We start from the raw sequence: 144,179 nt of genomic DNA, 5'->3' as shown, positions 1-144,179 counted from the left end.
CTCTTTTTCTACGACTGCATACCTTTGCTCGTGTTTATTCAGCTTCCTGCTGAGATAGAGGACTGGGTGTTCCACTCCGTCCCTCACTTGTGAGAGTACAGCCCCGATACTGGTATCAGAGGCATCTGTTTGTACCACAAACTCGCTGCGGAAGTCCGGAGTCACCAGTACGGGCTGAGAGCAAAGTGCCCGTTTTAGGCCATGGAAGGCTTCTTCAGCCGCTAAACTCCATTTAATCATGACGGAGTCTTTCCCTTTTGTAAGATCCGTCAGGGGGGTAGCGATGGCTGCAAAATTGGGTATGAACCGGCGATAATAGCCGGCGATCCCCAGGAAGGCTTGCACCCGCTTCTTGTTGACAGGTTGTGGCCAGTCCTGAACCGCCTGAATCTTATCAACCTGGGGTTTAACAACACCCCTCCCAATTACATACCCCAAATACCGGGCTTCTTCTAGCCCGATGTGACATTTCTTGGGGTTCGCGGTTAGACCTGCCTCCCACAGGTCGTCAATCACAGCTTGTACTTTCTGGAGATGAGTTTCCCAGTCCAAGCTGTAAATGACAATGTCATCCAAATAGGCCGAAGCGTACCGCCTATGTGGCCTCAGGACTCGATCCATCAGTCTCTGGAAGGTCGCCGGTGCCCCGTGCAGTCCAAACGGCATATACACATACTGAAATAAACCTTCCGGCGTAGCAAATGCCGTCTTTTCTCTGGCAGCCTCAGCCAGAGGGATCTGCCAATACCCCTTTGTTAGATCTAGGGTCATAATATACCGGGCTTTTCCTAACCGATCTATTAACTCGTCGACCCGGGGCATAGGATAGGCATCAAATTTTGAGACCGCATTCAGTTTCCTGAAGTCATTGCAGAACCGGATGGTGCCGTCCGGTTTAGGAATTAGCACAATCGGGCTGGACCACGCACTGTGCGATTCCTCAATGACTCCTAACTCTAACATTGCCTTCACTTCTCAGGAAACGGCTTCACGGCGCGCTTCCGGGATTCGGTAGGGCTTTACGTGAACTGTGACACCAGGTTCCGTTACGATGTCATGTTTCATTAGTATAGTCTGCCCGGGTTTTTCTGAGAAAAACTTTTGGTTGTGAAGTAGAAACTGCCTGACCTCAGTCTTTTGCCGCTCCGAGAGAGTCTCTGCAACCCGTACCTCCGGTACGGTATGCGAGCAGACCGGACGGGCCAGCTCCGCTGACAAGGCAGACCGATCCTTCCAGGGCTTTATCAGATTTACATGATAAATCTGTTCAGGTTTCCGTTTACCTGCCTGGTATACTTTGTAGTTTACTTCACCAACTCTTTCCTTGATCTCAAAGGGGCCCTGCCACTTTGCCAGGAACTTACTGTCCACCGTGGGGACCAGGATCAACACCCTATCTCCGGGTGCAAACGTACGGATCTTGGCGTCCCTATCATAGATTCTTTTTTGGGCTCCTTGAGCCGACCCGACTAAACACATGCACCAGTTCCTTGGCAATCGTCTTGGTGGCCGTGTTACGCAAAGGGATGGCCTCCGGGTAACGAGTGGCATAATCCAAAATGACCAGGATATGTTGGTGTCCACATGCAGACCGTGGAAGGGGCCCAACTAAATCCATCCCAATCCTCTCAAACGGGACTTCAATAATAGGTAGGGGTACCAAAGGGCTACAGAAACGGGGCTTAGGTGCAGAGGCTTGGCAGTCAGGACAAGACTCACAATATACTCGAATATCGTGATGCATGCCTGGCCAAACAAAACAGTGTAATATCCTTTCGGTGGTTTTCTGGACTCCCAGGTGACCTCCCATCACGTCCGTGGGCCAGGTCCAGCACCTGCCGCCGGTAGGGTTTTGGCACGACTAATAGTTGCACCGTATCTTCCCCCTTTTTCTCTATCTGATAGAGTAAATCATTCTCCAGAACCATGTAAGGATATGCCAGCCTAGAGCCAGGTTCTACGGGTACCCCATTTATCACTTTTACATTTGTCCTAGCCTGAGAAAGGGTAGGATCCTTTATTTGCTCGCTTTGGAAGTCATCTTTCTGAACTTCTAAATCCGGCAAACGGGGAGGTGGATGGCTGTCGGCCTCCTCCTCTTCCCCGGTCTCCTCCGTATCACCCGCCATGACTGAAAACGGGAACTGCAGGTCATTTCCCGCAGACTCTTCCCCAGAGTCTTCCGGGGAGACCTCTTCCAGGGGTTCGGGACCCACACGCGCCCTGGGAGAAGAATCATGTACACTATTACCCTGGGGTATCAACTGATTCTCCCACAATTGCCAGAAGTGGGGAAAATCCCGGCCCAGGATAACATCATGCAATAACGCCGGGACGAGTCCCACTTTATGTTGCACAGACCCATAGGAAGTAGTAATGCATATGACCGTGGTGAGGTACGAACAGGTGTCTCCATGCACACACGTTACAGAAAATTTGTCTGATGGTCCAGTCGGGGCTGACACCAGACTGGCCTTCACCAGAGTCACCACACTTCCCGAGTCTAACAATGCCACCACCTTTTTGCCATCAACAGTTAAATCACACAAGTGTTTTTCCACATCCTTTTGACCGGCATTCACACTCACTACCCGTGCAACCATAGACATGCGGTTTTTAGAGTCTGTGAGGTCGCACTGCATGGGTTCAGTAGTGACCGGACAGTTCGCAGCAATATGTCCCATCTCTTGGCAGCGGAAACACCTCACGGGCCCCTTGCTTAGACCATAGTTCGTTACTCTCGGCCTCGCAGTGCGGACAGTCCCGTTTTCCTCCCCCACTGTCTTAGGGATTTTTCCTTCTCCCCTACTCCCTGGAACAGTCTTACCGGTTCCACGTGGAGATGATGAAGAACGAAGTGGGGTAGCGTCGTCTCGGAGTCCTTCCGCCACGGAGTAACGTTCAACCAGATCCACCAGTTGATCTGCCGTCGTAGGATTTTCATGGCTTACCCACTTCCTCAGGGCTGGCGGTAGAGCTCTCAGGTACTTGTCCATGACGACTCTCTGGATTATCTCTGGCGCTGTCAGCACCTCGGGTTGTAGCTACTTCTTCGTCACGTGGATCAGGTCGAACATCTGTGACCGCGGTGGTTTATCCGGCTGATAAGTCCATTGATGCACTCTCTGTGCACGGACAGCGGTCGTCACTCCCAGCCGGGCCAAGATCTCGGCTTTCAATTTGTCAAAGTCCTGCGCGGCTGCAGGCTCTAAGTCATAATAAGCCTTTTGGGCCTCACCGGAAAGAAACGGGGCAATCAGGCCGGCCCATCGTGCCTTCGGCCATTTTTCTCGCACCACCGTCCGTTCAAACGTGGTCAGGTATGCCTCGACGTCATCTTCGGTCGTCATTTTCTACCAGTACCGACTCACGTGAATCACTCTCGACTCGGCTTCCAGGTTAAGCTCAGGTAAGCTTGCCAAGCGCTGCGCCACCTGCTGGAGAAGCGAACGATCGGTAACTGTCATGTCCACCAACTCCTTCAGCTGGGCCATCATCACCCGATTAGCTTCTTGCTGGACGGCGGTGGACTGTACCAGCGCTTTCACCACGTCCTCCATGCTCATGCTTGCAACGTGATGCCCGCATTCTCCACCACAATGTGATAAAACACTCCGGGATCGGCTTTGCTGGGGTCAAAGGTCACATGCGTTCAGCATGAAACTCAGGCGCAGAGCTGGGATTCGGGTGTAACTGACCCTGGGTCAGGTTTATTAATGGTGAAAGCAATGCAAAAGGAAATAAAACATAAAACAAATCCTTGCCTGTCCGGCACTAACTAAACAATGGACAACCTAACTACCAACTGGCGGGCTTCTCCCGTCCAGCCAAACCACAGTTGCAGTGGGCACTGCTTTCACTCACGTGTGTCTCTCACACAGACAGACTCTCTGTGTTCCCAGGCTGAGACACTCACACAACCACCTGGCATCCTTTTATATCCACCTCCCATTATTCATTAGCAAGCAGGTGCGATACTGACCAGACTAGGCCACATAGGAAAGGAATCTGGGCGAGATATACCTGCCCTCATCCACTATTCCCACATGATTCTCACATATCCCCCCCCCTCTGCTCAGACCACTCCGGTCGAGCAATGACACCCGCCAAACAGTGCACTCGGGACAGGGCATCTGCATTTCCCATCTGTACCCCTGGGCGGTGCTCCACCGTAAAAGTGTAGGCCTGCAGGGCAAGGAACCACCGGGTCACCCGGCTATTCCGTTCCTTGTTCAAGTGCATCCACTTGAGAGGGGCATGGTCAGTGATCAGCCTGAACTTTCGGCCCACCAGGTAATATTTGAGGGCCTCTAAAGCCCACTTAATGGCGAGGCACTCTTTTTCTACGACTTCATACCTTTGCTCGTGTTTATTCAGCTTCCTGCTGAGATAGAGGACTGGGTGTTCCACTCCGTCCCTCACTTGTGAGAGTACGGCCCCGATACCGGTATCAGAGGCATCCGTTTGTACCACAAACTCGCTGCGGAAGTCCGGAGTCACCAGTACGGGCTGAGAGCAAAGTGCCCGTTTTAGGCCATGGAAGGCTTCTTCAGCCGCTAAACTCCATTTAATCATGACGGAGTCTTTCCCTTTTGTAAGATCCGTCAGGGGGGTAGCGATGGCTGCAAAATTGGGTATGAACCGGCGATAATAGCCGGCGATCCCCAGGAAGGCTTGCACCTGCTTCTTGTTGACAGGTTGTGGCCAGTCCTGAACCGCCTGAATCTTATCAACCTGGGGTTTAACAACACCCCTCCCAATTACATACCCCAAATACCGGGCTTCTTCTAGCCCGATGTGACATTTCTTGGGGTTCGCGGTTAGACCTGCCTCCCACAGGTCAATCACAGCTTGTACTTTCTGGAGATGAGTCTCCCAGTCCAAGCTGTAAATGACAATGTCATCCAAATAGGCCGAAGCGTACCGCCTATGTGGCCTCAGGACTCGATCCATCAGTCTCTGGAAGGTCGCCGGTGCCCCGTGCAGTCCAAACGGCATATACACATACTGAAATAAACCCTCCGGCGTAGCAAATGCCGTCTTTTCTCTGGCAGCCTCAGCCAGAGGGATCTGCCAATACCCCTTTGTTAGATCTAGGGTCGTAATATACCGGGCTTTTCCTAACCGATCTATTAACTCGTCGACCCGGGGCATAGGATAGGCATCAAATTTTGAGACCGCATTCAGTTTCCTGAAGTCATTGCAGAACCGGATGGTGCCGTCCGGTTTAGGAATTAGCACAATCGGGCTGGACCACGCACTGTGCGATTCCTCAATGACTCCTAACTCTAACATTGCCTTCACTTCTCAGGAAACGGCTTCACGGCGCGCTTCCGGGATTCGGTAGGGCTTTACGTGAACTGTGACACCAGGTTCCGTTACGATGTCATGTTTCATTAGTATAGTCTGCCCGGGTTTTTCTGAGAAAAACTTTTGGTTGTGAAGTAGAAACTGCCTGACCTCAGTCTTTTGCCGCTCCGAGAGAGTCTCTGCAACCCGTACCTCCGGTACGGTATGCGAGCAGACCGGACGGGCCAGCTCCGCTGACAAGGCAGACCGATCCTTCCAGGGCTTTATCAGATTTACATGATAAATCTGTTCAGGTTTCCGTTTACCTGCCTGGTATACTTTGTAGTTTACTTCACCAACTCTTTCCTTGATCTCAAAGGGGCCCTGCCACTTTGCCAGGAACTTACTGTCCACCGTGGGGACCAGGATCAACACCCTATCTCCGGGTGCAAACGTACGGATCTTGGCGCCCCTATCATAGATTCTTTTTTGGGCTCCTTGAGCCTGTATCATGTGTTCTTTGACGATAGGCATAACAGCCGCAATACGGTCCTGCATTTGTGTGACGTGATCTATCACTGTTTTAAACGGAGTGACCTGACCCTCCCAGGTTTCTTTTGCAACGTCTAACAGTCCGCGAGGACGTCGGGCGTACAATAACTCGAAAGGCGAGAATCCCGTGGAAGACTGGGGTACTTCCCTGATGGCAAAAAGCAAATACGGAAGTAAATAGTCCCAGTTCTTCCCATCCATGTCTATCACCTTTCTCAGTATCTGCTTCAGAGTTTTATTGAACCGTTCAACCAACCCGTCTGTTTGAGGGTGATACACGGATGTGCGTAACGGTTCGACTTGTAACAATCGGCAGAGCTCCTTCATTACCCTGGACATAAAGGGGGTCCCCTGGTCGGTGAGTATCTGTTTTGGTATACCGACCCGACTAACACATGCACCAGTTCCTTGGCAATCGTCTTGGTGGCCGTGTTACGCAAAGGGATGGCCTCCGGGTAACGAGTGGCATAATCCAAGATGACCAGGATATGTTGGTGTCCACATGCAGACCGTGGAAGGGGCCCAACTAAATCCATCCCAATCCTCTCAAACGGGACTTCAATAATAGGTAGGGGTACCAAAGGGCTACAGAAACGGGGCTTAGGTGCAGAGGCTTGGCAGTCAGGACAAGACTCACAATATACTCGAATATCGTGATGCATGCCTGGCCAAACAAAACAGTCTAATATCCTTTCGGTGGTTTTCTGGACTCCCAGGTGACCTCCCATCACATGTCCGTGGGCCAGGTCCAGCACCTGCCGCCGGTAGGGTTTTGGCACGACTAATAGTTGCACCGTATCTTCCCCCTTTTTCTCTATCTGATAGAGTAAATCATTCTCCAGAACCATGTAAGGATATGCCAGCCTAGAGCCAGGTTCTACGGGTACCCCATTTATCACTTTTACATTTGTCCTAGCCTGAGAAAGGGTAGGATCCTTTATTTGCTCGCTTTGGAAGTCATCTTTCTGAACTTCTAAATCCGGCAAACGGGGAGGTGGACGGCTGTCGGCCTCCTCCTCTTCCCCGGTCTCCTCCGTATCACCCGCCATGACTGAAAACGGGAACTGCAGGTCATTTCCCGCAGACTCTTCCCCAGAGTCTTCCGGGGAGACCTCTTCCAGGGGTTCGGGACCCACACGCGCCCTGGGAGAAGAATCATGTACACTATTACCCTGGGGTATCAACTGATTCTCCCACAATTGCCAGAAGTGGGGAAAATCCCGGCCCAGGATAACATCATGCAATAACGCCGGGACGAGTCCCACTTTATGTTGCACAGACCCATAGGAAGTAGTAATGCATATGACCGTGGTGAGGTACGAACAGGTGTCTCCATGCACACACGTTACAGAAAATTTGTCTGATGGTCCAGTCGGGGCTGACACCAGACTGGCCTTCACCAGAGTCACCACACTTCCCGAGTCTAACAATGCCACCACCTTTTTGCCATCAACAGTTAAATCACACAAGTGTTTTTCCACATCCTTTTGACCGGCATTCACACTCACTACCCGTGCAACCATAGACATGCGGTTTTTAGAGTCTGTGAGGTCGCACTGCATGGGTTCAGTAGTGACCGGACAGCTCGCAGCAATATGTCCCATCTCTTGGCAGCGGAAACACCTAATGGGCCCCTTGCTTAGACCATAGTTCGTTACTCTCGGCCTCGCAGTGCGGACAGTCCCGTTTTCCTCCCCCACTGTCTTAGGGATTTTTCCTTCTCCCCTACTCCCTGGAACAGTCTTACCGGTTCCACGTGGAGATGATGAAGAACGAGGTGGGGTAGCGTCGTCTCGGAGTCCTTCCGCCACGGAGTAACGTTCAACCAGATCCACCAGTTGATCTGCCGTCATAGGATTTCCATGGCTTACCCACTTCCTCAGGGCTGGCGGTAGAGCTCTCAGGTACTTGTCCATGACGACTCTCTGGATTATCTCTGGCGCTGTCAGCACCTCGGGTTGTAGCCACTTCTTCGTCACGTGGATCAGGTCGAACATCTGTGACCGCGGTGGTTTATCCGGCTGATAAGTCCATTGATGCACTCTCTGTGCACGGACAGCGGTCGTCACTCCCAGCCGGGCCAAGATCTCGGCTTTCAATTTGTCAAAGTCCTGCGCGGCTTCAGGCTCTAAGTCATAATAAGCCTTTTGGGCCTCACCGGAAAGAAACAGGGCAATCAGGCCGGCCCATCGTGCCTTCGGCCATTTTTCTCGCACCGCCGTCCGTTCAAACGTGGTCAGGTATGCCTCGACGTCATCTTCGGTCGTCATTTTCTGCCAGTACCCACTCACGTGAATCACTCTCAACTCGGCTTCCAGGTTAAGCTCAGGTAAGCTTGCCAAGCGCTGCGCCACCTGCTGGAGAAGCGAACGATCGGTAACTGTCATGTCCACCAACTCCTTCAGCTGGGCCATCATCACCCGATTAGCTTCTTGCTGGACGGCGGTGGACTGTACCAGCGCTTTCACCACGTCCTCCATGCTCATGCTTGCAACGTGATGCCCGCATTCTCCACCACAATGTGATAAAACACTCCGGGATCGGCTTTGCTGGGGTCAAAGGTCACATGCGTTCAGCATGAAACTCAGGCGCAGAGCTGGGATTCGGGTGTAACTGACCCTGGGTCAGGTTTATTAATGGTGAAAGCAATGCAAAAGGAAATAAAACATAAAACAAATCCTTGCCTGTCCGGCACTAACTAAACAATGGACAACCTAACTACCAACTGGCGGGCTTCTCCCGTCCAGCCAAACCACAGTTGCAGTGGGCACTGCTTTCACTTACGTGTGTCTCTCACACAGACAGACTCTCTGTGTTCCCAGGCTGAGACACTCACACAACCACCTGGAATCCTTTTATATCCACCTCCCATTATTCATTAGCAAGCAGGTGCGATACTGACCAGACTAGGCCACATAGGAAAGGAATCTGGGCGAGATATACCTGCCCTCATCCACTATTCCCACATGATTCTCACACCCCACATATAGGGTATCAGCATACTCAGGACAAATTGCACAGCAACTTTTGGGGTCTAATTCCTCCTGTTACCCTTGGGAAACTAAAAAATTGGGGGAGAAAGGATAATTTTTCTGAAAAAAAATATGATTTTTAATTTTTACAGCTCTACATTATAAACTTCTGTGAAGCACTTAGGGGTTCAAAGTGCTCACCACACATCTAGATAAGTTCCTTAGGGGGTCTACTTTCCAAGATGGTGTCATTTATGGGGGTTTCCTCTGTTTAGGTACATCAGGGGCTCTCCAAACGCGACATGGCATCCGATCTCAATTGCAGCCAATTTTGCACAGAAAAGTCAAACAGCGCTCCTTCCCTTCCGAGCTCTGCCATGTGCCCAAACAGTGGTTTACCTGCATATATGGGGTATTAGCATACTCAGGACAAATTGTACAACAACTTTTGTGGTCCAATTTCTCCTGTTACCTTTAGTGAAAGAAAACAAATTGGATCTGAAGCAAATTTTTTGAGAAAAAAAGTTAAATATTCATTTTTTTAAACATTCCAAAAATTCCTGTGAAGCACCTAAAGGGTTAATAAACTTCTTGAATGTGGTTTTGAGCACCCTGAGGGGTGAAGTTTTTAGAATGGTATCACTTTTGGGTATTTTCTATTATATAGACCCCTCAAAGTGACTTCAAATGTGATGTGGTCCCTAAAAAAAATGGTTTTGCAAATTTTGTTGTAAAAATTAGAAATTGTTGGTCAACTTTTAACCCTTATAACTTCCTAGCAAAAAAAATTTTTGGTTCCAAAATTGTGCTGATGTAAAGTAGACATGTGGGAAATGATACTTATTAAGTATTTTGTGTGACATATCTCTGTGATTTAAGGGCATGAAAATGTTGGAAAATTGCAAAATTTTTAACATTTTCACTAAATTTCTGTTTTTTTTCACAAATAAACGCAAGTCATATCAAAGAAATTTTACCACTATCATGAAGTACAATATGTCAAAAGAAAATAATGTCAGGATCACCAGGATCCAGAGTTATGACCTCATAAAGCGACAGTGGTCAGAATTGTAAAAATTGGCCTGGTCATTAACATGCAAACCACCTTTGGGGGTAAAGGGGTTAATCTAGGGATGTAAGGAACAAGTTTACACCAGAGAGGTTTCACCAATATCTTTACCATTTGGCTGCTTTAAAATAAAAAATTACATTTGCTACACTAATAAGTAGATTTAGCTCAAAATGTTTCACTTTACCATGGCTAATGAAAAAAAAAGTACCTGGTAATTACTATACTATTTCACCGATATATGGCAATACCCTCTTTATGGTCATACACCAATGTATGAGCATGCAGCAGGGCTCAGAAGATATGACATACCTAAAGTGCCAAAACAGCAAAAATCCAGCAAAAGAAACTCCATTTTACAAATTACACAGAATTTATCTTTGACAAATATACCAGTACATGGTGCCCAGCTTGTACTTTTAGGAAAATGCACCCCATAAACTGTGAAACGGGTTAAACAGTAATCTGCCATTATTGAGTCATTCCAAAAACCCTGGTAGCGGTGTTCCATTACTTTAATGTCCTGCTGAAATCGCTCGCCTTGTTCATTGCATACATCCCCAAGATTTTGAGGGAAGAAATCTAAATGTGAATGGAAAAAGTGCATTTTCAAAGACGTGCGACATCCAAGACACTGGTATGCATTTAGCAGTTCCTCAACACCTTCAACATATTCTGGAGATTTTTTTTTTCTATGAAGTTTTCACAGATCCACTTGAAGCTTTTCCAAGATCTCAATTCCTTATCATTTAGAGTTCCTTCAAACACATCATCTCTCATAAGCTCTCTGATCTGAGGACCAACAAATACCCCTTCCTTCAGTTTTGGTGGTGAAATGCTGGAGAATTTCCATGAAATGTACTGGAACCCTTGTGAACTTGCCTTTGCTATGGCTTTCACAAAGTTTTTAATCAATCCCAACTTTATATGTAGTGGAGGAAGAAAGATTTTTGCTGGAGCAACTAAAGGATTATGCTGAACATTGTCTCTACCTGGAACATAGATGTTTCTCTGTCCCCAATCACGAAAAACATAATGCTCTACTGTATTTCTACTGTACCATAAACACAAGAAGCAACAATATTTTGTGAAACCTCCATGCATTCCCATTAGCAGACCAATCACTTTCAAATCTCCACAGATATTCCATTGATGATGCTTATATTGTATAGCATTCAAGACAACTAACAGATTTTCATAACTTTCCTTTATATGACAAGAGTGAGCAATAGGGATTGATGGGTTCATATTTCCATTCTGATGCAACACTGCTTTCAAACTTCTCTGGGATGAGTCAATAAACAATTGCCAATCTGCAACAAAATACTCTTGATTCAGTTCTTCAAAGAGGCCGTTCACATTGTTACAGTACCCCATTGGTCCATCAACTGTGAAACATTGTGTTAAAGTGTTACTTCTGTTTTGGTAATAACACACTATGACATCATCATGAAGAAGATTCTTCTGTTTCAACCTAGATGCAAGAAAATCAGCTTTATCTTTTGACAATGAAAGGTCTCTGATGAGATCATTTAATTCATGTTGAATAAAGCATTCTGGCAGCTCGGCTGCTCCATCAGGTATATACTCATCTTGACTTGAGGTCTCCATGTCTTTGCCAGTAGCTTCTGCTCCATAGTCTTCATATTCTACTTCATTTTCATCCAATCCAGACAACAGTGGTACAGGAACTGGCAAGGTACCATCATGTGGAACTGGCCTAATCGCAGATTCAAGTTCAGGGTAATTAATATTATGTTTGTTCTTTGTAGGAAAGCCCTTCAGTTTGACAAAACAAAAGTAGCAGTCATCACTATGATTTTTGTGTTCTCTGCAAATCATGGGAACAGCAAATGGCATAGCCACTTTCCTCATACCATTTGAACAACTTGAGAATATAACATGAGGGGCCCAGCTTTTGTCTTGATCACCAAGTGGACACTTAAAGCACATCTGGTACATCTTTTTAATATCATGAGTGATTGAACGTTCTTGGCCTTTTGGTATAAAAGAACCACACACATAGCAGAATCTGTTCAGATGATTGATACATTGTTGGGGCATTTTTCTCCTTTAAATCAGATCAAACAGCAGAGTAAGTTCAGTTCAATGGTGGTGACAAACTTAAAAAAAAAATGTGATGAGCCGACTGACTATCTATAATAATAAATGCCCTAACCAGCTTCCGGTTGTAACAACTTCCGTCCAGTTGTAACCGGTGACGTCACCACACACACGCACATGTTAACCCTCAACACACCACACCGCCTCAACACACACTCCTCTCACCTTTCACCTCCACTCATGTCCACTCACTCTTTCACTCCACATACGTTCCTTTCTCTCACTCCGTTTCTCATACTCACACCGTCATCGTCGCTGCCCCGACATCTTCCTCCGCTGCCGCGATCCAGGATCCAGACGTTCTCCAGGCCGCCGACATGTTCTTGCGGGACGCCATCTTGGATTTCGTGAAATCCCGCGATATTCAAGAAGGCGTCGCCGCAACATGTCGCTGGCGTGGACGACATCAGGATCCAAAAAGATGGCGTCGGCGAAATCTCGCGAGATTACGCCGACGCCATTTTGGATCCCGATGTCGCCCATGCCAGCGACATGTTGTTGCGGCGACGCCATCTTGAATATCGCGGGACTTCACGAAATCCAAGATGGCGTCCCGCAAGAACATGTCGCTGGCGTGGGCGACATCGGGATCCAAAATGGCGTCGGCGTAATCTCGCGTAATTTCGCCGACGCCATCTTTTTGGATCCCGATGTCGTCCACGCCAGCGACATGTTGTTGCGGCGACGCCTTCTTGAATATCGCAGGATTTCACGAAATCCAAGATGGCGTCCTGCAAGAACATGTCGGCGGCCTGGAGAACGTCTGGATCCTGGATCGCGGCGGCGGAGGAAGATGTCGGGGCAGCGACGATGACGGTGTGAGTATGAGAAACGGAGTGAGAGAAAGGAACGTATGTGGAGTGAAAGAGTGAGTGGACATGACTGGAGGTGAAAGGTGAGAGGAGTGTGTGTTGAAGCGGTGTGGTGTGTTGAGGGTTAACATGGCAAGAGGTGTTAATGACGTCGGCGAATCGCCATCTTGCATTCGTGAAATTGCGTCATTTACCTCACGCCGACTTGCTGTGCGGACGCTTGGCATTGCCTGTACCACCATAACTACTGCTGCCTTGGTCCTATGCCTGTTTACTGCCGGTGTCTAATTACAGGGCCAATTTGCCTCTACCGCCATAACTACTGCTGCCTTCCTCCTCTGCCGGTGTCTAATTACAGGGCTAATTTGCCTCTACCGCCATAACTACTGCTGCATTGCTCCTCTGCCGGTGTCTAATTACAGGGCCAATTTGCCTATACTGCCATAACTACTGCTGCCTTTGTCCTCTGCCGGTGTCTAATTACAGGGCCAATTTGCCTCTACCGCCATAACTACTGCTGCCTTGCTCCTCTGCCGGTGTCTAATTACAGGGCTAATTTGCCTCTACCGCCATAACTACTGCTGCCTTGCTCCTCTGCCGGTGTCTAATTACAGGGCTAATTTGCCTCTACCGCCATAACTACTGCTGCCTTGCTCCTCTGCCGGTGTCTAATTACAGGGCTAATTTGCCTCTACCGCCATAACTACTGCTGCCTTGCTCCTCTGCCGGTGTCTAATTACAGGGCTAATTTGCCTCTACCGCCATAACTACTGCTGCCTTGCTCCTCTGCCGGTGTCTAATTACAGGGCTAATTTGCCTCTACCGCCATAACTACTGCATTGCTCCTCTGCCGGTGTCTAATTACAGGGCCAATTTGCCTATACCACCATAACTACTGCTGCCTTGCTCCTCTGCCGGTGTCTAATTACAGGGCCAATTTGCCTCTACCGCCATAACTACTGCTGCCTTGCTCCTCTGCCGGTGTCTAATTACAGGGCTAATTTGCCTCTACCGCCATAACTACTGCTGCCTTGCTCCTCTGCCGGTGTCTAATTACAGGGCTAATTTGCCTCTACCGCCATAACTACTGCATTGCTCCTCTGCCGGTGTCTAATTACAGGGCCAATTTGCCTATACCGCCATAACTACTGCTGCCTTGCTCCTCTGCCGGTGTCTAATTACAGGGCTAATTTGCCTCTACCGCCATAACTACTGCTGCCTTGCTCCTCTGCCGGTGTCTAATTACAGGGCCAATTTGCCTCTACCGCCATAACTACTGCTGCCTTGCTCCTCTGCCGGTGTCTAATTACAGGGCCAATTTGCCTCCACCGCCATAACTACTGCTGCCTTGCTCCTCTGCCGGTGTCTAATTACAGGGCCAATTTGCCTCTACCGCCATAACTACTGCTGCCTTGCTCCTCTGCCGGTGTCTAATTACAGGGCTAATTTGCCTCTACCGCCATAACTACTGCTGCCTTGCTCCTCTGCCGGTGTCTAATTACAGGGCCAATTTGCCTCTACCGCCATAACTACTGCTGCCTTGCTCCTCTGCCGGTGTCTAATTACAGGGCCAATTTGCCTCTACCGCCATAACTACTGCTGCCTTGCTCCTCTGCCGGTGTCTAATTACAGGGCTAATTTGCCTCTACCGCCATTACTGCTGCCTTGCTCCTCTGCCGGTGTCTAATTACAGGGCCAATTTGCCTCTACCGCCATAACTACTGCTGCCTTGCTCCTCTGCCGGTGTCTAATTACAGGATCAATTTGCCTCTACCGCCATAACTACTGCTGCATTGCTCCTCTGCCGGTGTCTAATTACAGGATCAATTTGCCTCTACCGCCATAACTACTGCTGCCTTGCTCCTCTGCCGGTGTCTAATTACAGGATCAATTTGCCTCTACCGCCATAACTACTGCTGCCTTGCTCCTCTGCTGGTGTCTAATTACAGGGCTAATTTGCCTCTACCGCCATAACTACTGCTGCCTTGCTCCTCTGCCGGTGTCTAATTACAGGATCAATTTGCCTCTACCGCCATAACTACTGCTGCCTTGCTCCTCTGCCGGTGTCTAATTACAGGATCAATTTGCCTATACCGCCATAACTACTGCTGCCTTGCTCCTCTGCCGGTGTCTAATTACAGGGCCAATTTGCCTCTACCGCCATAACTACTGCTGCCTTGCTCCTCTGCCGGTGTCTAATTACAGGATCAATTTGCCTCTACCGCCATAACTACTGCTGCATTGCTCCTCTGCTGGTGTCTAATTACAGGATCAATTTGCCTCTACCGCCATAACTACTGCTGCCTTGCTCCTCTGCCGGTGTCTAATTACAGGGCCAATTTGCCTCTACCGCCATAAGTACTGCTGCCTTGCTCCTCTGACTGTTCACTGCCTGTGTCTAATTACAGGGCCAATTTGCCTCTACCGCCATAACTACTGCTGCCTTGCTCCTCTGCCGGTGTCTAATTACAGGGCCAATTTGCCTCTACCGCCATAACTACTGCTGCCTTGCTCCTCTGCCGGTGTCTAATTACAGGGCCAATTTGCCTCTACCGCCATAACTACTGCTGCCTTGCTCCTCTGCCGGTGTCTAACTACAGGGCCAATTTGCCACTACCACTTCATAACTACTGCTGGGCAATTACAGGGTCAATTAGTATCTGTTTACTCTACAATACTCCAGGACGCCTTCTTCACTGCCAGATAACTGCCAAATAGACTCCTTTACCTGTGCTAACATGAGTCATAGCAAAAAGTATGCCAATGCCAGTGAAAGGAAAGCAGCTTTAGCACTACGACAAAAACAACGCCGTGCTAATGAGACTCCTGAGGAAAAACACCATCGCCTTGAGAAGATTAAGGCTTATAAACGCCGTCGCCTCACACACGAATCCCCTAACTCTAAATCCATAAGATTGGCTGAAGAAGCCTCTGCACGCCGTCACCGCCGACAACAGACGGCCTCTTCCTCATCATTATTATTAGACTCACAACAGGATGCTTCCACATCAGCATGTGGAACAATTTACTGCTACACTTCATCCCATATGCCGTTCACTGACATAACTAATCAGCAATCTGTTTCTGCCCTATCAATACCACCATTCAATACCGATGCACAGTAAGCCAATGCCAGTGAAAGGAAAGCAGCTTTAGCACTACGACAAAAACAACGCCGTGCTAATGAGACTCCTGAGGAAAAACAGCATCGACTTGACAAGATTAAGGCTTATAAACGCCGTCGTCTCACACACGAATCCCCTAACTCTAAATCTATTACATTGGCTGAAGAAGCCTCTACACGCCATCACCGCCAACAACAGACGGCTTCTTCCTCATCATTATTAGTAGACTCACAACAGGATGCTTCCACATCAGCATGTGGAACAAGTTACTACCACACTTCATCCTATATGCCGTTCACTGACATAACTAATCAGCAATCTGTTTCTGCCCTATCAATACCACCATTAGTCAATACCAACGCACAGTTTCTTCACATACAAGCTGCAGTTAGCCCGCAGAAAGTGCAACCAAGACAAATATACGTTGGTCTCAAAACTAAGCGCACCCCATCGGTTGGACATGCACTTCTACTACAACCTCACATTTTCACTAATGATGAAAATACTATTACCGAACACAGCTGTGGTGACATGACCCATGTATGTGAGCATTGCGAAGCTTTGCATTTTGTAGCAGAGATACCTTCTGATAACAACTTTACGCTCTGCTGTCAGAAGGGTAAAGTCCATGTACCCATACTACAATATCCTGATGTCTTTACACGTTTGCTGAAAGGGCAAAGTGAATTTAGCAAAAATTTCATGGATAATATTCGAAGTATTAACAGTTCCTTTGCTTTTGCCTCCATGGGTGCAAATATTTCACCACCTCCTGGATATGGCCCATACTGTTTCCGCATACATGGCCAGATCTATCATAGAACTGGAACACTACATCCCTCAGATGACCAGCAACGCGCATTTGCCCAACTTTACATTCTCGATACCACTACCGCAAACGAACAACGCTTACGATGTAAAGAATATCAAAAATGTACAAAACGGAACTGTCATGCCAAACATCACTATGGCTATTAAACAAGATCGTACTCAAGACCCTCGACGCTACAATAATCCCACTGTCAGTGAAGTAGCAGTCGTGTTTCAAAATGACAATGGTGAGCCACTAATGTCCACTCGCAGGATTTCAGAATACTCAAGATGGCATGGCCGCAAGAACATGTCGCTGGCGTGGACAATGTCGGGATCCAGGATGGTGCCGGCGGAAGAAGATGTCGGGGATCGTGGAGCAGCGACGATGACGGTGTGAGTATGAGAGACGGAGTGAGAGAAAGGGTCGTATGTGGAGTGAAAGAGTGAATGGACGTGAGTGGAGATGGTGAAAGGTGAGAAGAGTGTGTGTTGAGGCGGTGTGGTGTGTTGAGGAGGTGTGTGTGTATTGAGGGTTAACATGGCAAGAGGTGTGTCACTATCCTCTCGATGCGATAGCATCGGGCCTTAATCTACTATAATAAATGCGCTAAGCAGCTTCCGGGTTGTAACAACTTCCGTCCAGTTGTAACTGGTGACATCACAGCACACCTCTTGCCATGTTAACCCTCAACACACCACTCCTCAACACACACTCCTCTCACCTTTCACTATCTCCACTAATGTCCACTCGCAGGATTTCAGAATACTCAAGATGGCATGGCCGCAAGAACATGTCGCCGGCGTGGACAACGTCGGGATCCAGGATGGCGCCGGCGGAAGATGTCGGGGATCATGGAGCAGCGACGATGACAGTGTGAGTATGAGAGACGAAGTGAGAGAAAGGGTCGTATGTGGAGTGAAAGAGTGAGTGGATGTGAGTGGAGATGGTGAAAGGTGAGAGGAGTGTGTGTTGAGGAGGTGTGTGTGTATTGAGGGTTAACATGGCAAGAGGTGTGTCACTATCCTCTCGATGCGATAGCATCGGGCCTTAATCTAGTATGTAGATATTTCCCCAGAGATGACAGAGGCAGCTTGTATTTAGAACTGATTTTATTGGAGGTAATCTGGTAGATAACTATATACAGTTGTGAGGTAAACCGGTCAGACTATTCCTTACAGATGAACATTTGGAGACAGGCAGTTTCTTAGTGTGATATTGGCTGTTTTCAGGTTCTCTCTGTGGAGACCCTCACTCAGTTACACCTCAGTGACTGAGCTATTTTCTTCCCTCTGAGGTGACTTGCCCTCCCAGAAAGGCAGTGAAAATCCTCTCACAATGGCGGCTGTCCGCTGCCTTCCCTTCTATCTCCCTGTGGGAGGTCTCAGATCCCTGTAGAGGCCTGTCTCCTGTCAGAGTCTCATATACCAGTCCTTGCTGCCGTCACCATCCTTTTCTGACTGACTCAAATCTTACCGCCTCATAACAGTTAGCTCCTCCCCATAACATGTGACTTTCCGAGAAGCAGTCATTGGTTGACTGCACTGGCAATACTCCTTCCCATAAAACTCACTAAAACCTTTACTGATGTTGTCCCTGAAACAAAATTCACAATTAAGTAAGACAAACAAAGAAATTGGAATAACATAGGAAAAACCACATACATTGAAAATGCAGAAATAACGTAATAACAAATATACTTCAATTTCAGAAACTTTATGTGATAGAGCAAAACTAAGCATATTTTTGGAGTCCGCACATCAAACTCCATAAAACAGACATATTACCTTTGCTGATGAATTTTTTTGTGTTGACCAGTGATTATTAAAACATTGTATAGCCTATGAGAAATGAAGAAACTTTGTAATTTACTTCCTGATTAAATTCTTCTCTGTTCCAGAGCTTTCACACACATATTGTACAGTCTGTTCAAAGTTTAGACATATTGCCCGCATTTCCTCCTTGAAGAACAAGTGCATTGTTGTGTCGTGTAATGTGAATTGTGATAAGCATTAATGGCGTTAATGATGTGTGTTGTTTGACAATAAGGAAAGTAAGGGTATATTTCCACGGTCAGTAAATGCGGCGGGTTTTATGCTGCGTTCATCCACAACGTCCAGATGTTACAGTATAGTGGATGGGATTTCAAGAAATCCCATCACCACTATGCGTTCAGAGATGCCTCCGGCGGCCCTGCGTAAATGGACATGCGGCGCGTCTTTCCAGACCGCATCATGTCTATTTATGTTGCGGAGACGCTCCGTCTCCGCAGCATAAATTGCCCATAGACTATCATTAGATGTGGTAAAACCACATTATCTTTATAGTCACATGCATATTAAGTGTGGGAAAGCAGCTTACTACACATGTGTACTAATTTGATTAATGTCTTACCTTCTGCCACAGCCAGAAGTTCACGTCCACTGCAGTTCTCTTGATGAGCTGAGCTGACCGCGAGAACTGCTGTGCACGTGACCGCCGGGATTATCTCCAGTTACTAGGCAAGTTCTCATGGTCAGCTGATCAGCTGATTGTGAGAACTGCAGTGCATGTGACCGCCGGGGACCGAGTTGTCGCCGGTGATCAGCTGTAAGCTCTGCTGTGTCTGGATGTCAGGCTGAGTCGTGGCATAATGCCACCATTCAGCCAAAAGCATCCAGATGTAGCAAAGCTGGACTCGTCGTGGGACAGGATGTATATCCTCTCTGTGGACAGGTATGATATACTGTTGCTTTTTTATTTTATTTTTATTACAGGAGATCGAGGGCTTTGCTTGGATTAGGCGATGCAGTAAGTATGGTTTAATTTAGAATATTAAAGGATTCTATGTCATTATTTCAAGGAAAGGACTTTTTTCTGGGTGTCTGACAATACAACTATAGGATTAGTAATGGATAGGTGTCTTATAGACGCTTCTCCATTACTAAGCCGTGGGCTTGATGTCACCTCAAAGGTGGCATCACCCGCACAAATATTACCCTACTTGCCACCGCTACAGAGCAAGTGGGAAGAGCCGAGTAAAGCACCACAATTGGCGCATCTTTGGATGCGCCAATTGTGTGGTGGCTGCGGGCTGCTATTTTTAGGCTGGTGAGGGCCAAAATCCATGAGCCTCACCAGCCTGAGAATGCCAGGCCGCAGCTGTCTGTTTTTTCCTTGGCTGGTTAACAAATATAGGAGGACCCCACTCCTTTTTTTTGGAGGGGATCCCATTATTTTTGCTAACCATCCAAGGTAAGCAGACTGCTGCAGCCTGGTATTTTCAGGCTGGTAAAGTTCATGGATATTGGATCCTTACCTGCTTGAAAAACCAGTCCCAGTCGTCTGCTTTACTCTGGCTGGTTAACATATATAGGGGGACCTCACGCTATTTTTTTTAAATTATTATTTATTAAAAAGGAACCTCTCTCTGTGCTTTCCTCCACTTTCTTTGTCATGTACTTCTGGCTGTGTCACAAGATTTACCATTATGTAAATTAGTACACATGCGTAGTAAGCTGCGTTCCCACACTTAATAAGCATGTGACTAGGAAGATAATGCAGCTTTGCCGCATCTAATGAAAGTCTATGGGTAATTTACGCAGCGGAGATGGAGTGTCTCCACTACGTACCGTAAATTGGCATGCTGCGGTCTGGAAAGATGCGCTGCATGTCCGTCTCTGCAGGTGTGCCACTGGCATCTCTGAATGCATAGTGGGCATGGGATTTCTTGAAATCCCGTCCACTATGCTGTACCAGCTGGACGCTGTGGGTGGGACGCTGCAGATGCACACAGCGTTCAACCCACAGCGTTTACTGACCATGGGAACATACCCCAATATATTTGCAAACAAGAAATCACTTTTTTTCCTTCTCAGAAGCCAACTTTCAATTAGCTTTATTTCAAGTGACAAAAAGATGCATGCAATGAAAAAACGCATCAAAAACATATGGGGAAAAAACGCATCAAAAACGCATTTAAAAAACGCATAAAAAATGCAGGTGACCTGTCAGTGACCTCAGATGTAGATTTGGTTCAGATTTCACCTGCGTCAAATCCTGAGGAAATCCTGACCATTTAAACATACCCTAAGAGTTAATGGTTGGGACTATCCCAGAGTGGGAAAGGCTAAGCTGAAAGGACAGAGGTAGTTTCCTGTCAGATTGCCAGAAAAGGCCTAGAGTGCATTGAAAGAAGACCTAAGGTCTGATGTGAGCAGTGCCGCATGAAGTGGGTGTCCCTGACGAGAGAGAAGACAGAGGTTAGCGAGATCCTAGCAGAGAAAAAAAAGGAAAAGTGACCAAAAAACACTGATCTATCGGAGATAGGTCCTGCGTCAGAACACTCCGCATTGCGGCCTAGAGTTTAAAACTCAGAGGAGACGGGCTTAGACAGGACGTAAGACAAAGAGAGTTCCAGGTTGTAAGTACCTGCCATACTGGCAATATAGTTCCCTTGAGAGGAAAGAAGATGCAGAATCACGGGTTAAGATTAGGACTCTTGCAAACTGGACTGTAGTACTGAGCTGGGTGGTGGTGAAGTAGAGAGGAAAGTTCAAGATAGAGGATAAGCGAGTATAGAGGAAGGAACTGAATCTGTGAGTGGAAAATGTACCGTATTGTAAAGGAAGCGTTCAACAAGTTGTATACCTGCTGTCCACTGTATATAATCCCCTCCAAGTAATCGTTGAGTAAAAAGTTTATTATTGACTGGTGGTCTCCCTCATTGAATTGTCAAATATCTCGTCCTGCCCAACAAATGTCAATGGTTACATGCGGCCTGTAAGGGCGTAGCGCCTCCATAGAACATGTCCACACATCCAGCCAGGACCCCCACATTCATGTAACGTGCCGAGGCGCAAGAGACGAGTACCTCACCTACAGCTTTGAACAGTAATGTCATCGGAGGTGGCTGGTTTTAGACAAATTGGGGCCCTGGGCAAAAGTTTAAAGTGGGGCCCTAAATGCTCCCATGTTATCACACTCAAACATTTCAGTTACACTTAAGGCCCCATTACACGCTCAATGTCCCAGCGATCCCAACAATCCGACGTGGATGGGATAGCTGGGACAAAGTTAGCTGATCGCTGGTGAGCTGTCACACAGACAGACCCACCAGCGATCAGGACCAGCGAGCAAGCTGGTATCCAAGGTAAACAGAGGGTATCTAAGAGCCGCGCAGCTCATCTGATCAATGAGCATTATTTTGCTTGTTCATGAGGCGATTGCTGACTTTTTTACGCTTATTATTACTTCTTTATTTTTAGCACACCATTGATTGCATGGTGTTTACATGAGAAGGGGTTATATACAAGATGCAAATATAAAATATGGTGAACAAACTAACAATGACAGACAGGTACAGAAAGGAGAAAGCCCTGTCCTTTCGGGCTTACAGTCTAAAGGATAAAGGAGACAGTGGGGTAGACTGTCTGCAGCAGCTCCAGTGTTGTTGAGGTGACAGCAGGGTCATTGCAGGTTGTAAGCTTTCTTGGAGACGTGGGTTTTCATAATCCATTTGAAGATTCTGATTGTGTCAGAGAAGCGGATGTGTTGAGGCACATAAGTCCAGAGGATGGGAACCACTCGGATGAAGTCATAGAGGCGATTTAGTGAGGAAAGTATGAGTGTGGAGGAGAGAAGGAGGTCATAGGAGGACCAGAGGTTGCGTGTTGGAAAATATTGAGGGATTAGTTCAAAGGAGACAGATTACAGACAGTTTTGTAGGTCAGCGTTAGCTGTGTGAACTGGATCTGATGGGGAATTGGGAGCCAATGAAGGTATTTTGCAGGGGGGGAAGCGAAGCAGAAGCATGGAAAAAGATGGATTAGTTGGGCAGCAGAGTTAAAGATGGACTGGAAAAGTGGAGGAGTGTTAGCAGGGAGGCCACACAGGAGGATATTGCAGTAGTCGAGGCAGGAGATGATGAGGGCATGCACTAACATTTTAGTAGATTAGGGGTTGAGGAAAGGATGTATGCTAGAAATATTTTTGACTTTGAGGCCAAAATAGACTTTGACTCTTTGAGGTTTGAAGGACAGGGCAGAATCAAGGGTTACTCCGACGCAATGGACTTCCGGTAATGAAGAAAGCGTGATGTTTTTAATTGTGATATATAGATAGACATTCATTCCAAAAAAAGGCAGCACTCCATAGTAAATAGTAACTTTTTTCAAAGTGGTAGGTGAGTTTTATTCAGCCCACATATCAAGGCAATGTTTCGGCTCAACTGAGCCTTTCTCAAGCCTCTGTTGAGCCGAAACGTTGCCTTGATATATGGGCTGAATAAAACTCACCTAAAAAAAAAGTTACTATGGAGTGCTGCCTTTTTTGGAATGAATATTGAAATTGTGGCTGAAATTGTGGCTGAAAATAGGACTTTCTGCCAGGGGCCGTGCACCCGAAGCTAAGTACTGTGCTGTTTCCTTTTTTTGATAGATAGATAGATAGATAGATAGATAGATAGATAGATAGATAGATAGATAGATAGATAGGGGAGATTGGATGTAGGAAAGATGATAAGCTAATTTTTGAAGACATTAAGTTTTAGGAAGCGAGAGGAACCTATGAACCCTCATCTGTGCTGAAAGTGTTTATAAATGTGGATGCTACATGCACACCGTATGTGACACACATTGTATGATACACACATATGTGAACACATGCATGTATATACACACATAGCATACACGCATGTATACACTGAGCATACACACATGTACACACATACATAGCACACACACATATGTATACACACAAATATATAAATATATACACATACACAGAGCACATACACACGTATACAGAGCATATACATGCACATACATCTTTACACACATATATATCACCAATCTTCTATACGTTCTAGGCTAAACCACGTATACAGAGAAACACACACACAAGTTCTTTCACATCATTGGTCTGTCTGTGTCATACAGGATGGGTCCTCCAGAGAGAGACACTCTTTGTAACTTTACACTTATACTCTGACCAAGAGATAAGGATTGTTAACGGAGGACACATATGAATTAAGAATTACCTAAAAATGTTTACTAAAATTGGTTTTACAAACTGGCGAGTCAGTAGCAAAAACATTTTCATAGGCTCATCTACTTAAATACAGTTAAATTTTAATTATTATCCAAAATTCCTATAACAACACTTCCTGTCTTGTGCTGTTATGGAGTCACTAGGGTGCTCACCAGTGTAAATGTTGAACTTAATGCCTTGTAACTTGTGCCTGCCTGATAACTGTCTACACATTTTGGAATCAAGGTGGTACCCTAACCCTAGTTACATTTTATAGATATGATTTTCTTTTTTAGTTTGTTAGTAAACCCATCATGAACAGCCAAAGAATGAAGCCTGCAGAGTGTGTGCCTGCTGCAGTTATATGGCTATTACAAGGATTTTAACCCATTCACCCCTGGGCGATTTTCCTTTTTTGTTTTTACCTCCCCTTCTTCAAAAAGCCATAACTTTTTTATTTTTGTCTACATAACCGCATGAAGGCTTGCTTTTGAGGGACAAGCTGTACTTTTGAATGACACCTTTGATTCTACCACATAGTGTACTGGAAAACAGGAAACAATTCCAGCTTTAACCCCTTAGTGACGGGACCAATTTTTTAAATTCTGACCATTGTCAGTTTATATGGTAATTACTCTGGAACGCTTCAACAAATCCCATTGATTTTGAGAATGTTTTTTCGTGGCACATTATAATTTATGATAATAGTAAATTTAGGTTGATATGTTTTGTGTTTATTTATAAAAAATATCAGAAATTTGACAAAAACGTAAAAAAAATTGCAATTTTCAAACTTTGAATGATTTATCCCTTTAATCCAGATAGTCATACCACACAAAAACATTAATAAATAACATTTCCCACATGCCTGCTTTACATCAGCACCATTTTTATATCGCTAATTTATTTTGTTAGTCTTTTAGGAAGTTTAAAAATGTAGCAGTAATTTTTCATTTTTTCAAGGAAATTTATAAAATGTATTTTTTCGAGGGACCTATCAATGTTTGAAGTGACTTTAGGGGTGCTATATATTGGAAAACTCCAAACATGATACCATTTTAAAAACGGCACCCCCTGACACATTGAAAACTGCTGTCAGGTAGTTTATTAACCCTTCAGGTGATTTTCAGGAATTAATTCCAAGTGGTATAGCCGGAATGAAAAAGTGTTTGTTTACCACCTAAATGTTGGTAACTGACTGCTATTGCTGGGAGACTCTAAAGCCCCTGTTACACATAGCGATATCGCTAGCAATATCGCTGTAAAGTCACCGATTTTGTGACGTAGCAGCGATATTGCTAGCGATATCACTACATGTGATACTTACCTCTGACCGGCTCCCCCGCTGGTTATCGCTGATCGCACGAGAAGGTCCTGGACCATTCCTCGTCGGTCACTTCCTGCTGGGGCTTCCTGTGGAGAGACAAGCGACGCGTGGACGCGGGCGGGAGGACGTCAGGATCGCCGCGTCTGACAGGTAAGTAGCGACCCCCGACCCCTGCTATGTCACTGGTGAGATCTGTCTGTGTGGCAGCTCACTAGCGACCACTTAGCGATGCACCAGCGATCCATATCGTTGTCGGGATCGCTGGTGCATCGCTATGTGTGACAAGGCCCTAAGGCCGCTATTTGGCCATTAACTGCTATGGCAAACATCAGGACCACACAATCATAATCTCAGTGTGTCAATTGGATTAAAGCGGAAGCCCCCACATTCTATTAACCGTTTATTTGATGTAGTCACTTTTGACAGCAGCAACTAAGGGGTTAAACAGATATGGACGGTGTCAACACTAATCGTTTGTGATACAGCAAGTTGTCAGCTATAGTGTACAGCTGACAGCTGCTGGATTGTCACCTGTATGGGGATGCTATTCTCTTATATCTCAGGTCAGTAAAAAGACGTATTGGCTGTCATTAAGGGGTTAAAATTGCAAAAAAGTGCAACTCCACAATTATATTTTTGAGTTTTTGATTTACCATTTTCACGCTATGGTAAAACTGACCAGGTAATATGATTCTCCAGGTCAATACGAGTACGTAGATACCAAACATGTATCATTTCTGCTTTTATTCAAGAGTTGAAAAATAAAATCTTAAATTTGTGAAAACATTTTTTTACAAGACCCATAATGTTTTTATTTTTCGGATTATGGGGCTGTGTGAGTTCTTATTTTTTTGCGCCCTGGGCTGACATTTTAATAGATACCATTTTGGCGTAGATACAATGTTCTGATCTCCTCTTATTGCATTTTATTGCAATGTTGCGGCGGCCAAAAAAACAAAATTCTGTTTTGATTTTTTTCTTGTTACGCCGTTTACCAATCAGATTAGTTTACTTTATATTTTGACTAGCTGAAGAGCCCGGCGCTGCTCGGGCATAGTAACTAACTGTGGTTAGTTATAGCAAATTATAATTATCCTCCATCCCATAGTCCCGTGCCCATATACCCATCATACATATCCACGATCCCATAGTCCCATGCCCATATACCCATCATACATATTCTCCATCCCATAGTCGAGTGCCCATATACACATCACACATCCTCCATCCCATAGTCCCATGCCCATATACCCATCACACATCCTTCATCCCATAGTCCCATGCCCATAAACCATCATACATATCCTCCATCCCATAGTCCCGTGCCCATATACCCATCATACATATCCACGATCCCATAGGCCCGTGCCCATATACCCATCAGACATATCCTCCATCCCATAGTCGAGTGCCCATATACCCATCACACATCCTCCATCCCATAGTCCCATGCCCATATACCCATCACACATCCTCCATCCCATAGTCCCATGCCCATATACCATCATACATATCCTCCATCCCATAGTCCCGTGCCCATATACCCATCACACATTCTCCATCCCATAGTCCCGTGCCCAGATACCCATCATACATATCCTCCATCCCATAGTCCCGTGCCCATATACCCATCATACATATTCGCCATCCCATAGTCCCGTGCCCATATACCCGCCATACATATCCTCCATCCCATAGTCCAGTGTCCATATACCCATCACACATCCTCCATCCCATAGTCAACCATTATGACATCATAATGAGCGGCGGAGCTTGCAACCTACGATGACATCAGCGTCGCCATGGCAACCATTATGACATCATAAGGAGGGGCGGGGCTTGATACACACACACTTTTTCCCCATTATGTAGATAGGGGCAAAATTGTTTGGTGAATTGGAACGCGCGGGGTTAAAATTTCGCCTCACAACATAGCCTAGGATGCTCTCTGGGTCCAGACGTGTGACTGTGCCAAATTTTGTGGCTTTAGCTGCGACGGTGCGGATGCCTATCCCGGACATACACACATACACACACTTGAGCTTTATATATTAGATAGATAGGAATTTTGCGAACACAGCTATACCAAATATGTGTATTTTTTTTATCAGTGTTGCTCCTGCTATCGAGGCTGGTGGCCCCCAAGTGTGTGGCGTCCCTGGGCAATTGCCCATTTTTCTCTCCGCCCAGTGATGACCCTTCAGGGAAGAATAGCAATATTATTGACTAGTGAGGTTAGTGACTAGTGAGGTTAGTGACTAGTGAGGTTAGTGAGTTTAGCCATAGAGGATGGTGCATGACTTCCAAAGCACTTCATTATGTTATAATAAATGAATATCTTATATGCCTCATTACTCCCCTACAGTACACCGAGCCTGTGTGATTCTAGTATCAGTACTACCACTAAATGCATTGCAGAGGTGCAGACGAAGAACTAGCAGGAAGTTCAGTATGTAAACGATAACAGATCACAAGGATGGCTAAAGGGGGCTGAAGGAGACTGCAGGGGAGTGAAGAAAAGAAAAATAAAGGTAACAGGTTGGTTTAAGGATGCAGTACAGGCACAACCATATTGGGGCTTTTATGCTCAGAAAGCCCCTTTAACAAAACATTTTGTTACAGATAGTGATGGTTCAGATACATCATGATGTTTAAGAGAGCAATTCCATGGAAAGCACATTATTTAGTATATTATCATAAATGCATATAACTGTCCATGAATTCTTATTTCATAATGTTGAAGATCGATCACCTGCAAAAAAAAAAAGAGGTTAGGCATTATTCTTCATATAATAATACAAGCAATAATGAAATGTTGGATTTAACAATTCAATTCAAAGTTGAGATTTGCAAAATGCTTTTGAGTTGGTGGTGGCAGGTGGTAGTAAGGGCTTGAATGTTTAGCTTGAGGGATATGTTGGGAGTGCAGAGAGGATATGGGTGAGACGGTGTAAGGCTATGTGCACATTATGCGTTTTTGATGCATTTCGCTGCGTTTTTTCCTGCCCTAAAAGGTTCAAAAACGCAATGTAATCCTAATGCAAAGTAATTCAATGACAATCCTGAAGTGTTGTGCACCTGATCAGTAAATTTCCATTGAGTATTTGCAGTGCATTTTTTTCTACAGCATGCCAATTCATTTTGCGTTTTTGCAGCGTTTCCGCACCCATTTACTTCAATTGAGTCAGTCAAATCTGCAGCAAAAACGCAATTTAAAAATGTTTGCGGATTTGCTGAGGTTTTGCTTTGTGTTTTACTGGCTTCCTATGGTGTTTCCCACGCTGTCATCTGTGTGACATGGTGTGAAACAACGGCGCAGGGGTCCTTATCGGTGGTAACGTTACTGCCGGTAATATTGACGGTCAGAGTGCTGCGGGATCATGCTGGCAGATGTGACTGTCACCCGTAGTAACGCTACCGCAGACTGTCACAGCGCTGCGGGATCAGCTGTCTGCATAGTATTTGCTGGTTATTAATTATAGGGGACCCCACATCAATTTTTTGGGGTCCCCCATTTTAATAGCCAGTGAAGGCTAAGTATACAGCTGTGAGCTGATATTAATAGTCTGGGAAGCTCCATGGGTATTACCCCCTTCCCAGGCTATAAACATCTGCCCCCAGCTGTCGGCTTTCCCTCTGCTGGTTAATAAAATTATGTGGGAGCCCACGTCATTTTTTTCTTTAAAATTAACAGTTGGTGTCTGGTTACAACCTATGTAAGTTCATTCTGCTAACGCTCCTACATAGGCTGGTGACTGTGTGTACTTGTGTTTTTGTTTTGTGTGTTTGTGTTTACTTATCGGCTTAAGCTACTTTCACACTTGCGTTTTTTTGCGCTGCGCACCGTGCGCAGTGCAAACATACATAAAAAACGCATCATGCGTTTGTGTGCTTTTTTTGCAGGTTTGGGTGCGTTTTTAAAAAAAAACTGCATGCATTTTTTGCGCATACGTGCGCATTACCATGTGCACATATGCACACCCATAGACTATAATGGGTGTTTGGCTGTAAAAAAAATGCATTGCGTGCGCATGCGTTTTTTTGGGGCAGGTCGGATGCACAAAAAATGCAACAGGATGCATTTTGTGCGCCCGAGCGCACACTACAAAAAAACGCATGTACATACAAACGCGTACAAACGCATGTGTCTGTGCACCTATGCGCACCCATGTAAAAGATAGGGGGAAAAACGCATGTTTTTTTGTGCTAAAAAAACGCGCAAAAAAACGCAAGTGTGAAACCAGCCTTAGTAATGAGGATGTTGGGCAGACACCTTTTCATTACTAAGCCTAGAGCTATGTGTCAATGACAGCTGCTGCACTAATTCCACTATCCTGATGCCACACTGCATCAGCATGAAAAAGGTGGTGTTGAACCAAGAAATGACATCACAAAACTTTTTTAAAATATCTTTATTTAGCTCAAAAAAGCCTTCATTGCTGTACAAAAATGCATGCAAAAACGCACCAAATCACAGCAAAAATGTGCTGCAGCATTTTTCCTGCCAAGAGATGCAGAAACCTTGCAGAAACTTCTGCAAGCAAATACTCATAGCCTAAAGATAATGAATTCCATTTTCTCCATGTTAAGTTTAAGGAAACAGGAGAAAAAAATGTGGATTTAGAGACTTTCTGGAATTCTGGACATTAATTTAATAAACTGTCCCCTGTGGAGAACTCCAATACTCATCTCATCATTGAAAACCTTGCAGTTAGTTTTCAAACCCTTGCTGACTTGATGTATTTGTACTTCACATGAAAGGTGGACCTCGGGAGGTGTGCACACACTATACATGGTGGTGCTGGTTTTATTAGGCTGGGTTCACACCATGTTTTAGCCATATGTGGATACGTTGGGGCTTCTGGCTAACGCCCTAAAAAACAGGATTCAGGCATATCTGCTGATGGAGCCATTAACTTTAATGAAGCATACTCATTGTGCTCTACCTGAACTCCTTTTCAGCAGTCTCTCCATTTTTGAGGTAGGGTATATACATATTTGCGAGAAAAGAAAGTTCCGATATCAGGACCGAAAAAAACGGACAAGTGACATGCGAGTGACATGTGCGTGACATGCAAGTACAATGCGATTTTCACACCTAGCATCCGATTTATATCCGATTGCAATGCGATTTTAACATGAGCTTTTACATTCAAAGGAAATATTCATCAAAACACACATATACAGCATATATGTATTCTAAGTGCATATATCTATTCTATCCTAACCTGTCAGTGTGATTTTACTGTGGCCGCTTATGAATTGCCGGCTTTTCAATGGACACCTGTGCGTAAAAATCGAACAGCACTCGCATGGTGCGAGTGCTGTGCATTTTTTCTTGCATCATTGACTTGCAATGGCGAGTGTCGTCCGAGATATGCAGCAAATCGCAGCATGCTGCGATTTTTTTTCTCAGTCCGATTTCAGCTGAAAAAAAAAAAATCGCAGATGAGATGTAACTCATTGAATAACATTGGTCAGAGTGCAATCCGATTTTTTTCTCGAATTGCACTCGTCCGTTTTTCTCACAGAAGAGTATGAGCCAGTAGGCACAAAAACGCAGTCAACTACATTTTTGTGACCGCTTGAACAAGGCAGACAATGATGAAAATTAGGCCTGACAGGGAAAAGGATCACTCCATTTTCTTCATTAAATTTGATGGCTCCGTGAGTGGATACACCTAAATCCCATTTTTCAGAGCTTCATACGGAAGTACCAACAGAGCCACTGATGTGTGGCAAAAGGTAAGGTTACCTCGGTCTGTTGCGTTGATATGTCTCGCTAAGGGAGTATCTTTTTTGTTGAAAATATCTCGTATAGTGGGAGAAAAAAAAGTGTTTAGTCAGCCACTAATTGTGCAAGTTCTCCCACTTAAAAAGATGAGAGGCCTGTAATTGACATCATAGGTAGACCACTACTATGAGAGTCAAAAAACAAAACAAAACCAGAAAATCACCTTGTCTGATTTGGCAAGATTTATTTTGCAAATTATGGTGGGAAATAAGTATTTGGTCATTATCAATAGTTCATCTCAATATTTTGTAATATATCCTTTGTTGGCAATGACAGAGGTCAAACGTTTTCTATAAATCTTCACAAGGTTGGCACACACTGTTGGTGGCATGTTGGCCCATTCCTCCATGCAGATCTCCTCTAGAGCAGTGATGTTTTTGGAATGTCGCTGGGCAACACGGACTTTCAATTCCCTCCAATGGTTTTCTATGGGGTTGAGATCTGGAGACTGGCTAGGCCACTCCAGAACCTTCATATGCTTCTTACAAGCCACTGCTTTGTTGCCCTGGTGGTGTGCTTGGGATCATTATCATGCTGAAAGACCCATCCACGGTTCATCTTCAATGCACTTGCAGATGCAAGGAGGTTTGCACTCAAAATCTCACGATACATGGCCCCATTCATTCTTTCATGTACACTGATCAGTCGTCCTGGTCCCTTTGCAGAGAAACAGCCCCAAAGCATGATGCTGCCACCCCCAAGCTTCACAGTAGGTATGGTGTTCTTTGGATGCAGCTCAGCATTCTGTCTCCTCCAAACATGATGAGTTTTGTTTCTACCAAACAGTTCTACTTTGGTTTCATCAGACCATATGACCTTCTCCAAAAACTCTTCTGGATAATTCAAATGCTCTCTAGCAAACTTCAGACGGGCTTGGACATGTACTGGCTTAATCATGGGGACACATCTGACACTGCAGGATCTGAATCCCTGGCAGCGTATTGTGTTACTGATGGTAACCTTTGTTACAGTGGTCCAAGCTCTATTCAGGTCATTCACTAGGTCCCCCCATGTGGTTCTGGTATTTTTGCTCACCATTCTTGTGATAATTTTGATCCCCACATCGAGGGAGATTATCAGTGGTCTTGTATGTCTTCCATTTTCTTATTATTGCTCCCACAGTTGATTTCATCCCACAAAGCTGCTTGCCTATTGCAGATTCAATCTTCCCAGCCTGGTGCAGGGCTACAATTTGTTTTTTGGTGTCCTTTGACAGCTCTTTGGTCTTCACCATAGTGGAGTTTGGAGTGAGATTGTTTGAGGTTGAGGACAGGTATCTTTTATTCTGATAACAAGTTCAAACAGGTGTCATTACTACAGGTAATGAGTGGAGGACAGAGGAGCTTCTTAAAGAAGAAGTTACAGGTCTGTGAGAGCCAGAAATCTTGCATGTTTTTAGGTGACCAAATACTTTTTTCCCACTGTATGTGTTCTCCAACCTGTATACAGAATTCTCTTATAATTTCTTTTCACATACTCCATACCACACTCACAAGTGGATTTGTAAATGATACCCCTAGATCGACAATTGAGGAGTTTTCAGATTTTATAGCTACATCCAGTAACATTGCCCACAAACTCTTTTCCTTTTTATGATAAGTTTACAAAAACTGCAATTGCCACATTGGTAACAACCATAAGTCTTATGTTCACTCAACCAGTTTTGTGAATTAGTAAGAGAGTAATGGCTGTGGACCAACCTATCCAGAAGGGATCTGCTTTTTTGTATGTTATCTGGGGAAAGGTTTTCATCTGGCCATCAATGTTCTCATCCATAAGCAAGATGGGCCAATGTTTTAGTAGGATGCCTCTGACCTCGTTGGAACTAGTAGAATATGTAGTAATGAATTTGGGACAATTGTCTTGTTCAATCTTTGGTCAGGGGGTAAGGAGGGACCTCCAATCTTTACATATGATTTCCTTATAGGCTCTCTTCAGAACATTATTTGGGTAACCCCTCTCAATAAAGCTATTCCAAAGGTCTTTTGCTTGTTGCTCAAATGTCTCTTAGGTTGAGCAATTCCTCCTGATTCTCATCTACTGACCCTTCAGAATGCCCCTCTTGAGGGTTACAAGATGGATGCTGTCCCAACTCAAGAGGGAATTTGTGGAGGTGGGTTTACGATAAGTCATCTTTTTTGACAAGTATGCTGAGAAATGGTAGTTTTGAGGGGTCTCTTTCAAATGTAAGCCTAAGTCCCAGTTCATTGTTGTTCAAGCCCATTATGAATTTATCGAAGTCAGAGGAACCCCCCTTCCAGGTAACAAAAAATTGACTATATAGCGTAGCCATATGATGATGTTTCCCATATCGATTTGGGATTGTCTCCAAAGACCAAAGTTTCCTCCCACCAGCCCAGGAGCAAATTAGCATATGAGGGGGCATAGGGGCTCCCCTTTGCTATGCCTCTGAGCTGATGGTAGTATTTGTTGTCAAACAAAAAAAAAAATTTGAGGCAGAATTCTGGGGCTTTCATAGTGAATTCATTATGTTTCCAGTATTCGCGCATCCCCTTATTCGGATGAAATGGTCCACAACCATGAGATCCTTTTCATGTGGGATGGATGAGTAGAGGGCCTCAATGTCTATACGCCCCAAGAAGACATCAGAGTCGAGGACTAATCGGTCCAGTCTGCCCAGAAGGTCCATTGTGTCTCTGAAATAGGAATTTAGTGATTTGACAAAAGGCCTAAGTACCCGATCGACATAGATGACCAAGTTCTGGGTGACATGCCCGACACCCGAGACTATTAGTCTACCATTTAATGGGTTAGTCCCCTTATGGATTTTAGGTAGACAATAGAAGGTGGCCTTAATGGGGAACTGGGGAAACTAGAAATCGCATTTGTTTTTATCAATATCCCTATCTACCAGGCCGCTATCTACCAGAATTCTCAATTCTGACTGAAATTCTTTTAAGGGATTTTTTTTTCCAGTTTTCTATAGCCTATGTTCTCCTGTAATAGGGTTTGGCACATAGAGCAGTAATCTCGGGTATCCATAACCATCACGTTTCCTCCCTTGTCTGATGGTTTAATTATAATCCCTTGATCTTTTTCCAATGTACAGAGACATTGCATTTCATTCTTGGTAAGATTATGTCTTTTTTGGGGTTCATTTGAGCCCAGAGTCTTTAATTCACTAGTGACTACATTAAGGAATACATCCAGATAGTTCACATCTCCTTGAGGGGGCGGCATATTTTGGCTTTTATTCCTTAGATCTTTAAAAGGTCTCATTCCTAGGTCATTTGGATTTTGATCACTCAAGCTATATAATAGTATGACATCCTGCAGTAAGTCATCTGGGATACCTAGGTCCTGAAAGCTTCTATTTTGTTCCCTAATGTGGAATTTCTTCCATTTAAGTTTACGCATGAAGAGGTGAAGGGCCTTGACAACTTCAAAGGTGTTATAATCTGTAGTGGGCACAAATGGATTATGTGAGACCCAAAAGGCCCTGTCACACTAAGCGAGATCGCTGCTGAGTCACTAGAACTGTGACGTTATAGCGATCTTACCAGCGAGATCGCTGTGTTTGACAGTGACCAGCGACCAGCCCCCCTGCCAGGTATCGCTGATCGTGACCGAAATGTCTGGACATATTTTTGGTCGCTCATGTCCCGCTGAGTCGCTTGTATCGTCACGTTTGACACCTAGCCTAACGACCTCGTTAGCGACTCAGAAGCAAGACAAGGCGTGGATTAGCGGTCCCAACGACCAGCGACATCGTTACAAAGGTCGCTATGACACGCTAGATCGTTGCTCCGTCGTTGGGTAGATTGGACTGTCTGACATCTCAATAGCGACCACATAGCGATGCGGCAACGATCCCTGTCGTGTCGCATCGCTGTCGGGATCATTATAGCGTCGCTAGGTGTGACGGGACCTTTACTCAGGACTGCCATCGCCTAATTTTTAAGGTCCTGAAGGATAAGTTAATCACCTGTGAGTCTAGGATGGATTGTGCGGGTTTGTGTGCGGCTTCTCGGGATAATTTAGCTCTAAAATATGACTCCTCTGAGGAAATCTTCTATTTTCATTTTTTCAGCTATTGCACACCCTTCCTCTCATTCTTCCCCTTTGTGCTATACTCCTATTCTCTGTGCCCAAAACTTCTGTCTCTGTTGAAGACAGATCGATGTCAGTGTTTCGGGGACCCCAGATAGAGTAAGCTCTGTTCTCTTTGAATTCCTGCATATCTCGGATAAAGAGAGAATGTTTTTCCTCCTTTAAATTATATTGGAACCTCTCCAAGGTATTTTGGAGAATGGTCTCTTTATGATTAAAATCAGGTTCCGCAGAGAATTATTTGGTGATTTCTATTTGTTACTTTAACGCATCGTTTAAGGTACTCAAGAATTGTTTCTCCTCTTCTAGCAGGATTTTCATGAATATAACTGAGCTCTCTGTCGCTCTCTTTTCCCATTTAGCTAGGATATTAGAGTTTTTATATCTGATACCTGAGCTGAGTGATATACGAAGATGGAGTGGCACAGTACCTGTTTTTACATAGTTTTTTGTTACGGGCTGGCGGAACGCACCAAATAAATAAAGATGAAATAATATATGAGGTGCGTTCGCAGCCTGGGCCCACCGTGCAGAGGTGACTATCTGCAGCTAAACAATGAGGGAACGGCTTGTAGGAGAAAGCCAGACACCGGTGGATAACCACTGACCCGGTGTTAGATGGCACGAACCCCATTGCTTCACGAAGCATTTACCAGCCGGCAAACAACCGCGACCTGTTAGCGTTACAGGTCACGGTAGTGTGAACCACCGCTTAGTACGGGTGCAATGTCCGCCCTGACGGACGCCACTAACCAGCCTATCAACTGGGCTGGAAAGCGCCCCTAAGGCGCACGGCGTTACTTAGGTGGACGCTGCGGTAGTAGTGGTCCAGGAGGCCTGTACTGGCCGACCCCAAGGCGCTAGAGAAAGATGATGAGGAACACTGCGGTGCTATGCAGTGTCAGAGCTACTGTGCTGACTCTAATTCCTAACCCTAACTCATGCGGAATATCCAAGGAGGGGGAATTATAATGCATCAGTCACCAGGCTCATTCATCCATCATCACACATACACTAAGTACTATAGCCTCAGAGTCTATCATAGCACATGGCGGGGCGGCCATGCAAACCTTTTATAGCCGTGTCCTTCCGGAACCTTCTTGATCCTCCAGATGGACCAATCAGAACTGGAGAAGGACCAGAGCATGTGACTCCTGATCCCCAGTGGGAGAAGGTCTCATGAGCATGCTCAGTGGACTGAAGGAAGGACTTAGACTCTGGAGTCTTTTGCTGCTGGCCAGGCTGCATTGCCATAACTGGACCAGAGGTGGCAGCAGCAACCAAACCCACAATACTGGTGTGGACAGAATGCAGGGATTGTGGAGTTTGCTGAGCAGGGTCCACTGTGGCCGGAGGGGAATGGGAGACCGTCGATGGCAAGGCTCAGGATTCCCGCTGTGCAGTGCCTGGAACCCGACGCCTAACAGATTTCCAGACATTGGATTTCCCACCAAGACCCTATTTGTTCTTTGTAAACTTTAGTTAACTCATTGAATGCTGCATGGACTGATGGAGTATATTTAGCTGTAGTGAATGCCCTGCTTCAGTGATCCATATACTTGAATCTATCCCTGTGGATTGAAATCCTGCCATACTCAGTAGATTAAATACAAAAGCAACAACCTCTATGTGATGAATGTAGACTATAGCAAGTAACAGAGGGTAAAATATAACTTTTACTATTTTATCTATTTAATTCTCAAGATAATGTAATTTAAAATGAGCAGATGTCAATAACATCTATGGTTATATTGGGACACTGTATTATTATATTATGTGCACTACCTCCATAATTGAGTCAATGTAATAACCTCATATAAGTGACAAATGGAATAACCTTAGCCCTTACTCATAGGGCATAACAAACATGACATTAAATGACAATTGGTATATTCATAGCGCTCCCTCAATTGGGCACAGGAAAGATTTTACACCAACTCACAAAACCATTAGCAGTGTATCAAATCATATCAATTGTTATGCCCTATGAGTAAGGGCTAAGGTTCTACCATTTGTCACTTATATGATGTTATTATTACACTGACTCAATTATGGAGATAGTGCACATAATATAATAATACAGTGTCCCAATATAACCATAGATGTTATAGACAGCTGCTCATTTTACATTACATTATCTTGTACGGTATATAATAATATATAACAAAGTTATATTTTATCCTCTATCACTTGCTATAAGTAAATTTTTGGCAAGCCTGAAATTTCTTAATTTTCCAGCTAACATCTAGAAAATGTACTAAAGTTATATAGGTGATTTTTACACTTTAAAACATAATGAGGGGATTTATAAAGGGAAATATAAAATACCTACACAAGAAATTGAGTAAAAATGTAAAAAAAATATGGCGCACTTCATATGTATCCCATCATTTGAAACTTTTTAGTTTCCTCTGGCCCGATGTACACCTTGTTTGGGCAATTGTTTTAATGAAATGTATGTAATTTTGTTTAAAAATTGATTTTTTTACTTATTTAAGAATAATTCTTACTTAGACAGCCCCAATCAGTCACAGTCGAGAGTCTGGCTTAGCTATTAACCTGAGGCAAACATATAACATAAATTATGTGCCATATACTGCGATTAATGAATACATGAACTCCATTATTGCTGTAATCATCAAGAGCGTAGGGTACTTAGCATCAATTTGTACCTAAATATGGATGGTCCCTATCACTAATATCCTACCATTCGATGTGCTATACCGGACCTCATCTGAATGGGGAGTTAAAGAAAACCAGGCGTTTAAATTAATTTAAAACCTTGACTGGGAAGGACGTATAGATAAGGGTGCTGAGCCATGGAGGGAGTTACACCCGCCAATGTACACTACAAAAAATAGGGCCCATGCATCTTTAGTATTAATGTACAGAGGCACAAATACGCTACGTGGTCAATATACAAACATACACATACACTATGCGTCAGTGCACTGCAAATGAATAGATGAACTCCACTATTGCTGAAAATGTTGAAAATGAAAGTATTTCGATTTTTTGTATATTGACCACATAGCTACTCATCCTGCACTCTTACCAATTCCACCAAAATAATGCCCACACAGGCTTGATTGGCATCCTCGCAATGTGTTCTCTGCCTCATCTCTGTGCTCCAAATCTTTCTCGTATGCCGTATGAATAAGCAGTGATCAGTGGACACCCAGGGAATAACCTTCAATGTTGCATTATTAGTGTCTAGGGGGGCAAAAAGGAAGCACTATTACTTCCTAGGGTGCATATAGGGAGCATTATTATTATTTTCACATGACTACTGTTTACGGGGAACAAAAAGGGCACAATTACTTTTTAAATGGCACAGTGGCATGCATTATTATTATGTAGAACACTATGAGGAGCACTATTACTGTTTTGGGGTACTAAAAAGATCACTATTACTCTGTCAGGTTCAAAACGTGGCACTTTTATTGTGTTCTGCACTATTATGGACTACGATGCACTATAGGGTACTGTTGATTTGCACTATTACAGTTTTGGGTATTATCTGACAAGCATTATTTTTTTCAGATGTGCCCTCTGGCAGTATTTTTTGGGGGTAATTATAGTAATGAGAACATTATTTCTGGAATACTGTATGATTCAGTGAAGGTGCATTGGTAGGGAAAATTGAAATAGAAACAGGCACAGAATTGGGAGTAGCAGCAGAATAAGACGTTTATACAGATTGGAGAGAGGTGGGCTTGGTGCTGGAAATGTCAAATGTGTCAGTGTTGCAAACTCTGGATAAAAAACAAGTTATGGCTGGGCCAAACGGAAAATATGAGAAAAGTGAATGTCTCGAATCGGAAAGGACATTGCCTATGGGTTATAGAATTTAACTGAATTGCACTTATATGGACTGCAGAAGTGACTATATGGTGTTAATATTGCTCTAAGTCTCTTAGAAGTGTTTTTATTCAATATCATCATAATTACTGAAGTGACCTATTATAGTTGGGGCATGCGGGTTTGTATCATGCATTATCTGGGTTGTGAGCACACTCAGATGTGTTTTACTTTCCATGGAACTGATCCCCTAGCTACACCTCTGATTTTATTGCTACCACTATCACAGTAAAACAGTGTTATTTTAACTTGTCTAGTGAACTAGTTTCTAACAAAAATGCATTTTACCGCATTCAAGGTCTTTCAAGCAGGTCAAAAAAATCCTCCAAAATCCTCCTTCTCCACCAATCTTAGTGTCAGTCTATAGATATGTTCCGATACCTGTGTACCAGCATTGGGAAAAACATGCACACAGACACTGCAAATATGGTGGCAAGGAGTATTCTGGGGAATAATTCTGATCTGCCTGAAAGTCTGTGGATGTGCTTAGGTTCATGTACCGTACTTGTTTTTTGTAATAGAAAATAGTTTGGACTGTCTTTTCAATTCAACCTTGCATTGGTCTCAAGTTTCTGGTTTATGAGAGTCCTGGACTAATTTCCTGTTTCTTGACTGGATTAGTTTATCCGCCTACATGCAATACATGTTATCAATTCTAATAACAGACAATGACTCACTGCCTTTAATTCTAAAATTTACTAGCAGTGCTTGCAATACATGTCTTCATTTACAAGAAAGCGCAAGATATAGCAAAGAAGAAACTGAAAGGGCAGATTTCAAGTTGACTCATTGTGTCCCATGTTAATAGCTGACAACATACTGAACATGGTCTATGTTACACACCCAGCTCGGGAAACCCAGGCTCTGCTTCCTTCACCTTGGTCCGCTGCCCTCTGTTGTACTCTATGTAAGATTTTGCAGGTTGCCCTGAGTGGCTCAGTGACATCTTCTCCGTAATACTATTTAAGGCCCATTGGGACACATACCGATGTTTTTGTTGTAGTTTCAACTTGCGAGAATTAGGGAGAGCAGCTAGTCGGCACATAACTGTAAGTAGGCAAATCACATATATGCTTGGAGAATGGAGAGCGCCAAACTGAACTCTGGCCCTGTGTGCCGGAATATCTAGACACACCTCTGTGTATCCCAGACATTCATGATGTATAGAATTTAAGCAGAGTAGTGTGGACAACGCCTTCTAAAACGGGACAATTTTTTTCTTCCTAAAATGCATGTAATTGGGGCTAAAAATCCTTTTTGCAATTGGGTTTCATTTAAACATTTTCAATGTTTGCTTGCCCTGATACAATGTAGAGTTGAAACCAGAAGTTTACATACACTACAGTATATAAAAAGACGCATATGCATGTTTTTCTCAATATCTGACATGAAATCAGAATAAACCTTTCCTATTTTAGGTCAATAATGATTACCATAATCTAATATATAAAGCTCAAAGTGTGTATGTATGTGTGTATGTGTGTGTGTGTGTGTGGGTGTGTGTGTGTGTGTGTGTATGTGTGTATGTCCGGGATAGGCATCCGCACCGTCGCAGCTACAGCCACAAAATTTGGCACAGTCACACGTCTGGACCCCGAGAGCGTCCTAAGCTATGTTGGGAGGCGAAATTTTAACCCCGCACGTTCCAATTCACCAAACAATTTTGCCCCTATCTACATACTGGGGGAAAAAGTGTGTGTGCGTCAAGCCCCGCCCCTCATTGTGATGTCACAATGCCCCTATTTGCATACTGGGGAAGCAGTGTGTGCGTATCAAGCCCCGCCCCTCATTATGATGTCACAACGGTTGCCATGGCGACGCTGATGTCATCAAAGGTCGCAAGCCCCGCCGCCACTCATTATGATGTCATAACGGTTGACTATGGAATGGAGGATGTGTGATGAGTATATGGGCACCGGACTAAGGGATGGAGGATATGTATGGTGGGTATATGGGAACGGGACTATGGGATGGTGGATGTGTGATGGGTATATGGGCACTGGACTATGGGATGGAGGATATGTATGACGGGTTTATGGGCACGGGACTATGGGATGGCGGATATGTATATGGGCACGGGACTATGGGATGGAGGATGTGTGATGGGTATATGGGCTCTGGACTATGGGATGGAGGATTTGTTTGACGGGTATATGGGCACGGGACTATGGGATGGAGGATGTGTGATGGGTATATGGGCACTGGACTATGGGATGGAGGATATGTATGATGGGTATATGGGCATGGGACTATGGAATGGAGAATATGTATGATGGGTATATGGGCATGGGACTATGGGATGGAGGATGTGTGATGGGTATATGGGCACGGGACTATGGGATGGAAGATTGTGTGATGGGTATATGGGCACTCGACTATGGGATGGAGGATATGTATGATGGGTATATGGGCACGGGCCTATGGGATCGTGGATATGTATGATGGGTATATGGGCACGGGATTATTGGATGGAGGATAATTATAATTTTCTATAACTAACCACAGTTGGTTACTATGCCCGGGCAGCACCGGGCTCTTCAGCTATACTATATACAGGAGGAGATGACACACAGGTATATACTATATACAGGGGAGATGACACACAGCGACAATTTATGTGAAGTATAATTATTATAATCTATTATAAATAGCCAGTCAGTTACTATGCCCGGGCAACGCCGGGCTCTTCAGCTAGTCTAATATATAAAGCTCAAAGTGTGTATGTATGTGTGTATGTATGTACAGTATGTGTGTGTGTGTGTGTGTGTGTATGTCCGGGATAGGCATCCGCACCGTCGCAGCTACAGCCACAAAATTTGGCATAGTCGCACGTCTGGACCCCGAGAGCGTCCTAAGCTATGTTGTGAGGTGAAATTTTAACCCCGCGCGTTCCAATTCACCAAACAATTTTGCCCCTATCTACATACTGGGGGAAAAAGTGTGTGCGCGTCAAGTCCCGCCCCTCATTGTGATGTCATAATGCCCCTATTTGCATACTGGGGAAGCAGTGTGTGCGTATCATGGTTGCCATGGCGACGCTGATGTCATCATAGGTTGCAAGCCCTGCCGCCGCACATTATGATGTCATAATGGTTGACTATGGGATGGAGGATGTGTGATAGGTATATGGGCACTGAACTATGGGATGGAGGATATGTATATGGGCACGGGACTATGGGATGGAGGATGTGTGATGGGTATATGGGCACTGGACTATGGGATGGAGGATATGTATGACGGGTATATGGGCATGGGACTATGAGATGGCAGATATGTATGATGGGTATATGGGCATGGGACTATGAGATGAAGGATGTGTGATGGGTATATGGGCACTCGACTATAGGATGGCGAATATGTATGATGGGTATATGGGCATGGGACTATGGGATGGAGAATATGTATGATGGGTATATGGGCATGGGACTATGGGATGGAGAATATGTATGATGGGTATATGGGCATGGGACTATGGGATGGAGAATATGTATGATGGGTATATGGAGAATATGTATGATGGGTATATGGGCATGGGACTATGGGATGGAGGATGTGTGATGGGTATATGAGCAGTCGACTATGGGATGGAGGATTTGTATGATGGGTATATGGGCACGGGACTATGGGATGGAGGATAATTATAATTTGTTATAACTAACCACAGTTAGTTACTATGCCCGGGCAGCGCCGGGCTCTTCAGCTAGTCTAATATATAAAGCTCAAAGTGTGTATGTATGTGTGTATGTATGTATGTGTGTGTGTGTGTGTATATGTGTGTATGTCCGGGATAGGCATCTGCACCGTCGCAGCTACAGCCACAAAATTTGGCACAGTCACACGTCTGGACCCCGAGAGCGTCCTAAGCTATGTTGTGAGGCGAAATTTTAACCCCGTGCGTTCCAATTCACCAAACAATTTTGCCCCTATCTAAATACTCTGGGGAAAAGTGTGTGCGCGTCAAGCCCCGCCCCTCATTGTGATGTCACAATACCCCTATTTGCATACTGGGGAAGCAGTGTGTGCGTATCAAGCCCCGCCCCTCATTATGATGTCACAACGGTTGCCATGGCGACGCTGATGACATCATAGGTTGCAAGCCCTGCCGCCGCTCATTATGATGTCAGGATGGGATGGAGGATATGTATGACGGGTATATGGGCTCGGGACTATGGTATGGCGGATGTGTATGACAGGTATATGGGCACTGGACTATGGGATGGAGGATATGTATGACGGGTTTATGGGCACGGGACTATGGTATGGAGGATATGTATGACGGGTATATGGGCACGGGACTATGGTATGGAGGATATGCATGATGGGTATATGGGCACGGGACTATGGTATGGAGGATATGTATGACGGGTATATGGGCACGGGACTATGGGATGGAGGATATGTATGATGGGTATATGGGCACGGGACTGTGGGATGGAGGATATGTATGACGAGTATATGGGCACGGGACTATGGGATGGAGGATATGTATGACGAGTATATGGGCACAGGACTATGGGATGGAGGCTATGTATGACGGGTATATGGGCACGGGACTATGGGATGGAGGATGTGTGATGGGTATATGGGCACTCGACTATGGGATGGAGGATATGTATGATGGTTATATGGGCATGGGACTATGGGATGGAGGATATGTATGATGGGTATATGGGCACGGGCCTATGGGATCGTGGATGTGTGATGGGTATATGGGCACGGGACTATGGGATGGAGGATTATTATAATTTGTTATAACTAACCACAGTTAGTTACTATGCCCGGGCAGCGCCGGGCTCTTCAGCTAGTTATTAATATTTGCCAAATGCCAGAATAATGAGAGAATGTTTTAAGGCATTTTTATTACTTACTGCAAAGTCAAAAGTTTACATACATTTCATTAGTATTCGGTACCGTTGCTCTTAAATAATAATAACTTCAGTCAAACGTTTTGAAATCCTTCCACAACCATCTCACAATAGTTGGTCAGAATTTGGACCCATTCCTCCTGACAAAACTGGTGTAACTGATCCAGGTTTGTAGGTCGCCTTGCTCACACCTGCCTTTTCAGCTTTGCCATAAATTTTCAATAGGATTGAGATCAGGGCTCTGCAATGGGCACTCCAAAACATTGACTTTGTTATCCTTAAGCCACTTTGTTCCCATTTTGGCAGTATGCTTCCGGTCATTGTCCTTTTGGAAGACCCATTTCTGCCCAAGCTTTATCTTTTTGCCTGATGTCTTGAGATGTTGCTTCAGTATTGCCACAAAATCTTCTTTTTTCACGATAACATCTATTTTGTGAAGTGCACCAGTCCCTCCTGCAGAAAAACAACTCCACAACATGATGCTGCCACCCCCGCGTTTTGTAAGAGGATGAACTGTGATTACACCTGGAGAGCACTAGGACCCTGTGGTGTTTGCCTGCTGCAGCTAAGAGCAGGTGCTGCCAGTGCCCGGGAATCTGTGTGTGCTGGGGGGAGGGGCATATTGTCAGCTCTTTAGAGCTGTAAGGGAAGCTTCCAGAAGAAGGAAGACTGCCCTGAGAGACACTGTGTGTGTGGAGCAGCTTGTGAGAAGCAAAGAGATTGAACGCTGTAAGAGACTGTGACTGCAACCCTTCATCTTGGGAGCCTGAGACCTTGCTGTGGAACAAAGGCTGAGCGTTTCTGAGTGCTGTGTGACTGTGGAGCTCTGTGTAATCATAGAATCGTAGAGTTGGAAGGGACCTCCTGGGCCATCTGGTCCAACCCCCTGCTCAAAGCAGGATTCGTTAAATCATCCCAGTCAGATGTCTGTCCAGCCTCTGTTTGAAGACTTCCATTGAAGGAGAACTCACCACCTCTCGTGGCAGCCTGTTCCACTCATTGATCACTCTAACTGTCAAAAAGTTTTTTCTAATATCTAATCTGTGTCTCCTCTCATTCAGTTTCATCCCATTGCTTCTAGTCTTTCCTTGTGCAAATGAGAATAAAGTTGATCCTTCTACAATGTGACAGCCCTTTAGATATTTGTAGACAGCTATTAAGTCTCCTCTCAGTCTTCCCTTTTGCAAACTAAACATTCCCAAATCCTGCAACCTTTCCTCATAAGACAGTGTTTGCAGACCGGTCACCATTCTGGTCGCTCTTTTCTGAACTTGCTCCAGTTTGTTGATGTCTTTTTTAAAATGTGGTGCCCAAAACTGGACACAATATTCCAGATGAGGTCTGACCAAAGAGGAGTAGAGGGAAATAATGACTTCACGTGATCTAGACTGTATGCTTCTGTTAATACATCCTAGAATTGCATTTGCCTTTTTTGCTGCTGCATCACACTGTTGACTCATATTCAGTCTGTGATCTATTAGTATACCCAAGTCTTTTTCACATGTGCTGTCACTTAGCCCTATTCCTCCCATTCTGTATATATACAGTCCCGGTCGAAAAGACGAGGAACCTTGCATTACTGCAACTGATTGGTGCCGAAGATTTGGGACTGGCTTCAGCCTATGCAATCTATATCAGAAAAAAATAGAACAAAATGCGGCACTCACCCGTAAGCTATTATAAAATGCAGTCCTTTATTCCACCATACACGATATTTGGACACACTTCATGGGACAAACAGGTAATGGAAGACAGCGGGAAGGAGAGTGGACAGTGGAAAGTCACTTTCCTCCCCGCTGTCTTCCATTACCTGTTTATCCCATGAAGTGTGTCCGAATACCATGTATGATGGAATAAAGGACTGCATTTTATAATAGCTTACGGGTGAGTGCCGCATTTTTTTCTGTTTTTTCTGATCATGGATGTTTTTTCATTGCTGTGCACCACAACCCAAAGCTAAGCATACCGCTGTTCTTTGGATGCCGTCTTTCTCTTGTGGCAAGTCAGATAGCTGGATCTTAGTGCTATTCATTCTTTCTTTATTTTTTGGTAAGCAATCTATATGCCTGAGAGGAGACTCACCTCAGGTTAAAGATACCATAGTCTTAGATACCTGGGTATCCCTAGTTGAAGTGCTTAAGGACCTTTGTATTATACTTATTTGTATTGTTATTGTAGGTTTGTATAGGCTATACTCAATGTGCCATTCCAGGGGGTCCCTTGATATCACTACATTCGATTTACACCTGTTCTCTGATTACCTGAATTGACCTTTCTGATAGGTAAATTTATTTCAAATCCCTGTGTAATACACTCTTCAGGGAACCTTGGATTGGCATAGTGATTTCAGCTCCGATTAAGTGAGTGTACTGTATAAGGGTATTCAATCTGTTTCTTCCATATACTAAGTTCTACTTTATCTGCTGTTTGAGTAAAGACTCTTTTGGGATTTCTGCCTCAGTCTCGGTTTGTGACCCACTGGATCTTATTCGGACCTCTGGTCATTACATTTTCACAGTTGGGATGTTGTTCTTAGGCTTCCAAGCTTCTCCCTTTTTCCTCCAAACGTAACAATTGTCATTATGCTCAAAAAGTAAAATTTTAGTTTCATCAGACCACAGCACGTCTTCAAAAATTAAGGTCTTTGTTCCTGTGTGCATTTGCAAACATTAATCTGGCTTTTTTATGTTTCTTTTGGAGTAATGGCTTGTTTCTGTCAGAGTGGCCTTTCAGCCCATATTGTTACAGTACTCGTTTCACTGTGGATATTGACACAATCTTACCAGCTTCCGCCATCATCTTAACAAGGTCTTTTGCTTTTGCCCTTGGGTTGATATGCACATGTTTGACCAAAGCATGTTCATCTCTGGGACTCAGAACCCGTCTCTTTCCTGAGCGTTATGACAGGTATCTTGAATTTGTACCCAAGGATGAGTCAGACTTGTGCAAGTCCACAATTCTCTTCCTGATACAGTATCTTGGCTGATTTCTTGATACTTTCCCATGATTCTACACAAAGAAGCAGTGTGTTCAGGTGTGCATTAAAATACATCCACAGGTGTGTCTCTGATTAACTCAAATGTTGCCAAGAAACATATTAGAAGCTTCCAAACACATGGCATCATAATATGGGCAGTCCAGAATTGTTTAAAGGCATAGTAATCTTAGTGTATGTAAACTTTTTACTTTGCAGTAAGTTATAAAAATGCCTTAAAACATTCTCCCTCATTATTCTGGCATTTGGCAAATATTAATAATTATGCTAATACCAACTGAACTAAAATGGGAAAGGTTATTCTGATTTCATGTCAGATATTGAGAAACAGGAGAGATATATATCTTTGTACCGTGTTAGCCAGTAGATAGAAAAATATTTAGATTTAACAGTCCTCAGTGGTTGATACCTTTTAATGTCTAACTGAAAAGATGGTAACAAATTGCAAGCTTTCAAGACTACTCAGGTCTCTTCATCAGGCAGCGACTAATACAAAATCTGGAGAATCACACATTGATACACAACATGACACAGAAATAATGCAATAGATAAGACAGGTAACTTGAAGCAGAACTATCATTATGGGAGAGAGGTAAACAGTGGTGGCCATAAATATTGATACAGTTCATAGATAAGGAGTGTGAAAGTTTTATTGTCCTCTGAGTGGGGTCTGGTTCTGTGTTGTGATGCCCCACAAGGTCTGAGGAGCAAATTCCTTAATTGATGTAGAAAGACATAAATCCATGTGACCCATTCATTCCTGCACTGAGTATGTCAAAGGTTGTCATGAGTTTATACTTCCAGACCATTCTGTTTCTCTGAGATTTCCCCAAGTCACATCAAGACTACAAGATCCCAGGTACTTTCAGCTGCATCACATCTAATGTGGTGTACTTAACTATTTATACTAAATGTCCAACTGGGGGTCTGTATGTAGGGGAGACAGGGTAAAAGCTTGGAACAAGGATGAAATCTCATCGCCACACAATAAGAGAACAAATAATAGATCTACCTGTGGCCAAACATTTTCGTATCACTGATCACAGCACCATGGACATGAAATTACTTGTATTAAAAGGTAACTTCAAATCTCAGAGAGACAGAAGGCTCTAGCAGTATAAACTCATTACAACCTTTGACACACTCAGTGCAGGAATGAATGTGTCACATGGATTTATGTATTTCCACATCAATTAAGGAATTTGCTCCTTAGACCTTGTGGGGGCATCACAACACAGAACCAGACCCCAATCAGAGGACAATAAAACTCTTTCACACTCCTTATCTATGAACTGTTCCAATTTTTATGGCCACCAATGCTTATCTCTCTCCCATAATGATAGTTCTGTTTCACATCACTTGTTTTATCTATTGCATTATTTCTGTGCCGTGTTGTGTATAAATATGTAATTCTTCAGATTTTGTATTAGCCTATGCCTGATGAAGAGACATCAGTATTCTCAAAAGCTTGCAATTTGTTACCATCTTTTCAGTTAGAGATTAAAAGGTATCAACCACTGAGGACTCTCAAATCTAGATATTGAGAAAAACATGCATATGTGTCTTTTTATATAGTGTTTGTAGACTTCTGGTTTCAACTGTATATTACCCAACTGAGTTCTGTTCTCATAGGTGCATAGGAAATGTGTAACACTGATCTTCGATAAGATATGGACTGCTTTTAAAATTCCACACATGCATACACTTCTGAATAATCAGTTATGACCTAAAAACTATAAACAACTCTGACACAGTCAGCTGCTATCATATGCTTCTATCCATAATGTTGTGGGTAAACATGTCAACCATATCAGCATCTAACACTGCTTCTAACGCTTCCTCTTTTACTAGGTCAGCTTATCAGATCATATGCTTCTCTGGCTTGCTTATTTAGCTTTGCATATTTGCAAAGTTTCATTTATTAACGTCCCAAAAAGTCTTAAAATAAGGCCTCATTCAGATGTCTGATATTTTGGTTTCCACTGACAGCACCCGTATCTGTGATAGACTATTGGGCCAGTCACATGTCCGTGATGTTTTGCAGACCAAGTGGAAAATCGCAGAGAAATGTCCGATTTTGACCTGAGTGGCAAATAAAAATCAACAATGCAAGTCTATGTGTCTGCTAAAAAAATGGACAGCACTTGGTTGACATTTTAGTTTGGTCCGATTTTCACAGTTTCTTCACCTTCTCCTTTCTTCATGTATGAGAAAAACTGATGATACTCAGGCCACACTCTGATCAAATCCTGATCCTAGTCTGATCCAAATAATTGGTCCGTTTACCTCATAGGTGAGAAAAACGGGCATGTGAATAAGCCTGAATACTTGATGGGTACTGAAGAGGGAACAAAAAAACATATGGGGTGTTACCATAAAAACAAAGAAGAAATGAGCTGGTGTGTGCCCACCTATGAGGTTTGTGACCGGCACAACTACTTTAAAAGGGTGTAAATCCAAGCTGCTGCTGCTCCATGTGTGAGAGAATAATCCTCAGCAGATAACTGACATAGGTGAAGAAATATTCATGGGTGGATAGTTAGTTGGTTGTCAGTCAGTGGCTCTCAGTGCGGGTGCTGAGCAACTTCAGAACACTATTAACCTGCAGTCTAACCCTATATCTGTAGGATAACAGTGTTTTTTTACATGACAGGTTCCCTTTATCGGTCAAAATTAGAGGTTTCTCTTGCCGTTCTTGTTACAGGCAGTTGATGGTCATGTAATACTGTCGGCATTCACCATGTGCAAAGCGGACTGAGCTCCTAAGCCTGCTCCATATACTGTATCTATCCTCACCCTGTGATGAAAATGCACGTCATAGATCGTTAGTTGCTTAAACAGACATAAAAGAATCATCACTATGGGCAGCACATCATCCTGTGTAAACAGGCAATGTGCTCCTCCCTTAAATGATCGTTGATCAGGTTTTATGTAGCTAATCGGCGAGTGTTTCTTGGCCAAAGTAAGCACTTTTAAACCCAGCAAAAATCTGGCCATATACAAAGGAAAGCTGTTGGCCAAACAATCATTCATCTGACAGCTATCTCTCCCCATTCCCACGTACACCTGAGTGCTTGGTGTAGCCGACTACTCAGTGTTTTAAGCAATGAGAGCAGAGAAAGACACTGACAGACACCTCTGGCAGCAGCTTATCCCTCCTGAAAACAAAATAATGTTTGGGAGAGGAGCATTGGGCAGCGATCTATCGTTCTTCTCCTTAACACAATCTGTTGGGGGAGAGTCAGGAAGCCTTTTCTACACATCCAACGGCACACCAGTCCCATCAAAATTGTCGGTTTCAGCTGACTTTCATCTAACATGTATGAATGCCATAAGATGTGTGTCTTCTCTGCATTTTTCTGTACACAGATCACTGGCATCAGTGATATAATTGCCGATTACCATTAGATCACTGTCATCAGTTGGATGGGTGTCCTAGGTGGACAACTCCTCCTCAGAATGCAGCCATTCAACTGTTCTCTGCCAATACCGCTTCTCTAAGGCTACTTACACACTTGCGTTTTTTTGCGCTGCGCACCGTGCGCAGTGCAAACGCATCATGCGTTTGTGCGCTTTTTTTTTGCGGGTTTAGGCGCTTTTTAAAAAAAGTATGCGTTTTTTTGCGCTGACGTGCGCATTACCAGCGCACCCATAGACTATAATGGGTGTTTGGGTGAAAAAAACGCATTGCGTGCGCATGCGTTTTTTGGGACAGGTCGGACGCACAAAAAATGCAACAATATGCATTTTGTGCACCCGAGCGCACACTACAAAAAACCGCATGCGCATACAAACGCGTACATGCGCACCCATGTAAAAGATAGGAAAAAAACGCATGCTTTTTTTGCGCAAAAATACAGCGCAAAAAAACGCAAGTGTGAAACCAGCCTAACTCCTACTTTTCAGATGTTGGAGCTGCAGGCGAGCACTCATTCCCTAAGCTATAAAGTTTGTGTCTAGGTCACCAGTTCCAATATTCTATACATTGAAAACAGTGAAAAATGCACACATTGTCTCCACTGCACTTTCTCTGCCTATATGTTAATGCATTACTTCTGTGTTGAATGAAGCAGTGCTTTGTGTAACATTGTGACAGGAAACTACCGTATTTTATTTCCTTTAAAATGATGAAACCCTTTTGTCATGTTCTTCAGAAATTATGTCATTTTAATGTTAAGTGAAAAGGGGATTTCTGAGAAGACAATTGATGGCCTAGTCTCATTCAATTGAATTATTTTAATTACTATACAATACTAATGTTTAGCTATAAGATTTTTAACCATTAAAATTATCACTTGCTTTTTATTGAAATGATCATATGGCTTTGTTCATATAGCGTTTTAGCAAACGTTCAGTGGCTCCATTTTTGCTTATACCCAAAGCCCTGCAAAGTGCGATTCAGGCATATGCCTTGATGGGGCCATTGACTATAATGATGCAGACGGAGTCTCTATTCTCGTCGGACATCATTTACGGCCGTGCAGCAAGACGTGGTCGACTGAGCACCGAATAGTAATACAGTTGGGATTTTTATGCCTTGAGTATATACAATACCTTTTTTCTTGAAGTACTTTTTTTTAAATACAATCACCATTACTACAATTAAAATCACAAGAAATCCAATTACAGCTGGTATGATCGATATATGTAATGGCTGTTGTTGATGATGAGAATCTAAGGAAAATAATGAAAAATAAATTAGCTGTAGACAAGGCTTTACCAATCACAATATAATAATTTTATTAAAGTTCAGTAAAATTATGGAGCTACAATAAATATTCAAAAGTTTATATGTGGAGTAATTGCTAAAGATGGTAAGCAATTTTATAGGATGTAATGGTGCCTGGCATGCTAAATGGCAATTCTAGCCTTTCTGCTGTCTGAGATATAAATAGTACCCAATTCTCCCATCCAAGGTATGGGAAAGATGGCTAGATGTGCACAGATTACCCTGTGTCAAGATGGTGAGTGGAGCCCATCAAATGCCAACGTGTACACATTTTACATAATAATTAGCAGGTATATGTTTAGAGGTAGATAATTTGACAACAGGAAGAAAACACATTGGTGAGAGATTCTGACTACATGTCCATTTACCTGAACCTATGACAGACCGAAAAATAAGCTATAAAGTACAGTAGGTGCATCATACTCCAGAAGCTTTTTATTAAGATCGATGTAGAAAAAGCCAGAATTCAAAGGAAACTGCAGAATTACACCTACTTCATGGCTTGGCATGATACCAATAAGGATATTTATGCTTGTCTGAGGAATGTTCTGCCAAGCTTAATGCACTTGGGCATGCAAAGACCCTTTTGCAATTGTCCACCAATGACGTTCCAGATGTGCTCAATGGAAGACAAGACCGGATACACTGCAGGCCATGGTAGCAAGTTTGGGCCATACAGGCTGATCCCAGTAGCACGAGTAATATGCAGCCTGGTGTTGTTGTGTGGAAAACTGCTCCTGGGTGGGTCACTTAGAAGAAATGGTTAAACTACTGGTTCCATAACCAAATCAATGTAATGTCAGGGTGTTATTATACCTGGAATTAAGACTAGAAGGGTCCAGCAATTGTACATTATGCCACCCCACACCATAATCCAAGGAATAGGACTGGTGTGAATTTCTCTTGTGAAGGCATATTTGTGGTGTTGCCCACATAGTCTCATGAGATCAGAAGAATGGTGCTTAGGCTAGGTTCCTTCCTAGGACCTAAACGGAAGAAGTGCGGAAGTGGGTGGAGCTTCAGGGAGGAAGTACGCAGCCCTCCGCAGAGCCCCGGTATGCTAATGTGAATCCAGGCTTAGTGATACCTTCTGTACTGCAAGTGAAATTGGTTGTCACATGTGTGAGGCTGCGACAGGTGTTATATGCGAGGGTTGCTATGTGTCCCTCAGGATATGCATAGAAGCGAATTGAGACAGCTGGAGTGCATTGCAGTCACAGATATAGCTGTGGTTGCAATGCAGAATAAAAGTGAGTTTGGTCTTGGACAAGATGTTTGTCCAAGGCAGATTTAAGAAAACCCGGCATAGGCTTTTATTTTTGGAGTGAACTTCAGGATGGTAGTGGGGCAGTTCGCTCACTCCAGGCGGGGTCTCACAAGTGGCCTATGGCCACGGATACCATTTAAAAACCCTGCAGAAAAGGTTTGGGTGTGTCAGTGTTAGTTTGCAAACTGCAGAGCAGGGGGTTCTGCAACATGCGGCTTAGGTGTGCAGTAACACAGAGTCAAGGGAAGTGAACGCCTGGCGCTCCCCCCCCAGTGTTACATGGTGGTGCACTCGCCTACGGCAGCCAGTCTTGGATACAGACTGTTTTGTCACCCCAGCTGCAATCTGGAGGATACCATTTGTTTTCCAGTTGTGAGTTTCTTTGGACATTAAAATATGTTTGCTTTGAATTTTTTTTTGGTCCCTGCCTATCTGTTGCACTGAACCAACCCCGCTGCACTACAGATGCCAAGTCTAAAGGGGGTTTTACACATAGCGATATCACTAGCAATATCGCTAAAGCATCACCGATTTGGTGACGTAGCAGCAATGTCGCTATGTGTGATACTTATCTCCGACTGGCTCCCCCACTGTCTGTCGTTGATCGCGCAGCTCCATTTCTCGTCGGGCGCTTCCTGCTGGGCTTCCTGTGGCGCCAACAAGCGACGTGTGGAGGCGAATGGGAGGACGTCAGGATCGCTGCGTCTGAAAGGTAAGTATTGTCCGCTGTATCGCTGCTGCTAGCGACCATTTAGCGATGCACCAGCGATCCTGACCGGGTCATATCGTGGTCGGGATCGCTGGTGCATTGCTAAATGTAAAAGGGCCTTAAGACATCAAACAGTGTTTCCACAAATCATCAGAAGGTGATTATTTGACATTGAGCAGCAATACTTCCAGCTGCAGGTGTTCCAGTGACTTCAAACCACTACTCTCAAGGCCATCATGGTGCAGAGCAAGACTGAAATAGAGGCTGGAATGGAGTGCTATCCTCTTACTCGTTCATAGTCAGAGATTGGTCTGGAGACCACATAAGCATCTCCATGAAGAGGCCTTCACAAGGGAATGTGAGAATATCCCAGCTTTTTCAACACGTCGTCAGGCAACATGTTGCTCATGCTACCTTGGCCGGTAGTGTTTCCGGACTTGTGTCCCATTGAGCACATCTGGGACATCATTGGTTGGCATTGCAAAGGGAGCGGCCAGCAGCGGGTTTTGATGATTTATATGCAAAAGTGCAATAAGCATGGCAGAAAATTTCTCAGGTAACCACTAATAACCTCACTGATAGCAGCCAAGGCGTGTAGTGCATGTATGCCTGCGCTTGTTGTTCATATTTGATACTGAATAAACAGAGATGTTTTGAAAGCTGAGTTAAAAGGGTAGCTGACCAGCTCACATGGTGCCTGGATGTGGAGATGGGAGCACCTCTTGAACTTAGGTCTGTGTGTGGAGGACAAAGAACCTTGATTATGTTGCACAGCCTCTGCAAGAGGCTACCAATAAAGAACTGTTTAGTAAGCGGGTGAGCCCATGACATTCATGGACTTTTCATTTGTTTTTTTCACTTCATGCTGGACGTTTTGGACCTGTAAGGCCGGGGTCACACTAACCGACGCAAAATACGGTCCGTAGTTTACAGGCTTAATACGGATGAATGACCTCTAAATAGTGCTCCGTATGTCATCCGTAAGCAAGGTGTGGTCGCGTATTTTGCGCATGTAAGCATCCGTATGTAATCCGTATGGCATCCGTAAGCAATCCGTATGGCGGGATTTTCTCGCCGCCTTGCAAAATGGACATATAATGGAGCCATATGACAGGGTTTCTAACAGAAACGAAATAATAGATATAGACACATAGAATGCATATATATATATATATATACACACACACACACAAGTCATTGAGACAAACACATATATATATATATATATATATACTGTATATATATATATATACACAGTCATATGTAAAAGTTTGGGCACCCCTATTAATGTTAACCTTTTTTCTTTATAACAATTTTGGTTTTTGCAACAGGTATTTCAGTTTCATATATCTAAAAACTGATGGACTCAGTTATATTTCTGGATTCAAATGTGGTTTATTGTACTAACAGAAAATGTGCAATCTGCATGTAAACAAAATTTGGCCGGTGCAAAAGTATGGGCACCCTTATCATTTTCTTGATTTGAACACTCCTAACTACTTTTTACTGACTTCCTGAAGCACTAAATTGGTTTTGTAACCTCATTGAGCTTTGAACTTCATAGCCAGGTGTATCAAATCATGAGAAAAGGTATTTAAAGTGGCCACTTTCAAGTAGTTCTCCTATTTGATTCTCCTATGAAGAGTGGCATCATGGGCTCCTCAAAACAACTCTCAAATGATCTGAAAACCAAGATTATTCAACATAGCTTTTCAGGGGGAAGGATACAAAAAGTTGTCTCAGAGATTTAACCTGTCAGTTTCCACTGTGAGGAATATAGTAAGGAAATGGAAGAACACAGGTACAGTTCTTGTTAAGCCCAGAAGTGGCAGGCCAAGAAAAATATCAGAAAGGCAGAGAAGAAGAATGGTGAGAACAGTCAAGGACAATCCACAGACCACCTCCAAAGACCTGCAGCATCATCTTGCTGCAGATAGTGTCACTGTGCATCGGTCAACAATACAGCGCACTTTGTACAAGGAGAAGCTGTATGGGAGAGTGATGCGAAAGAAGCCGTTTCTGCAAGCACGCCACAAACAGAGTCGCCTGAGGTATGCAAAAGCACATTTGGACAAGCCAGTTACATTTTGGAAGAAGGTTCTGTGAACTGATGAAACAAAGATTGAGTTGTTTGGTCATACAAAAAGGCGTTATGCATGCGCTGTATTGTTGACCGATGCACAGTGACACCATCTGCAGCAAGATGATGCTGCAGGTCTTTGGAGGTGGTCTGTGGATTGTCCTTGACTGTTCTCACCATTCTTCTTCTCTGCCTTTCTGATATTTTTCTTGGCCTGCCACTTCTGGGCTTAACAAGAACTGTACCTGTGTTCTTCCATTTCCTTACTATGTTCCTCACAGTGGAAACTGACTGGTTAAATCTCTGAGACAACTTTTTGTATCCTTCCCCTGAAAAGCTATGTTGAATAATCTTTGCTTTCAGATCATTTGAGAGTTGTTTTGAGGAGCCCATGATGCCACTCTTCATAGGAGAATCAAATAGGAGAACTACTTGCAAGTGGCCACTTTAAATACCTTTTCTCATGATTTGATACACCTGGCTATGAAGTTCAAAGCTCAATGAGGTTACAAAACCAATTTAGTGCTTCAGGAAGTCAGTAAAAAGTAGTTAGGAGTGTTCAAATCAAGAAAATGATAAGGGTGCCCATACTTTTGCACCGGTCAAATTTTGTTTAAATGCAGATTGCACATTTTCTGTTAGTACAATAAACCTCATTTGAATCCAGAAATATAACTGAGTCCATCAGTTATTAGACATATGAAACTGAAATACCTGTTGCAAAAACCAAAATTGTTATAAAGAAAAAAGGTTAACATTAATAGGGGTGCCCAAACTTTTACATATGACTGTACAGTATATATATATATATATATATATATATATATATATATATATATTTCACAGAGTTCTTCATAGCAGAATAGCCGCTAATTAAATTGCTGGCTTCTATCAAATCCTTCCCCAACCCGACATGAAATGACACATGGTTTACATTCAGTAAAGCATTTCATTTCTTTTTTTTTAATATGTCCCTGACTAATAATTAGATGAGGGTTTGTGTGAAAAATTTGGGAGTTGGAGTTGTTATTTTAAGGGGTTAATTCGTTGTTAAAGAATGTGTAGGCTTCCCAGTGCCCTGTAGCGTTGGCGAATGGGTTAATCTAACAAAGGGTTAATGTCACCTTACAATCGAATGGTGACATTAACCCTTTGTTAGATTAACCCACTCGCCACCACTATAGTGCAATGGGATGCCCACGCATTTTGTAACAACGAATTAACCCCTTAAAATAACAACTACAACTCCCAAATTTTGTACACAAACCCTCATCTAATTATTAGTCAGGGACATATTAAAAAACATGAAATGAAATGCTTTACTGAATGTAAACCATGTGTCATTTCATGTCAGGTTGGGGAATGATTTCATAGAAGCCGGCAATTTAATTAGCGCCTATTCTGCTATGAAGAACTCTGTGAAATATAAATTTATATATATATATACTTGTCACAATGACATGTATGTGTGTGTATATATATATATATATATATATATATATATATATATATATATATGTGTGTTCTTTGTGTATATACAGTGGGGAAAAAAAGTATTTAGTCAGTCAGCAATAGTGCAAGTTCCACCACTTAAAAAGATGAGAGGCGTCTGTAATTTACATCATAGGTAGACCTCAACTATGGGAGACAAACTGAGAAAAAAAAATCCAGAAAATCACATTGTCTGTTTTTTTTTCATTTTATTTGCATATTATGGTGGAAAATAAGTATTTGGTCAGAAACAAAATTTCATCTCAATACTTTGTGATATATCCTTTGTTGGCAATGACAGAGGTCAAACGTTTTCTTTAAGTCTTCACAAGGTTGCCACACACTGTTGTTGGTATGTTGGCCCATTCCTCCATGCAGATCTCCTCTAGAGCAGTGATGTTTTTGGCTTTTCGCTTGGCAACACGGACTTTCAACTCCCTCCAAAGGTTTTCTATAGGGTTGAGATCTGGAGACTGGCTAGGCCACTCCAGGACCTTGAAATGCTTCTTACGAAGCAACTCCTTCGTTGCCCTGGCGGTGTGCTTTGGATCATTGTCATGTTGAAAGACCCAGCCACGTTTCATCTTCAATGCCCTTGCTGATGGAAGGAGGTTTGCACTCAAAATCTCACGATACATGGCCCCATTCATTCTTTCATGTACCCGGATCAGTCGTCCTGGCCCCTTTGCAGAGAAACAGCCCCAAAGCATGATGTTTCCACCACCATGCTTTACAGTAGGTATGGTGTTTGATGGATGCAACTCAGTATTCTTTTTCCTCCAAACACGACAAGTTGTGTTTCTACCAAACAGTTCCAGTTTGGTTTCATCAGACCATAGGACATTCTCCCAAAACTCCTCTGGATCATCCAAATGCTCTCTAGCAAACTTCAGACGGGCCCGGACATGTACAGGCTTAAGCAGTGGGACACGTCTGGCACTGCAGGATCTGAGTCCATGGTGGCGTAGTGTGTTACTTATGGTAGGCCTTTTTACATTGGTCCCAGCTCTCTGCAGTTCATTCACTAGGTCCCCCCGCATGGTTCTGGGATTTTTGCTCACCGTTCTTGTGATCATTCTGACCCCACGGGGTGGGATTTTGCGTGGAGCACCAGATCGAGGGAGATTATCAGTGGTCTTGTATGTCTTCCATTTTCTAATTATTGCTCCCACAGTTGATTTCTTCACTCCAAGCTGGTTGGCTATTGCAGATTCAGTCTTCCCAGCCTGGTGCAGGGCTACAATTTTGTTTCTGGTGTCCTTTGACAGCTCTTTGGTCTTCACCATAGTGGAGTTTGGAGTCAGACTGTTTGAGGGTGTGCACAGGTGTCTTTTTATACTGATAACAAGTTTAAACAGGTGCCATTACTACAGGTAATGAGTGGAGGAAAGAGGAGACTCTTAAAGAAGAAGTTACAGGTCTGTGAGAGCCAGAAATCTTGATTGCTTGTTTCTGACCAAATACTTATTTTCCACCATAATATGCAAATAAAATGAAAAAAAAACAGACAATGTGATCTTCTGGATTTTTTTTTCTCAGTTTGTCTCCCATAGTTGAGGTCTACCTATGATGTAAATTACAGACGCCTCTCATCTTTTTAAGTGGTGGAACTTGCACTATTGCTGACTGACTAAATACTTTTTTTCCCCACTGTATCTATTCTTTCGTTTCTTTGTTAAACCTGTCAGTGTGAGTTTACTGTATAGCGCACTGAAATGCCGGCTTTTCTAAAAGACACCGGGTGCGTATTTCTCGCAAGTCACATGTGTGGTCCGTGTGTAATGCGTATTTTTAGCGCACCCATAGACTTGCATTGGCGTACTACGGGCGTAGTATGCTGACAATCGCAGCATGCTGCGATTGGCACGGACCGTAGAATACGCCAGTGAAATATACAGCTGTTGGGAGCTGCCCCATAGAGAATAATTGGTCCGTGTGTAATGCGTGCTTTTAACGCCTCTCACTCGTCCGTATTCCTCGCCAGTGTGACCCCGGCCTAATAAACGTTCCTGCTTGCACAGAGTTAGTTACTTCCAATGTGAACGCTACCAAGCTGCATGCAGCAAGTGAGATGTAATGTAATGTGAGTGTATTAATATACTCACCTGCCGCTGCTTTCTCTGGTGTCCAGGGCAAGTCTTCTGCTCTTCTGAATGACAGCACCATTCCGCAGACTGTCCAGGTCACACAACGCTCTGTGTGACCTGGAAATGGCTTTTACAAGCTAAGCCTACGGAGCGGCATAGTGAAGCTCCATAGGCTTTCAATGTAAGGGTATGTTTCCACGGTCAGGAAACGCTGCGGATTGGACACTGCGTACAGTGGCAGCATCCAATCTGCAGTGGCCAGATGTTACAGCATAGTGAAGGGGATTTTATGAAATTCCATCTCCACTATGCGTTCAAAGCCGCAGGTGGCAGACCTGCGTATACGCTCATGCGACGTGTCTTTATAGACTGCAGTATGTCTATTTAACTTGCGAAGATGCTCAGTCCAAAGCCCTGCATATACGGAATGTGGAGACATACCCTAAGGCCGGCGTCACACTAGCAATGAATATGGACGAGTGCTATGCAATAAAACATGGCACAGCACTCGGACCAGTTTTCATCTATGGGGCAGCTCCCATCAGCATTTTTTTCTCTGCCGTATTCTACGTGTGAGTGTAATCGCAGCATGCTGTGATTGTCACCGACATTCGGTCAAGTCTCGGCTCACTTGCACCTATATACGTCTATAGGTGCGAGTGACATAGCGCACATCACTCGGATATCATCTGAGTGCTGTGCGATATACGCTGACTCCGGCAATGGAGGTGATGGAGAAATTAGTTTCTCTGCCTCCTCTACAGCTGTGCTCCAATCCTTTCTGTACAAGAGACTCGGAGCACAGTGGCAGTACACTCAGCTCCCGCTCACAGCACAACAGGAGCTGAGGGTCATTAGCATATCACATCCGATGCTCTCACATCCGATGCCATACGCTAGTGTGACCCCGGCCTAAAAGAAACTTCTGTCTCATTCATAGAGTGTAGAATGAGCAGTCAGGTCTCATTTGTGGTGACGTCACTGAGAAGAGCAGAAGACCGATGCTGGACACCGGAGAGAGCAGTGGTGGGTGAGTATCACTCACACTACATTACATGCACATATACACACATTTAATTAAACAAATATAGATGAGAGTGCTACTTTAAATGACAGAGATAATTTTTTTTATGTTATTGCAGTATGTTTGTGTATTACTATGTGTACTTCCCTTGTGACCTCTAAGAGAAAAAATGCTCATCACCATGGGACAAATGACTCCTACCTATTATGGTATTTTTACTATGGTGCAATGATAAGTATATATTGATACATATCATTACTGCGACAATCATTACTGTTACACCAATGCCACAAGAACAAGGAAACTGAGCCTTTCAATACTAGAAAAACTTCCCCTTGTCAAGTAATTACTTGCATGTATTTCCTGCATTATGATGACCTTTCCTAAGGCTGAATGTTAGTCCACGGACACATTGAATACTCACTTAAAGATTATTATTGACAAGTATTATGCAAATAAGATTACATTGTGATTGTGATCATTCTATTCCTCATGAAGAAACGTGTTTGACGATCGCATAGCTATAAAAAGTACCAGGAAGTTTCAATTACAAAGATTATTGCTTTAGAAAGCTTCTAAGAAAAGTACCGTAATCCTTTATTATATCTCCATTGGAAAAAACTACAGTATGCTGGCAATGACACAAAATTATAAAAACTATCAGGAAGACAGTAGTTTGAAAATAATATGAGAAGCCCCAAACCTATTACAACAGTGACAACTGAGGAATATATTAGGAAGGACATGTTGCTGGTATATAAGTTATACTGGGATGCTCAGGGTAACCTATGTATTGTTATTTCTAACTTTTTTTGCCATCAAGAAGTGGAATGTGACCAAAGCACAAAAACCAAAGTCCCGATCTGCACCTATACTTTCCCACCATTAAAAACTACCTGTCACCAGGTCAAAAATGTAACATTTTTATTTTATTCCCACTGCTCCCCTGAATATTCTTCTTTTTCTTTTCTTTTAAATCCACCATAGGGGTCCAGAGATATGGATGCTTTTATTTAATGCTAAATCTTAAGGGGGTGTGATTCAAAGGGTAGTAATGCAGAACAGTCTAATGGCACCCCCCCAAGAGAACCATGTGAGGACCACCCTCTTAGGCTGGGTTCACACTCCATTAAGCTCTGCCTACTTCCGCATGCGTCCTGCGTATCTATCTTTAACACTGGGTACGCAGGGACATGCGTTGTATGTGGATGCGTCTGCATTCGGCGTTTTGACGTGCCTGCCGACCGCACGGGAACGCAACATGTTACATTTCTGTGCTTTCGGCAGGCACGTCAAAACGCCGCATGTTAACGCCAATGTTAAAGATAGGTACGCAGGACATCGCGGGACGCATGCGGAAGTAGGCAGAGTGTAGGCGAAACTTAAGGGAGGATGTACGCAGCCATACACAGACCAGCCAAATGCAAGTGTGAACTTAGCCTTAGTAAAGACCATAAAATAAAAAAGTGTTCATCTCTATAACCATATGGTGGATTTTAAAATAGAAACAAGTAGAAAACTCAGTACCAATTGGCACAAAAGAAACAAGGAAAAATTTACCAGCAATGATAGGTATGATTGTAGATCAAATTTCAGATTAGTACATTTTTAAAAAACAGAAAAGGTTACAGGCAAACCACAGGGGACACACTGAAAAACGAATGCATTTCAGCTATTGAGCCTTAATCATGGTCACACAATGCTTAAAGTTAACCTGTCAGCAGGAATATGCACAGTAACCTACAGACAGTGTCAGGCTGGCACTGTTATACTGATTAAAATGCTACCTTGTTAGTGTTGGGGGACACTCACTTGGCTGCGATATTGATGCACACAGGAACACTTTCACTTAAAACAGTCCAATGCAGTTTATTGTGCCATCCTAAACCGCACCGTAAGCCATGTTATACTTCACAGGCTCACACATAGTCCATAACATTGCATAGTACACGGCTTGAATACGCTGTCACTAAACACGCTGGACCTCTTTGTCCAGTTACCGTGGGCGAATGCACACTGTACACTTCATTAATGTCCATAGAATATCACAGGCACCAACAGTTATATCCCCATGTCTGGGGGGTTACCTCACAGGAGCTCCTGCTCCGGATGCTGACTCTTTGGTAGTCCTCTCTCTCAGGAAATCTGCCGAACTGGGATCACCATCCCAGACAACGCCTTGCTCATCAGGCCACCTGACAGTTAAGATCCACAGACGGACGGTAGCTCCCCCAATGCAGTGCCGTTACTGACTCCTGCAAACACACGTGGCCTGTCTGTGTGCTATTCAGGACATCCGTCCCCACTTTGGAACCATCCAATACACAGGGCTCACCAGGTGCTATTCAGGGATCCAACCCTCCTCCCAGGGTCTCCCAACAGGTCCAGGGCCTCAGCGGGTGCTATTCAGTACGTCCGTCCCCTCCTGAGACCGTCCAACACTCACGCCTCACTAGGTCTAAGGTCGCAGCACGTGCTCCAGGGATCCGATTCTTCTCCCAACACTGACACTCCAGGACCTTGCACCCTGAACCATTCAGGTACACACTCTCCCTCCTTGTGACCAGACCTCAGGCACATTATATGGTACATAACCACACCCACAGGTGAGGTATCGATCACATGATCATGACCTCACTACAGGTCCTATTCCACACATACAGCCACACACACAGGCTTTGGGCATTCAGACACATGCCCCTGGGTGGGTTTGTAAGTGACTGGTCCCACCCATCTCACCAAGTCACCTGGAAGCTTCCCTGATACACAGCAACAAATCCTCAGCAGTATACCTCTGCTGACATATTCCAGCTTCAATCACAAGGCACCCACCCCTGTGATACATATCGGCCATTTATAATCCTGCCGCTCATCATTTTCCCATCATAACAAAGGGAATGCCTGCATGCATGTCCCGGGCAGCCCATACAGTGCCCACTAGCTTTTACAGGGGTCACTGCATCACAATTGATTGATGAAATTCGTCTTGTGGTTGTTGTTTAACCCCTTTTCAACATTGAGTGTAATAGTACGCTGATGTCGGACACCCTCCCTTTGGTGTGGGCTCCGGCACTGAGCCCACATCTTTTCTGGCACATCAGCTGTTTTGAACAGCTGACATGTGCCTCTAACAGCCGCGGGTTGAATCGCGAACCACCCGTGGCTGTTAACCCATTAAATGCTGCTGTTAAACTCTGACAGTGACATTTAACTTGCGCTTCCGGCAAGCGCACCGGAAATCCACCCATCAGTGACCACCATCACGTGATCAAGGGTGACCAATGGGTTGGCATGACAACCAGAGGTCTCCTGCAGACCTCTATGGTTGTCACTGCTGGATTGCTATGAGCACCGCCCGGTGATCAGTGCTCATAGCAAATGAGTAATTCTGCAACATACAGGCGATGTGTATGTAGCAGAACTAATCGGACAAGTGCAGCTTCTAGTCTCTCATGAAGGCTATTAAAGCATGCAAAAAGTAAAAAAATAAAAAGTTTTAAAAAATAGTAACAAAACACAAAAAAATAAAAGTTCAAATCACCCCCATTTCGCCCCATTCAAAATAAAATATTTGATATCGCCGTGTTCAACATCGCCCGATCTATCAATATAAAAAAAAATTAACCCGATCATTAAACGGCGTAATAAGGAAAAAATTAAAAACGTCAGAATTACATTTTTTTTGGTCGCCGCAAAATTGCATTAAAGTGCAATAACGGGTGATCAAAAGATCGTATCTCCACGAAAATGCCATCATTAAAAACATCAGCTCAGCCTGCAAAAAATAAGCCCTCACTCAACCAGAGGTCATGAAAAATGGAGACGCTTTGGGTATCAGAAAATGGCGCAATTTTTTTTAAACAAACTTTGGAATTTTTTTCACTGCTTAAATAAAAAAGAACCTAGACATGTTTGGTGTCTATGAACTCGTAATGACCTACAGAATCATAATGGCAGGTCAGTTTTAGCATTTAAAGAACATGGTAAAAAAAAAAAAAACAATGATGTTGTTCAAAAGTACAACTCGTTGTTAGACGTCGGATTCCTGGGTCTGCACAACAGGAATCCAGAGCCTTACATCCATTGGTCTCCTATTCCCCTCTGACCGCTCAGGGACCTGCTCAGCAATCCTGGTGATCCAGGCGTCCTGCTCAGACTTGCTCTGTGAGCCTGGATGTTGCTGCCACCTCTGGTGCAGTAATGGTAGCGCAACCTGCTCTGCAGGGAACCGCTCCAGAGGCTAAGTCCTCTCGCCCTGCTGCTGGGCATGCCCGCAAGATGACCTCTCAGTGGAAGAGCAGGGGTCACATGCTCAGGTCCTGTGTCGGATCTGATTGGTCCTTCCCAGAGTATTGGAAGGTCCAAGAAGCGCATGGCTATATAAAGCCCGCATGGCGGCTCGGCCATGCGCTAGTGTAGACTTATTATGCTATGTGTGAATGGTGATGGATGCATGTGTCTGGTGACTGACTTATTTGAAACCCCTACCCACGGATATTACGAATGGTGGCAGAGTGTTGGTTTAGTCAGCGCCAGGTAGTGGCTAGCTATGCGCCACTGAGCTACCATACCATACACTAGCGTCCGTCAGTGACCGCTTCTCCGGCACTGATGTTAAGCGGCCTCAGTTTACGCCGCGCTGCAGTCAGCAGCATCTCTTGGCGTTCGCGGCTGCGACACCACACGCCGGCAGCCTGTGAGGTTAACAGGTCCGGCGCTTACGCCTTATTTCCTCTAGGGCGTCTCTGTGCCTGTAACAGAGCCGCACCTAGCACCTCGGGTGACGCTAACCCGAGTGTAGTGCTCCGCCTCCTAGCTAGTCTGCCATTGTCCAGCAGCGGTCTTGTCACCTACCGCACGGTGGACCCCGGGCGGCGAACGCACCTCCTATTATTTATATTTGGTGCGTTCCACCATCCATAACACTCGTACTTCAAAAAACAAGCCCTCACATGGCTATTTTGACCAAAAAATAAAAATGTTATGGCTCTGGGAAACAAGGGGAACAAAATATGAAAATGGCAAAGCCAAAAATACCTCTGGTCGTTAAGGCGTTAATCTTTATTTGCAGTTTTCTGTTAATGAGATGCTCATGCTACAGGACAGCCTGTGGGCAGGGTTGTGGGTGGCACGTGGGCAGGCCTTTATGTGCTTACATGGGCATCCTTATGGGCTTAATACAGGTCACTGATCCCAAAGCGACCTGCGCCTTATTTTACATGCTGCATAGAATATTGTTTGAAAAAAAATTAACATTCATCAGGCAGGTGCCGGTGCTGTAGCATGATATGATGGATAATATGCTTGTTTTAATTTTAATTTAGGCATATACCGTACCCTCCTTGCATTCAACAGGAATAAAAAGTTCACAACATTGCTAACCTAAATCATCCAAAATATACAAAGTTGGTACAGGAAATCCTCAGTTGGTTGACAAGGAGGAAGTAAATGATTAATTTAACCATAGCTAAACAAATGTAAGCCTTGAAAACAGTTTATTACATTAACCCCTTTACTCCCAAGGGTGGTTTGCATGTTAATTCCTGGGCCAATTTTTGAATTCTGACCACTGTCCCTTTATGAGGTAATAACTCTGGAACACTTCCATGGATCCTGGTGATTCTGACACTGTTTTCACGTGACATATTGTACTTCATGTTAGTGGTAAAATTTCATTAATATACCTTGCGTTTATTTGTGAAAAAAATGGAAATTTGGCGAAAATTTTGAAAATTACGCAATTTTCCAACTTTGAATTTTAATGCTCTTAAATCACAGAGATATGGCACTCAAAGAACTTAATAAATAACATTTCCCACATGTTTACTTTACACCAGCACAATCTGGGAACCAAAATTCTTTTTTGTTAGGACGTTATAAGGGTTAAAAGTTGACCAACGATTTCTCATTTTTACAACACCATTTTATTTTTAAGGACCACATCACATTTGAAGCCACTTTGCGGGGTCTATATGATAGAAAATACCCAAAAGTGACACCATTCTAAAAACTGCACCCCTCAAGGTGCTCAAAACCACATTCAAGAAGTTTATTAACCCTTCAGGTGCTTCACAGGAGTTTTTTGAATGTGTGAATGAACATTTAACTTTTTTTCACAAAAAAAATTACTTCAGGTTCAATTTTTTTATTTTACCAAGGGTATCAGGAGAAATTAGACTGGAAAAGTTATTGTGCAATTTGTCCTGAGTACGCCGATACCTGAAATGTGGGGGGAACCACTGTTTGGGCGCATGGCAGAGCTCGGAAGGGAAGGAGAGCCATTTGACTTTTTCACTGCAAAATTGGCTGGAATTCAGATTGGACACCATGCCACATTTGGAGAGCCCCTGATGTGCCTAAACAGTGGAAACCCCCCACAAGTGACCCCATTTTGGAAACTAGACCCCCCAAGGAACTTATCTAGATATGTGGTGAGCACTTTGAACCCCCAAGGGCTTCACAGACGTTTATAACGTACAGCCGTACAATTAAAAAAATCATATTTTTTCCACAAAAATGATCTTTTCACCCCCAATTTTTATTTTCCCAAGGGTAACAGGACCCCAAAAGTTATTGTGCAATTTGTCCTGAGTACGCTAATACCCCATATATGGGGGTAAATCACTATTTGGGCACATGGCAGAGCTCGGAAGGGAAGCAACGCCATTTAACTTTTTTGGCTGGATTTGAGATCGGACGCCATGTCACGCTTGGAAAGCCCCTGATGTACCAAAACAGTGGAAACCCCCCAATTCTAACTCCAACCCTAACCCTAGACCTAGCCCTAACCCTAGCACTAATGGGAAAATGGAAATAAATACATTTTCTTTTAATTTTGTTATTTTTCCCTAACTAAGGGGGTGATAACGGGGGGTTTGATTTACTATTTATGGCGGGTTTTTATGTTTGGCAGCTGTCATACGTTAAGGCTATGTGCACACGTAGCGATTTTTAAGCGCTTTTGCCGCGATTTTCGGCGCGAAAACGCTTAAAAATCGTGTACAGAACGCACCCCATGCATTCCTATGGCATTCCGCACATGCTGTGCTAATGCTGCGCTTTTTTCCGCGGCGGAATCGCATCATGGAAAATCGCAGCATGCTCATTCTTTTGTGCGGAATGGCAAAGAATTGCCGCGATTCCGCACCCATAGGAATGCATGAGAATCGCTTACTTCCCGCATGTGGCTATGCCCACCATGCGGGAAGTTAAGCGTCTCATGTGCGGTTGGTACCCACGGTGTGGAGGAGAGGAGACTGTCCTCCAGGCCCTGGGTACCATACCCCTGTAAAAAAAATAAAAAATCGGGGTATATTTACCTTCCGGTGTCCCGCGCTGCATTCCCGGCCTAAGCGTTCCCAGTAATGCCTTGCAGCAAGGCCCTGTAATGACGCAGTCTCGCGTGACTCTAGCGGTCTCGCGAGATCGCTATAGCAACGCGAGACTACGTCATCACAGGTCTCGCAAGGCATTACTGGGAACGCTGAGGCCCGGGAATGCAGCGCGGGACGCCGGAAGGTAAATATACACCGATTTTTTTATTTTTTTTAGCATTTTAACATTCTATCTTTTACTATTGATGCCGCATAGGCGGCCTCAATAGTAAAAACCTGGTCACACTCGTCAAACACTATGTTTGACGAGTGTGACCAACCTGTCAATCACTTTCCAAGCGATGCTTCAAATCGCTTGGAAAGTGCTTGAATATCGCACGCGAAAATCGCGGCAAAATCGCGGTGAAATCGCACGGAAAAAAACGCGCGATTTCTGGGAAGGAGTCCGGTTTTTAGTGAGCGTTTTAAAACGCTACGTGTGCCCACAGCCTTAAAGACGCTTTTTATTGTAAAAATAGTTTTTGCATCACCACATTTTGAGAGCGATAATTTTTCCATATTTTGACCCACTGAGTCATGTGAGGTCTTATTTTTTGCGGGACGAGTTGACGTTTTTATTGGTACCATTTTCAGGCACGTGACTTTTTTCATCGCTTTTTATTCCGATTTTTGGGACGCAGAATGAGCAAAAACCAGCGTTTCAGGAATTTCTTTTGGGGGGGTGCGTTTACACCGTTCCGCGTGCGATAAAATTGATAAAGCGGTTTTATTCTTAGGGTCAGTACGATTACAGCGATACCTCATTTATGTCTTTTTTTATGTTTTGGCGCTTTTATGCAACGAAAACAATTTTACATTAAAAATAATTATTTTTGCATCGCTTTATTCTGCGAGCTATAACTTTTTTATTTTTTTGCTGATGATGCTGTATGGTGGCTCGTTTTTTGCAAGACAAGATGACGTTTTCAGCGGTACCATGGATATTTATATGCGTCTTTTTGATCGCGCGTTATTGCACTTTTTGTTCGGCGGTATGATAATAAATCATTAGTTTTTGCTTCGCTTTTTATTTTTTAAGGGGTTCGCTAAATGGGACAATTTTATAGGGCGGGTCAGTATGGACGCAGCGATACCAAATATGTGTACTTTTATTGTTTTGTTTGTTTTTTGTTTTAAAAATGAATTTATTAGGGAATATTTTTTTTTTAATTTATTTAGCGATTTTTTAAAATTATTTTTACCCTTTTTTTTGTTTTTACTTTATTATAATGTCACAGGCACTGCTACAGGCTTCCTCATGCCTGCGCTCTGCGGGCAGTGAGGAAGCCAGCTCCCTGCAGGCCCCCGAAGGTCCCCATCGAAATATTCGATCCAGGTACCTGCAGGGATGTGTGATGGGTATATGGGCACGGGACTATGGGATGGAGAATATGTACGATGAGTATATGGGCATGGGACTATGGGATGGTGGATATGTATGATCGGTATATGGGCACGGGCCTATGGGATCGTGGATATGTATGATTGGCATATGGGCACGGGACTATGGGATGGAGGATAATTATAATTTGTTATAACTAACTACAGTTAGTTACTATGCCCGGGCAGCGCCGGGCTCTTCAGCTAGTACATATATATAATAAATATCTAATATATCTATTTCATAGGCACATCTTTTTGACCACAACAGTTTACACTGCCTGTGTTGCCCATAGCAACTAATCACTAAGCATGTTTCATTTCACCAGAGCTGTTTAAAAGATGAAAGCTGAGCTGCAATTGGTTGCTATGAGCAACAGTTTTCCTTGTAGACAGTTGTGGTAACTGAGGCCTATTATTCTTATCATTTCTATGGTGTTATTTGACCATCTGTAAAGCTAGAAAAAACACAATTTATTACCGTGCCGACACAGACCACCCTCTGACACAGACTACAGGGAGAGCCCAGAATCAGGGACTTCACTTTGTCTGGCATGAAGCATCTCATTAACTTAAAACTTCGAACACAGATTAAAAAAATAAACACAAGACGGATTTCTCCAATCCACATAACATTTTACTCAGTGTAACAGCACCAACCTGACAATGCCTGGTTCGCTTTAAACTTATTTATACAGCTACAACAAATGCCACTCTAAATTAGTCCTTCTTTACAATTTCTAACTAAATGGTATTACACTCCCACAAAGTTGAAATCTGCTTTCTCTAAGAGAAAAGCTGTATTATGCCTCAATGAGCAAGACTTACAGAAAGAAGAAAGGGAGCCAAGACTTACAGAAAGAAGTACAGAAATGGAAGAAAGGGAGGCAAGAGTTACTTCCTCAAGGGCCACTGAAACATCTCAGCAGAGACTGTGCCTCCACCGTGTACAGACGGGAGGGAACCTGCGAGATGTACAGGTATATACTATATACAGGGGAGATAACATACAGGTATATTGTATATAAAGGGGGAGATGACATACAGGTATATACTATATACAGGGGAGATGATATACAGGTATACAGGTGTATGCTATATACAGGAGAGGTAACATACAGGTTTATATTATATACAAGAGAGATAACAGACAGGTATATACTATATACAGGAGGAGATGACATAAAGGCATATACTATATACAGGAGGAGATGACATACAGGTATTTTGTATATACAGGGGGAGATGACATACAGGTATATACTATATACAGGGGAGATGACATACAGACGTATGCTATATACAGGAGAGGTAACATACAGGTATATATTATATACAAGAGAGATAACAGACAGGTATATACTATATAGAGGGGAGACGACAAACAGGTAAATACTATATACAGGGGGAGATGACATACAGGTATATACAGGAGGAGATTACATACAGGTATATACTATATACAGGGGAGATAAGACGGGTGTATACTATACTAGCTGAAGAGCCCGGCGCTGCCCGGGCATAGTAACTAACTGTGGTTAGTTATAGCAAATTATAATTATCCTCCACCCCATAGTCCCGTGCCCATATACCCATCATACATATCCACGATCAAATAGGCCCGTGCCCATATACCCATCCCATATGTCCGGGATAGGCATCCGCACCATCACAAAATTTGGCACAGTCGCACGTCTGGACCCCGAGAGCGTCCTAAGCTATGTTGTGAGGTGAAATTTTAACCCCGCGCATTCCAATTCACCAAACAATTTTGCCCCTATCTACATACTGGGGAAAAAGTGTGTGTGCTTCAAGCCCCGCCTCTCATTATGATGTCATAATGCCCCTATTTGCATAATGGGGAAGCAGTGTGTGCGTATCAAGCCCCGCCCCTCATTATGATGTCACAATGGTTGCCATGGCGACGCTAATGTCATCATAGGTTGCAAGCCCCGCCGCCGCTCATTATGATGTATGATGTCATAATGGTTGACTATGGGATGGAGGATGTGTGATGGGTATATGGGCACTGGACTATGGGATGGAGGCTATGTATGACGGGTATATGGGCACGGGACTATGGGATGGCGGATATGTATATGGGCACGGGACTATGGGATGGAGGATGTGTGATGGGTATATGGGCACTGGACTATGGGATGGAGGATATGTATGACGGGTATATGGGCACGGGACTATGAGATGGCAGATATGTATGATGGGTATATGGGCATGGGACTATGGGATGAAGGATGTGTGATGGGTATATGGGCACTCGACTATGGGATGGCGAATATGTATGATGAGTATATGGGCACGGGCCTATGGGATCGTGGATATGTATGATGGGTATATGGGCACGGGACTATGGGATGGAGGATAATTATAATTTGCTATAACTAACCACAGTTAGTTACTATGCCCGGGCAGCGCCGGGCTATTCAGCTAGTACTATATACAAAAGGAGATGACATACAGGTATGTATCTATAATATAACGCTGTAAGCGTCACTCTGTCCGAAGCCTTTATAGACTGCGCAAGCGCAACGCGCCTGCGCAGTCTGGCTCCAGACAGAGTGAGGCATCCAGCGGTGAGGAGTGTGTATGGCGCCGGAGATGGCGGTACCATACACACTGCATGACGCCATACTTACATGCTTACCTGACCGGGAGGAGCGTTGCCGCGGTGCTTCTCTTCGGCCGGAGACCGGGGCAGGAGTGCGACCGGAATCGCGCATACACATAGCGTGATCCGGCGCCATTTTACTGAAGACACACTTGTAGTGTGTCTTCAGCAATATGGCACCGGACATGCGCGATTGCGGCCTAACTCCCCCAGCAGAACGTGACAGCGCACAGGAAAGAAGGGTGAGTATAAATGTTTTTTTTTATTTTTATTTTTTTTTTGTATGTGTGTAGTATTAATAGGAGTGAGGGGGCCATGCATACCAGGATTGGGGGATGAGGGGTACCATGCATACCAGGATAGGGGGGTGAGGGGACCATATATAACAGGATTGGGGGGTGAGGGGACCATGCATACCAGGATAGGGGGGGTGAGAAGCCCATGCATACCAGGATTGGGGGGTGAGGGGCCACGCATACCAGGATTGGGGGATGAGTGGTACCATGCATACCAGGATAGGGGGAGAGGTGACCATATATAACAGGATTGGGGGATGAGGGGTACCATGCATACCAGGATTGGGGGATGAGGGGTACTATGCATACTAGGATAGGGGGTGAGGGGACCATGCATACCAGGATTGGGGGATGAGGGGTACCATGCATACCAGGATAGAGGGTGAGGGGACCATGCATACAAGGATATGGGGGTGAGGGGACCATGCATACCAGGATTGGGGAATGAGGGGACCATGCATACCAGGATTGGGGGATGAAGGGTACCATACATACCAGCATAGGGGGTGAGGGGACCATACATACTAGGATAGGGATGAGGGAGTACCATGCATACCAGGATTGAGGGATGAGGGGTACCATGCATACCAGGATAGGGGGTGAGGAGACCATACATACCAGGATAGGGATAAGGGGTACCATGCATACCAGGATAGGGGGTGAGGGGACCATGCATACCAGGATAGGGTGACGGAGTACAATGCATACCAGGATTGGGGGTGAGAGGACCATGCATACCAGGATTGGGGGATGAGGGGTACCATACATACCAGGATAGGGGTGAGGGAGTACCATGCATACCAGGATAGGGGGTGAGGGGACCATGCATACCAGGATAGGGGGTGAGGGGACCATGCATACCAGGATAGGGATGAGGGAGTACCATGCATACCAGGATTGGAGGATGAGGGGTACCATGCATACCAGGATAGGGGGTGAGGGGTACCATGCATACCAGGATAGGGGGTGAGGGGAGCATACATACCAGGATAGGGATGAGGGGACCATGCATACCAGGATAGGGGGTGAGGGGACCATGCATACCAGGATAGGGATGAGGGAGTACCATGCATACCAGGATTGGGGGGTGAGAGGACCATGCATATCAGGATTGGGGGATGAGGGGTACCATGCATACCAGGATTGGGGGATGAGAGGACCATGCATACCAGGATAGGGCGTGAGGGGACCATACATACCAGGATAGGGGGTGAGGGGGCCATGCATACCAGGATTGGGGGTGAGGGGACCATGCATACCAGGATAGGGATGAGGGAGTACCATGCATACCAGGATTGGCGGGTGAGGGGACCATGCATACCAGGATGAAGAATGGGGTGCCATGCATACCAGGATTGGGGGGGTGAGGGTACCATGTATACCAAGATAGGAATGAGGGGTGCCATGTGTACCAGGATAGGAGCGTGGCAGCATATAGCAGGATGGGAGACCATATACCAATAAAAATGGTCGCCACTCGGGCGTAGAACGGATTCATAGCTAGTATACTATATACAGGGGATACTATGCCCGGGCAATGCTGGGCTCTTCAGCTACTTTATAAATAATGATTAGTTATTACTCAATCTCAGAAACAACCGACCGGCCAGCATGATGTTTGCTTTGTAAACAGGAAGTCAATCATTTGGATGTATCACTATTCTCACCCCACCAATATCCTGAGAATGAGAGCACGTGAAGGTAAAGGAAAGATTGGTTTCAGCAAAAAAAGGTTATTATCATATATTTTGTGTATCAATTGTAATCGTTTTCATAGTTATTCCATAGAAATCTTCATTGTTACTAGTGGACACACAAATGTGGAACTCAATACAGTCAGGCTAGGGTCAAACAATCGTATATTCGCTCTTCCGAGAGAATTAGGTTGATTATGCAAATCACACTTATCCGATTCTGATCATAGTGTGCTACAATTTTCTTGGATGTTGAGAAGATGGAAAAAAATTCTCCATCTTCTCCGTTCTGTCAGTTTGTCAAAATTGGACTGCAATCGGATGTCATACGAGTGTGGTCCGAATTTTTCTTTGACTCATTGACTTGCATGGCCGAGTGCAAAGCGATTTATGGATGCAAATCATGCATGCTGTGATTTTCTCTTCAGCTAAACTCAGTCTAAGGAAAAAATCGGACATGTGCTCGTCCCCATAGACTAACATTGGTCTAAGTACGATCCAATATTTTGTCGGATTGCACTCGGAAACAAAATACGGTCGTCTGTATGAGCCCTCAGCCTGAATGATATTTTATGCCATGAATTTTATCATGCATCGGCTGCAAATTTACTGCGATATTCAAAAGTGCAAGGGGATGTGGAAACCACAAATTACGCCCGAAGATCCATATAGAGTAAAATCCATATTTTATTAGGTGCATTTGACAAAACAATGGGATTGGTGAACAACACGTGCAAAACAAGTATAAAGTGCAACAGTGCAAAACAGAGGGACGCCTTGACCAAAAAACTAATATAATTATTTCTATAGCTGAATAAACGAATTTTTGTAGACTGTACTGAAAAAGGCCACCATAATAAATAGGTTTAGATATGCAGAAATTATTCATGGGGCTAATTGTCAATAGATGTATAACATATATCAAAGATGTCACATAGTGATACTGCTACTGATTTAAGGGAGGAAAAGTACCAGGTGGATATAACCCCTACAATTAGGTTAGATGTGTGTATCACAATCAGACATATTTAATATCCATATACCAATACTCCCCATTGTCCAATGGGGACTAACTAGCGTCCATACAGGAATAACATGTTAGCCAAATGAGATATTCAGCATATCAAGTCGGCAATATTGCCTCAAATAAATAACGAGTAGCAAGGTGGCCAGGGTCAGCGCGTCTACCACGACGCGCGTTTCGGAGGCTCTTTCGTCAGGGGGCAGATTATTCAAAAAAGTGTCAAATTTGGAGAAGCTCAGAATTATGGGTGAAATTATCCTGCTACATGCGGACTGTGGACTGCAAAAGCCTCCTATAGTACCTGATCTGCTAATAAAGTGATTTTCTACTCTATTCTCAACACAGACAGGCCAGTATGGGAAATGTGCAACTAAGCATCTGACAAAGGAATTAAACAGTCTTGAAATAGAATAGACAATGAATGTACCAAGAAAACATACAATGGCAACCATTCATCCCACAGTGACATACAACTAGACCGAGAATCAAGGTGTAATCACACTCCCTTCCTGTTACCAACACAACAGCTATATCAGCTACTTTTTCAAAGCCAATACTAATTTAATGTTACTTATCCAACATTTATATTAAGATATATCACCTGATCAGCTTATATACTCTGATTTATCGATGCGAACCTGCTACTTACAATTTTTTCAAACTGAATGATTTAAAAATAGTCACCCTCAGGACTGCGGAAGCATTGCAGAGTACTAGATCTGCGATCAGACAAGGAAAAGTTCATGTTCCATCCTGTCACTAAGTAAGAAAATAAAAAAAGTCAAATAAAGTTTTAAAAAATGTGAAAAAATACAAGTGAAAGTACAAAAAATTGAACTATATTTTGAAAGCAAAAAGCAGTTTTTCACAAAAAAGGAAGGAAAATAGTACACACATGTGGAACAAAACAATCTACAATATTATAGTCTGTCATATTATTTAACCCATTTGGTGAACACAGTAAAAAAAAACAACAAAAAAGACACATATGCATGTTTTTCTCAATATCTGACATGAAATCAGAATAAACCTTTCCTGCTTTAGGTCAATAATGATTACCACAATCTAATATATAAAGCTCAAAGTGTGTATGTATGTATGTGTGTATGTATGTATGTGTGTGTGTATGTCCGGGATAGGCATCCGCACCGTCGCAGCTACAGCCACAAAATTTGGCACAGTCACACGTCTGGACCCCGAGAGTGTCCTAAGCTATGTTGTGAGGCGAAATTTTAACCCCGCACGTTCCAATTCACCAAACAATTTTGTCCCTATCTACATCTAGGGGAAAAAGTGTGTGCGCGTCAAACCCCGCCCCTCATTATGATGTCATAATGCCCCTATTTGCATACTGGGGAAGCAGTGTGTGCGTATCAAGCCCCGCCCCTCATTATGATGTCACAATGGTTGCCATGGCGACGCTGATGTCATCATAGGTTGCAAGCCCCACCTCCGCTCATTATGATGTCATAATGGTTGACTATGGAATGGAGGATGTGTGATGGGTATATGGGCACTGGACTATGGGATGGAGGATATGTATGACGGGTATATGGGCACAGGACTATGGGATGGAGGATATGTATGATGGGTATATGGGCACTGGACTATGGGATGGAGGATATGTATGATGGGTATATGGGCACTGGACTATGGGATGGAGGATATGTATGATGGGTATATGGGCACTGGACTATGGGATGGAGGATATGTATGATGGGTATATGGGAACGGGACTATGGGATGGGGGATGTGTGATGGGTATATGGGCACTGGACTATGGGATGGCGGATATGTATATGGGCACGGGACTATGAGATGGAGGATGTGTGATGGGTATATGGGCACTGGACTATGGGATGGAGGATGTGTGATGGGTATATGGGCACTGGACTATGGGATGGAGGATATGTATGACGGGTATATGGGCACGGGACTATGGGATGGCGGATATGTATATGGGCACAGGACTATGGGATGGAGGATGTGTGATGGGTATATGGGCACGGGACTATGGGATGGAGGATGTGTGATGGGTATATGGACACTGGACTATGGGATGGAGGATATGTATGACGGTATATGGGCACGGGACTATGAGATAGCGGATATGTATGATGGGTATATGGGCACGGGACTATGGGATGGAGGATATATATGATGGGTATATGGGCACGGGACTATGAGATGAAGGATGTGTGATGGGTATATGGGCACTCGACTATGGGATGGTGAATATGTATGATGGGTATATGGGGACGGGACTATGGGATGGAGAATATGTATGATGGGTATATGGGCATGGGACTATGGGATGGAGGATATGTATGACGGTATATGGGCACGGGACTATGAGATAGCGGATATGTATGATGGGTATATGGGCACGGGACTATGGGATGGAGGATATGTATGATGGGTATATGGGCACGGGACTATGAGATGAAGGATGTGTGATGGGTATATGGGCACTCGACTATGAGATGGTGAATATGTATGATGGGTATATGGGCACGGGACTATGGGATGGAGGATGTGTGATGGGTATATGGGCACTGGACTATGGGATGGAGGATATGTATGACGGTATATGGGCACGGGACTATGAGATAGCGGATATGTATGATGGTATATGGGCACGGGACTATGGGATGGAGGATATGTATGATGGGTATATGGGCATGGGACTATGGGATGGAGGAGAATATGTATGATGGGTATATGGGCACTCAACTATGGGATGGAGGATGTATGATGGGTATATGGGCACGGGACTATGAGATGAAGGATGTGTGATGGGTATATGGGCACTCGACTATGGGATGGTGAATATGTATGATGGGTATATGGGCACGGGACTATGGGATGGAGAATATGTATGATGGGTATATGGGCATGGGACTATGGGATGGAGGAGAATATGTATGATGGGTATATGGGCACTCAACTATGGGATGGAGGATGTATGATGGGTATATGGGCACGGGACTAGGATGGAGGATATGTATGATGGGTATATGGGCATGGGACTATGAGATGGAGAATATGTATGATGGGTATATGGACATGGGACTATGGGATGGAGGATGTGTGATGGGTATATGGGCACTCGACTATGGGATGGAGGATATGTATGATGGGTATATGGGCACGGGCCTATGGGATCATGGATATGTATGATGGGTATATGGGCACGGGACTATGGGATGGAGGATAATTATAATTTTCTATAACCACAGTTAGTTACTATGCCCGGGCAGCGCCGGGCTCTTCAGCTAGTTATTAATATTTGCAAAATGCCAGAACAATGAGAGAGAGAATATTTTAAAGGGAATCTGTCACCCCTTTTTTCGAATATGAGCTGCCGGCACCGCCATCAGGGGCTTATCTATAGCATTCTGTAATGCTGTAGATAAGCCCCCGATGTAACCTGAAAGAGAAGAAAAAGGAGTTAGATTATACTTACTGGGGGGCAGTCCGGTCTTGGTCCGATGGGTGTTGCGGTCCGGCGCCTCCCATCTTCATACGATGCCGTCCTCTTCTTTCCTTCCTGTCGTGGCTCCTGCGCAGGCACACTGCTCTGCCCTGTTGAGGGCAGAGCAGAATACTGCAGTGCCCAGGTGACGGACCTCTTCCGGCACCTGCGCACTGCAGGACTTTGCTCTGCCCTCAACAGGGTAGAGCAGTGTGCCTGCGCAGGAGCCACGACAGGTAGGAAAGAAGAGGACGTCATTGTATGAAGATGGGAGGCGCCGGACAGGACCACGACACCCATCGGACCGGACCGGACCCCCGGGTGAGCATAATCTAACTCTTTTTTCTTATCTTTCAGGTTACATCGGGGGATTATCTACAGCTTTACAGAATGCTGTAGATAAGCCCCTGATGGCAGTGCCAGCAGCTCATATTTGAAAAAAGGGGTGACAGTTTCCCTTTAAGGCATTTTTATTAGTTACTGCAAAGACAAAAGTTTACAAGTCATAAATTAAATGACTTGGGTCAAACATTTGGGGTTTGTATGTCGCTTTGCTCGCACCTGCCTTTTCAGCTTAGCCCATACATTTTCAATAGGATTGAGATCAGGGCTTTGTGATGGCCACTGCAAAACATTGACTTTGATATCCTTAAGCCACTTTGTTACTATTTAGGCAGTATGTCCATTTCGAAGACCCATTTCAGCCCAAGCTTTAACTTGCTGGCTGATGTCTTGAGATGTTGCTTCATTATTGCCACATAATCTTCTTTTCTAATGATTCCATCTATTTTGTGACATGCACCAGTCCCTCCTGCAGCAAAACAACCCCACAACATGATGTTGCCATCCCCGTGTTTCACAGTTGGGATGGAGTTCTTAGGCTTAGAAGCTTCTCCCGTTTTCCTCCAAATGTAATGATGGTCATTATGCTCAAAAAGTTCAATTTTAGTTTCATCACACCCCAGGACATGTCTACAAAAATTAAGGTCTTTGTTCCTGTGTGCATTTACAAACATTAATCTGGCTTTTTTATGTTTCTTTTGGAGTAATGGCTTGTTTCTGGCAGAGTGGCCTTTCAGCCCATGTTGTTTCAGTACTCGTTTCACTGTGGATATTGATACAATCTTACTAGCTTTCGACATCATCTTCACAAGGTCTTTTGCTTTTGTGTTTGGGTTGATATACGCATGTAAGACCAAAGCACGCTAATCTCTGGGACACAGAGTCCATCTTCTTCCTAAGCGGTATGATGGCTGGACATTCCCATATTGTTTGTACTTGCGTATAATTGTTTTTACAGAAGAAAGAGGCACCTTCAGGTATATTAAAATTGTACCCAAGGATAAGCCAGACTTGTGCAAGTCCACAATTCTCTTCCTGATATCTTGGCTTATTTCTTGAGACTTTTCCATGATGCTACACAAAAATTAAGTGTGTTTCAGGTGTGCATTAAAATACATCCACAGGTGTGCCTCTAATTAACTCAAATGTTGTAAAAAAAAATTGAAGCTCACAAACACATGACATCATCATATGGGCAGTCCAGAATTGTTTAAAGGCATAGTAATCTTAGTGTATGTAAACTTTTATTTTTTCATTAAGCAATATAAATGCCTTAAAGTATTCTCTCTCTCTCTCTCTCTCTCTCTCATTATTCTGGCATTAGGCAAATGTTAATTATGGCAATCCTAATTTACCTAAAACAGGAAAGGTTTATTCTGATTTCATGTCAGATATTGAAAAAAACATGCATATGTGTCTTGTTATATAGTGTATGCAAACTTCTGGTTTCAACTGTACACTGAACAGATTTTATGCAGAAATTCAGATGGGTGGTTGAGTTGATCTAGGAAATCAAGTGATCTGGAAAGATTCTAATGGTTGTAAACCTTGTAGTCATTGACCCTAGTGATTATAGCCATGTTGGAAGTATTTGCTTAAATGATGTTGTGTCATCAGATAATTTGTGGCCTGAAACTGGTGGTAATAAGGTATGAGATATTTTCCTTCTCTTTGGGCTCAGTTCAGGAATGAACTGGGTAAAATTAAGGTTGGGGTTGTAAATGTGGCAGGGTGAGATTGTCCGCCATGGTGTCAATATAATTTGCCTCCAGAATCAATTGGTTCTATGTCAAAGAACATATAGAAGTTGCTATATCAAGATGTCATACGAAAGGCTAATTCTGTTAGTTACAATCCTTTGTGGTGTGTCTTGAAATCTGATGATTCCTATCAAGTGATATTGGATTTGTGGATGTTTAACAAACATACTCCCTATGTAGCACCATTTGTTGCAGATACTCATGACATAATGGCAAGGTTGAATGCAAAGGCAAAATACTTCTATGTATTGGACATCAGTAATGTTTTTTTCAGTATGTAAGGGGGTACAGAGGAAAGTTTAAACCCTGTGCACGATCCTGTCTTTGCCAGTGCTGGTGTAATAGATGTATTGTGCATATACGTTTTACCTTATATGCCTGACAATGCTGCTATATACAGTATATGTACATATGTTATTATGCAGGGTAAGTGTAGGAAACAGATTAGCCACTAGAAGGGGCACAATAGATTTAGATAGGAGCTAGTTAGTTGGGAGGGGCCAACTGGGATAAGTTAAAGAAAGGTTCCTGGGTTCAGGGTGTAGGTGCTGGGAGCCCGGCCAGGGCAGTTGTGCCCCGTAACATTAAAGTAGAAGAGCCTAGCTCTTCCAGGGCCTGAAAGCTAAATGTCACACGAGAGCTGGAGGAATACAGGGCAGCATCAACAAGGTGAGAGCTAATTACGTGGGATTTACCCAAATTTCCAGGGCACAGGGAAAGGAAAGGTTATTATATGTGAAGAATCCTGTGTTGCTCCTGTGACTAATCTGGACGAGCTGAGAAAAGAACTGAGTAAAGTTGTTTGTTTAAAACTGGATCTGGACTCTGCCTGTCTTTGCATGGTATTTAAAGGAAGAAACCCCCAGGAGGGCTCTGATGTGCAAGTAAGTGAACCATTGAATGCACCACAGAAGCGACAATGTATTTATGTGAAGGAGGGCCAGGGTGTGACATAGCAGCCCCTGTTAGCCACGACTACCACCCCTCTGGTCCCCGTTACACTTGGCTTAGTTTGGCAGGATCCAGTAACCTTGCAATGTGAGGATGCCTTTAATGTGATAGAAAAAATGTGCCTTGAATGTGACAGATGCCCGGAATGTGACAGCTACCTTGAATGTGACAAAACAATATGCCTTGAATGTGACAAAGATGGCGACTCTGAATATGGTGGAAAATAGTGCGGGGACTGGGGATGATTCCAACCCCACCATTCGGGGGTGTCTATCTGGCAGAGCCAGCGGTCTAAGCTGGAGATGCATATCCCAGTGAACAGTGCCCACCCATGGTGGGCATGATGGAGGAGAAGAAAGCCTCGCCCCTTGCAACAGATCCCAGAAGAATGGGCGGGGCCTGATGCAGAATAGGCGGAGCAGCCAGAAGTGGCTCCATCCAGGAATGGGTGGAGTCCAGAAGAAGATCCCGTGTGAAGCTACACGGCGCCATTGTGAGGCACGGCACCGGCAGCGATGGGCCGCACCTGCACACATTGCTGTGGCGGCATAGGCCGCATTGAGTGGAGGTGGCGACAGACAGAGGAGAAGACCCGGCCCAGAAAACTGGGTGGAGTGGCCTATGAATATTGTCCCACCAGATTCCCTGTACCTGGGGAGGAACAGAGCTAGCAGCTGCCAGAGCGTCATCGCGAGCTGGGCCGTAGAACTGGAAGCAGATTCAGCTCTGGAGGATCCAGAGCCGGAAGTGGAGTCTGAGCCGGAGAGCGCAGCCACTGTGGCGGAAGGATCTGACGGTCATGGAGCGATCGCAGCCGGGATGCTGGAGCAGATGGCGGTGAGTGAGCTTCGGTCCCAGGCCCCAGAACCCAGATCAATGCTCGGTTGCTCACTGTCCCTTGACCCGCCATGTTATAATCAGGAACCAGAGGGTCCCTTCCCATCCCCCCGGGCAGGCCACATGGATTGCGGGGGTAACTGAAGCGAAGAAGCAGTGGGAGAAGGAGATATGGGCGAAGCTGCACCAACCAGGAGGGGAGTGGGCACCTGGGCACCATAGCCGGACAGCGTACCAGCGGGCAGCTGGTCTATACAGAGTCATATCATGGATATGGCTTCATTCGTGAGGTAGACACTAATGCCAAAGTCTACATTATTGCCAGTTAGGTCAAATAGGGAAGGCCCCTGAAGGAAGGAGATTTTTCAAAGAAGATGGTCCCCGGGAGTATACCGCCGTGGCCGTTAGCTTGTGCCAGGAGGATGACCTAGAACTGTAAGCAGGCCCGGAACAGGCACCTTTGGCCCCCTGCTCACTGGTCACTGAACGACCAAATTCAGCCCCTCTCCTGTCATTGCGGCAGGAGAACGTGACACCTGCGGCTACAGAGCTGTCGCTAACTACTGGAGCACGGGCGCGAAGCCCGATGTGGAATAGAGCAGCACGGGATACATGTCACTGAAAAGTGGATGACAGATAAAGGAGTGGTGCTCGTTGCACTAGAGAAAAAAAAAAAACAGGACTGCTCCGTGTCCCTGTGGGCAAAGGAGCCCTGTAGCCCCGGAGTCGGGTGCAGTGTGGCCGGTACAGGCCACTGGATTGCAGGATCCTATCCCTGAGGGGTTCTTTGCCCCTGGACTGTAAACGGACTGCATGTGGCTGCTGAAATGGACTGTGTTTTATGTATGCTATGTTTCACTTAAATGTTATCCCCAGGAACAAACAGCACACGCATATTTTAAAGGGCCGTACTCTGTGCAAAGAAGGGAGAGGGAAGACCCCCAAAAGACTGAGGTTGATCCTCACAGAGGTGCCCATTGGATCCAATTCGGAATTTCACCAGATTCACCTCTGCAAACTTGAGTACAGCAGACATCTTACTGTAGGCAGACGACACCTTCTCCCTCACTTCTTGGCATCCGATCTCGTGGCTCTGTCTGGCTCTGGGTGCGGCTCCTCTCTTCTTGCTGTACCATTTCTTCCAGGGGCAGCGTTCTCTACAATTAGCAGGACTTTCAGAGGGGTGAGCGGATCTTCGACGTCGGCTGTCTTGGGTAGGGCAACTTCTGGACAGGTGTCCCAGTCTTCCACACGTCCAACATCCATTTCTGCACCTGTCTGGTGGGTGCTTTGGTCGGGATCGCTGTTCTCTATGGTTAACTACGATATGAAGTTAAATTCTGGAGCTGCTGCTGAAGTTTTCTGCATGCGCTGCACCTCTTCTCTAACTTCTTTTATCTTTTGCCGTGAGTTACCATGGGGTATGGCGTTGGACTCCAAGGTGGCAGCGCATCTCTACAGCCTGTCACTAGCTGGTCTCGCAGCAATATGTCAGGGGGTCCTACATCTACGCCATCTCGCTTAACAATCACAGCGTGGATCTCCTGCAGCACATTCATGTATTGGGTCACGGACTCCCCCTCCCTCTGGACACGGCAGAAAAAGCACATGCGCAATTCTCCAACATCTGTGGGGTCTCCGTGCATCTCTTCTAGAATATGTAGCACCTTGTTAAAGGTATCATGCTCAGGGAGAGGCCGTAACATAACGGAGGTCCTCGTCTCTCTGTCCAGAGCCATCAGAGCAATTTCTGCCTCCATTATGGGGGTCATGGGGTGCATCCTCAACATACCCCTGACTCGCTCAGTCCAGTTCCATAGCAGAATGTTGTTCCCTGTAAACTTAGGGAGGTTACGCAATATTGTCCCCAGGGGTATACTGGCCCTTGGGGCACCCCTGACACCTTGATCTGCCATATCTGCGACTGTGGACTGCATCCTGCCAACTATGCTGTACTTAGCTTCATACACGACATTGACATAATATTATATACTACCACAGGACCTATGATTAGGTTTATACAGTTATAAGGGGATTATATACATAATAATACGACAGGCACAAGGCTACATCCTACAGATGTGTTATACTGGAATATAGAGATAAGAGTTGAAGAAAAAGCTGTGTGGTAAGGTGATATTACAAATGATATGATCACAAAAGGGAAAGTTGGAATATCCAAAACAGATATTTGGTTAAGAGCACAACTTTTGGGGAAAATATTGGATCGTTCATTACTTTCTATTACTGAAGGAGATGAAGATTGGGTAAAAACATGGAACTTCCAGATAACCAGAGAACCAGTAGAAGTACAAGTATCTGTAGTTTTTACACTAACAAACACTATAGCTCCAGAAGTAAGGGTTACACCACAAGCAGTACATGGTCAAGAAAATATGTCTCCTCCATTACTTTCTATTACAGAAGGAGATGAAGATTGGGTAAAAGCATGGAACTTCCAGATAACCAGAGAACCAGCACAAATATAGGTATCTGTAGTTTTTACAGTAACAAATACTATAGCTCCATAAGTAAGAGATACACCACAATCAGTACATAGTCAAGAAAATACAGTATGTGTCTTTGACCAAATTATTAAACAGTATGCATGTAAGTACTTGGATAAGTATACAGTAATTAACCAGAGTCAGCATTGGTTTGTAGCAAACAAGTCATGCCAGACTAATCTAATTTCCTTCTATGATGGAATCACTGGTTGGGTTTATCAGGGAAATGCGGTAGATATAGTATATCTCAACTTCAGCAAAGCATTTGATAAAGTATCTCATACTATCCTTATTGAAAAAATGACCAAGTATGGGATTGACAAGACTATGGCTAGGTGGATTCATAACTGGCTCAGTAATTGTACTCAAAGATTGGTAATAAATGGTTGCACATCCAATTGGAAAAGTGTTTCACGTGGGGTACCACAAGACTCTGTCCTGGCCCTAGTGTTGTTCAACATTTTCATAAGTGATCTAGAAATGATCTAGATAAAGGAAGCGAAGGTAAACTAATCAAATTTGCAGATGATGCAAAGCTAGGAGGGATAGCTAACACTAGAGAAGACAGAAAGGATTCCGAAGGATCTAGATATGCTGGAATAATGGGCAATGACTCATAGAATGGCATTTAACGGAGAAATGCCAGATTCTACATCTGGGCAAGAAAAACAAAAATTACATCTGTAAAATGGGAGGACTAGAACTAAGCAACTGCACGTGTGAAAAAGACATGGGTGTACTACTAGATCACAGACTGCACATGAGTCAACAATGTGATGCAGCAGCAAAAAAGGCAAACATAGTTCTAGGAAGTATAAAGAGAAGCATAGAGTCTAGATCACGTGAAGTAATTATCCCTCTCTACTCCTCCTTGGTTAGGCTGGTTTCACACTAGCGTTACCAAGCACAGTGCATGTCCTACGAGGCACGGTTAAAGGATCTAGGAATGTTTAGCTTGCAAAAAAGAAGGCTCAGAGGAGACTTAATAGCTGTCTACAAATATCTAAAGGAATGTCACAGTGTAGAGGGATCATCCTTATTCTCATTTGCACATGGAAACACGAGAAGCAATGGAATGAAACTGAAAGGGAGAAGATACAGATTAGATATTAATAAAAACTTTTTGACAGTGAGGGTGATCAATGAGTGAAACAGGCTGCCATGAGAGGTGATGATGTCTCCTTCAATGGAAGTGTCATTATCCAGGTTGGATTATGACAGATAAAAGCACTAGTAACCTTTTTTTTTCTTTAAGCTGGTTGCTTAAAGTAGTTTTGCCCCCCGGTGGCCATTACGGTCATTACACAGTGATGTCTTTTGTTCCAGATTGCCCCCGGTGGTGGTTAGCGTTATTACAAGGGAATCACCAACAGGTGTGATTGCTCTGGCTTAACTATAAAAGAGTGTCAGGTGGTTGCAATCACTGTTGGTGATATTGGTCATTTCAACCATCCTTGGTGGAGGAAGGAGCTAGAGAGAGTTCCTGGCAGCTCAGTCAGAGTCCTGGTGTGGAATGAGCCATAGAGAGGAGTTCCTTGCAGCTCTGACAAAGCTTGGTGAAGGAGCAGCTATTCTGGAGGAAAGCTGCATTCTGGTGGTGGACTCTGTTGCTGGGAGCAATAGCAACAAAGCAAAGCTAAGTGGTGTTATCTCTGTTTGTATCTTTCCTTTTGTGTGTTTCAGTGCAGCGGTGGGATTAGTTTCTGCACTGTCCATTTCACTAGAAAGGGATTGGTGCAGGGCGAGCTAGGGTTTCTAGGTATCCTGATCGTCGCCAGGTGCGGAACCTGCATAGGGACCGTTAGGAGTATAGAGACACTGACTCAGGGGAGTGCAGGAGGTCTCGACTTCCCTGTTCCCTATCGCAGGGCCCTCCATTGTATCGGTTTCCCTGGTGTTTCCCTTTATTATTTAAATTTGCCCTGCTGGAGGTGGGGTATCCTGATACACGTGTAATACTGAAATTCGCCTGCTGGAGGCGGTATATCCGGCTGCACGTTTTATTATTTAAATTCGCCCTGCTGGAGGCGGTGTATCCAGGGTCACGTGTGTCGGAGAAATTCGCCCTGCTGGAGGCGGTGTGTCCAGTCACACGTAACCATCAAAGGAAGCCTTCAAACAGAGGCTGGACAGACATCTGTCTGAGATGGTTTAGTGAATCCTGCATTGAGCATGGGAATGGACACGATGACCTTTGAGGTCCCTTCCAACTCTAATATTCTATGATTCTATGTTTCTATGATTCTTTTATTAAAATGCAACAAAAGCTTATAGTTACCTTTCCGAATCTCTGCTAACATGGACCAAAGCTAGATTATTTTTGGCAAGTTTTTGAAATGGTCCAACAAATGCTACACAGAGGTCAATCTGGTAATGTGAGATGGTTGGATAAGAATTTTGTTTTTTTCTCTAGATAATCCATCTCATAAGGATTGTGGACTTTACCAATGTTGCATTTTAACTAAAAATAACTATAAACAATGTAAAGATGTAAATGTATGGTCAGTAGTAGATAATGTATGCACACAGACAATATTTCAACCATCTACTCCTTTCCAAATCAATCATTTCCAATCTAAACTTCTATTATGAGATGGAGTGTTTATGACAATGATATGGACTTTTAACATGTCTAACTGGAAAATTTCTTCTAGATATTCCCAGTGTCAATCACATGTCATTAATATGGAAAAGGGAATAGAACAATGGTTTGTGAAAAGAGCTTCAACATAGGTTAGAAGTAAGAGGGGAGCATTAGAAGGTATTTTGGGGTGATTAGGAACAATGAAAAGTTTAATTAACACTATGGACATTCATACACTTAAATCAAATCTGAAATATATTGGGTATACTGGAGGGAAAGGGGTAAAGACTCAGAAAAGTTTGAATCAACTTCTTGAAAAGATGGTTTTGAACACTGCTACTATATTGCACTGCTTCTGTATCACATCTCCAAGGTGCTACTTTAGCTTTAATAGAGAGTGAACTTGAATCTCCAGTGGCCAAAACATGTCTAGCAATTCAGATTAAATATTCTAACAATCTGAAAATGATTGCACAAGCCTTACAAAGTGGAATTACAACTTTAGGAATAATGAGAAATTTGCCTGCAGAATATCATTTTGCTTTAAATCATACAGATTTGTTGGTAAATAAGTGGTTAGGATGTGAACAGAACATTTGTGTAGGAACATCACTGATTCCAGTGTTGGGAAGAGAAGAAACCATGGTTCCTATGACTGTTCTGGGAATCCCTGTTAGTAATACAGAATTGTTATATTATCAATTACAGTACACAGATTTTGCATTTGATGGCACAAACACTGATCAATTACACATTTCTTCATGCTTACATTTTGTTTCTAAGGTAATGTGTCTGTCATGACTCTGGACAGGATGGTTCCACCTCCATCCTGGTCAGGTCAGGGTTAATTCTAGTTCGCCTCTCTTTGGTTCTGGGGCGGTTATTTAACCCCTTTACCCCAAGGTTGGTTTGCATGTTAATGACCGGGCCAATTTTTACAATTCTGACAACTATCCCTTTATGAGGTAATAACTCTGGAACGCTTCCATGGATCCTGGTGTTTTTGACATTGTTTTCCCGTGACATATTGTACTTCATGATAGTGGTAAAATTTCTTTGTTATTACTTGCATTTATTTGTGAAAAAACGGAAATTTGGAGAAAATTTTTTCAATTTTCCAACTTTGAATTTTTATGCCTTTAAATCACAGAGATGTCACACAAAACACTTAATAAGTAACATTTCCCACATGTCTACTTTACATCAGCACAATTTTGGAACCAAATTTTTTTGGTTAGGAAGTTTTAAGGGTTAAAATTTAACCAGCGATTTCTCATTTTTACAACACCATTTTTTTATTAGGGACCACATCACATTTGAAGTCACTTTGAGGGGTCTATATGATAGATAGAAAGTAACCAAAACTAAAACCTTTCTAACAACTGCACCTGTCAAGGGGTCCAAAACCACATTCAAGAAGTTTAATAACCCTTCAGGTGCTTCACAGGAATTTTTGGAATGTTTTAAAAAAATGAACATTTAACTTTTTTCACAAAAAAATTTACTTCAGATGCAATTTGTTTTATTTTACCAAGGGTAACAGGAGAAATTGGACCCCAAAAGTTGTTGAACAATTTGTCCTAAGTATGCTGATACCCCATATATGCAGGTAAACCACTGTTTGGGTGCATGGCAGAGCTTGGAAGGGAAGGAGTGCCATTTGACTTTTTCAATGCAGAATTGGCTGGAATTGAGATCAGACGACATGTTGCGTTTGGAGAGCCCATGATGTGCCTAAACAGCGGAAACTCCCCACAAGTGACAACAATTTGGAAAGTAAACCCCCTAAGGAACATATCTAGATATGTGGTGAGCACATTGAACCCCAAGTGCTTCACAGAAGTTTATAATAAAAAATCATATTTTTTTCACAAAAATGATCTTTTCACCCCCAATTTTTTTATTTTCTCAAGGGTAACAGGTGAAATTTGACCCCTAAAGTTGTTGTGCAATTTGTCCTGAGTAGGCTGATACCCCATATGTGGGGGTAAACCACTGTTTGGGAGCATGGCAGAGCTCGGAAGGAAAGGAGCACCGATTGACTTTTTCAATGCAGAATTGGCTGGAATTGAGATCAGATGCCATGTCGCGTTTGGAGAGCCCCTGATGTGCCTAAATAGTGGAAACCCCCCAATTCTAACCATAACCCTAACCACAAACCTAACCCTAATACACCCCTAACCCTAATCCCAACCCTAACCCCATCCCCAAACCTAACCCCATTGGGAAAATGGAAATAAATACATTTTTTTTATTATAGCATTTTTTCCTAACTGAGGGGATGATAAAGGGGGGTTTAATTTACTATTTATAGCGTGTTTTATATTGGGTTTGTATGTTTGGCAGCTGTCATACTAAAAGATGCTATTTATTGCAAAAAATAGTTTTTGCATCACCTCATTTTGAGAGCTATAATTTCTCCATATTTTGGCCCACAGAGTCATGTGAGGTCTTGTTTTTTGCGGGACGAGTTGACGTTTTTATTGGTACCGTTTTCAGGCACATGACATTTTTTGATCGGTTTTTATTCTGATTTTTGGGAGGCAGAATGAACAAAAACCAGCAATTCATAAATTTCTTTTGGGGGGGCGTTTACACTGTTCCGCATGTGGTAAAATTGATAAAGCAGTTTTATTATTCGAGTCAGTACAATTACAGCAACACCTCACTTGCATCTTTTTTATGTTTTGGTGCTTTTATACAATAAAAACTATTCTATATAAAAAATAATTATTTTTGCATTGCTTTATTCTGAGAGCTACAACTTTTAAATTTTTCTGGTGATGGAGCTGTATGGGGGCTTGTTTTTTGCAGGACAAAATGATATTTTTAGCGGTACCATGGTTATTTATATCCGTCTTTTTGCTCATGGAAGGCTAGTTTCAGACTAGCGTTTCTGGACGCAGCGCAGGGCCACCGCTAAGCCCTGCCCCCGGCCGCACCCCTTCCTGTCATCTCCTCCTCCGATCACATGACTGTGCATGCGATCAGCGTACCCTATACTTAGCGTTGGGTGCGCTGATCGCGCGCTGGTCTGATTTTGCTGGCGCTGCGCCCAGCGCATAAAAATGCAACACAGCGCGTTTTTGTGCGCTGGGCGTAGCGCCAGCAAAATCAGACCAGCGCGCGATCAGCGCACCCAACGCTAAGTATAGGATACGCTGATCGCATGCACAGTCTTGCAATTGGAGGAGATGACAGGAGGAGGCACGGCTGGGGGCGGGGCTTAGCGGCGGCCCTGCGCTGCACCCAGAAACGCTAGTCTGAAACTAGCCTTATTCCCCTTTTTGTTTGGCGGTATGATGACAAAGCGTTTTTTTTGCCTTTTTTAATAGTTTTCACTAAAGGGGTTAACTATTGTGACAGTTTTGTAGGTTGGGTCGTTACGGATGTGGGGATACCAAATATGTATACTTTTATTGTTTAGAATTTTTTTTAATTCAAATATTTATTTATTGCTGGAATAAATATTGATTTTTTCATTATTAATTTTTATTAGCTTTTTAAATATTTTTACAATTATTTAAAAAAATGTTTTATTTAATTCTTACACTTTGTCCCACTATGGGACACTCATTCTGTGTAGTCTGATGTTAGGCATCGGGTTCCTGCCCTCTGTGGTCTCTCATCCCTCTCCAGCCGCAGAGGAGCCTGCTCAGCAAAGACGTCGTTCCCGGCGTCATGCTCAGTCTACTGCTGTTGGCTTGGTCTTGGTTACTACTGCCAATCGGGGTTCAGCTATGGGAAACTCCTCCCCTTGGTTGTGTGTGTTGTTATAGGGATTCAGAGTTAGAGTCAGCGCCAATGGGTGGCTGTGCTCACGCCGTGCTCCTGGTACTCTGCACACGCTAGCGTCCGATGGTGTCACCCACTGCAGGGCACTATCGTACCACGGCAAGTTACAGTCACCGCCTGTGCGGCGACGTGCTCAAGTTTAGCGCTTTCCTCACTGGTCCGGGTGGTTAGTGGCATTCGCCAGAGCGGTGCTGTGTGCACGTAGTGCGCTTTATCCATTTATTTGTTTCCTCCTGGCACCGCAGTTCCGGTGCCGAGCACTAGGGTGTCTAGAGGGACTCTGACCAAGTGTCTCAGGGGTAGAGTCCTGTGACTATACACTAGTGTTCACACTGCCATGCTCTGGCATTTGTATTTGGCGGTCGTGAGGCTCTGTGAGCTAACAGAGTCCGCCTCTGTAAACACAGGGTGAAGTTAACACCGTGTGTTTCTCTATTATACCGCCATATCACGTCCACCATTACTAGCAGCAGTTTACCATCTCTGCACGGTGGACCCCGGGCTGCGAACGCACCTAGTCTCTATTTTATATTGTTCCGCAAGCCCTACCTTTATACTAGCACCAGGGTCTGGCTAGTAATGGTGGACGAACAGCGACTGCAGCGGTACATCCAGCAGCTGGAGGGCAGGTTGGCTGCTCTCAAGCGCTCAGCCTCAGCTGTGGATGTTACCGTGGTCGCTGTTCAGGCAGCGATGGAGGCTGTCTCCGTGTGACCCCTGCCATCCCTGCCCCGACTTTGTCCCGCCTCCCATTGCCTGAGAAGTTCTCGGGCGATAGTGCTTCTTGTAGGGGTTTTGTGAGCCAGTGAGCCATACAGCTTGAGCTGCTGGCTGCACGATTCCCCTCCAAGCGGGCTAAAGTGGGATTTGTTATTTCCCTCTTGTCGGGCAGGGCTCTGGAGTGGGCCACACTGCTGTGGGAGCGTGGTGATCATGTGGTGCAGAGTGCCTCGCAGTTCTTGAGCACTTTGAAGCAGGTTTTTCTGGGACCTCGAGTCACCCATGACACCACTCTCCATCTGCTGGCATTATCGCAGGGCTCATCTCTGGTCAGCCATTATGCCATCCGTTTCCGGACGCTGGCTTCAGAACTGGAGTGGTCAGATAAGACCCTCGTTCTGGAGAGGTTTGGCTGACCATGTAAAGGACGCCCTGGCTACCAGGGAGATTCCCGCCACACTGGAGGAGCTTATCACCATCTCCACCCGCATAGACCTTTGTTTTTTGGAGCGAAGGTTGGAGCGGTCCCAATGTAGGCAGAGGTTTAGGTTGGCACCCAGTTTTGCTAAACCTCAGGAACCTCCTGATAAGGCGTCCGAGCTTCAAGAGGCCATGGGGGATTCTTGAGTGGGATTCAGGTCCCGGTCCACTGAAGCACCCGTGGTCTGTCACATTTTCCGGCAGTCTGGTCACCCTGCCAACAGGTGCCCACAGCGGCTAGGAAAACGCTCGCATCTAGTGGCCGTCGGAGGAGGCCTACTGGATACTGCAATGTTTTCCTCCAAGCTGTTCTTTGAGGAGACGCTTGAGTTTGGCTTTCACGTCGGTGGTGGAGGTTTGCGTGGACTCCAGGGCGGAGGGCAATTTCATGTCGTCTGCCTTCGCCCAACGGCACGCAATTCATCTCGTTTTACTTCCTCAGCCAGTCACCATCAGAGTGGTGAATGGAGCGACACTACCCTCTCAGATTACCCACCAGATCATCCCGCTGATACTCTCGCTGTATCCTTCCCATCAGGAGATGCTATCTCTCCTTGTCATGCCCGAGGGTATCAACCAGGTCCTCTTAGGGGTCCCCTGGTTACAGTTTAACTCTCCCCATATAGAGTGGTCCTCAGGGAGGATTCTTGGTTGGGGTGATGCCAGAGGGAGTGCGTTCAGGATGCTTCCACCGAAGTCCCCGCAGATCTTTTCTCTCTCCCCACACTATCAACAGTATGCAGATGTGTTCTCCAAGCGTGCGGCAGAGACTCTTCCGCCTCATCGCCCCTACGACTGTCCTATTGACCTCTTGCCTGGTGCTGAGCTTCCTCAGGGTCGAGTATATCCCCTTTCTCTCCTGGAGACAGAGGCTATGTCTCAGTATATCAGGGAGAATCTGGCAAGGGGATTCATTAGGAAGTCGGTGTCACCAGCAGGGGCGGGATTCTTCTTCGTCCAGAAGAAGAACGGAGAACTGCGTCCCTGCATCGTTTACAGGTGTCTTAACGCTGTCACCGTTAAGAATAAGTACCCTCGGACCCTGATATCGGAGCTGTTTGATAGGCTATGGGGAGGGAGAGTGTTTACCAAACTCGATCTGTGGGGGGCTTACAACCTGATTCGCATCCATGAGGGGGATGAATGGAAGACGGCATTTAACACCAAGAATGGGCACTATGAATACCTGGTGATGCCCTTTGGGCTCTGTAATGCCCTGGCCATTTTCCAAGACTTTGTGAATGATATCTTCCGGGATATGCTTACCACTTCAGTAGTAGTCTATCTGGATGATATTCTCATCTACTCTTCAGATATTGACTCCCACCCGAGAGATGTTTGCAAAGTCTTCAACCTTCTGCGGGCAAACTCCCTCTATGCCAAGTTGGAGAAGTGTGTGTTTGAGCAGGAGTCCTTGTCTATATCATCTCCACCCATGGATTGGCCATGGATCCTGCCAAATTACAGGCGGTGATGGATTGCCAGGAGCCCCATAATCTCAAAGCGGTGCAGCGCTTTATGGGGTTCATAAACTACTACCGCCAATTCATCCTCCACTTCTCGACTTTGGTAGCCCCCTTGGTGGCCCTCACCAAGAATGGTGCAAATCCCAAGTTGTGGTCGGAACCTGTCTCCAAGGCCTTCTCCTCCATTAAGTCCCATTTCGCTAGCGCTCCCTTTCTATATCACCCTGATCTAGATAAACCCTTCATTCTGGAGGTGGATGCCTCGTCCGTCGGTGCTGGAGCGGTCCTGTTCCAGAAGGACACGCAAGGTCGGAAGCACCCATGCTTCTTTTTCTCTAAGACCTTCACACAGGCGGAGAGGAATTATTCCATCGGGGACAGGAAGTTGCTAGCGATGAAGATGGCCTTCTTGGAATGGAGACACCTCCTGGAGAGGGCTCGCCACCCTTTTCAGGTGTTCACCGACCACAAGAACTTGGTGTATTTGCAGGCAGCCCAACGACTAAATTCTCAACAGCCCAGATGGTCCTTGTTCTTCTCCCGGTTCCACTTCACCCTCCATTTTCTCTCCAGTGAGAAGAACGTCTGGGCCGATGCTCTCTCCCGCTCTGTGGTGTCATCGGAGGAGGAGGAGCCTCGTCTGATCGTCCCATCCAAGAGCCTGAGGACCGTGGCTCCGGTCGCCCTTGAGTCAGTACCTCCAGGCAAGACATTTGTCCCTGCCCGACTGCGACCAGAGGTCCTCTCTTGGGCTCACTCGTCCAGGGTGGGTGAACATTTCGGGACAAAACGGACCTCTGAGCTTCTGGCGAGGATGTACTGATGGCCGCATATGACCCGTGACGTCGGAGACTATATTCGGGCGTGCGTCTCCTGCGCCAAGAATAGGTCTCCTCGGCAACGGCCTGTTGGGCTGCTTTACCCCCTGCCGGTGGCGGACAGGCCCTGGGAGATGGCCGGTATGGACTTCGTGGTGGGCCTAGCCAAGTCCAGTGGCAGCACGGTTATCTGGGTCATTACCGACCATGTCAGTAAAATGGTGCACCTGGTGTCTCTCTCTCAGCTACCTTCTGCACGGTGCCTGGCAGCGCTGTTCATCAAACATGTCTTCCGCCTACATAGCATGCCGGACAAGATCGTCAGTGACCGAGTCTCCCAGTTTGCGCCTCGGTTTTGGAGAGAACTCTGTCGCTTGCTCAGCATTGAGCTGAATCTCTCCTCGGACTATCATCCTGAGATGAACGGGTTGGTAGAGAGGGCCAACCAGACCCTGGTCACATACCTACAACATTTTTTCTAGGCCAGGCAGGATGGGCATCCTTGCTGCCATGGGCAGAGTTTGCCTTGGACAACGCTGTGGCCGATTCTACCGGTCAGACCCCATTCCTCCTTAATTATGGCCAGCATCTGCGCGTCCTTGTGCCCATGCCCGTGTCCTCCACTGACTCTAGGGTGGCAGACTGGGCGGTGGAGGCACGTGATATTTGGGACCGCACTCAGGATGCCATCCGGGCCTCCAAGGAGAGAATGAGGGTCTCCGCGGATGCACACCGGCACCCTGCTCTGACCTTCGCCCCTGGCGACTTAGTGTGGCTCTCTGCCCATAATATCAGGCTGCAGGTCGAGTCCACTAAGTTCGCGCCTCGTTATATTGGTCCTTTCAAGGTCCTCGAACAGGTTCACACTGTGGTCTACCGTCTGGCTCTTCCTCCACACCTGGGTATCACCGACACCTTCCATGTGTCCCTCTTTTAGCCCGTTCACATATCCCGGTTTTCTGAGTCACCTACCGGGATATCAAGCGTGTCCTCGGACGAGTTCGAGATGAATGTCATCGTGAGGTGTAAGGTGGTACAGGGAAAAAAGTATTATCTAGTGGACTGGAAGGGTGATGGCCCAGTGGATAGGACCTGGGAACCTGTGGAGAATATTCGTGCTCCCTTGCTCATTGCGGCCTTTGAGCATAGCGGGGAGGGGGCCCTAGGAGGGGGGGTAATGTTAGGCATCGGAAATCCGGAGCCTTGTCCTCTGCAGTCTCCCATTCCTCTCTGGCTGCAGAGGAGCCTGCTCAGCAAAGACTTCATTCCCGGCGTCTTGCTCAGTCTACTGCTGTTGGCTTGGTCTTGGTTACTGCTGCCAAACGGGGTTCAGCTATAGGAAACCCCTCCCCTTGGTTGTGTGTGTTGTTATAGGGAGTCAGAGTTAGAGTCAGCGCCAATGGGTGGCTGTGCTCACACCACTGTGCTCCTGGTACTCTGCACACACTAGCGTGCGATGGTGTCGCCCACTGCAGTGCACTATCGTACCACGGCAAGTTACAGCCACTGCCTTTGCGGCGCCGTGCACAAGTTTAGCGCTTTCCTCCTTAGTCTGGGTGGTTAGTGGCATTCGCCAGAGCAGTGCTGTGCGCACGTAGTGTGCTTTATCTATTTATTTGTTTCCTCCTGGCACCGCAGTTCCGGTGCTGAGCACTAGGGTGTCTAGAGGGACTCTGACTTAGTGTCTCAGGGGTAGAGTCCTGTGACTATACACTAGTGTTCACACTGCTGTGCTCTGTGAGCTTAACAGGCCACGGCATTTGTATTTGGCAGTCGTGCGGCTCTGAGCTAACAGAGTACGCCTCTGTAAACACAGGGTGAAGTTAACCCTGTGTCATTGACCTGAGAGACTTCCTGGTCATCACTGCGCATGACAGGAAGTCTCTCAGGCCTGGAGACCTGGATGTTGTCATGACGACATCAGGTCTCCATGGCAGCGATCGGGACCCCGCGTCATGCCGCGGGGTCCCCGATCCAAAGGCAGGAGTGCTGTCACAGCTGACAGCCCCTCTGCCTGCTCCTGGAACGCTGCAATCATGTTTTATCACAGTGTTCCTGGGGTTAAAGTACCGGGAGCAGTCCATGACCGCTCCTGGCACTTAGTGCCGGGTGTCAGCTGTGACAATGAGCTGACACTCGGCCGTGATCAGCCGCACTCCCCCTGTGAGCACGGCTGATTGCTGTCACACCGCCTGTCACGCTGCTCTCACCTGAGGGCGGGACCCCGGACCCGTCGTCACCACTTCTGGTGCCTCCGGGGGTCCCGTCGGGTGCGTACGCACACCTCACGCTCCTAGTCCTGTGGTTGCGCTATGTTCCCAGTGCGCACGCGCGCTCTTCTCAGCTCTGTCTCCAGTCATGTCCTCTCTGTGGTCCTAGAGGACCTGACCCGGAAGTCCAAGTGCTCATGGGCTATATCAGGCTACCTTTTTCTATGGGAGGTGCCTGATTATTGTTGTGCTTCCTGACTTGGTCTGCTTTGTCCTTGCCTGGCTGTGCGTTGTATTCGGGCCCTCTGCTTTGTGCTCTGTTGTGCCTCCTGGCACATGCTCTGTCCCTGTACTATGCCTGGTGCTCTGTTGTGCCTTCTGGCACATGCTCTCTTCCTGCACTGTGTTCTGTCGTGTCCCTCTGCACACGCTCTGCTCTATGCTCTGGTGTGCCTCCTGGCACACATTCTGCCTGGCCTTGCACTCTGGCATGCTTCTTTGCACGCGCGCTGTCTAACTCTGTACTCAGGCGTGCTGCTTGGCACACGCCCTGTGTTGCTCGCTCCCGGGCGTGCTACTCTGTGCAAGCCATATGTGCCATCGAGTATCCGCTTCACAATATCCTGTACCTAACGCACTCCCGTGTACACGCCTGGTATTGCCCTTTACCCTACGTGTCCCTGCTTTGCACACTCCCTGTTGCTAGACACACTCTCTCGTGTCTCCTGGGAGCCGGCCACCTGGTTCCAGCAGTCGTGGTACCTCACCCTCTTGGGCTTGCCCCTGACACTCCATGTATAGGGGGTGGTCCTTACTATGTCAGCTCGCCCTAGGTGGGTTGGTGCCATGACCCAGAGGGTCCACTCCAGGAGTCGTCACAACCGGACTACTACCCCTAATATTCCACATCATCCCATCAGCCAGAGCTACTGGATTACTACCCCTAATATCCCGTCAGCCTGGCATCAGAACCAGAGCGCTGAGTGGATTTGCCCTGACTTCCATACCAATGATCTCTTTAATAGAAGCCTGGGGTGAGAATCAGAGCACTGAGGGATTTACCCTAACTTCTATACCGGAGATCCCTTTAAGAGAGGCCTGGGGTCAGTACCGAAGCGCAGAGTGGATTTGACCTCACTTCCATACCGGGGATCCCTTTAAGTGTAGAGTGGATTTGCCCTCACTTCCATATCGGGGATCCCTTTAAGAGAGGCCTGGGGTTAGAACGAAAGCACAGAGTGGATTTGCTCTGACTTGCATACAGGAGATCCATTTAAGAGAGCCTGGGATCAGAACCAGAGCGCTGGATGGATTTGCCCTGACTTCCATACCAATGATCCCTTTAAGAGAGCCTGGGATCAGAACCAGAGCGCTGGATGGATTTGCCCTGACTTCCATACCAATGATCCCTTTAAGAGAGCCTGGGATCAGAACCAGAGCGCTGGATGGATTTGCCCTGACTTCCATACCAATGATCCCTTTAAGAGAGCCTGGGATCAGAACCAGAGCGCTGGATGGATTTGCCCTGACTTCCATACCAATGATCCCTTTAAGAGAGCCTGGGATCAGAACCAGAGCGCTGGATGGATTTGCCCTGACTTCCATACCAATGATCCCTTTAAGAGAGCCTGGGAACAGAACCAGAGCGCTGAGTGGATTTGCATACAGGAGATCCCTTTAAGAGAGCCTGGGGTAGTACCAGAGCATTTGAAGGCAATTGCCCTGACTTACATACAGGGATCCCTATAAGAGAGCATGGGGTCAGAACCAGAACGCTGGATGGATTTGTTCTGAATTCCATACCAATGATCCCTTTAATAGAAGCCTGGGGTCAGAATCAGAGTGCTGAGGGATTTGCCCTAACTTCAGTACCGGAGATCCCTTTAAGAGAGGCCTGGGGTCAGTACCATAGCGCAGAGTGGATTTGCCCTCACTTCTGTACTGGGGATCCCTTTAAGAGGGGCCTGGGGTCAGAACCAGAGTGCTTAGTGGAATTGCCCTAACTTCCATACCAATGATCCCTTTAAGAGACCCTGGGGTCAGAACCACAGAGCTGAGTGGAATTGTTAGGCGTCGAGTTTCCCCCACTGCACAGGGGGAATCTCAAGCCATGTCCTCTGCGGTCTCCCATTTCTCTGCAGTTGCAGAGATTCCTGCTCAGCAGAGACGTCTGTCCCAGCGTCTTGCCCAGGCTGATGCTAGGCGTCTGGTTGCTCCTTCTGGCTCTGCCATAACATCATGCTTGAGTTAGCAGCAAACAGACACTCCTGGGACTAAGTCCCGTCTTTTGCTTACTGAGCATACTCGTGGGACGACCTCTCATTGGAGGTCGGAGGTCACATGCTCAGGTCCCATTCCTGCTCGGATTGGTCCACTGGGAAGGTCCCGGAAGGACACCGCTATAAGAGTTGTATGGCCGCTCAGCCATGTGCTAGTATAGACTCTTGTGGCTTATGGTGTGTATGATGACGGATGCTTGATACTGCTAATGACTCATTATGAAACCCCTACCTTTGGTTGTGACTGTTGTTAGGGTCTAGAGGTTAGAGTCAGCGCTTATCAGTGGCTAGGCTATACGCCACAGTGCATTCCAGTCCTCTGCACTTTCTAGTGTCTGATTGTGCCTCTCTGCTCAGGGCACTGTCGTACCGCGCCAGGTAGCAGTAGCCACCAGTGCGGCGCCGTGCGCAACTCCAGCGCTTTCCTCCCCACTCTGGGTGGTTAGTGGCGTCCGCCGAAGCGGTACTGTGTGCACTTGGCGCGATTATATTTTTCCGTCCTTTTGCTGGCACCGCAGCCGCGGCACCGAGTGCTGATGGTCTAGAGGAACTCTAGTCCTGTGCCTCTAGGACAGAGTTCTGTGACCTTTAATTAGCGCTCTCCCAGCCGAGCTCTGAGTTCAACAGGCTCCGGTGTTTGTTTTAGCGGCTCTGTGAAGCAACAGAGTTCACTTCTATTCACACTGGGTGAAGTTAACCCACTTGTGAGCAAGCGTTCATCCACCATCTTGTGGCTGGGAGCTTATGTTCCCGGGGATGCTAGATTTCTCCCACCTGATCAGTATCTGCTGAGGTGTTGTGGAGTGGGAAAACTGTTGCTCATAGCAAGCAATCAAAGCTGAGCTTTCATCTATTAAACAGCTCTGGTGAAATGAAAGATGCTTTGTGATTGGTTGAAAGGAAAACTGTTGCTCATAGCAACCAATCACAGCTCAGCTTCTTTTCAACAGCTCTGGTGAAATGCTGTGCTTGCCAACAAGGGTTTTGTCACCAAGTATTAAGTCTTGTTTGCCAGAGGAATCAAATACTTATTTCTCACAGCAAAATGCAAATAAATTTCTATAATGTATACAACGTGATTATCTGGATTTTATTTTTTATATTCTCCCAATGTTAAAACTAACCTACCTTTAAAATTATAGACTGTTCATGTCTTTGTCAGTGGGTAAACTTACAAAATCAGCAAGGGATCAAATACTTATTTGCATGTGCTCTCTATATTTATGCAATTACCCTACATCACATGCATGCATAGTAGGAGAAATTGAGTGCAGACATCCATCACTTTAGTGATCAGTGGTGGTCCCAGCTGGCAGACTCCCACTGCTCTAACATTTATCTGTCATGGGTTTACCACGACAGAGAGGAGCCAGAAGACTGCAGCATCTGATTTCTCCTACTCCTGCACTGATTAGAAGCACTTCACCTTGTTTCTTTTAGCAGTGCAGGGGTTAATCTGATCAGTCGAGAGTTTCTAGAAGCTTTCCTGCATTAAAGCTCTCAGCTGGTCACTGTTAACCACTTCCATCTTCTATATAATTTGAGCCTTGGCAAGCACTCATTGTCAGAGCAAGGTTTTGCTGTATGGTTGGAGGTTGTTGGTTGGTGGCTGTTGTTTGAGAAGGCGTTTTGTGGATTTATCTGTGACTGTTGCTAGGTTTTGGGTGTGTGCTAATTTCCCCCCGTTAGCTTTACCCCATCCTCCACTCCCCGATGCACACCTCTGTTATTTTTGTGACTATATTTTTATGATTGGTATTTTCCTTTATTCCTGTTTGTATTATCTTTTTAGTCTGGTTGGTGTATTGCGATACACTAATACTCCCCTCATACCTGGGTGGGGTGAGGATTCAGACTGAAGATGGATTCAGGAGCTAAGGTAAGGTGCATGGCCCTGGTGTTTTCACCATCAGAAGTAATTTGGGAAAAAAGGGTAAACTACGGCACCACTAGCATTAGTGACAGGGAAGGAGCCCCTGGTCCCGGGACACCCAACAACAGAGCTGTAACTTATTACTTGATTCATGCCACAGGCAGCATGAATCAGAGTCTGGCTGCAATATTGTAGCCAGGTACTGTATATCTTTAAACACAGTTTTTAAACATCAGGGAACCATAGTCATGAATGAGACTAGACTGGCGCTGCCCCCAGTTAGCTTCTACCTGTGCCTCTCCAGTTGACTGAAAGCTCTTTTCCAAAGTGTTTCCATACCTGGCTGGAATCGTGCAGTCAGTTTCTGTCATGATCCAGGCTGGATCTGACAAGTTAAATGGACAAATTGAACTTTTTTTCCTTTGGCTGTGTGCCAAAGTGGTGTGATTGCCCCCGGTGGCCATTAGAATTATTGCACTGTGGTGTCGTTTGTTCTAAGTTGCCCCGTGGTGGTGAGCGGTAGTGCACTTTAGTTTCTTTGGTTAAGTGCACGTAATTATGAAACAGATGTGATGCTCTATAAAAGAGTGTCAGGTGTGTTTGATCACTGTAGGTGATAGGTCTTCAGTTAGTCATTCACAAGGAAGCCTGGGTGAAAGATGGAGCTGAACAAGAGTCCTGGGCAGCCCAGCCAGAGGGGACGAGTGGCAGCTATGGAGTCTGCAGGGAGCGCTGGCATGGATTGGTGGAGTCCAACAATGGGGTCTGCAAGAAGGGCTGGCATGGCGTGGTGGAGTCGCAGTTTATGGTGTCAGCAGGAAGTACTTGCATGGCTTGGTGGAGTGGCGACTATGGTGAGAGTTGCACTCAGCATGCTGGACTTGGTTGCTGAAAGCTGGACTCAAGCATGCTGGACTTATTGACAGAAAAGTAGGACACAAGCATGCTGGACTTTTTGGCAGAAGCTGGACTCATCTTTGCGACTCTGTTTACTGGGCAGCTGCAACTGGTGGTGGACTCTGCTCCAAGGCTGCACTATGGTCATGGATCCTGTTATGGTGATGGATCCGGTTGAAGGAGAAGATGCACGCAGGTGGTGGGCTCTGTTGCGGGGAGCATAAGCAACAGAGCAAAGCTAAGTGGTGTCCCCCTGTATTGTCATTTTTCCTTATGTGTGTTTAGTGCAGTGGTGGGATTAGCTTCCGCACCGACCAATTCCCTAGTGAGGGTTTAGGTTCCGGGGCGAGTCAGGGTTTTAAGGTTCCTGTGCGTCGTCTGGTGCGGAACCGGCATAGGGAACGTTAGGAGTGCAGGGACACTGACTCAGGGTAGTGCAGGAGGTCTCCACTTCCCCATTTCCCTATCGCAGGGCCCGCCATTGTTATTGTTACCCAGGTTACTCTATTAAGTCCATTGTTCGGCAACATCTATTTTGTATGAAGATGACATTTTATCTTCTATTCTTTCATCTGGATTTCACATTGTGGCAAAAAAAGCAATTACTACCGGTAATTTGATTTCTCTCAGTTTGTTCAATTCCAATAGGACACAAAAAACCTGGTTAAATTACCTTGGCTTTTACAAGTGTGGCACTTTGCGCTGTAGAATGTGTGCACATTCTGCGGTGGCTCATAATTTTCGTAATTGTGACAATATAAAATATCTCAATATATTAATTGCAATTCTAAGAATGTAGTTTATTTAATAAGTTGTACCATTTGCAACCTTTACTATGTGGGATGTACTACCCGACATCTGAAAATCAGAATTTCAGAACATATAATTATATCATTTCTGTAGGTAGTTTTAATAGTAATTTGTCTTCTGCTTCTAAACATTTTATTCTTTGTCATCAGAGAAATACTTCGTCATTTAAAGTGATTGGCATTGAGAGGATTGTCATGCAACCATGAGGAGGAAATATTAAAAAATTGCTGCTAACACGTGAAGCTTATTGGATATTTTGTCTGGGAACATGTGCTCCAGCAGGCTTAAATGCACGCAGAGAAATTAGGTACCATTATTAGTGTGCAACACATATGTAAATTATGTCTTGATAAGTGTTTTTTCTGCTTTTTCAATTTTGTGATGTAAAGTCATGGGCGGACATACCGCCGGTTCAACAGGTGCGACTGCACCAGGGCCCAGAGTCTCCAGGGGGCCCTGCAAGGTGGCTAATGATGAGGGCAATCTGGCCGTTTTCTCCGTGCTCGAGGCTCCGGGGGCCCCTGGCCAGGTTGCCCTCATGTGTAGTGGCGGGCAGGGAGCGATCTAAGCAGCTCCGCTGCCTGCAAAAGAAAATTACAGGAGCGGAGCTGCAAGGATCCGATCCATCCTGCTTCCTGCCCGTCGCCCGCGCTTCCTGTCTCTGACACAGAGAGGAGTGCGCCACTGAATGACGTCATCATTCAGCAGCCGCTGCTGTGTCAGAGCAAGGAAGTGCGGGCGATGCTGCGGACAGGTGAGAGGAGAGAGGTGGTGTGTGTGTTTGTATGTATGTGTGTATGTCTGTGTGTATGTATGCATGTATGTGGGTATGTCTGTGTGTGTGTCTGTGTGTGTGCGCAGGTGGAGCCTGGCCCTGGAGGAGATAGGGACATGATGAGAAGACCGTGATGGGGAGAGAAGGCCATGATGCTTGGGGTAATGGGAGAAGGCCATGAGGGGGTAATGGGAGAAGACCATGATGGGGGTGATGAAGTGAAGGCATTGATGGGATCATGGGAGTGATGGGGAAAAGGCAACGATGGGAGTGATGGAGAGAAGGCAGTGATGGGGTGATGGAGAAGGCAATGATGGGAATGATGGGGAGAAGGCAATGATGGGAGTGATGGAGTGATGGAGCAGGCAATGATGGGAGTGATGGGGTGATGGAGCAGGCAATGATGGGAGTGATGGAGCAGGCAATGATGGGGAGAAGGCAATGATGGGAGTGATGGGGTGATGGAGCAGGCAATGATGGGAGTGATGGGGAGAAGGTAATGATGGGAGTGATGGGGAGAAGGCAGTGATGGGGTGATGGAGAAGGCAATGATGGGAGTGATGGGGAGAAAGTAATGATGGGAGTTATGGGGAGAAGACAGTGATGGGATGATGGAGAAGGCAATGATGGGAGTGATGGGGTTATGGAGCAGGCAATGATGGGAGTGATGGGGTGATGGAGCAGGCAATGATGGGGTGATGGAGCAGGCAATGATGGGGGTGATGGAGAAAGCAATGATGGGAGTGATGGGGAGAAGGCAGTGATGGGGTGATGGAGAAGGCAATTATGGGAGTGATGGGGTGATGGAGCAGGCAATGATGGGAGTGATGGGGAGAAGGCAATGATGGGAGTGATGGGGAGAAGGCAATGATGGGGGTGATGGGGAGAAGGCAACGATGGGGGTGATGGAGAGGGCAATGATGGGGTGGTGGGGGAAAAAGAAATGATGATGAGGGTGGGGGAGAATTCAATGATGGTGGTGGTGGAAAGGGCAATAATGGGGGGTGGAGGAGGAGGAAATGATGGAGGTGGTGGAATGGGCAATGATGGGAGTGGTGGGGGAAAAAGCAAAGATAGTGGTGGAGGAGAAGAAAATGATGGAGGTGGTGAAGAGGGCAATGATGGGGTGAGGGAGAGGACAATAATGTGATGCGAGGGGAGGAGGACAATGAGGGGTGTGGGGGATTGGGATGGGAGGACCGGGGGACTTATATTGGCCTTAGGAACAGGGGGAGGTGGAGGAAGACATTATTATCGCTTATTATGTCTAACACAGTCCCTTAGTATATACTGTACTCACTACGTCTAACACAGTCCCTTAGTATATAGTGTACTCACTAATTCTGTATAACACCATCTTTAGTTACATAGTTTCCTCTTTTATTATGTATAACACTTCCCTTATTATGTACCATCTTCTCTAGTTATATATGGTGCCATCCCTTGTTATATAGCTTCCTATGCTGTTATGTATAGTGCTGTCTCTTACATAGTGTATTCTTGTTAATTTTGTTATTTACAGTGCCCTCTTTTATTACATAGCCCCCTCTCTTTTTAGATATAAAATGACTGCTGATCGAGGAGCCGGTGACCAGACTTTGCTTCATCTGCCATCATTGCAGTATACAGCTAACAAGACAGGATGGTATGTAATAAAAAACAGGGCTCTATATAATTCAATATGTAAGGGACAGTACTGTACATAACAAGAGAGGGCACTGTGTAAGGGACAGCAATATACATAATAAAGGATAATAAAGGAGACTATGTAATATATGTACACACTGGCTATTTATATATATACTATATACACACACACACAGACTCACACACACGTAGCTTTGACGCCATAAAAGGAGGGGGGCCCAGACACATTTCTTGCACAGGGGCCCCAAGCTGTCAGTGTCCGCCCCTGTGTAAAGTTATTTGTTGTTTTGTATGTTAAACATTTTTGTTTGCCACGAATTGGTAATTTTAATTAATTTGATGTGACACATGTGTTAATTGTTGTTCATTGGCTGATGCGGAGTATAAAATGTATTTGTGTCAGCTCTACTATCAGCTTTTTGAAAAAGAACACAGGTCTAGTGTTCGAAATGAGTTGCTCTGACATTCATGTGAACTCTGTCAACTTTGTTTTTACACAATAAATTATGGATCTTTTGGAAGCTGGGAATTTCTCCCTTTTTTTTTTTCTTCCTCTGGATTGAACACACGCTGGACTATGTGTTCCCGTGCTCCCACACACCACATGCTGCAACAGGTGAGATAGTTGGATCTTTTCAGGTTCCCTTTAATAACTGTAATGTTTAGGTGACAGGGGTGTAATGACCACGTTTGCAACCAGGCCCATGGGGGTGGATATATATATTTATATATATATATGCCAGGATAGATAAATATATATATATGTATACATATATATATATATTAGGATTATCAGGATGAGGGACATACGTATATGCCAGGATGGAGGACATACAGGGGTTGGACAAAATAATGGAAACACCTAACGTTTTGGCATCATAATCTTCGAACATGTTATAAACATGCAAACCGTGACATATGGTAATGTTTTGTAGTTGATTATTTGTGTTATGTGATATGTGTATGTAAATTAACTGTTTGCTTTGCAGAATTGTAAGAACATTGATGAAAACCTGATACCAATGGCAGACCTCTCTGATTTTCAAAGAGGCCAAATTGTTGGTGCTCTTATGGCAGGCGCTAGTGTAACAGAAAGTGCCCGAATGCTTGACGTGTCAAGAGGTACTGTCTCCAAAGTAATGACTGCATTTGAAAGAGAAGGAAAAACGTCCGCAGCAAAGCACAGGTCCGGCCGAAAGTCGAAGTTGATGAGAGAGACTGTCGGGCTCTAAAGCGAATTGTGAGAGAGGATCGCAAGACCACGGCTCCGAAAATCACTGCTGAGCTCAATGAACATCTACAGAACCCAGTTTCCACGAAAAATGTTCGTCGGGAGCTGCACAAATCTGGATTTCACGGAAAAGCTGCAATTTGAAAACCGCTGCTCTCAATGAAAAATGTTTCCAAGCATTTAGAGTGGTGTAGAAACCTCCACAATAGGTCCCTCGAGCAGTGGAAACATGTGATATTCTCAGACGAATCATCGTTTACCCTATTTCCGACCTCCAGCCGAGTGTAAGTCTGGAGACAGCCGAAAGAAGCATTCCATCCAGACTGCCTTCTCCCAACCGTAAAACATGGCGGAGGTTCTGTGATGATCTGGGGTGCTATTTCGTGGAGATCCGCCGGGCCAATGATATCCCTTCATGGAAGAATTAACAGCCGCGATTATTAAGGCATTTTGGGCAACCAAGTGCATCCTATGGTTAAAGCACTGTTCCCGGAAGGAAACGCCATCTTTCAGGATGATAATGCACCAATTCATACAGCTAGAATCGTTAAAGCATGGCACGAGGAATATTGTAATGAAGTTGAGCATCTCATCTGGCCCCCACAATCCCCAGACCTCAACATTATTGAGCATTTATGGCCGATTTTAGAGATTCAAGTTAGACGTCAATTTCCGCCGCCATCGTAGCTCAAAGAACTGGAGGGTGTTTTAACTGAAGAATGGGCTACAATTCCTTTGGAAACAATTCACACCTTGTATGAATCCATAGCTCGGATAATTGAGGCTGTAATCGCCGCAAAAGGTGGACATACACCATATTAAACTAACTTTTGTTGATGTTTCCAGGTGTTTCCAATATTTTGTCCAACCCCTGTATATACATACCAGGATGAGGTGGGCCCTGTTCAAATTTTGCACATGGCAAATCAAACTTTAGTTACGCCATTGTTAGGTGGCAAATATTAAAAGTTCAAGTATGGATTTTCTGTTTGCTGCAGTGGAGATTGTGAAAATAGTGGGGAATTTAAACTGAAGTATAGTTACTTGAAAAACTGGAAAATCCCTCTAACATGTTGAAAACAAGAAGTGTATTATGAGAATTTTTAACAATCTTACCATTCCTGTGTGGGTATGTGTTAGAATTTAATCCATGTTTAAGAATGTCTGTGAGTCCTGCAAGTAAAAAAGTTTCAATACTTTAATTTATGGTACAAATAAGAACTATGTTTGTATACCCTGTAGAATTATATGTATCAATAGTTAATATTCACACATTTTCATTTTTATTTTGACAGATAAAGAAACTTTGGTGTTTGCACTTTTAAGTATGATCTCATGTGTTGTTCAACTTTCAGTAAACACATTACATAAAACTGTACTGCCATTAACATTTTATAGGAAATCACATACAATATTCTGTCTGGGGCTCATGACGCATGTTGTCAATATATCTACCTTATAACTGAAACTTGTGCAAAACAAGAATGCAAGAAATTAAAGGATTTTTGTGTTAGAACTTGATGTATAAATTGACTTGGCTTTCTTAGGTTTAACCCCTTAACCAGGCTCAGACTGGCCCACAGGGTAACAGGGGAATCTCCCGGTGGGCCGCTGTGCAGATTTGGACCCCCAATCCCACTCTATGGGCAGTACTTGGCATAATTCACTTGATTCATTCTGTACAGAAAAAAAAGCAGCATCATTCATTAACCAAACTACCCAGTGTATTATTATATAGAAATATAGCTAAGTTTGTGGACGAAACAGTGGTTTACCCCCACATATGGGGTATCAGCGCACTCAGGACAAATTGCACAATAACTTTTGGAGTCCAATTTCTCCTGTTACCCTTGGGAAAATAAAATAAATTGGACCTGAAATAAATTTTTTGTGAAAAAAGTTAAATGTTCATTTTTTTTAAACATTTCAAAAATACCTGTGAAGCACCTGAAGGGTTAATAAACTTCTTGAATGTGGTTTTGAGCACATTGAGAGGTGCAGTTTTTAGAATGGTTTTACTTTAGGGCATTTTCTATCATATAGACCCCTCAAAGTGGCCTCAAAATGTGATCTGCTCCGTAAAAATAAAATGGTGTTGTAAAAATGAGAAATCGCTGGTCAACTTTTAACCCTTATAACTTCCTAACAAAAAAAATGTTGGTTCCAAAATTGTGCTGATGTAAAGTAAACATGTGGGAAATGTAATTTATTAAGTATTTTGTGTGCCATATCTCTGTGATTTAAGGGCATGAAAGCTCAAAGTTGGAAAATTGCAAAATTTTCAAAATTTTCTCCAAATTTCCATTTTTTTCACAAATAAACGCAAGTTATAGCAAAGAAATTTTACCACTAACATGAAGTACAATATGTCTCGAGAAAACAATGTCAGAATCACCAGGATCCATGGAAGCGTTCCAGAGTTATTACCTCATAAAGGGACAGTGGTCAGAATTTGTAAACATTGGCCCATCATTAACGTGCAAACCACCCTTGGGAGTTAAGGGGTTAAGCATCATTTCAGGAATTAAGCAAAAGTCTCATCCTGCACAGCTGAAAAAAAGCCAAACCATGTGATGGTCAAAAAACGCCCACATTTAATGTATAAATCATCTGCTTACAAATAAGTTGTTTTTGACCCTTTCCCAGCAGGCAATGTCTTTTTCTCTTCAGTCAAAGCCAAAAGGAATCGTATATATATATATATATATATCTCTCTAGAAATTAGGCATAGCTATTCACCTAGACAAGAAGATATTAATTTTTGTTGCTCTTATACTTAAAATAAACCTTACACAGCCATGTTCACTGTGTGACTGGACTAGGACTGAACCCATGGCGGTACCGATTGTAATGGAAAATGCTATACAAGAAATATAAATTAACTTACCTTTCTAAATATATGAAAATTACATTATGTCCTCATGTACATATACTGTACTATATATTTGGTGAAAATGAGAAATCTTATATTACATGCATTGAATTGCTTTTTAGCATTTCCTATAGTAGATTAATATATTCCCAGAAAGTACCTGAATGTTCCAGGGAAGCTTCAGTCTTCTCATTAAGTGCTTGGTTCCAGAATACACAATGGTAGGAGTCAGACATGTTCACACCTTTGATAGTGCTTGTTATTTTATAAAAGCCATCTGTAGTCTGAGTGTGTGAAGTGTTTACTGGAGAACTTGCATTGACTCCATTTTTTTTCCAGTATACCTCTGCCTCAGGAAAACCTAATGACTCACATGTCAAAGATAATTTGTTGTCTTCTGATATATGGGAAAAAGTCACAATTGTACTGTAAGATGCTGTAATGAAAATAATTAAAAAAAGATCATGTTTAATGTACAGCAAATGCACATAGTTACAGAGTTAATAAGGTTGAAAAACACAGGTCCATCAGGAACAACTTCTCATGCTACTGTGTTAATCAAGATGTAAGCAAACTCCAAAATTCGTGCTATTTATGGAAAAAATCCTTCCTATTCCAAATATAGTAATTAAATACCATGGAATCACTGTCAACTTGAATGTCTGAAAAAAATGCACTTGACACTCCAAAATGTGGCTAGGATTAGATTTTTATTTTGGCAATCCAAGGATCGGAATGGAAACCTTCTTGAGCACCGATCCTCTCTACAGGAGTACGGTATACCTATCACTACTCTTGAATGCATGATCAGATCTTTACTGATATAGTCATCCATGTCACAATAATAAGTTGATGGCATTCAGGTAGACAAAATAATGTAAACAATAAAAGAATTGCAAATTCAAACAGAGGCCCCGACACTTCCAACCAATCCAAATGATAGGCCATCAATATTCTGATTCCTGGGAACCTCTTTAAATCCCTCCTCTTGTGGCCAATTTTAATTTCTGCATCTTCATTACTCTCTCCTTTTCTTCCAATACCTACAACATTTTGATTTTTGGTAGCCTTATATTTTAATGTGTGTGTATATATTACTGTGTAAGAGTTTGGACACATCTGGTTTTCTTTGTTCTTATTAAAGTGATATTTCAATTCAGAATGAAGACAATAAAGATACAAAGGCACAAGTATGGAAGCAAACCGGAATATGTATTAGACCTCAGATTCCTCTAAGTACCCCCCTTTTACACTGATGAACTGATGACAGCTTTACACACACTTGGCGCCCTAACAGCCACCTGGAATGGTTTTCCAATAGTTTTCAAGGAGCTTCTAATGATGCTCAGTACTTTTTGGCTGCTTGGCCTTCACTCTGTGGTGTAATTCATCTCAATTGGGTTGCAATTGATTGTTGAGGCAATGTCATCTGATGCAGCACTACATCCAATTATGGTCACATAGCCATTACATAGCCTGAAGGTGGGTTTTGGATCATTGTCCTTTTGAACAACAAATAATGGTACAACTAAATGCAAACCAGATGAAATGGCATTGTCTTTGCAGAATGCTTTAGTAGCCATGCTAAGTAAGCGTGAATTGAATTTGGAATAAATCACCATCTGTGTCACCAACAAAGCAAACCCACACCATCACACCTTCCCATTCATGCGTCACAGTGGTCACCACATGTGTAGAAACCATTCACTTACTTTTTTGGTGTCTCACAAAGACATGGTGGTTCATTCATTAGACAAGAGTACAGATTTCTACTGATCTAGTTCAGTCCTTGTTTTGCAGTCCTCAGTAGTGGCTTCTTTGCAGTATTTTGATCATAAACACCTGATTCTATTTGTCTCCTCTGGATAGTTGATAATAAAATGTCTGTACATCATATATGAGGTCTGTTATATGAAATTCTGTCAGCTTGCAGTTTAGGAGGCTAGTAACTCTAATGAACTTCTTCTCTGCAGCATAGGTAATTCTTTGCCTTTCTTTCCTTGGGTGTCCTTATAAGGGCCAGTTTCATTATAATAATTGGTTTTCATGACTGTACTTTGGGATAGTTTCAAGGTTCAAACAATTTTCCAGAATGACTGATCTTCATGTCTTAAAGTAATGATGTTCTCTTTACTTATTTTACTTTATTGGATCTTGCCATTTTCTGGCTTAGAGCAGTTGTGAAATAGAGCTCAGCAGTGTATGAATCTGTGTACAACATTGCTCCTGCAAAATACACCTGATGGTCACAAGCACTTTCTGAAGGCAAGTAATTCCACAAATGAACTCTTAACAAAGCATGCCTGTTAATTTAAAGCTATTCTAGGTAACTACTCAATGAAGCTGCTTGAGAGAATGCTGAGGGGGTAAAAGGCTGTCACCAGACTAAAAGTGGAGTACTTTGATAAATCCAAACTTTAACAAATAATATGGATTGTTTCATATGTTGCTTTACTACATTTCTATGGGAGGTGATGGTCAGTCTTTTGATATTGGTATTTTTGAGCACTTAGCCTGTGACTCAGTAGCTTAGGCTTCTGCCTATAATGTTGAAATTTTGGGTTCAAATACCAGGAAGACTCAAATAAAAATGATGATATTTGTATACATTGGCTCTCTGACTGAACACTCAACCCCTCAGCCTCAGGTGTTTTTAATTACAGCAGGATCCTATCTTTCCATAGAAATGTAGACTTTAGTCTAAGAGAGGATTCACATTAGGTAGATTCCCAGCAATGAGAATCGCCTTATCATGGCCGCCGGTTACACATGAATTGGCCAATTTGTGCACTAAGTATTCTCAATTTTTCATATTTTCTAGTGCAGTAATGCAATTCAAATTTCATATTTCATGTTTGCATGCTATAGCGCTGCAGAATGCTGCATTATTTGTTGGTTATATATGGAGATGGCTACTCTAAGTAAGCACCTGTTCACAACTGATTTCTGTTAGCAAGTGATGGTCAGTCTTTTGATATTTGTATACATTGGCTCTCTGACTGAGCACTCCACGCCTCAGCCTCAGGTGTTTTTAATTACAGCAGGATCCTATCTTCCCATACAGATGCAGATTTTATTCTAAGAGATGATTCACATTAGCTAGGTTCCCAGCAACGAGAGTGTTGGTTAAAAATTGGCATGGGCACATGTATTAACCTTTTTGCAATGAAGCTGCTAAAAATTTCTGGTGAAAGCAATTACCTTCATAAGTAACATGCCTCGTGAAAGGAAGTCCGCCTTTGTAATCTAAGTGTCACATGGTTTGTCAGTATATACACATCTTTTCATAAAGACCACAGAGACTGCAACACCATTAGGCAAGATGCACCACTATCCAAACAACACCATGAAGACCAAGGATCACCAAACACGTCAGGGACAAACATTTTGAGAAATACAAGTAAGGGTTGGGTTATAAAAAAAAATATCCCAAACTCTGAAGATCCCCGGAGCACCATCAAATCTATTTTCATCAGCAGGAAAGAACATGGTACCACACAAAACCTGCCTGAGAATGTCGCCCAGCAAAGCCCTCAACCTGGGCAAGGAGAGCATTAATCAGAGAGGCAGCACAGAGACCAAAGGTAACCCTGAAGTAGTTGCAGTTCCCAAGCAGAGACTGAAGTATCTGTCCATACGACCACAATAAGCCGTACACTCTATAGAGGTAGCCTTTATGGAACAGCGGGCAGAAAAAAGCCTTTGCTTACACACAAGAATTGTAAGGCCTATTTTGAGTTTGACAAAAGACATATGGGAGACTCCCGAAATGTATGGAGGAAGGTGCTGTGGTCAAATGAGACCTAAATTTAAATTTTTTGGTCAGCAAGGTAAACGCTATGTCTGGTGTCAAACCAACACAGCTTATCACCCCAAGACCACCATCTCCACAGTGAAACATGGCAGTGATGTTGGTAGCATCATGCTGTGGGAATGTTTTTCAGCAGCAGGGACAGGGAAAATGATCTGGGTCAAGGGGAAGAGGGATGGTGCGAAATTCAAGGATATTCGTGAGGAAAAATTGTTTCAGTCTGTCAGTGATTTGAGACTGGGACGGAGGTTCACCTTACAACAAGGCAATGATCCAAAGCATACTGCTAAAGCAACAGTCAAGTGGTGTAAGGGAAAACGTGCAAAGTTTTGGAGTGGCTAGTCAAAGCCCAGACCTTAATTCAATCGAGAATCTGTAGTCAGAATTGAAGATTGCTCTTCACCAGAGGAAACCATCTAACTTAAAGGAGCTGGAGCAGTTTTACCTTGAGGAATGGACAAAAATCCCAATGGCAAAATGTGGACAGCTCATAGAGACTTATCAAAAGTGACTTGCAGCTGTAATTGCTGCAAAATGAGGCTGTAAAAAGTACTGGCTTTAGGAGGAAGGAAAGTTATGCACACTGAACTTTTCAGTTTTATTGTCCCATCTGCTGTTTACTGCACAATAAAAAGAAAAACAAATGTTCACAGTTGTAGGCATGTTCTTTTCTTGAACTGATGCAAACCCACAGAAAAAACAGTGAGATTCAAGGTTACGAGGTAGCAAAACACAAAAAATGTCAAGAGGGTGATTACTTTCGCAAAACACTGTACACTTTCATAGCTTTTATTGCATTTCGGGGGGGAGGAGTGCGGCAACACAAAGACAGCAACTGTCATTTTGGGTTTTTTCAGGGGTTATTTTTTGCATTGTGTTTACCATATGGGTTAAATAATTTTATGGTTTGATAGATCAGCTTTTACAGGCATGGCAATATGAAGTATGTTTATTTTTCCTTTATTGTTTTTAATGTCTTTATTTGTAAAAAAGAAAGAGAAGTAAATAGAATGTTTATTTATTTTTACAATATGGTTACAAACTTTTTTGCTTACTTTTTACTTTGTTTTTCAAAATCTGATTGCTTGCTCTGTATACTGCAATTCCAGAGTATTGCAGTATATAGCAAAAACTACAGTCTCCTGTGAAGCACATCCTTCGGATGGGATTCACAGTACAACTGAATCGCATCCATGGGGGCTTTCTGGAAGCCTCTGGCTGCCATTGCAACCCATCATTGTCCAGCTAACATGCCAAATGAACAACATGGCAAGATCAGTCACCTAAACTGCCACTGTCAAAGACTAACAGTGGCATTTAAAGAAGGGTTAAATAACAGCAATTAAAACAAGCTTCAGTCTCCGCTGCTACAGGCAAAATAAAACAAACCACCTCTGCCAGGAATGGTGTATGTTCAGTGAATTGGCGTGCTCCATACACCTGCTTTTGGAATATGTTTGGTGCAACAACTCCATTCCGGTCTATGAGTGTTTAGTTGCTAGATTTGTATGCTGTTTGTAAAGTTAGAACAAAACAAAAAAACTCCCAGAGGCTCAAACAGGGAGAGCATGTGACTGTATTTCCTTTGTTTTTCTGTGTCTGTGTATGAGAGAAGCAGCCTGCTGTAGATGATGCACAGATAGATACACACAAACGATTTATTCCTGATTTATTAAGCTTATCATATATTGTTCCTGAATAAACAAGCTCTGTTGTCACACACTTGAAGAGTATCCTGAACAATCTGCTGCCAGTAGGTTATGGGCCCACAGTGACACAGAACTCCAGAGTAACACAACAGAAGCCCAGAGCAAAAGCAGAGCAACAGAGAAGACGTCCACTAGTTCTCAGTGCCAAGCCTCACTAACTAGAATTACCAGTCCTGGAAATTCAAGGTGTAGATGCAGCTCATAAGAGAAGGTACGTGGAAATATACTCAGGAACAAGTGCCTCATCCATTACCAGATGAATGGCTAGAGAAGGATCAGAAAGCACAAAGCACGATCTCCCTTAGTGTAGATGATAATCAGTGCATATATGCAAGTGTGCATCTGCAAAAGATATGTGGTATGAGTTACAGAAAGTGCATAAAAGATCAAATCTCAGCAATAAGCTTTATCTCATGAGAAAGCTGTATCAGTCTAAGCTAAGTAATGGACAGAATATGTAGGACTATAATAGAAACACCCTGGAGATTATGAAGTGTCTCCGGGATATTGGAGAAGAAATTAAAGATTTTCATGTTGCTGCACATCTATTAAGTGGTCTTCCAGAGAGTTATGACACACTTGTGACTGCTCTAGATGCACAGCCAGATGATGAGCTGACACTAGAGTATGTTTAAGTCAAACTTGTGGATGAATTCAAGAGAAAAAGGCAGCATGTAAGCAGCAGTAATGAATCCAGAGCAGAAACATCATTAAAGACACAGGATTTCCCTAAATATAAGAGCAATCTAAGAGAAATCAGTGAATGTTTGTCTGTAAAAAGCCTGGCAACCTTAAAGCAGACTGTAGAATTTGGAAAGCAAGAATTAGTCACCTTAAAAAGCGGAATAGTCATCGAAGGGTTAAAACAGCTGCAAAGGAAGATTCTGCATGTGTTGAAGCTGCATTTAATGCCAGTACAGGCCAATCTACAAAGCATATATGGTGTATAGATTCTGGTGCAAGCAGCCATATGACAAATAAGGATTTCTTCACTATCCTTAATGAAAGCAAGTCAGAAAAGGTCATTATATGACTTCAGAAGGAGTAGGAGACAGCTCCCTCCACTGTCCAGTTTCCTCAGCACTAAGCAGAAAGATCCCAATAAAGGATGTTCTCTATGTTTTCAGCCTTGAAAGCAATCTTTTCTCAGTAAAGAAGCTCAGGCAAAAGGGAATGTAGTTACTTTTAAAGATAACATCTGCATCATCTTAAAGAAGGGTCACGCTCTTGCAGAAGGAAAAATTCAAGATGAACTTTATCAGCTAAAATGCAAAGACAATGCTAGACAAGATCTACATAAGAACTGTATCCATGTATGGCACAGACATCTTGGGCACAGAGACCCAGAAGCAGTAAGGAAGCTAGCTCATCTTGCAAATGGTATTGAAATCAACCAGTGTAGTTAAATGATGAAGTGCACTAGCTGTCTTAAAGGGAAAATGTCCAGAAAATCCTTTCCTAAAATGAGCACCCCTAGATCTGCACAGCCACTGGATCTGATACATACAGATGTATGCGGTCCAATGATTGTTCAAACTCCTAGCAAGAGATATTTTTTCACATTTATTGATGACTACTTCAGATATACAGTTTCCTACCTGCTTCACAGTAAGGATGAAGTACCACAGAAACTTGAAGAATATCTTACTGTAATGTTTAAAAATTTTGAAGAATGCCAAAAGCCCTGCGTGCAGATAATGGAACCGAAGTGGTAAGGTGCAAACCATTTTGAAAAAAGGACGGAATCATGTTCCAGACTACCATTCCATACAACCCAGAACAAAATGGCATTGCAGAGAGAAAGAGTAGCACTCTCTGTGAAAGTGGAAGAAGTATGTTGTTTGATGCGAATCTAGCTACAACGTATTGGGGAGAAGCCATCATGACAGCATGCTATCTTCAAAACAGAGTGCCAGGTAAAGCCACAAATAAAACTCTATATGAGCTATGGAACTGCAAGAAGCCTAACCTGAAGCACCTCAGGATATTTGGAAGCAAAATGTTTATGTATGTTCCCAAAGAAAAACGTTCCATTTGGGAATCACATGCAACCAAGGAGTCCTGGTGGGCTATAGCAAAACTCAAAAGGGATACAGAATCCTGCTCCTAGAGCCAACACAGTAAGATGTTGTGATTGATGAAAACTCTGTATCGCTCAAATTCCATGAAGTTACACCAGTTATTCAACCTAAGAAGCAAGAACAAGGATCTCAATTACCAAACCCAGTTGCCGAAAAGGAAAACACTGAAGTGTGGATAAGCTCTGAAACCACCAAGGAAGACACACCACAACCAAGTCAACCTCTAGTCAGGAGATCAGAAAGGACAATCAAAGGTATCCCAGCTAGACGCCTTTCTTATATGGTCAGAACACTTCCTGAACCAGAGCCACAGTCATGACAAGAGATGCAAAAACTGCCTGTCCATGAGAAACAGAAGTGGATAAATGCTGCTAATGAGGAGATGGAGTCCCTTCACCAACTCCAGACATGGGAGCTTACTAAACTACCACAAGGAAAAAGAGCTATCGGATGTAAGTGGGTCTTCAAAAACAAATATGACTCAGAAGGTAAAGTTCAATGGTTTAAGGCAAGATTGGTCGCAAAAGTATGGTGAAGATTATGATGCTACCCAGCAATGAGAGTTACAGACAAGCAGTGGGGGCGCTTCTGTACATAGCAACCACAACTCGTTCGGATATCACGGCCACAGTTGGAATTCTCTGCCGACGTGTAAGCAAGCCATGCCAAAGAGACTGCAATGCAATTAAGAGAATTCTTCAATGTCTTAAAGACACTCAAAGGCTAAATCTTAAGATATCTACATCAGGAGATCTCACTCTCAGAGGTTATGTGGATGCAGATTGGGCTGGAGATTCAAGTGATCGGAAATCAACAAGTGGTTACTTGTTCAAGTTAGGAGAAAATTCAATTTCTTGGTCCAGCAGAAAACAAGTGTCAGTCGCATTATCGTCTACAGAAGCAGAATATATGTCTGCTGCTTATGCAAGTCAAGAAGTAATTAGGTTGAAACAACTTTTGGAAGATTTCGGCGAGCCATTAGCTCTACCAACTGTTATCTATGAGGACAACCAAGGATGCATTAAACTTGCCAGCAGTGAGAAGAGTAGTACAAGGACTAAGCACATTGATGTAAAACATCCACTTACATGACTCAGTGAAACATGGTGTACTCGAGTTTGTTTATTGCGAGGCTGACAAGATGATAGCTGATGGTAAGACAAAGCCAGTATCAAGAGCCAAGTTTGTGGACTTCAGAACCGCAATGGGACTAACAGGATAAGTACTTGTTGAGTGGGGGTGTTGGAATATGTTTGGTGCAACAACTCCATTCCTGTCTATGAGTGGTTAGTTGCTAGATTCGTATGCTAATTGTAAAGTTAGAACATAATAAAACTCCCAGAGGCTCACACAATGATAGCATGTGTCTGTATTTCCTGTTTTTCCTGTGAGTATGAGAGAAGCAGCCTGCTGTAGAGACACACATCTGCTGCCAACACCTGATCTCAGCTTGTGAGGTATACATATGTCACACGTCAAGAATTAATATTTGTATATTTACAAGACTTTGCAAGGTTTCTGAGGATTAGTGAGAGGGCAAACAAACGATTGTTCAGACATCAGCTATCTAAGCTGTACGACCAGATTTACAAACTAACCTTGGACATTAAGCATGATGGACTTGAAATCAGATCCAGCAAGATGCAAAACACACAAATATTTTCCTGCATCAGTGAGTTTCACTTCTTCAATTTTCAGAATAGCCATCCCATTTTTTAGCTTTTGGATCATCAAACTTGCTCTTCCTTTATACATATTATCCTGACTTAAAATATCTTCTCTTCCTTTGTTAAACATTGTTACTTGACTTGGTATATGGGTCTGTGGTGGTACATGTTGCCAGGAAACTGTAAGTTTGCTAAGGTCATCCTGCTCCGTAACTGGAAATTTGCATACCATTTGTACCGTGTCCCCATATCTCGCAGTGTAAGTTGATTGTGGAGCAGTCACTACAAATAATGCTATATTGGAAAAAACAAACAAACATATCATTATGGCCATAGTATTTAGCAGTGGTTACATTGCTTTGAAAAGAATCTACAAGACATAACCAACATCACAGAGCAGGGACTAGGTTTTATTAAAAACAAGAAAAATACAGCCATAGTTACCAATACCTGGTCAGTAGTGATGAGCAAACTTGCTCGGATAACATCTTTGCGTGTTACCCGAGTATCTTGGGCTTGCTCGTATATTATATTCGTGTCCCCGTGGCTGCATGAATTGCGGCTGTTAGCCGGAACACATGTGGGGATTCCATAGGAAACAGGCAATCCTTGTATATGTTGAGGCTGTCTAACATCTGCAAATAATGCATCCTCGGGGAATCAAACATAATACCCAAGCACACCGAAGATACTCGGATAACACATTATCCAAGTATGTTCGCGCATCACTACTGGTCTTATTACTAATGCACTAGAGGATACAGGAGACCGACAAGAGAACAGAAGGTGAGAGTGTAAGGAGGTGGCGGGGACCCTCATGTACCTTCTCTCTCCTGAACACTGTTCGCACAATTACATGCGGCACCTCATTGTTAGTAATATGTTGTGAAATGTTTATGTATTGTGATGTCATGTATTTGCCATATATTGTGTATATTTTTAGGATTAGGGATATAAGTTAGCATAGAGTAATAGTGGGGATAGAACAGAGGGGGGCACATTAGAGATAGAGACTAGGATAGATAATGGTATTAGTTTAGGCAAGTAGTTAAGTAGATGGGAGGGGCACAGAGCAGAGCAGCACAGAACAGGGAGATATAGGAAAGGGACTTCTTGTTTAGAATCCAAAGCCCGGGCAGTCTGCCCAAGGGCAGGACACATACAGTAAGACAGTTACAGGCTGTGGGAGTAAATCTGCGGATGGCAGTAAGGGACCCTAGGCTGAAGAATAGTGCAGTCGGGCATCAGCTCAACAGGATCATCCCCAGGAAAGACAAGGGGCTGACAAGGAGCTGGTGATGCTGAAGGTACAGATAGGACTTGAACTGTCCAGAGATGCTGCCCGGATGGCAGAGGAAAGGAACGCACAGACAAGACATAGTCTGGCTAGAGGTATGGCTGTGAACGCCGAGAGTAAAGAGAGAGAAATGACAGAGGTACTAGAGTCTGCCCGGAGGGCACGGAAAGAACAGGAAACATTGTCCTGTGTGAACTCTGCTGCAGATGTGATGGATGCCTTGCTGTTTAGTAAAGTTCAACTGTTGGAAGAGAACTGTGACTTTGTGGTGTTTCATGGAATTTGGGAGTCAGAAGCTGGAGTGACAGAGACTGAGGGAATCCCAGCAGCAGAAGAGAGCACTCCACTGCACCCATCTCTCCATGTGCAAGGTGTCGGAGTGCTCACTGATTGTGACTTAGTGAACTCACCCATGACTACCACCCCATGCCCCCTTGTTACAGCAGCACAGGTGCCAACTACTAATGAGCAAACACCTACCATCCATTGTATTTTGCACCTGTGCTGCCTCCACCTTCATCCTGGGGGTCTACTAAATCCTGCAGTTATTGGTAAATATGGCTATCCTATTGTATTAATTTATTTTTATCTTTTTGCTTTTCATTTTCAGTGTAGGAATTTGCAAGAAAAAGAGGATTCTTAATAAAAGAAAATCAATTATGACCTCATGCATTTGTTCATCTTTGCAGGATGCAATCAAGCCCTGTAGTATTGGCTTGGGGAAATGGGGTGTCTGTAATGCTGAACTTAGAGTGCTGGGTAGCCCGCCTGATCTCATTGTATAGGCGTGACCAACAGTCTGTAAGCCGGCATGGTGCACTACACGTATATGAGGATAGAGCATCAATGTAAAATTAGTGGACGTCTTTACATTTTAGAATAGGCAGAAACAAAACAGTTGTGCAGCAGAATGTTTCCACAAATGGAGGGGTTATGATTAATCAATTTAGAAATGCACACGTAATGTTAGCAGTTATGGAAAACATATGGAGGTTTCTCTATAGCAGCCTCATTTCTTATTTCTTCACAGCCACAATACCGGACGACCAGCGCGGTGAAGATCACACTTTTATGGCAATTCTTACTGATGTCATAATAAACAATTTGTGAAAAACCCTTATGCCTTCAGCCCACATATATTCTTATGTAAGAAATGTTGTCAGGCATTTGTGATATTGTGTACAAAAACACTGAATGTTTTTTTATAGGTTAGTCATAAAGAGAAAGAGCAGAATATTCACAGATAATTTTCCACTGAAAACATCATGTGAAATAGAAACCTAGGAAAGTGTTCGTACCTCTGCCCCGGACATGAAATGTGTTTGCTCATTAAAATAACTAAAGCAAAAAAAAAAAACTAGGACTATGAGTTTTTGACCATTTTTTATAAACACATTTAAAAGGAACCTGTCATGTCAAAAAACACTATTAACCTGCAGATATGGGGTTAATAGCGTTCTAAAGCCATGCGGCTGTAGTCATAGAGGCGCGGCTTCAGTCATCGCTCACTACATACTGTAGGTGGCTGTGTAAGGAGGAAGACCAAGCTGCAGGTGCTTGCATCATGCTGGGTCCAGAACTGCTGAGGCTGCGTCCCATGTTGCCTGGGGGGCAAGAATAGGGGACAGGACAGGCCCAATGACTCAGGAAGACGGGGTGTGGCTAAGCCAGGCAGTGAGGAGAAAGCGCATGAAGAGTCATTTCCCCGCCGGCAGTGAGAGCGGAGGTAGGTGTGCAGCGCGCTCCGCAGCGAGAGAGGCAGCGCAGAGCCGTGCTCCAGCAGAACTTCAGCGGGCGCTCCAGTGAGACAGTGTGTGAGCAGAGTGCTGTGTGCCCTGCTGTGCAGAGTGCGGTGCTCAGGCGGAGGAGCGGGGGCCCGGTGCAGGATCCTGAGATGTTCTCCCCAGGACTGATAAACGCGCAGCAGCAGCACCCGTGTTAGTCAGAGTACTCCGAGCGAGAGTTGGTTGGGAAAAGCTCCCGGCCGCAGAGCACACATCTGGGACAGCTGTGTCAGAGACTTACTGCGTGAGAGATTTACTGGTATCGGTGGACGAGCAGAGCAACCCAAACCGAGCAGAGCCGTGCAGAGCAGCCATTCAGGTGACAGCAGCTGCTCAGAGAGAGAAACGTGCGCTCCGTGACTGTGAATACAGTGCACATGTTGCATAGAGAAAGCCGAGTACTGGACAGACATTTGCATCCTACCTTGACAGGTGACACTAGTCAGTCCACGTTGGACCCTGTTTGCTTTGGCCGCACCAACTTATGGACTAGGGGCTCAGCGGAAAGTGCCGGAGACCGACCGCTGCCGCCAGAAGACAGACTGTTGTTTGCAGGACCCCACTGTAACAGCACCACACCAGCCATTGTTGGCGCCCCTGCTTTCAAAGCTTCAGTTGTGTACTGGGAAGCCTCTGACACAATAAGGGATTATCTTGTTTATTGCTCATTAACTTTGCCTGTTGCTTGGCATTGAACTGTTTAACCCTCATTTAACCATTTATCTCCATGCGAGGAGTTAACCCCCTGTTAAATTAAAACTGTTAAATTTGTTAATCCTTGCTCTTCCTTTCTGTCTGTCACTGCATCCCGCAACCTGCTTACAGCTGTAACTTTGTCTTACACTGACTTACAGCTGGTTCTTACAGGCTGTCAGTCTGTGCCAGGGCATGGTTACAGCCACCACTCACAATGTACTAAGTGCACCGGCCATACCTCTAAGACTGAAAACCATAGGCTACCGGTAGGTATAAAGTTTATTTTCCCTTGGCAGTCGGGCTGTCAGTGCGCTGGCCGCACGACTTTAAAACTCTAACCTGCAGATATGGTGTTAAACAGCAGGTTAATAAAGAAGCACTCCTCCTCCCATCAAAGTTTTCATCCTTTTAATATATTGCAGTCATCATATTATATAACTCTGTGTACTTACAATTGCTCATTTTACCTTTCTACCCAGCTAATTTGTCTCTTTTCCATTAGGTCTCTGACATCACATGATTAATAACTGATGAGCTGAATCCTTCTAAGCTCTATGTAGAAACAGGAGGTAAATTTTCCCTTTTTGAGTCATGAGTCACTGCAAAAGTCCTTGGTGGGGGTGAGGAGGGAGCAGCTGTTTAAGGAGGTGGAAGAGGTGAAGAGGGGAATGATAAATTCAAGGACAATAGACTTTTTGTTTCCTCACAGAGCAAAGAAAAGAGAAGAAATTACTAGGCAGAAAGGCAAAATGAGCAATTGTAAGTACACAGTGCTATATAATATGATGATTGCAATATATTAAAAGGATAAAAACTTTGATGGGAGGAGTGCTTCTTTAGAAGCATTTTCAGACATGACAGGTTCCCTTTAAATGCAAAAAAAAAATTATCACGATGAAATTTGATGGAACAATGATGTTATATGTTTAAAAGTTCACTTACCTAAAACTGATTGAAAAATCAAAATAATCAGGAGGAAAAGCTTAATAAACAGCATGGTTTATCTCGACCAACAAGCCTCAGTAGACACATACAGCTTCAATCTGTTAAAATAAGTAGGAAAAAACTAAAGTAGAGTTTACGCACATAAAAGTTTTCTTTAATTTGTTTTTGCATTGTGATTATAGCGGACATTTACTGCACCACATTTATCAAAATGGAGCATACAGTTCATGAATTATGTGCAAAGTAAAAAATTGGCATTTTTTTCATGTCGTGTCAGTAACCACTTTTCCGACTTTTTGAAATGGAACTTTTTCTCGAAGTGCATAAAATCACGCAATGGGGTTACTGGAGTGCAGTTGCACCAAATTATTATGACTTTTTAAAAAGTCGTAAATAACACAAGTATGCAAAAATTGGGTTTGTGAATTTTTTTCATATCCAATGATTCATTCTTATGTTTTCTTAAGCCCTGATTTAAAAGAACAGTGATATTACATACAAGCGAGATGAAGAAGAAAAATCTTTACTGTAGCCAAAAATGTACACAATATTATATATAAAAATTTATTGAACATTCATTCTGCAACTTTATTGGAAATTGACTATTGCGCCCTATCCTTTTCTCTTCAATGCTTTTGTTGATACCTAGTCTCCTATAGAAGGCCTGCAGATCTTCTCTGTGCAGCATCCAGCAGTAGTCCCCCATCGTGTTCACATTCCATCTACCTTGATAGCATTGTTCCATCTACTTGATATCCTGATTAACTTTTTCTCCTTGCCCTTCGCTAACAGCGCCAGCGTTTTCAGGAAAGTAGTCTAATTGGGAATATAAATGGGAATGGGAATGTAAAACATGTAACTTCAAACTCATCACACAATCCAAGGCTTTGAAAGGTTTCAGCACGAAACTTAAATTTTAGATCTTTGTGCTTACCTAGAAATTTCTCCATGATTTCTTTAAAAGAATCCGAAGTCTTTTTCTCAACAGCTTTCATTTTTGTTTTGAACATGTTGCCCTTCATGAGTTTCCGAATAACCGGATCCATAAAAATGCCTTCCTTCAGTTTTGCTTTGGACGGTGCCTTGAACTTGGTATACATGTACATAAAAGTCTCTCCATCTTTCACAAACTGCTAGATTAGTCCAAGTTTAATGTGGAGCGGTGGCAGGAGACGTTTAGTGAGGTCAACTAAACTTTTAGTAATTGAATGTTAAAAAATTAAAACCCAATGGTAGTAGTCCAAGTGACAAAGGACAAAAAAGTGCAATAGTCTTTTTTAATATAAAGTTCCAATGTGTTAGAAAGTGCCAATAAGAGAGGATGAAAGCAGTATACTGACCAGTAAGAGGCCCCGCAGCTGCCCGCACCTGCCCGACGCACGTTTCGCCTGAGCTTCTCCCTTGTCAAATAATAATAATTTGATTAAATTGTCCTTTTTTCCTCAAAATGTTTTATGGTTTCACATACGTCTTGCATTGGTGGCCTAACAGCGTGCATTGTTTATGCTTGAAAGTTGGAAGCAAAGCTTAATTTAAGTTCCTGAAAAACGCAGCAAAAACAAGCAAGAAAAGCAACAAAAAAAAAGCAGCCAAATCTGCAGATACTGGGTTAACCTACACGTTAACAGCCTTCTGAACCTGCCTGGCGCTAGCAATTAGATCCCCCTGCAAGGAGGAGATTAACTTTATGACTCCCAGCAGTGTTCTGGTTTCAGTCATGGGGTGGTGGGGCAGCACTAGCATGGTTTCAGTCACCACTCTGTGCATAGAGAGCGGTGGCTGTAATCGCATCCCCATCACTGACTTACAGCCGCCTCTAATGCTGAGCTGCTGTCAGTGATGGGGGTGCAATTACAGCTGCCACTTTCTATACACAGAGATGTGACTGAACCTGCGTCAGCACCATCCCCTTGACTGAAACCCAAAAGCTGCCAGGAGAATTAAAGTTAATTTCCTCCTCACCGGGAGTCTAAGTGACAGAGCCGGGCTGTCATGGTTAGGACATCATAGTTAATGTCCTGTTCTCACAGGGTTAACTTTTGCCGGCCTCTCTTTGGATCTGGGAGGGGTATTTATACTCACTCCAGACTAGGATTCCCTGTCAGCTATACTGTTATTCTGGCTGTGTGTCTGACCCCCCTGGTGTGCGTGGATACTGCATTGCTTGCTTGATTCCCGTGTATGACCCGGTCTGTTCCCTCACTCTGAACTCAGTCTCTCGTTTTGGTACTATTGTCTTCTCCGGTTCTGACCGCCTGGCTTGGCTATTGTTACTTCGTTACAGTTTGTCCCTATTGTACCGTCTATTGCCCGTTCTGGTTTTCTGATCTATTGCTACGTCCTGACTATTTGCTCTGTCTAACCCTTTGGTACTGTCCTGCTATCTCGTGCTTTGACCCCGGCTTGATCTGGTTTCTGTCTCTGTCTGTGCCCCTTGGTAACTTGTCCCGTAGTTACCTTTCTAGGAGTTTCCCTGCAGCTCCTAGCTCTGTGAAGCTTAGGTCACGCCCCCAGCAGTCACGTGCTTCAGGTCCTGATAGTCTGAAGCACGCATCGTCACCGCTGCTGCCCCGCTCCACAGGTATCTTTGAGCACTGTTTTTGTACTCAGGACATGCGCACTGGCTCAGTGAGCAAGTGCAGTGCGGTGTTCCTGACACGGGCAAGTTCAGAACTCTATTAACCTGCAGATTAACCCCATATCTGCAGGTTAATAGTGTGTTTTCATGTGACAAGCTCCCTTTAAAGGGTTTTATATGTTGGTGATAATGTGTTCCTTTATATCTATATAAATATATATTATATATATATATATATATATATAAACGCCTTATCGTGTCTGCCTGTAACCGAAATCGCGGGCTGCTGATTGGTCGCGGCCGCCAGGCCGCAACCAATCAGCGACAGGTGCAGGCCTTAATCTATAAAAAAGAGAATTAAAATAAAAAAAAGTTATTCTCACCTCCCGATGGCCTCCTCTCTTCTTTCCACGCGCCCGGCCTCGCGTTCCCAGTAATGCTTTGCGGCTTAGACCGCTGATGACGTCACTCTCGCGAGAGCGAGAAAGAAGACCGACGTCATCAGCGGTCTAAGCCGTAAAGCATTACTGGGAGCGCGAGGCCGGGCGCGTGGAAAGAAGACGGGAGGCCGTCGGAAGGTGAGAATAACTTTTTTTTATTTTTTAATATTACTTTTGTACAGGGCCGCGGCAGTGATTGGTCACAGCTACAGGGCCGCGTTGCTGATTGGTCGCGGCTACACGGAAAGGGGGGTGAGGGGACCATGCACACCAGGAAAGGGGGGTGAGGGGACCATGCATACCAGGAAAGGGGAGTGAGGGGACCATGCATACCAGGAAAGGGGGGTGAGGGAACCATGCATACCAGGAAAGGGGGGTGAGGGAACCATGCATACCAGGAAAGGGGGGTGAGGGAACCATGCATACCAGGATTGGGGGGTGAGGGAACCATGCATACCAGGATTGGGGGGTGAGGGGACCATGCATACCAGGATTGGGGGGGTGAGGGGACCATACATACCAGGATTGGGGGGTGAGGGGAGCATGCATACCAGGATTGGGGGGTGAGGGGAGCATGCATACCAGGATTGGGGGGTGAGGGGACCATGCATACCAGGATTGGGGGGTGAGGGGACCATGCATACCAGGATTGGGGGGTGAGGGGACCATGCATACCCCGAAAGGGGAGTAAGAAGACCATGCATACCAGGAAAGAGGTGAGAGGACCATGCATACCAGGATTGGGGGGTGAGAGGACCATGCATTCCAGGACTGGGGGGTCAGGGGACCATGCATACCAGGATAGGGGGTTGAGGGGTACCATGCATATCAGGATAGGGGGTTGAGGGGTACCATGCATATCAGGATTGGGGGTGAGAGAACCATACATATCAGGATTGGGGGTGAGAGAACCATACATCAGGATTGGGGGGTGCATTATTGCATTATTATTAAATCTTCAAAAATAAACTGCATATATATTCTAGAATACCCGATGCGTTAGAATCGGGCCACCATCTAGTATAAGATATAGTGGTCCTTGGTGGTTGAGCATCTATTCACTCAATGATAGCAAAAAGATGCAATAACACACAGATGTCAGAAATTTGACATACAGAGAGGCAATAAGCTTAATGGTTACACAACCTTACATGAAGCAACAAGCTAGATGGTTTCAACATTCTCAGGAGGAGCAAGTGATTGACCTGAACAGAATGTGAAAATGTAGTTGGTATAGGGGGGCTGACACTTGGTATATTACCGACATGCTGGCAATTCCCTAGGCAGCAACTGTGGTGCTAATAAAAATATGGATATCTTATAGCCTACATATTGTAATAATATTGATTAGTCCATATTGAAATTAACCTGTAATGTCAGCATTAGAAGGCCACATATTCAGTACCAGAGTTCATGAGGTCAGACCTGCAATGGCTATTGAAATGCAGTCTGTGTGCTGAGTATACTGAAAGACAATGCTTGTTGAAACAGTATGTTTAATCTGGATTACTGGAAAGAATTAACCTTTGTGTACGCTGTTGACTTACTTGAATTTTAAGATCAGTGAATGGTGCAGTATATTGACAAGATATCATCTGATATTTGTGTCATATGGGTGTTAAAAAGTGGACTAGGCATATAGACAGTTGCACATTATTATACATAAGGTCATAGAAATATGGATGGAGGAGCCTAATGAATATAGTTGGCAATCTGAAACCCATTATAGTATATTCAATCTTAGAGATCTCTTTAACTGTAGTCTGAAATATATATATTTTGTGCTAGGGCTCTAGTCTTAAGGGGGTTTTACACTAAGCAATATCGCTAGCAATATCGCTAAAACGTCACTGGTTTTGTGACGTTATAGCGATATTGCTAGCGATATCGCTATGTGTGATACTTACCAACGACCGGCTCCCCCGCTGTCCATCGCTGATCGCGCGAGAATGTCCGGCTCCATTTCTCGTCGGGCGCTTCCTGCTGGCGCCGACGAGCGACGCGTGGAGGCGGGCGGGAGGACGTCAGGATCGCTGTATGTGAATGGTAAGTATCGTGCGCTGCGTCGCTGCTGCGTCACTGTGAGATCTTTCTGTATGAAAGCTCACTAGCGATCATTTAGCGATGCACCAGCGATCCTGACCGGGTCGGATCGCTGGTTGGATCGCTGGTGCATCGCTAAATGTAAAAGGGCCTATAGAAATTTGTTGGAAACTTTGTTATCATATGTAAATATCAGGGCAAGAGTAAATAGTCCGAAGACACAAGATTTGTTTGATGTTATTTATTCATGATAGGTGGCCACTGTCATGTGATTGGAACATCAAACAACTAACCTGTGTATTTTCACGTTTACACAATATTATATTGAGTAAGCCTTTGTTTAAAGCATATAAAAGCTGGTGAAGCAGTCACTGAAGGTAGGAGCTTGTGGACCTGTGTGAGAGGCACAGTGTAGTAGATCCTAGGACGCATTCTGTCTTCACTGGCTGCTCCTCACAGTTGAAGTATTTCCGGACAGACGTAAATGCCCCTAGTGAAGATTCTTTTCTCTTCTCTTCTTTCTGATGTAAGTATATGTACCAAAACCTTTGTAATTTGAATATATAAATATACACAATATCATACTATTTTCTATTTCGATATCATTATCATACATTCCATTGATTTAGTGTTTAGCCACTTGGATTGGTCATTGTATAATAAAATTGTGTTATATGCAAGTAGTAGCCTTCTTTAAAGCCGTATCCGAACCTTACTGCTAAACAGTTGGCAATACAGCAACTCTCCCACTTTGGCACAGTCACAATTACTTCTGAAGGCGCTAAGCACACACACACAGTGCTTGTCACAGCCCCATGCAAAATCACCTGTCTTGGGATAAATGTCCTGCAATAGCTTGGTACTTTGCACAAACTTCTGGTCTACCCTTCAGTTACCATAATAGTCCCTCACACAAGCGCTCATCTCCTAGATGTCACCTCTCTAATAGCAGTACTTTGGTTGGTCTCCTGTCCCTGGGACAAATTACAATTACTGCAGGTCAGGCTAGAGCTTCTTTTGTGTTCCTCACTAAGCCCTGGGATGGCATCCCTTAAAAATGAATGCCACTCACCAATCACTCCTTGGTACTTAGCTTTAATGGAACCATTTTCTCTATACAGCTTTTCCATTCCTCTACTCGTCTGTGACATCTGCATGTGTTTCTATCTAAAGAGAATCCCAGTTTTTAAGCGCTTTGAACACCACAGGGGGCATACAGGCATATGCCAAACCTATGCTATCATGTCACCAGTAATTTTATCATGTCACCAGTAATTTAGTGCACAATAAATTATAAGGTCACTGCGCGAAACCCATTCTTCAGGCAGCAGTCCTTCAGGCAACAGAAACCACTACCCATTGACACCCTTCAGTAGATGTTTCTTGACCTTGGGCATATCTCCTATATACTCATTAATTATGATTATGTTTGCTTATAATAACGTCCATAATTTCCACATCGCTTTACAGCTTTATCATCATCAGTTTTCCTATTGGGGATCAAGATCTAAATTCCCTATCAATATGTCTTTAGAGTGTGGGAAGAATCCAGACAAAATCCATGTAAACATTGGGAGAACATACAAATTCCTTGCAGATGTTGTCCTTAGTGAGATCTGAACCTAGAAATGATATTGCACTAAGTAGTATCTCACACATATATACTGTAGTATATTGCAGATCTGACGTTGGTCAGCTACGTCACACGCATAATATAATGACATGCTGAACATACCTACTCATAAAGTATACTACCTAGCAAAAGCAGTTATTTCAGTCACCCTGTGATTTTATAGGGAGTCACCCTGTTTTCAAAGTCCCACACCCGATCACCATGTGAGATATAACCATTATCTTTATTCTGGGTTCCCACAGGTAAAAAATAATGAAATCATATCATAATAATGATAAGGCAAACTCACAACAGGGGACAGAATCGGATCAGAACCATATAAGCAAGCTATAAGACAACGAACAGGCACACAGGGGTCACAACACTCGGCCAAAGGCAAAAGTATAACTGACAGGGATTGGAGTATCTCAGGGCAATAAAAAGCTCTGCCTGAACCAAAGAGAGGCAACAATAATTAACCCCAGGTGTGCAGGTCAAAGCCTGCACTGAGCTCAAGACATTAACCCCTGACGTGCAGGTCAAAACCTGCACTGGGATCATGACAGTACCCCCCTCTCAACGGGGGGCCTCTGGACCCCCAGGCTTCCCCGGGTACTTGGCATGGAAAGCCCGAACCAGGCGATCTGCATGTACAGAGTGAGCAGGGACCCATGAGCGATCCTCCGGTCCATATCCCTTCCAGTGGACCAGATACTGCAAAGAGCGGCGCACCCGCCAAGAGTCCACAATATGTCCAACCTCATACTCCAAGTGACCCTCCACCAACACTGGAGGAGCAACAGACTCGGAGTCCTCCTTGACAGACCCCACGGGTTTCAACAGAGATTTATGGAACACATTGGATATCTTTAAGGAGGCGGGGAGACGCAACCTATATGCCACCGGGTTGACTATCGCCACAATCTCATATGGACCAATGAACTTTGGTGCCAATTTAGCTGACGGTACCTTCAAGTTGATGTTACATGTGGAAAGCCAAACCTTCTCCCCCACCTGAAACATGTGTCCCGGGGCCCTCTTTTTGTCAGCAAAATATTTGTACCTCCCCTGGGCCCGAGAGATATTACGCTGGACTTCAGCCCAGAGGTTTTTTAACTGTTGGACGGACCCCTCTGCCACTGGACAACCGGAATCAACCCGTGAAAACTCCCCAAAATGAGGATTAAACCCATAATTGATTAGGAATGGGGACATGTTGGTGGACTGACTCACCCGGTTGTTAAAAGCGAATTCCACCAACGCATCACACCAATCCACCTGTCTGGCGGAGGTCAGGCACCTGAGAATTTGTTCCAGGGATTGATTGGTGCGTTCCGTCTGACCATTACTCTCTGGGTGATATGCTGACGAGAAGGAGAGTGAGATGCCCAATTTCATACAGAATGCCCTCCAAAATTTGGCCACAAACTGCACACCTCTGTCAGACACCACATTCAGGGGTACCCCATGCAATCGGACCACATGCTGCACAAACAACCTTGACAATGTTTCTGCTGAGGGTAGTGCTGCCAAGGGAATGAAATTGGACTGTTTTGAAAACCTATCCACCACCACCCAGATCACGGTATTGCCCCTGGAAGGTGGAAGACCGGTAATAAAATCCATGGAGAGATGAGTCCATGGCCTATCAGGAACCGGTAAAGGTATGAGTTCCCCAGCCGGCCGGTTATGCGAGCTTTTGGAACGGGCACAAACTCCACAAGCAGCAAAGAATTTCTTGACATCGGACCCCAGTGAAGACCACCAAAAAATCCTGGCTACTGCCTCTCTATTGGCCGTGATAACGGGATGAGCACTCAGCCTAGACTCATGAAACTCCTGCAGAAGTCTAGGCCGCAATAAATCCGGAACAAACTATTTATCCCCTGGCCTGGTCGTCGGAGCTAGGAACTGAGCCCTCAAAATTTCTTGTTCCAACTCTGATGAGACCCCCGCCACTACCACCCCTGGGGGAAGAATGGAGGACGGCAGCTCGGGGGGGAGACACCGGGTCAAAACATCTGGACAGGGCATCCACTTTAACATTTTGGGGCCCTGGTCGAAAAGTAATGGAGAATTGAAAGCGTGAAAAAAAGTGACCAACGGGCTTGTCTTGGAGTAAGCCTCTTAGCAGATTCAAGGTATGCAAATTTTTGTGATCCGTGATAACAGTGATAGGGTGAGCCGCCCCTTCCAAAAAGTGCCTCCATTCTTCGAATGCCAGCTTGACCGCAAGAAGTTCTCTATTGCCTACATCATAATTTCTCTCGGCGGATGAGAACTTCTTGGAGAAGAAGGTACAGGTTTTGAGATTAGTAAGGGTGGCCGGACCTTGGGACAACACTGCCCCCACCACTACTTCAGAAGCATCCACCTCCACAATAAATAGTTTGGACGGGTCTGGCTGGACCAACACCGGGGCGGACATGAAACATTTCTTAAGAGCTGAGAAGGACTCCTTAGTGAGTTCCGACCAATTTTTTACATCAACCCCCTTCTGGGTAAGATCTGTGAGTGGTTTAACCACTTGAGAGAAACCTTTAATGGATCTCCGGTAATAGTTTGCAAATCCCAAGAAGCACTGGAGCCCCTTGAGATCATGAGGCTGAACCCAGTCTGCGATCGCCAGCACCTTCTTAGTGTCCATACGAAACCCCTCACAAGATACAATCAACCTCAAAAAAGACAGTTCCTGTATGAAAAACTAACATTTTTCCAATTTAGCAAACAGGTGGTTCTCCCTGAGTCTCTGGAGAACTGTCTGTAGATGTTGTAAGTGAGACTGACTGTCTGGGGAATACACCAAAATGTCATCCAAATCAGGTCAGAAAACACAACATTGATAAAGTTCTGGAAAATAGTAGGGGCATTAGTTAACCCAAAGGGCATAACCAGGTTTTCAGAGAGTCCCTCAGATGTGAGGAACGCAGTTTTCCACTCGTCCCCTTCCCGAACCCTTATCAGGTTGTAGGCCACCTGGAGATCTAATTTGGAGAACCATTGGGCCCCAGATAACTGGTTACATAGGTCTGGGATGAGGGGAAGTGGATAAGTGTTCCTAACCGTTATCTTGTTAAGTTCCCGAAAGTCGAGGCACGGCCGCAAACCACCATCTTTCTTCTTCACAAAGAAGAATCCTGCTGCCACGGGTGACACAGAAGGCCTGATATGCCCTTTGCGGAGACTCTCAGCTATGTACTCCTTCATGGCTTGGCGCTCAGGCCCGGACAAATTGAACAATCGAGCCTTAGGTAACTTGGCTCCGGGTACTAAATCAATGGGCACAATCGTAGGGTCTATGTGGTGGCAGCGCCTCAGCCTCACTTTCGGAAAATACGTCTTCGAAATCCTTCAGGTACTCCGGAATACCTTCCAGACAAACAGACGACACAGATACGGTTTTAACAGAGTTAACAAAAGGCCCCAGGTTACAACACTTATCTTTACATCCCCATTGAGTGATCTCCCCCGTCACCCAATCAATGGTAGGATTATGGTGTTGTAGCCAAGGCATCCCCAGTACCAGTCCTGCAGGCAAGATATCTAACACAAGACAAGTTAATTTTTCCACATGAGTGGAACCCACTTTCAGTGAAAAAAGTTCAGACCTGAAACAGATACCGTCCCGGGTAAGAGAGCACGAGTTAATTGCCACAAGTTTAACAGGATCCTGAAGCCTGACTGTCCCTATCTTATTAAGAGTCATAATCCAGGCATCAATCAGGTTAACAGCAGAGCCACAGTCAAAAAAGGCGGCAGTCTGAACAGGACCATCACCAAGTTCCAGTTCCACACGAAGCACAATTTTTGCAAGTGAGGAAAAAGGTACCTGAAGGTCTGGGTAGCCTCCTCGATTACTACCCAGACCTAATCATTTCCCGCCACCTTGGAGGATGACGGACAGGAGGGACAGTCCTTCTTCCAATGTCCAGATTCCCCACAATAGAAGCACAACTGCTTCTGCCGGCGGCGTCTTCTTTCCTTCTCATCACAGGTGACAGCGCTCAGCTCCAGAGCCACCGGAGGAGTCCGGGTCTCAACTCCACTGGAGAATAATGATGTTTCAAGTTGCATAACACCTCTTGCCCGCAGTCTGCGATCCATGCGAACCGCATGGGTCATGGCATCCTCCAGGGAGTCAGGTGGAGGATGGAATGCCAGGGCATCCTTCAGACGTTCACACAGGCCTCTACGGGACAGCCCCCGAAGGGCGGCATCACTCCAAGAAACCTCAGCTGCCCAACCCCTAAATTCAGAACAGAACCACTCGGCCGAGTGCTTCCCCTGGCAGACACTCATCACCTTGTCCTCAGCCAAACGCACTCTATCGGGCTCATCATAAATAAGCCCTAAGGCCTCAAAAAACGCATCCACAGTCATTCTCTCTGGGGCAGAAGGGGAAAGAGAAAATGCCCAGGCTTGTGGGGACCCCCTAAGGAGGGACATAACTACCCCCACCCTCTGTTTCTCATCCCCAGAGGAGCGGGGTCTCAAGGAGAAAAAGAGCTTACAGCCCTCTTTAAACGCTCTAAATTCATTTTTGTCACCAGCAAATGTATCTGGTAACTTAACCAGGGATTCGGGTGGAACTAAAATGACATCTCTATCCCCCACCTGCTGAAAGCCTGCGGAAAGCACCCCCTGAACTGAGTTCACAACCTGCCGTTGGGACTGGGCCACAGCTTGGTGTTCCAAACTTAGCTTCTGCAGTGACTGAGTCAAGCAATTCACCTGCTCAGATAAGGCATGCATTGGGTCCATGCTGCAGAAGTGAGGAGAGAAAAAAAAAAGTTCACGGTCAGTTATAATGTCAGGAACACCGCACTGCTCTTGCTCACTGAGCCAGTGCGTGTGTCCTGAGTAAGACCACCTGTGCTCAGAGATACCTGTGGAGTGGGCAGCAGCAGAGAAGATGCGTGCTTCAGACCCACAGGACCTGAAGCATGTGACTGCTGGGGGCATGGCCTAAACTCCCGAGAGTTAGGAGCTGCAGGAAAACTCCTAGAATGGTAACTACGGAACAAAGTTACTAATAGGCATAGTCAGGGAAATAAACCAGATCAGGCCGGGGTCAAAGCACGAGATAGCATGACAATTAACAAAGGGCAAGACAGAACGGATAGTCAGACGTAGCCAAGAAGTCAGAAACCAGAGAAGCAGATATACAGTACAGAATCAACAGGCAAACTCACAACGGGGGACCGAACTGGATCAGAACCATATAAGCAAGCTACAGTCATATGTTAAAGTTTGGGCACCCCTATTAATTTTAACCTTTTTTCTTTATAACAATTTTGGTTTTTGCAACAGCTATTTCAGTTTCATATATGTAATAACTAATGGACTCAGTTATATTTCTGGATTCAAATGAGGTTTATTGTACTAACAGAAAATGTGCAATCTGCATTTAAACAAAATTTGACCGATGCAAAAGTATGGGCACCCGTATCATTTTCTTGATTTGAACACTCCTAACTACTTTTACTGACTTCCTGAAGCACTAAATTGGTTTTATAACCTCATTGAGCTTTGAATTTCATAGCCAGGTGTATCAAATCATGAGAAAAGGTATTTAAGGTGGCCACTTGCAAGTAGTTCTCCTATTTGATTCGCCTATGAAGAGTGGCATCATGGGCTCCTCAAAACAACTCTCAAATGATCTGAAAACAAAGATTACTCAACATAGCTTTTCAGGGGAAGGATACAAAAAGTTGTCTCAGAGATTTAACCTGTCAGTTTCCACTGTGAGGAACATAGTAAGTAAATGGAAGAACACAGATACAGTGCTTGTTAAGCCCAGAAGTGGCAGGCCAAGAAAAATATCAGAAAGGCAGAGAAGAAGAATGGTGAGAACAGTCAAGGACAATCCACAGACCACCTCCAAAGACCTGCAGCATCATCTTGCTGCAGATGGTGTCACTGTGCATTGGTCAACAATACAGCGCACTTTGCACAAGGAGAAGCTGTATGGGAGAGTGATGCGAAAGAAGCCGTTTCTGCAAGCACGCCACAAACAGAGTCGCCTGAGGTATGCAAAAGCACATTTGGACAAGCCAGTTACATTTTGGAAGAAGGTCCTGTGGACTGATGAAACAAAGATTGAGTTGTTTGGTCATACAAAAAGGTGTTATGCATGGAGGCTAAAAAACACAGCATTCCAAGAAAAACACTTGCTACCCACAGTAAAATTTGGTGGAGGTTCCATCATGCTTTGGGGCTGTGTGGCCAATGCCGGCACTGGGAATCTTGTTAAAGTTGAGGGTCGCATGGATTCAACTCAGTATCAGCAGATTCTTGACAATAATGTGCAAGAATCAGTGACGAAGTTGAAGTTACGCAGGGGATGGATATTTCAGCAAGACAATGATCCAAAACACCGCTCCAAATCTACTCAGGCATTCATGCAGAGGAACAATTACAATGTTCTGGAATGGCCATCCCAGTCCCCATACCTGAATATCATTGAACATCTGTGGGATGATTTGAAGCGGGCTGTCCATGCTCGGCGACCATCAAACTTAACTGAACTGGAATTGTTTTGTAAACAGGAATGGTCACAAATACCTTCATCCAGGATCCAGGAACTCATTAATAGCTACAGGAAGCGACTAGAGGCTGTTATTTTTGCAAAAGGAGGATCTACGAAATATTAATGTCACTTTTATGTTGAGGTGCCCATACTTTTGCACCGGTCAAATTTTGTTAAAATGCAGATTGCACATTTTCTGTTAGTACAATAAACCTCATTTGAATCCAGAAATATAACTGAGTCCATCAGTTATTAGATATATGAAGCTAAAATAGCTGTTGCAAAAACCAAAATTGTTATAAAGAAAAAAAGGTTAACATTAATAGGGGTGCCCAAACTTTTACATATGACTGTATAAGACAACGAACATGCACACAAGGGTTACAACACTCGGCCAAAGGCAAAAGTATAACTGACAGGGATTGGAGTATCTCAGGGCAATAAAAAGCTCTGCCTGAACCAAAGAGAGGCCACAATAATTAACCCCAGGTGTGCAGGTCAAAGCCTGCAGTGAGCTCAAGACATTAACCCCTGACGTGCAGGTCAAAACCTGCACTGGGATCATGACAGTTTGAAGGAGTTAGTCAGACTATGGGAATCTGGGACTGGTCAGGATGAGCCGTTGCCGTTATCAGCATGGCTGGGTAATGCATGGGATAGGCCTCCGGGTATTAGCGGAGTGGCCGGGATGTCTAGCTCGTTATTAGGTACAATGGCGGGGGGTTTAGCATCTGTTGGGGTGCAACCCATGGTTGAGGGCGAGTTGACGGGGTAGGGGCCTTGTTCAGGGGGCGGCACGGAAAGAGATAAAGAGGAGACAGCGTGCATGGATGACGTGGCTAAGGGTGAGGTTTATGTCTGTTTTGAGTGGCCGTTGGGGGCACATTTGAAACAGGATATGAGAGAAAGGATATGGAAAGGAGAATACATTGGCATATTTTACTTTGCTTCCCCTAGAACATTTTAATTTGGATAGGGTAAGAAGGGATAAGGCTAGAAGAGAGGATGAGGATTAGAGGATGTTTTGGTTAATTCCTCCCACGTTCGCTAATTAGTTGCAGGCTTTTGCGATATTGGCCAGCGTCATTGGGGAAAAGTCACCATAGAAGTATTCGGCCCTCTTTTGTTATATGGATGCAATTGGGGAGGCCTACAGAATTTATGGGGGGCAAAGATGGCTCAGATACGACGAGCAGTTCCGCCAACGGAAAGCAGTGTGGCCCAGCATCCGCTGGGATCATAAGGACATAGCTTTATGGATGAGAGTGACGGCCCCGGTTAGATCTGGTCAGGTGACTCAGTTATTTCATGGGGGCACTGGGGGTCTGGGACAGTCAGGGCACTCTGTGGCTTTGCAAAAGGGACTGTGCTTCTCACTTAATGAAGGGGCATGTAGATTTGGGGCCAAATGCAAATTTAAACACAAATGTTCTTCCTGTGGAGGTAGCCATGAGGCGTCAAAATGTTTCAGGGAAGGGAGACAAAAAGGGTCAGAGGGAGCTGAAAAAAGGAGTGACACCGGTACGTCTGATAGAGATAGAACAATTTATAAGTAAATACCCGGATAGGGAGGTGGCAACGTTGCTAAGGGAAGGTTTCAATGAAGGGTTTAAAATTCCATTTGTTGATGTTAAGGTGAGGTTATCAATGAAGAATTTGAAGTCAGCCATGGATTTCCCAGAGGTGGTCACGGAAAAATTAAAAAAAGAAGTGGCCTTGGGTAGAATGGCAGGACCATTTGAGACGGCTCCCATCAGTAATTTGAGAGTTTCACCATTGGATGTAGTGCCAAAAAAGGAACCCAACAAATCCAGGTTGATTCATCACCTTTCATTTCCAAAAGGTTCGTCGGTTGACTGGATTGACCCCCAGTTGTGTTCTGTTTTGTACATGTCTTTTGATGCAGCCATGGTTTTCGTTCGGGAGTGCGGTAGGGGGCTATAGTTAATGAAGACGGACATCGAGGCGGCTTTTCGCTTGTTACCAGTTCACCCCGATAGCATGCATTTGTTAAGGTGTTTCTGGGACGGGGGTTTTTTCGTGGACCGTTGTTTGCCTATGGGGTGTTCACTATCATGCTCGTATTTTGAAGTGCTAAGCACGTTTTTGAAATGAATGGTAAAGGAGGTGTCAGGGCCCAGTTCATGTGTTCATTACCTGGACGACTTTTTGTTTATTTTTTCGGCACAGTCATATGACTGTTCGGTGTTACTTCATACAATGGAGAGGGTAGCAAGCAAATTTGGGGTACCCTTAGTGGCAGAAAAAACGGTGGGCCCGGTAACTTCGTTGAGCTTTTTGGGTATCAAATTTGATTCGATCGCGATGGAGTCTAGAATACCAGAGGATAAATTACCGGATTTAAGATCGGAGGTGAGACAGGTTTTTAGGTCTGAAGAAGGTGACGTTGAAGGAGGTTCAGTCGCTGTTGGGCAAATTCAACTTCGTGTGTTGGATTATGCCGATAGATACAGCATTCTGTCGGCGTCTTTCTTTGGACATGGTGGGGGTTAAGGCTCCTACGCATTTTATCAGGCTTAGGATGGAGGTGAAGGACAATTTGAACACTTTTTCTGGATTCCTACAATGGGAAGTCAATTTGGATTGCGACGGTGGTGTGGGCAGAGTCCCTAGGCATCTAGATGGATTCGTTAGGAGAACAGGGATTCAGTTTGTTTTTTCATGGTGCATGGTTGGTAGAATGGTGGCCACAAATCTGGAAGGATAAGGGTTTATCGGCCAATCAGGTGCTGCGTGAGGTGTTCCCCATTGTGGTGGCGTTGTCATTATGGGGCGGGAGTGTTCCAAACAGAAAAATTTGTTTTGGTTGCAAAACTGTAGTAGCAGTGAAGACCATAAATTTGTTATCGTCATCCAATCAAGCAGTACTGAAAGTTTTACAGCATCTGGTGTGGGCTGGTTTGAACTTCAATCTGTGGGTTACGGCGATGTTGGGGCCTAAAGTTGATTACCCTATTCTTGAAGCTATTCTTGAGAGTTGTCACCTCAAGTGGAATCCATGGGGCTGGTGTGTCCAGAAGAAATCTGTTATCCAGATCTTTGTCAGCAGGAACATGGGCGCATTGTACTAGGGCATGGAGCATGTGGAAGGAGTGGAAGGAAAAGTTGGGGGGGATTTAAGGGATGAAAGCAGGTTATTATTGCTTGGGCACTACTGGGAGATGGGTTGGTCGGTCTCAAAACTCAGTAATTTTTTGTCAGGATTGGCTTTAAATTCAGGAGGCTACAGGATCTGCGTAGTTGTTTTTGGTTCATCAAGCGGTGAAGGGTTGGAGAAAAGGTTAGAAGGTGCTGGATGGGAGACGTCCAGTGTCGTATGAGTTGTTGTTAATTGTGGGTGAACAATTAGGGGAGGTTCGTTCCTCCCATGCGGAGGTAGTTCTTTTTAGGTTGGCTTTTTCTCTAGCGTTTTTTTGGGCTTTTCGTTTAGGGGAATTGGCTAGTCCTTCTAGATCTTGGAAAGGGGGGCTTCTTAGACAAGATGTAGATATGTATAGGGACAGGTTAGTTATATTCGATCTTCAAAAAGGATACGGAGGGGAAAAGGTTGTAGGATAGCACTTTTTGAGGTGAATGGTGTCCGCTCAAGTGAATGAGGGAATTTCCAAGGGGTAGGGCACCTGGGAATGATCCATTGTTAGTACATTATGAGTTTGTCATGTTTTCAATTTGTGACAATATTTAAGCGGTGTTTGGAGAGGGGGGCATTTCAGCTAAGAACTACAGCGGGCATTCATTTTGTATTGGAGCGGCTACAGAGGCAGCTAGGAGGGGCCTAGGGGAAGAAGTGGTTAAGAGGATTGGTCGGTGGGTATCTGTGAGATTCTGTTCGTAAGTGTGCTCGTCTTTGGTTTAAGTTTCTTTTGAACTGGTGTGCGGTGAATTTTTTAATTATTTTTTTTTGTGTTTTGTTTCCTTTCTTTTCATTTAGAGCCAAGACAACTACTGACATGGATTATGGGTCATTCCTTTGTCTTTTGGGCTGCGCAGAGGGTGGAGGTTCATCCAGACGGGCGGAAGTTGGGTCTGTCAAGGAAGCTAGCGGTATTGAGATGAATCGGAAAGCGGGGGATGGTGTGGAATCAATTGTTGCCTGAATTTCATAGGTTCGTTCGGCTGGACCATGCGCTGGACGTGTTGGTAATACACTTAGGAGAGAACGACTTGGGAAAGCGGCCGTGCAGAAAGTTAATCAAGGATATCAAATTCGACATGTTGCGGCTATGTTCCATGTTCCCCAGGCTGTTGGTAGTTTGGTTGGACAACATCCCTAGGAAGGTCTGATATGGGGATAGGTCAGAGCATGGTATAAACAGAGCCAGGATCAAGTTGAATAGAGTGGTATCCCGCTTTATGGTGAGGAATGGGGCTGTAATGGTGCGCAGTATGGACTTGGAATTGGGCGAAGGGGGATTTCTGGAGGAAGGACAGAATTCATTTGAACGAAACTGGATGATATTTGGTGTTTGGCAGTAGAGGAGGGCATCGAGAAAAGTTTGAAGGTGTGGAGGGACATAAATGTTTGAGGGGGTCAGAACATTTATGTTGGTGGCGTGGGGGGGTGGTCTTCGAAGTTGGTGGTGTCAGTAAATGGCAGCTCAGAGGGGGGATCTTAAGAGGTCCTGGACTTTTCCTTGGAGTGGACTATGTGGACAGGAAAGTGATGGTCACAAGGAAAGGATAAAATGGGATCCAAGGTTATTAGTGGCGGATACTGGCCAGTCAAGTCTATTTGGTGTCTCTGAGCAGGTGTTTAGCGACTAGAGGCAGGACTCGGCCTGGGCCAAGCTTGAGCATTGACCTGAAGCTGACATAATTTGGGGCTTCGAGGACCATCCCCCCTTTTGTGGAAAATTGTTGAAATGTTAGATTAAATGTTAATAAAAGACTGCTGTGGCCAATTTATCCAAAAAAGAAGTGTGACGAGTCACTATTTTATGGGTTATGGAATTGGACTTGGTGGGGTTGAATTGGTAAGGGAGGTTTTGAAATATGGATGAAGCTCGTGGGAATCACGAATACCCAATTGTCAAGTGAGGCCGTACTGGGGCCACAGGCATTTGAAGGGAGGACGACATGACTGGGTTGAGGGGACCCACAGGGAGCAGAGCATGGTAATAGGGGTGGTATATTAAGGGTTAAGGGAGTTTAAATAATAACAGGGCTGGGACAGGGCTCTCAGGAGTAGGAGGGGTTGAAAGGGAAAGTTAAGGGGGGGTTAATATAAAAAGGGCAGGCAATGCTTCTAGGGCAACCATTATAAGTGCCCCTAGTACAGTAAAACAAGCTCCCAGCCTTCCCTGTTGTTAGTTATATTGTGGTCATGTACGCATTGGAAATCCAAGTAGGGAGTCTGATCGAGAAATAGTCGTAAGGTTGGGAACAGTTTTGTCGAAGTATTGGCATACTTTTGTCGCGGCAGCATGGTGTTGGGGGGGGGTCCTCGAAGTTGGTGGTGCCAGTAAATGGCGGCTCAGAGGGCGGATCTTAAGAGGTCCTGGACTCCCCCTTGGGGTGGACTATGTGGACGGGAATGTGATGGTCACAAGGAGAGGATAAAATGGGATCCGTGGTTATTAGTAGCAGATACTGGCCAGTCGAGTCTATTTGGTGTCTTTGAGCTGGTATTTAGCGGCTAGAGGCAGGACTCGGACTGGGGCCAAGCTTGAGCATGGACCTGAGGCTGACATAATTTGGGGCTTTGATGACTATCCCCCTTTTGTGGAAAATTGTTTAAATGTTATGTTAAATAAAGGCTGCTCTTTCCAATTTATCTCAAAAAGAAGTGTGACGAGTCATTATTTTATGGGTTATGAAATTGGAGTTGGTGGGGTTGAATTGGTAAGGGAGGTTTTGAAATGGGGGTGAAGCTCACGGGAATCACGAATACCCAATTGTCATGAGAAAACATTCTCAGAATCACCGGGATCCATGCAATCGTTCCAGAGTTACTACCTCATAAAGGGACAGTGGTCAGAATTGGCCCAGTCATTAACATGCAAACCACCCTCTGGGGTAAAGGGGTTAAAGGGACAGTCAGCACAGAATGCTTGTTCAAACCAAATACAAGCACTCAGTGCTTCAAGGCGGGGTCAGTCATTTATATACACCTTAAATACGCCTTCCCATCTGCTTCATTTCCCTATATCTCTACCCTTTTCTGGCCTCATGCAACCAGAGCTGTCAATCAAAGATGAGGGGGGGGAGACTGGGGGACAACAAGCAGGTGGAAAACTGTATTTAAATGACTGGCCCCGCCGTGAAGCACCGAGAGGTGGAACTTTTTTTTTTTTTTTTAATAGTCATTGTGCTGACAGAGTCCCTTTAAATGACATAATAATTGAATATAGGGGCATAGTCTAATCCTTAGCCAGTATAAGCTGACACCAGTCCTAAAATGCAGCAGATTTATGGCGGGTTGTGTTCTTTAATAAATCTGGTATAGCTTAAGATGGTCCATTCTAATTTTCACCACCCATGGATGGCTTGCTTCATGTCAGAAAATACATCAAAGTCTTGGTACATTTTTGGTGCCTGGTCAGTCCATGCCCTTAGCTAGTAAACCATGTGCCTCATCAGCAAGGCTGCACCAATTGGGGGACAAGGGTGGAAAAACTGTCTAAAACTCAAAAGCATAAAAAACACCACCTGCACCATATTTATGAAGCCATTTAGCCTGACAAATATGCCCCATTATATCTCTGCAGAGATTCTGCATTGTTTCACATAGATAGGAAAGTAAGATTGGTCCCTCAGAAACTAATTGCTAGTAACAGCATTATCAATAATCTCTCCATACAATGCTACAGAGCCATATAGTAGAAACATCCTACCTGACCCAGCTCCCTCACTGCAGAAAGCACAGAGATTGCTCCTAGAGACTGAGCTTTCATTTTCATTTTCTGCTAATCAGCTGAGAGGAGGATGTCATCTGTTATGGGTGACTCATGGGGCTCAAGAAGCTGCACAAGTAATACCCCAAAGGTGGGGATTACATTTGAAAATGTTATGTGCTTTGGAATTGCCTCCTTAATCTGTCATTTTTATGCATTATGCAATCTCTATTATTGTGTGTTACTTTAAGAAGTATGTGTCAGCACTTCACACGCTATAGAGCTCACAGCACTAGGTAGTTAAAGGGAATCTGTCAGCAGGTTAACTACCTCACCTGAGAGCAGTGTAATGTAGGAACAGAGATCCTGAGTCCAGTGATGTGTCGCTTAGTATACTAGGTGCAGCCATTGTGATACAACTAGAGTTTTCTCTTCTGTAGATGTAGCAGAGCTCAAAAGCTAAGCCCATCCACACCACTGATTAGCAGCTTTCTGTGTACACTGTATATAATCAGTGATAATCTGCTGATAAAACACTGGTTGTATTGAAAAAAAAAAATCACACAGCCTAATAAGTGACATATCACTGAAATCAGTGTCTCAGCCCCTGCATGATGCTGCCCTAAGATTAAATCGCAAAAACCAGATGACAGACCCTCTGAGGCTATGTTCACACGTTTTTGCTGTGTTTTTTTTTTCTGCAGGCAAAACCTGTCTCTTGGCAGTAAAAAGCTGCTTACAAAAAGCCGTATTTGCTGCATTTTTTATTGCTCTGTTTTTGTTGTCTCTTGTGTATGTTGCTAAAGTTTAGCTTGCCAAAAAAAGCATCATTTAACTTCCTTAGGTTTTTACACCAAAAACTCAGTAAAACCGGATGCCTGCTTTTTTTTGCTGTGTTTTTGCACTTACCCATTGCTTTTTATAGGTTAAAAAAAAACACTGCAAAAACACTGAAAGAAGTGACCTGGTGCAGTTTGTAAAAACGCAGCAGTTTTCCAAATCAGGAAAAACGCACAATGATTTCTAAAATCTCATAGCTTTTTCCGTGTTCTGTAAAACACAACTTAAAATTTTCAGAAAAAAGACAGCAAAACTCAACGTGTGAACATAGATTTTAACCCCTTAAGGACCAGGGGTATTTCCATTTTTGCGTTTCCATCTTTCGCTCCCCTTCTTCCCAGAGCCATAACTTTCTTGTTTTTCCATCAATATGGCCATGTGAGCGCTTGTTTTTTGCAGAATGAGTTGTACTTTTGAACGACACCATTGGTTTTACCATGTCGTGTACTAGAAAACAGGAAAAAAAATTATAAGTTCAGTGAAATTTCAAAAAAAGAGCAATTCCACAA

General features: G+C 44.4%; 1 protein-coding gene across 4 annotated transcripts; it reads right to left on the bottom strand.

Annotated features, from left to right (window-relative positions):
- Positions 1 to 27,138: 27,138 nt before the first annotated feature.
- Positions 27,139 to 142,888, bottom strand: LOC141047549 (programmed cell death 1 ligand 1-like). Of its 4 annotated transcripts, XM_073542641.1 has the most exons (7): positions 142,831 to 142,888; positions 122,772 to 122,872; positions 117,984 to 118,346; positions 108,945 to 109,220; positions 107,029 to 107,085; positions 51,230 to 51,349; positions 27,139 to 27,841 (listed from the first exon to the last, which is right to left on the bottom strand). In XM_073542641.1, exons 2-7 carry the CDS (start codon positions 122,824 to 122,826, stop codon positions 27,819 to 27,821), a joined length of 894 nt encoding a protein of 297 aa, XP_073398742.1. In that variant the 5' UTR covers positions 122,827 to 122,872; positions 142,831 to 142,888; the 3' UTR covers positions 27,139 to 27,818. The 4 variants fall into 4 exon arrangements, with proteins under 4 accessions (XP_073398742.1, XP_073398741.1, XP_073398743.1 ...); XM_073542640.1 differs by lacking the exon at positions 27,139 to 27,841 and having other exon boundaries at positions 51,031 to 51,349; XM_073542642.1 differs by lacking the exons at positions 27,139 to 27,841; positions 51,230 to 51,349 and adding an exon at positions 75,105 to 75,214.
- Between the last annotated feature and the right edge of the window lie 1,291 nt (positions 142,889 to 144,179).

Source organism: Dendrobates tinctorius, unplaced genomic scaffold, assembly GCF_039654945.1.
Source record: "Dendrobates tinctorius isolate UK_male_01 unplaced genomic scaffold, ASM3965494v1 ptg000128l, whole genome shotgun sequence".
NCBI classification, from domain to species: Eukaryota; Metazoa; Chordata; class Amphibia; order Anura; family Dendrobatidae; genus Dendrobates; species Dendrobates tinctorius.
Note: the sequence above shows the minus strand (reverse complement) of the source record. Positions and strands in the feature narration are given on the sequence as shown.

What these genes read in the sequence shown, in the direction of transcription:
- LOC141047549 (XM_073542640.1), bottom strand. Translation starts at nt 122,826, where the DNA reads ATGCTGTTTATTAAGCTTTTCCTCCTGATTATTTTGATTTTTCAATCA. An exon ending in GATTTTTCAATCAGTTTTAG is followed by an intron (nt 118,347 to 122,771) that starts GTAAGTGAACTT and finishes TTTCCAATATAG; the next exon opens with CATTATTTGTAGTGACTGCT. An exon ending in CATCATGCTTAATGTCCAAG is followed by an intron (nt 109,221 to 117,983) that starts GTTAGTTTGTAA and finishes TTTTCATTACAG; the next exon opens with CATCTTACAGTACAATTGTG.